The sequence below is a fragment of the Hippichthys cyanospilos genome, chromosome 15 (assembly GCF_059441005.1).
Source record: "Hippichthys cyanospilos isolate Australia breed blue-spotted pipefish chromosome 15, RoL_Hcya_1.0, whole genome shotgun sequence".
NCBI lineage: Eukaryota > Metazoa > Chordata > Actinopteri > Syngnathiformes > Syngnathidae > Hippichthys > Hippichthys cyanospilos.
In genome coordinates, this window is record NC_142383.1 from 521,529 (window position 1) to 665,707 (window position 144,179).

General features: G+C 40.9%; 2 protein-coding genes, 1 long non-coding RNA gene and 3 pseudogenes across 18 annotated transcripts in view; 2 read left to right on the forward strand and 4 right to left on the reverse strand.

Moving 5' to 3' along the window:
* Positions 1 to 4,062: 4,062 nt before the first annotated feature.
* LOC148411284 (uncharacterized) lies at positions 4,063 to 10,813 on the reverse strand (annotated as a pseudogene).
* Positions 10,814 to 31,828: 21,015 nt separating this feature from the next.
* Positions 31,829 to 92,864, forward strand: mbd2 (methyl-CpG binding domain protein 2). Of its 2 annotated transcripts, none has more exons than XM_088434841.1 (7): positions 31,829 to 32,248; positions 42,852 to 43,011; positions 61,550 to 61,690; positions 62,404 to 62,494; positions 62,568 to 62,745; positions 77,397 to 77,535; positions 79,276 to 79,626. In XM_088434841.1, exons 1-6 carry the CDS (start codon positions 32,139 to 32,141, stop codon positions 77,512 to 77,514), a joined length of 798 nt encoding a protein of 265 aa, XP_088290967.1. In that variant the 5' UTR covers positions 31,829 to 32,138; the 3' UTR covers positions 77,515 to 77,535; positions 79,276 to 79,626. The 2 variants fall into 2 exon arrangements, with proteins under 2 accessions (XP_088290967.1, XP_088290966.1); XM_088434840.1 differs by lacking the exon at positions 79,276 to 79,626 and adding an exon at positions 92,313 to 92,864 and having other exon boundaries at positions 31,831 to 32,248.
* On the reverse strand, positions 31,947 to 32,572 carry LOC148411286 (uncharacterized). The gene is made up of 2 exons (XR_015867938.1): positions 32,319 to 32,572; positions 31,947 to 32,179 (listed from the first exon to the last, which is right to left on the reverse strand). It is a non-coding gene; the product is annotated as an uncharacterized LOC148411286 (long non-coding RNA).
* Positions 79,242 to 87,814, reverse strand: LOC148411287 (uncharacterized; annotated as a pseudogene).
* Positions 92,865 to 110,284: 17,420 nt separating the features above from the next.
* Positions 110,285 to 111,279, reverse strand: LOC148411288 (uncharacterized; annotated as a pseudogene).
* Positions 111,280 to 140,172: 28,893 nt separating this feature from the next.
* The window catches only part of dcc (DCC netrin 1 receptor), a 482,450-nt gene continuing 478,443 nt past the window's right edge, over positions 140,173 to 144,179 (forward strand). For all 15 annotated transcript variants that reach the window (XM_088435577.1, XM_088435578.1, XM_088435580.1 and 12 more), the window contains exon 1: positions 140,173 to 140,842. In XM_088435577.1, coding sequence (XP_088291703.1) covers positions 140,722 to 140,842 — 121 coding nt within the window. In that variant the 5' untranslated portion in view covers positions 140,173 to 140,721. The remainder of the gene's footprint in view (positions 140,843 to 144,179) is intronic.

Consider the following 144,179-nt stretch of genomic DNA (forward strand, 5'->3'; position numbering starts at 1 on the left):
TGTATGGGTCTGAAAGACTTAAGTGTGTTTCAGGTGACATGGTTTTTGTCTGAACATATCTTTGAAAAGTGTGTGTTCTGATGTCCCTATATCGCTGTTGTCAGAGATGCCCTGTGCATTTCTGACAAGAGGAAATATGGGAACATCTGAAGACACATTCTAGGGATAGATCCAGAAGAAAATCATGTCAAGTGAAACACACTCAAGATGTTCTGACCCAAGCCATATGAGGACCTGACGACTGAACACATGCAGAGTCCATGTTAACTGACTTCTAACTTCTACTATTGTTGTCAAAGATAGGTGTAAACAATTTAACAGATAAGAAGTGATACAATGTATAAACCTTTTGGAAGGATGAAGTGGATCCCTAAACCTCTTCTAGGTTTTGGCGAGCTTCAGTCCAGATTTCAGCAGGAGATGTCTACAACATAGAAAGAAAACATTGTCAGAATAATTCTGTACTGTGAATCCTGTCAAGTTAATAAAACTCCAAACACATTTTCCCTAATACATCATTTGGGAAGGAATTGGGCTAAGTATTCCAACAAATATCAAGTCAACAGAAACACACTCAAGGCTTTCTGATACTCAATGGCTAGGGCACTTGTAAGTCAAGGCATCACCGCTTTTTAAAAAAATCCTCAGTTTAACTTCCTATAGAAAATGTCCACCTGAACCACCACAATGGGCTCTTCTCAACGCAGAGGATCAGCGACTCGACACTGAGTCCCTCCCGGATGACAGAGCTACTCACCGTGTCTCTCAGGGAGAGCCCGGACACCCTGCTGAGGGAACTTATTCGGCCGCTAGTATCAGGGATCTTTTTCATTCCGGTTACGATCCACGTCTCTTGACCTTAGGTGAGGGCAGGAATATAGATCGACCAGTATGTAGAGAGCTATGCCCTTCGGCTTAGGTCTTTCTTTACCACAACAGACCGATAGAGACTGTTTACAGCAGACGCAGCACCAATCCATCCATCTGTCAATCTTCCATTCCATCCTACCCTCACTAATGAATAAGACCCCAAGATACTTGAACTCCTCCACTTGGGGCAAGACCTCATCCCCTTCCTGGAGAAGGCTTTCCACCCTTTTCCAACTAAGGATCATGGTCTCAGAATTATAGGTGCTGATCTTCATTTGAGCCACTTCACTCTTGGCTGTGAATTGCTCCAGTGAAAGTTGGAGGTCACGGCCTGAAGAAGCCAACAGCACCACATCATCCGCAAATAGCAAAGATGTAATACTGTGGCTCCCAAACCGGATTCCCTCAATGCTTCGGCTGTGCCTAGAGATTCTGTCCATAAAAGTAATTAACAGAATCGGTGACAAAGGGCAGCCTTGGCAGAGTCCAACCCTCACTGGAAATGGATTCAACTTACTGCCAGAAATGAGGACCAAACTCTGACATCGGTGAAACCAAGGGGTTTGGTACCCTATACTCCTGGGGCACCCCCCACAGAACTCCCCGGGGAGCATAGCCTTCTCCATGTCCACAAAAGACATGTAGACTGGATGGGCAAACTCCCATGAACCCAGGAGGATCCTGCCGAAGGTGAGGAGTGTGATCCCTCTATAGTTGGAACACACCCTCTGGTCTCCACCTTCTTAAAAGGAGGACCACATCATGTCAGATTAACTCCCCACGATACTCTACCACAAAGGATCATTTTTCAATTGGTTCACAGGCAAATACACCACATCCTAGGACACAAAAGTTCATACTTACGTCTCAAATAATAAATTGAGTAAGTCTCCAAATGAGACTTACGAGCACTAGGTAATCAGATATTTTCAAATACATTTAGCGTGTTTTTTTCCCCCAGACCAGTAATCAGATTAATTTGCTCCTCCAGTTAATTGTGTTTCAGTAAAAAACACCGTTTACGATTTGCACCTTTATCCTAAATGCAGACATCTGATGGGCAGTTCAAATTGTGTAAAAAATTGTGGATTTTTCAGCCATTACAGCTTTCTACAACCAGATGAAAGATGTGAAAGTGTGAGATTCAAGACATCTCATTTCACCCAATCACAATTAAGTACATGGTTGCCTAAGATATTTACATGTTGATGCAAATGATTAACAGAGTTGAGAATTGAAAGGCATTTGCTCTTGAAAAAGAGGTACAGTACTTCAATGAATTTTCTTCTACAATATAATCACTATAAAATTAATAACACTATAGTTTATCATGATAGTTATTACCAAAATATAATATGCTAAAAAGGCTTCTTGGCAGCTTTGGTCATTTTTATGTGCAACCATAAGAATTATTTTATACACAGCATACTGTACCTTTATAGTCATTTATCCACTGGACTCGAAAGCAAGGCTTGTCGACTCCAGATAAAATAAAATGAGCAGCCTCCGATTCAAGACTAAATCTTGTTCGTCTTTGTGGCATGATCTTCAGATGGGTGCATAGTTATTAACCAGTAAATCTATAATAAAAATAAGTGAAAAACGGTCATTTTGACACACACACAAAAATACATAAGATACCAGTACTCATATTGGATGAAACAGGACCCAAGCAATGAGATTCTAATTTTGCCTTGGATCATAAAACATTGTAAATTGTGTTTAATTTATATTAACAGAATTTTACCTAGACAAAAAGGCCAACAAAGACAAATTCTGTATTGATTTTTGTTTTTAAAATAGGCTATCTGTACTGACTAATTGATATCAAAGTTATGATTCAAGAAAACATATTTGTGGTGAAATAAAGTGCATGCATAGTTTGAAAAACCTGTACTGTTGTTGGGGATGCAAAGGTCTTCCAAAACCGTCGTTGCGGCACCACGTGTCTACATTACTTTAAGCTAATTAACAAGCTATCTAGCAAGCTACATAATTAAACTGCTGGCTGGTTGGACTGCTCGCGAGCTAGCAGTCTAATTTCGTGACAATACTTGTGGCCATTTTTAACATTCAACAAAAACAATTTCAACTCTTTGATAAATGAAGGAAACGTAAGCACTTACCATTTATTATGCAGCCATTTATAGTCCGATATGGTCGTGCTTGTTTTAGAGATTGTACGATCAGCATGTGACTGCAGGCCTGGCTTGGCTGCTTCAAATGTTGAGTAGTGTGTAAGTCATTGTAAAAAAACGTGACATAACCTGCACGGGAAAGTGTGTGAGCTGTGTTTGGAAATCATTCCATATGAGGAAATGCAAAATCACCACAAAATCATCACAAAATCACCACAATGGAAATTGGAATTCAGTGACACCATAGGGAGGCTCCAGTCCTGTGAAAAAAAACTCATTAAACACAGTGGATAAACTGCCTAATGCTAAAAACCCCGAACAGGTGTTCCAACAGTAAAAGAAGGTCACGGCCCAAAATGTGGTCGAGAGGGCGCTGGTCCTCGCCAAGGGATCACAGGAGTGGACGGCTGGGTCACGAAGCACTCGTTGTCATGTCAGGCAAGCGCCACTCCAACGTGAAGGCACAGTGGAAACAACCAAAACAGAGCAGCAGTGCCTAAAATGTTGAGTAAAGAAATACAAGAATTGATCACACTCCAATCGTATTAATAAAAACGGTTGACTATAAACTTTCGAGGCAGTAATTTAAGTCATGGGATAAATGGGAAAACAGCCAATCAGCTGTGGAGCCAACCCATCTATGATGCAGACCACGCTGGATTCACTGCACAATGCCACTAAGATCCTTACATTAACAATAGCCTAGGATAAAACCCAATACATAGACTATCAGATAACATAATGCAAATGGAGGCAGCTGACCAACATTACCATTACCATGAAGCACACAAACGGAGGAACTCCGGAAGGGAGTGGACCTCTAAAAAATGCAGAAATAACCTGTGTTACTGGGCCAGAAGAATTTGTCATGTGACTTGCCGATATCCAATAAGCTCTTGGAAGATGCATGAAGGTGCATGTTGGAATGTTGACTGGCAGTTGACTGCTGTCCGGCGTAGTGCCATGCCAGTGGCGCTGTTTTGTTGAAAGGATCGGTGCCGGTCGGCGCTCAGGAGACAAAGACAACACTCAACAAAAGACCAACGTTCCCAAATGCTATTTAGCCCAAACAACTGGCATATTTATTTTGACCAAATGCAAGTTCTCAAATAGTTGACATTGCGTGAAATCATCATATGAGCCTCTTACCTATGCCGAGAAGGTGGAGAGCCAACACCCAAGTAGAGCTCCGCTTGTCAACCGGCTGGGCGTCCGTACGTAACCCGCAGCAGACTCTACTTGTTTGTACTCTGCATCTCTCTTTTGTATTTTTTAGTTGCGTACGCGAGGAAGGGCGGGTGGCCTACCCGTCCGCCCTGGCGGCGCAACACCTGTTTCCCGATTTGATATTGACACTTAAGTGTGTCCTTCAAGCTCTGAAAAACATCTTGCTCAAAAACATCTTGTACAATAATATCTGTCAACTTCCCACGACAATGTTCTTCTTTGTTATGGGAACAAGACAGTAAAGCGGTCAAATGTCCTGACCAAAAACAAGTTAGTGAAAAACAGCATATATAACCATGGTTGCACAATATATTTGGGTTTTCAACGGCTATGGGAAGCATCACTAATTACAATTCCTCTCATTCCACTCTTGAGGCTTCACATATTAGTTGATATACCCGTCAAACGTTGATGGTAACACTATTTCATTTCCCGTATGTTCAAAAATATCATGAAAGAACATGGACCATACTTCCTGCAACGTTAGGTTTCGGTGAATATATTGATGTGTTAAATATCCTTGCCATCTAGCATAAATGTATACATGAGTGGGATGAGGCGTCAACTTAACAGTGTAGATCTCGACACCAAAGTGTCCGTTGCGTATGTCAAGGTGTACAATCATCTCATGCGTTGCATAATCACCCACTCCACCTCAGCTCGGATACGTCTTACATAGATACACGTTAGCAGGTTACATATTGATAGCAATACTATTACAATAACCAACAGAATCAGAGGGGGCACCAAAGTCCTCCTAGCAGTGACCGACATCCCTGAAAAGATGTCCCACCAGTGATGGGCTGAGGACTGTTGTACTATTTTAGCAGCATGTTGTACCCGTCCGCTGGCTACCAATGTGGACACCATGAGTTTGGAGATGTTAGACGTATGTGATTGTATAATTTCCTGAACTTCAGTGGACTGTTCCAATGCACATTTGAAACGCTCCAGTGAGAGGTTCCAGGGATTCTTTAGTACATCCCATTGCACTTGTGTCAGCCGATTAGACACAGAGTAATTCGTCAAACGATACGTCTGGTTTCCCCAATGCCATAGGTGCACATTATATAGGCAACCAACGAAAGGAACCGATGGTACTTGTGAATGATTTTGCATTGTTGCCACACATAGAGCATGTAGTCCAATTTGCCACAACATCTCCCTTCGTGGCTCCCTAGTCCAATCACAAAGTACAACCTCTGAGTCGGTTAAACATGGATTACTGTATCCCTGTTGTAATGTACACGCCATTCCTCTGTCTGTTTCGTCACACATTTTCATCTCATAAGTCATATTTGTTACCACATCCATCCACTCTCCATCCAGATGTAAAAACCAAAACCCTGTAGCAGTAATCACTGGTAATACTTGATACTTACATATCGTTATAACAGTAGACACATTGTACTGAGTCCAATACCCAGTACAATACGTACTGTTGCACTTCGTTCGCTCCGAATATAACTGTAACCAAAATTTGCTACTAATATTCCAAATCCGTCTCCATTCGTTATAATTTCTCGTTGTCATTATTCTCTGGAATCGCTCTTTTTGAGCTTCCGCATGTATCATTTGCAATTCACCGGTTGTCCAATTACCTATATGTGATCAATTATTTAACGCATCATACGTTTCATTCCATAATTTTGACTCCCATGTAAATGCCTTTTTCCAAACATTTGTGTTTTCCAATTGCCCTACCATAACTTTTGGAAGCCATACCCCTACCTGATGTATAGCCTCTGACGCATGTTGCCCTGTGTTAAATAACATTGTTCTAGTTACTTCATTATCTGCAGCATTAGCCACACCATACAGTGTTCCCGTTCCTCCTAAGAAAATATCATACCAAGCTCTACGTTTTCGTGTGCAGTGTGGTATATCGGGGAATTTTATTTCCCAGTACACTCGGGTCTTAACCCTAGCTTGTGCCATGTGTGTACAGGTGTCCAATATTGGTGCTATGTGTGTTCTTGTAGCATTAGGTTTCCCAGGTATCACCCATATTACATACAAAAATGTGTTCCGTCCCGAAATTTCAGTGTTGTCATAGAAAAACTGGGTTTTTTCTACGGTAATTGTCCACCTCGTCCCGTTATGCTCATTGCAGTCCCTGGTCATCCTGTTGAAGTGGCACATGGGTACCACTGTAGTGACGGTTAAGTTGCATCCTTGTTCCATCACCGGGATGTCCCTTCCTGCAAGGCACTTTCTGCATTTCCACATCTGATAATTGCTGGTGACGTTTACCACGTAGCAGGCGTGGTAAGCTGGACAGGTGTAGTTTCCTTGAGTACGGTCCCGGGTACTGCTTTTCCATCTTATGTGGAACCGCTGGATCTGCTCCAATTTGTCACTCTCCGTCATTGCGCAGCAAAGTTGGACCGTGGCACCAAGGACAAGGATACATGTGACCCAGCAGAAGACACTGTCACCTCTTGGGCCCTCAATCTTCCTTGGTCCGGCTATGGCGCCTCTCCAATGATGGTTTTCCAATCAGCAAACACCACCGCGGCATCTGTATTACGACAAATAGTGCATACTACAAACATATGATTAATTCTCTCTTGTATAACATTTTGGCACCGGTACATTTATCCATTTTTCCACTCTAGGATATAAGACGCTCACAGTAGCATCTTGCCCTTGAGCTATAATTTCTGCTGGTCGGGGAGGACCGTCTGGCTGTTTTACCCAAACTTCTTTCGAATGAATTTTCCACCCTGTGGCATGCCATGTGGGCATCCACATAAGAAGCCCCTGGGCTACTGACCACGAATCTGTAAATATGCAGAGTCCTTGCGGCCCTCCTTGCATAATTACCATGTGTACAGCTTTCAAGTCAGCCCATTGACTACTCTTTTCTTCTACTACTCCACTCTCAACTGAATAATCAATTTATCTAATCTCTGAGTGTTGGATATCACTCACGTCTACATTTTTGTTTATAATATAATTCCATCCAGCCCTGCAACCCTTCTCAGTTGCTGTCAATATGTTCAAACCGTTTATCCATTATCTACCATAATGCGATTTGTTTAAAAAAAAAAAAAAAAAAAAACGCTTACAAACTATACTATAACAAACAATTAACATATCAACTGGTTCATCCTCCTTTTGCACAGTTGAATCTATTTTACCATAAAATCTGATCCTATCATGCTAATCTCTCCAAACAACCATTACACATAAAGCATCGATCTTCCACCTTCTAAATTCATATCTTGTAAGGCGCCAGGCTTTCCTCAGCATTTGCGTACCCCTTTTCCCTTTTTTTTTTTTTTTGAACAGGGCCAGTATACAAAAACAATTCTGCCCTCTCTGCCTCCCTCTGTCTCAACATGCAAAATTTACCACTTGGATCATGAAATACAACTCCCCATCACACATCCATGCAGACCTCTATACAAGTGTGGTTGGCAGAGAAGGGTCACATTTCTGCCTTCAGAAAGTGGAAAATAAATTACAAAATAAGTCGCAATTGCTGTAAAAAAAAAAAAGGGGGGGGGGGCAGAGGCCCCTGATTGCCACCCCTGCTCTCCACGCCCCTGCCCCGTCCCGTTAGCTGCAATTCTCGCAAGCAGCCCTGTTTGATGTCCACTTGACTGTCTTATTTTCTCTGCAAGTCATTTAGTGGCCGTTGCCACTTCCAAATTCAACTTTTTCTCTTTTATCGATTTTGCTATTTGAAATTTTTCTTCAGCTTTGTTCTACCAAATTCAGTGGTCTCTATCAATTTGCCAATTTCAAATATTTTCCACTTTGAAGAACAACAACAGCAACAACAACAACAAAACCAACTCTAGCAACAACGACAATTCTCACAATTATGACAACAACAATAACAGCAACACATGCAGCAAACTGTGTGAACATTTCAACAGAGCAAGCTTCACAGGCTTACACTCACAATCACTTCTCATTTTCATACCACAGCCTCCCAAGCTGGCTATCATACAACAACATGCCTACATATTATTAAACTACGAAAACACAACATCTACAATCACTTCAACATCATCTAGCTATCCACCCCTGGCATAGCCTCACATATAACACATCAACTTTGTGTATTTTATTTGTGTTTCAACCACTAATTATTCATTGCCAGTTAATCTAGCATTCGAAAACATCCTAATTTTTAATTCAGTCTCAACTGATCCCATAATACATTTTTCCATTTTCCTCATTTCACCTGTGTGCTGAAAATCAACCCCGCGAATAGACCAGTTCCTGCCCACAAACCTCAGGTTTGAAACCATCTCAAATCTGTCACCTTGACTTTCAACTATACAAACTAAATAAAACATGATCTAACAGTGTCTTTTAGCCACATTTCAACCAATATCGTCTATCTCCAACAATCCAACATATGAACATGCAACACACCAACAGTTACACACCAGCAAACTGACAAATACACACGCAGATCCACATCACGCAACATGCAGTTTACAACGTATATGCAGACTTTATTAAGCACGTACAAGACACATTTTTGCGCACACCATTTCAAATGGCATCACTCCTTTGGCTTCCTATCAACCCTCAGTACTCAGATGTGGAGCTGAGACCCAGTCCCGAAAAGGGTCTTGCTGCCGTGGCCACGGTCTTGCCTGGTTGTCAACTCCGCCTCTGAAAACCTCAGGTGTCTGGGCTCAAGAATATGGTGGTAAACTCAGGCACAAATTGTTGGTGTCTGCCTTCCACCGCTAATCTGGGTCTCCTGTCTAGCTGTGTTAGTTGCCGACAGGTTGGTGGCTGCAGTCAAATCATCATCTCCCCAAACATCCCCGTTCCACTCCTCCGAATTCCACTGCGCTGATAGCCCAATAGTAAATGAACGGGTTTGCGCTTGTTCTATTTTACAAAATTTCTTCTTTCGCCCTCTTCGCGCTACTCGGGAGATATGCATTACAACTTTTTCCGTTATACTCTGCATTTTTGCCAAATTCTTCTTTAATTTTTTCACTATAACCTCTAACTGGATAACCTCTTGCCCCTTTTGATTTTCTGCGCTTCTAACTTTATCCAATTCCAACACGCAATTTTTCCAAGCTTCCGCACACCTCCACAACATCTGCAGCGTGCCTTCCAGCGGAGCACGAGCATTCACTTCCACCCGCTTCAACATATCACACAATGCCAGCGGAGTGGCGGCGGGATTCCAAGCTTCCGCACACATCCAAAACATCTGCAGCGTGCCTCCCAGCGGAGCACGAGCATTCACTTCCACCCGCTTCAACATATCACACAATGCCAGCGGAGTGGCGGCGGGATTCACTCCTGTCCACGGTCCAGGGCGTCCCCCACGCTCCCGTAAGACAGCTTCTACTTCTCGGAAAGTGGTGCCTTCCCACCCGGGCACCACCTCCTCCTCTGGTGCCACTTCCGCACCCTTATTTCTCTTTCTAAAACAACGCATTCTGTTTTTATCTCCTGCGCGTAGCCCGCACAATCCTGCCGACAACGCCAAAAATGTTTTGCTGAAAGGATCGGTGCCGGTCGGCGCTCAGGAGACAAAGACAACACTCAACAAAAGGCCAACGTTCCCAAATGCTATTTAGCCCAAACAACTGGCATATTTATTTTGACCAAATGCAAGTTCTCAAATAGTTGACATTGCGTGAAATCATCATATGAGCCTCTTACCTATGCCGAGAAGGTGGAGAGCCAACACCCAAGTAGAGCTCCGCTTGTCAACCGGCTGGGCGTCCGTACGCAACCCGCAGCAGACTCTACTTGTTTGTACTCTGCATCTCTCTTTTGTATTTTTTAGTTGCGTACGCGAGGAAGGGCGGGTGGCCTACCCGTCCGCCCTGGCGGCGCAACACCTGTTTCCCGATTTGATATTGACACTTAAGTGTGTCCTTCAGGCTCTGAAAAACATCTTGCTCAAAAACATCTTGTACAATAATATCTGTCAACTTCCCACGACAATGTTCTTCTTTGTTATGGGAACAAGACAGTAAAGCGGTCAAATGTCCTGACCAAAAACAAGTTAGTGAAAAACAGCATATATAACCATGGTTGCACAATATATTTGGGTTTTCAACGGCTATGGGAAGCATCACTAATTACAATTCCTCTCAGGCGCCTTGCCTGCCCGCTGGTAACTTTGGTTCAGGAAGTCCACTCGTTCATACAGTCGCAGCAGCCTCAGGCCTCAACACCAACCAATCACCATCGTCTTGGACTTCATCTTTCAACTATGGCTCGTCCAACAAAGAAAAAGGTAACATTTGGTGCATCAACTCCTACCACAGCCTTAATCAGTGTCCGATGGACAAGTTTGACCTTAGTCTGATCACACTATAGCCAGGGGCTATTGTGTACACAGAGCCACCTCCCTTTGGTGCCTTAAGAATCTTGTACACAATTGAGCCCCATTGGTCATGGATCTTATGGCGCCCTTACAGGCCAACATTACATAATAAAACAAGTGGTCTCGTCTGGTGTTCCCGGTTCCATTTATGGACACCCCCACCAATTGGCTCTTGAATATGGACCAACAAGTAGTCAACCGGAATCCTTGCTTCCTGTCCAAACATATGGAGGAAAGGGGATTCACTGGTTGTCTGATGTGGGGTGGTGTTGTATGAGAACAGCAACTGCGGCTTTTCTGTAACCGGCAGCGTACGTAACAGGTTGTGAAGCGTACGATTAAATACAAAGCAGGCTGAGTATGGGGACGTCATGACCTAACTTTCCAAGAAAGGTCTCCGTCCGTCTCAGCTTTTCCTGGCAAAGCTTCGAATCACATATCTGGATGGCGAGAAGCGTTGGCTTTCTTCAGTTTTCGAGGCTGTTGAGTTGATCAAGTCCACAGATGGGAATCAATGTACCGTTGAGAAGGGTCACAGTTTTTGGTTTGCGACCTATTCTGTTTTGATTTTGGGGTGTTATGAGACAGCAAGTGTAAAGTGTGTGTGAATGTGCTAGCGTGCATGTGTGTTCCCTGTCCCTCTTGTTTTTTCTTTTCTTTTTTTTTATTATTGTCATAGTTGTCATTTTTCTTGTTCAATGGCAATTTTATGAACAGTAACCTCATCTTTGTTAGCTGGAATGTAAAGGGGCTAAACCATCCAGTGAAACGTAAAAAGGTGTTTACACGATTGAAACAGCTCAGGTCTGGGGTAATTTTCCTACAGGAAACACACCTGGGGGATCAAGATCATTGGCGGTTGGGGAAATGTTTCCCCAGGCAGTACTTTCATTCTAAATTCAGTGCAAAAGCCAGAGGTGCAGCTATTTTGATTGATCAAAACATACCTTTTGTACATTCCAATGTTATTTTTGATAATAATGCACGATTTATTATTGACTCAGGTAGGCTGGGTCATAAACTTGTGGCATTGGTCAATATTTATGCACCCAATTTTTACAATGTTCAATTTTTTCAAAGTGGTTTTTCTAAGTTACGGTAAACTCGCATACTTTAATTTTGGGGGGAGATTTTATTTGTATTATGGATGCTTCATTGGATTGCTCCTCCTCCATTACGGCCAGCCCGAACAAATCAGCTTTGTACTTTAAATCTTTCCTTCAGGACTTTAGTGTCACTGACCCATATCGCTTCTTGTATCCAAATGGTAGGGACTACTCTTTCTTTTCTCATGTACATCACACTTACACTCGTATCTACTACTTTTTTATTGTTGCTTTCAAATCTCGGATGTTGCAGATATGAAAGTATCATAATTTCAGATCACACCCATCTTGTTCTTGATATGTTGCTGCTGGAGTGCAATAGGCCCAGAAGACGTTGGAGACTAGATCCATTGTTGCTTATGGATGAGGAATTCGTTACAGCTATCTCCTCCAAAATAAAACTTACGAAAATAGAATGCCAGGTATATCCTGCAATACCATTTGGGAGGCTATGAAGTATTTTCTCAGAGGGTAAATCATTTCTTTTGCATCATTTAAGAGGAAAATCATGATGCAGAAACAGAAGGACCTTTCCAATCAAATCCTGGATATAGACAGACAATATGCCGGATCGGCATCTTCCTCTCTGTATAAAGAAAGGTTGAGGCTGCAGACTGAATTTAATATAAGTTCTACTCGTCAAGTTGAAGGTTGTTTGATGAGGGCTATAAGTGTTTTTTATGATTACGGGGTGAAGACTGGTAAAAATTTTTCCAGTCAACTACGTGGAGTTAGAGTAAGACAATTGATACTGGATACAACAACTGATGGTGGTGACATCTCATCTGACCCTAAAATAATTAATGACCAATTCAAAACATTCTACTCGAAGTTATACACACCTGAATCCACTGTGGGTGTGGGTGATATGGAAGAATTTTTTTGGTAATCTTGGCATTCCTTCACTCTCTCTGGATTTGAAGCAGGCTCTTGAAGACCCTATTTCGCAGGAAAGAATTAAAGCTGCTATAGCATCCATGCAGTCTGCGAAGGCGCCGGGGCCAGCCGGGTTTTCGATTGACTTCTTTAAAACATTTTCCAAGGATCTTTCGCCCCTTTCTACTTTTAGTTTTCACTGAGTCGCTGGAGACCAATGCCCTCCCCCCTATGTGCAATAAGGCTTGCATTTCTTAGCTTCTAAAGAAGGATAAGAACCCATTGGACTGTTCCCCTTTAGGTCCGTATCATTATTAGGGCCCGAGCTGCGACCGCTGCAAGGTCCCTATTGTTATTCTCCGGATTATTATTATTACTATTATTATTATTATTATTATTATTATCGATATTATTATTGTTGTTAGGGCCCGAGCAGCGACCACTGCGGGGTCCCTATTGTTCCTGTCCAGATAATTATCAGGGCCCGGGCAGCGACCGCTGCGAGATCCCTATTGTTCCTGTCCAGATTATTATTATTATTAGGGCCCGAGCTGCGACCGCTAAGAGGTCCCTATTGTGCCTGTCCAGATTATTTTTATTATTAATAATAATAATAATATTAGGGCCCGAGCAGCGACCGCTGCGTGGTCCCTATTGTTCCTTTCCAGATTATTATTATTATTATTATTATTATTAGGGCCCGAGCAGCGACCGCTGCGAGGTCCCTATTGTTCCTGTCCAGATTATTATTATTATTATTAATATTATTCTCTGAACTGAATCGCATTTTTGAGAGCCTAAACATGCATGAAAAGTCACCAACATTTGCAAACTCATCAGGCCTGCTGTAAAATTTGGTATTTTAAGGTTTTCATTTATAAAATCTAAAATATTGATTTTTACCGCCACCTAGAGTCAAAAACTTCTCCCGGGTCATGGCCTGTTTCACCGAGAGCTATGATATTTTTTAGGCAAATATAGAAGTGAAAAAAAAAAAAAAATATATATATATATATATATATATATATATATAAAGTTATAGAACTTATACGAGTTATATATGCTATGATGAACAAAAACAGATCTGAATATTTTTATGTGCCTTTTTGGACCATTTTTTGATGTTTGCAGGTGGCAAATTCCTCTTAATAGCTCCTAAAAAATTAAGCCGATCAACTTTAAATTTGGCGTGCTCCATTATCAGGCTTTGGGCCACATTTGGCCAAAATTTCGTGAAGATTGGCCAACATAAATGATGGGGGCAGGGCTTTAAATTATATGTGTCAAATTTCCTTCGTCATGAGCAACATAAACCTTAATAACTCCAAAGCACAAGTTTCAAAAAATCTGAAACTTTACAAAAAAATTACTAGTAATGTCCTTAATATATCTAAATGATAAATTTTCAAATTAATTACAGCGCCACCTAGTTAGACAAAAATGTCAATTTTTAAATATTCATGTGTTGTGCAAAGCTCTTAAGAGGAAACTGACTGAAAATGTGTCCGAATAGTATCGAGGCTCACATTTTACGGCTTTGTAATAAAGGGGGTGGTCTGTATGCCACCTCAAAGTTGGAGTTTGCCCAAATCAGCAAAACTTTCTATAATTTAGGCCAGATGATCCTTGAAACGGCAGCCCCTTCCGACCTGTTTGACCAAGAGCTACGAAATTTTTTATGCATATGTAGGATCTCAAGACCTACAGAAACATTATCAAGCGCCATGTGTTAAGATGTACAGAACCAGAGTTATCAATTGTTGAATGTAGCATTTGGCCCGATTTTCTACATTATTCGGTACCGAAACCCTTGACCCGATCAACTTCACATTTGGTGTGCTCCATTATCTGACATAGGGAAACACTTGGGCAAAATTTCGTGAAGATCAGCTAACATATATGATGGGGGTGGGGCTTTAAAATACGTGTTTCAAACTCAAATTTCGTTCACTATGAGCAACAAAAACTCCAAACTCCAAACTAATAACTCCAATGTGCAAGCTTGAAATAATCTGAAACTTTACAAAAAATTTACTAGTCATTGCTTTAAAATATCTGCATGGTTGATTATAAAATTAATGATAGCGCCACCAAGTCACAGACAAAAATGTCATTTTTTAAACTTTCATGTGTTGTGCTAAGCCCGTCAGAGTAAATGTACTGAAAATTTGTCCGAATACTATCGAGACTTGGAGATTTAAGGTATCTAAATTTTATGACTTTTTGATAAAGGGGGTGGTCTGTATGCAACCCCAAAGTCGGTGTTTGCCCAAATAAACAAAATTTACTGTAATTGAGCCCATATGATACTAAAACGTCAGCCAGTTCCGACCTGTTTGACCTAGAGCTCCGAAATTTTTTATGCATATGTAATACCTTGAGACCTACAAAAACATCAAGAGCGCCATGTGTTAGGATGTACAGAACCAGAGTTATCAACTGTTGAATGTAGCATTTGGCCCAATTTTGTACATTTTTTGGTACCAAAACCCTTGACCCGATCAAATTCACATTTGACGTGCTCCATTATCTGACAGAGTGGCACAACTGGGCAAAATTTTGTCAAGATCGGCTAACAAATATGATGGGGGCGGGGCTTCAAAATACATGATTCAAATTTCCTTTGCCACCAATGACAAAAACCTTAGTATTTCAATTTTTGCACTGTGCAATTCCTGTTTGAGCAAATTAACTGAAAATTGGCCAGAATAGCGTTGAGGCATGAAACATGAAGGTTGGCAATTTTTTGCCAAGGGACGTGGCCATTACGTTGTCTCAAAGTTCGATGTCTCGCAAATACCAAAAAGTTTCTGTAATTGAACCCAGATGGTCTTATCTTTTCTAAAATTCATATGGTTGATGGGAGTCCAATGTAAAACACACCTAGTAACTGTTTTTTTGTCATACTGCGAGCGCCACCTAGGGGGAGCAAAAAATGTCATTGTAGTTGAAGGATTGCAGCTAAACCCAGTTGAATCGCCTCACAACTATCAACATGTGTAAGCATATGCTCGACCCTAAGACCTAAATAACAATCAAAGACAGCCATACACTAGGATGTAGAGAAAAAGAGTTACGGATTTTTGAATTTGCATATTTTATGCATTTATGGCCTCTTGTAAGTCTTACATTGCTGCCACCTTCTATTAAACTGTTGAAGCATCAATTTTAAATTACATTGTCATTTATACGTACCTTGTTGAGCCTGTCAGTAATATCACTGAAGTTTTTTCAGACAGGCCTTCAGACATGCTTAATTTCTTCCACCAAATATTACTTGTTTTGATAATGGCCGTGGCCTATTCATCAGTGCTCATTATGACCATTTATCGTAACAGTAAATGCTGATGTAGTTTGTCCCAAGTAATATCACTGAAGTTTTTTCAGACAGACCTTCAGACACGCTTAATTTCTTCCAAGTATTATGATGTTTTGATAATGGCCGTGGCCTATTCAAAAGTGCTTATTATGACCTTTTATCGTAACAGTAAATGTTGATGTAGTTTGTCCAAGATGATCTCATCTTCTCACGACTTCACATGTTGATTGAAAGTCAATTCCTACAGACATCAACAAACATATCCCATCGTAGTGCTACAATCACCTCGTGGCAGAAAATATATTACCAAGTTTGCGATTCCAATTACTTAGTTATGCCCGTTGGACAAATATTAATGAAAATTTTACCTTTTCTAGAACATTGACCTCTACAATTTGCCTGCATATGGCTGAATACATTCATACCCAAATTTGTTCATACCTCAAACTGTTCATCCTTAAACGTGCTCATGTCTGCGAGGGCCCGTTATATCTGCTTGCAGCTCTAGTTATTATGGCCTGAGCAGTGACCACTGCGAGGTCCTCCCTATTGTTCCTCTCCAGATTATTAGGGCCCGAGCAGCGACCGCTGCGAGGTCCCTACTGTTCCTCTCCGGATTATTATTATTATTATAATTCCTTCCAAGATTATTATTATTAGGGCCCGAGCAGTGACCACTGCGAGGTCCCTCTTGTTTTTCTCCAGACTATTATTATTATTATTATTATTATTAGGGCCCGAGCAGCTACCGCTGCGAGGTCCCTATTGTTCCTCTCCGGATTATTATTATTATTAGGGCCCAAGCAGCGACTGCTGCGAGGTCCCTATTGTTCCTCTCCGGATTATTAGGGCCCGAGCAGTGACCACTCCGAGGTCCCTAATGGTCCTCCCCATATTATTATTATTTTAGGGCCCGAGCAGCGACCGCTGCGAGATCCCTATTGTTCCTCTCCGCATTATTAGGGCCCGACCAGTGACCACTGCGAGGTCCCTATTGTTCCTCCCCAGATTATTATTATTATTATTATTATTATTATTATTACTATTATTATTATTAGGGCCCAAGCAGTGACCACTGTGAGGTCCCTATTGTTCCTCCCCAGATTATTACTGTTATTATTATTATTATTATTATTATTATTATTATTATTATTATTATTATTATTAGGGTCCGAGCAGCGACCGCTGCGAGGTCCCTATTGTTCCTCCCCAGATTATTATTATTATTAGGGCCTGAGCAGTGACCACTGCAAGGTCACTATTGTTCCTCCCCAGATTATTATTATTATTATTATTATTATTATTATTATTATTATTATTATTATTATTATTATTAGGGCCCGAGCAGTAACCACTGTGAGGTCCCAATTGTTCCTCCCCAGATTATTATTATTTTTTTTATTATTAATGTTATTATTATTATTATTATTATTATTATTATTATTGAGGCCCAAGCAGTGACCACTGCGAGGTCCCTATTGTTCCTCCCCAGATTATTATTATTATTATTATTATTATTATTGTTCTCCAAAGTAAATCGCAAATGTGAGGGCCTAAACATGCACGAAAAGTCAAAAAATTTGCACACTCATCGGGCTTGCTGTAAAATTAGGTATTTTGGTGTTTTCATACATAAAATCTAAGAAATTGATTTTTAGCGCCACCTAGAGTCGAACACTTTTCCGGGGTTACGGCCAGTTTCACCTAGAGCTTTGAATTTTTTTAGGCATATATAGCACTTCAAGACCTACAAAAAAGTTTTAGAACGCCATATGCTAGGATGTACAGAACCAGAGATATGAATTTTTTTATGTGCCTTTTTGGACCATTTTTGGTTGTTTGCAGGTAGCAAATTCTTCTTAATAGCTCCTAAACAATTAAGCCGATCAACTTTAAATTTGGCGTGCTCCATAATCACGCTTAGGGCCACGTTTGGGTGAAATTTCGTGAAGATCGGCCAGCATATATGATGGGGGCTGGGCTTTAAATTATGTGTGTCAAATTTCCTTCGCCATGAGCAACAAAAACCTTAATAACTCCAATGTGCAAGCTTCAAAAAATCTGCCACTTTACAGAAAATTTACTAGTTATGTCTTTAAAATATCTGCATGATAAATTTCAAAATTATTCACAGCGCCACCTAGTTACAGACAAAAATGTCATTTTTTAAACTTTCATGTATTGTGCAAAGCCCAAAAGAGTAAATGGACTGAAAATGTGTACAAATAACATCGGGACTTAGATAAAATGAGTTTTCAAATTTTACGGCTTTGTGATTATGGGGATGGTCTGTATGCCACCTCAAATTCGGAGTTTGCCCAAATCAGCAAAACTTGCTGTAATTTAGCCCAGATGATCCTTCAAATGGCAGCCCCTTCCGACCTGTTTGACCTAGAGCTACGAAATTTGTTATGCATATGTAGGACCTCAAGACCTACAAAAACATTATAGAGCGCCATATGTTAGGATGTACAAAACCAGAGTTATCAATTATTGAATGTAGCATTTGGCCCGATTTTGTACATTTTTCGGTACCGAAACCTTTGATCCAATCAACTTCACATTTGGCGTAACCCATTATTTGACATAGGGCCTGCAATCATTCGACTATAATGACATTTTTTGCTCCCACTAGGTGGCGCTCGCAGTACGACAAAAAAAAAAAAAAACAGTTTATTAGGTGTGTTATACATTGGACTCCCATCGACTATATGAAATTTTGAAAAGATAAGACCATCTTGGTTCAATTATAGAAACGTTTTCGGATTGGTGAGACATCGGAATTTGAGACGACGTAGCTACTGGTGAAAAGTTGTAAAATTGGAGAACCTTCATGTTCCATGCCTCAACGCTATTCTGGCACATTTTCAGTTAAATTGCTCACACAGGATATGCACAGTGCAAAAATTGGAATATTAAGGTTTTTGTCACTGGTGGCAAAGGAAATTTGAAGCAAATATTATGATATTTTAATAACTAATTGACAAACACTTAGCAGGCTAAAGAATAAAGCGGCATAATATTCATTCTATTCTTTGGCACCAGACAAAACCAATGAATGATGTGAACAACACTGCTCATGTCGAAATAATGGAGGACTTTTTGGATATGGAATCCCTGAAAGAAAAAGGGACTTATTGAACAGCTTATCAAAAGTTATACAGAGGCACAAACTATCTTCAAGTATGCTCGTCAACGTTACCACAGATGGATCACCAAATCTGACAGGAAAGACGTCGGGATGCTCAAGAGGTAATGTTCCTACACTGCATAATTCACCAGGAAGCACTATGTAAGCAATTTGCAGGTGACCACATTGCAAAACATGATAACTTTATTTGAGCAAGGGGACTTGTCTGGGAGATCAAACAATAATCAGTAGATTATTTCATTTTTGGAGCTACTTGAGAGTACTGACAATTTTCCAGAGCTGAATGACACAGATTGGTTTTGTGGGTAATGAATATTGTGAGTGATGAACACTTCAGATCTGCTCTGATAATTGCCACAACAGGATTACCTCAGCCCGGCTGTCAGATTTTAAAAGTCAATGTGGCTCCCAAGCCAAAATGTTTACCCTCCCCTGTGCTAGATGGTGCCAGCTGCCCAAAATAACTCCATGAGTAACGCTGGAGGGAAGAAAAAACGTTGCAGAGTAAGTTTGAGGGGAAGAGAGACATTCAACCAGGAGCCTTGAAATGGCTGCCATTATTGGTACTATTGGTCTCTTTGACGAGGGCTGGAGCAATGGAGCTTGTGCACAGAGCGCTTTTGAGTATTTCGTCACCGCTAATGGAATAGCGGATAAAATGTTTGTGCCCATTTTTCTAAGTGCGATGGGTCCCTAGACATTTAACTTGCTGCATAACTTGTTACAGCCGACCAAGCCAGGATCTTAAAGCTATGAGGAAATTGTGGCTAGACTAACTTGACATTTTTCACTCAAGCCTTTGACAGCGGAGAGATTCAGGAAGGTCAATCAATCAATCAATCAAATTTTATTTGTATAGCCCTAAATCACCGAAGTATCAAAGGGCTTCACAGATGAAAGGTCATGTGGAGACCTCTTTCGAAAAAAGAAGTTGCACAGAGACATCTTTTCAGTGTAAGGTACACAACAGCATCCCCTGTCAAAAGCTCCCAGAAGGGGAAGGAAAAACTCAAAAACCCCAATTAGGGGAAAAACAGAAACCTCCAGAAGGGACCACAGGTGGGAGGAGCCCCCTTCCAGGCCCACAGGTTGAAGTGGATGCTGCATGTACCAAAAACAGACATACACATAAACAATATACAGTAGATTACAGAAAACATATTGTGCAGTGATGTCTTGACAGCAGGCAAAGCCATTGGGCAGGAACCATCCCACATTCCAACCAAGTGGACCGCTGACGGCCAATCTCCTAACCCGCGATGGTCGATTAGCGCAGGACCAAATGGAGGTGGTCAAGTCAACCCTCACCATCTAGCTAGCCCCCTCTCCGAGCCGGAAGAGGGGGGCAGGAAAAAGAAAAAAAGATGAAAGCTGCAGACAGGCTCAATTAACTATATGCTTTTGAATATAAATGTGTTTTTAGTCGGGATTTAAAGATTTCTACTGAGGTGGCTGCACGAACTTCCATAGATAGGGCATTCCATAGTACTGGCGCGCGAATGGAAAATCCCTTTGATCCTGCAGACTTCTTTTTCGCCCGTGGGGTTGATAGCAGACCGGCATTTTGTGATCGAAGTTGTCGGGACGGAACATATGATGATACTAAGTCGACGAGATAGGAAGGAGCTAAACCGTGTAAAATTTTATAAGTAATTAACAGCACCTTAAAATCACACCTCACGTGTATTGGAAGCCAATGCAGGTCAGCTAGAATCGGAGTATTATGATCGAACTTTCTCGTCCTCGTCGATTGCTGCATTTTGTACAGACTGCAGGCTTTTCATGTAGTACATGGGAAGTCCAGAAAACAAAACGTTACAATAGTCTAGGCGTGACGTAACAAATGCATGAATTAAAGTTCTTGCATCGGTAAGAGAAAGAATAGGACGAATTTTAGCTATATTGCGAAGGTGGAAAAAACGGCATTCTTGTCATGTTATTAATATGTGTTCGAAAGGAGAGAGTTGAAACATGGTATTCTTAAGTGCTGGTGATGAGCAGGGCCAATAATTAACATCTCTGTTTTACTAGGGTTGAGAAGCAGATAATTGGAAGACATCCATTGTTTAATCTCGGCAAGGCAGGCCTCCAGTTTACTGCACTTGCACAGATCTGTTATTTTTAAAGACATATACAGTTGGGTATCATCAGCATAGCAATGAAAACTAATAGCATGTTTAAGTATAATATTGCCAAGAGGAATCATGTAGATGTTGAGCAGTAAGGGACCAAGTCCTGACCCCTAAAGGACACCATATGAGACGGAGAATGATTCGGAGATCGCATTGCCATAAGAGACACTATGCGTACTTCCCAGGATGTAAGATCTGAACCAAGAAAGTGCTGATCCCGAGATACCAACACATGATTTAAGACGTTCTATAAGAATATAATGATCAACAGTGTCAAATGCGGCACTAAGGTCAAGCAGTAATAATATTGATGAGATGTTGGAATCCATGGCTAAGAGAAGATCATTCGTCACTTTTACAAGGGCTGTCTCAGTTGAATGGTTGGCCCTAAAACCTGACTGAAGGAGTTCAAATCTATTGGTATCTATCATAAAATCGCTAAGCTGTTGTGCTACAACTTTCTCAAGAATTTTGGCAATAAATGGAAGGTGTGACACTGGCCTATAGTTAAAGAGATTTTCAGGATCTTGGTGAGGTTTCTTTAGTAATGGTTGAATGACGGCTGTCTTAATAGCTTTAGGTACAATGCCAGAGGAGAGTGACAGATTGATAATATTCAAGACAGATGACCCTAAGACCGAGAAAAAGTCTTTAACGAGTTTGCCTGGAAGCAGGTCGAGCATGCAGGACGTCGGCTTTGCTGCATTAACCAGGTGTGTGAGACACTCCAGGGATACTAAATCAAACAGGGTAACCAGACTTTCTTGAACCTGATTGTCCGAACTAGCATCAATAATCACAGCCGAGGGGGTAAGTGGCGTAACCTTTTTTATTTCATCCCTTATTAGCTGAATCCACTGAGTAAAGAATTGCATGAAATCGTGTGCTGATTGGAGGGAACTCTGATTAATCTGCTGCTGTTGCGTTAGCTGTGCTACCGTGTCAAAAAATATTTTGGGTTGTTTTTATTCAGACTAATCGTTTTGAAATAGTAATTTGTTTTTGCTTACCGAAGAGCCTCTTTATATTTCAGCAAGCTATCGCACCAGGCCTGACGAAAAACCTCGAGTTTAGTTGTTCGCCATTTACGCTCAAGTTGTCTACTTAACAATTTACATGTACACGTTTCATCCGTAAACCACGGGGTGTGCCGCTTCGGACGAGTTTTAAGTTTCAACGGCCCAATAGAGTTTAGGGAATTTAAAAGAACTGTTTTAAAATAATTCACGAGCTTATCAACTAAACCAGTGAAAGACGGAAAGGCAGCTGTTGCGGAAAGCAGTAATTCAGAAAGTGCAGCAGTGGTTGATGGGTTAATATCACGGCTCTTAAAGCCTTGGTTGTAGACAATAAGACCACACTGAGTTTGGAATTCAAATGTTATAAGATAATGATCAGACAGCGTTAGTATACGGTAAAATTGTGACATTTGAGGCAGTTAGGCCATGGGTTAACACTTAGTCTAAGATATTACCATTCCGGTGTGTCACTGCTTTTATTATTTGTGTCAAACTAAATGCATCATTTATTGCTTGCATCTGCAAAAAGCTCCTGCAGATGTTCTACCAGACTGTTGTGGCGAGCGCCCTCCTCTACGCAGTAGTGTGCTGGGGAGGCAGCACTAAGAAGAAGGACGCCTCGCGTCTGGATAAACTGGTGAGGAAGGCGGGCTCGGTTGTGGGCACAGAGCTGGACAGTCTGACAACTGTGGCTGAGCGACGAGCACTAAACAAGCTGCTATCAATCATGGACAATCCAACACATCCACTACACAGCATCATCTACAGACAGAGGAGCTGCTTCAGTGACAGATTGCTGTCACTGTCCTGCTCCACGGACAGGCTGAGGAGATCATTCCTCCCCCATGCCATGAGGCTCTTCAACTCCAGCGGGGCAGTAAAAGCTCACATTAAACTCTAAACCTCATACTCTGCACTGCACTATTCACTTTATACAAGCACCTTAATTATACTTGCACTAGACTCCAACGATTCACACTATTCTGTTTACACTGTTAACAAGCACCTTAAGTATACTTCTGTACTGGACTTATGTGTATCTTTGTGTATTTTATTTCTCATATTTTATATCTCGACTTGAGGATACTGCTGGAAATGTGAATTTCCCTACGGGGATGAATAAAGTATCTATCTATCTATCTATCTATCTATCTATCTATCTATCTATCTATCTATCTATCTATCTACAATAAGTGGCTCCAATGGGGAGTTCATATGAATATTCAAGATTTTTATGGCCGGGGCTTGGTTTGTATTTTGAGTAATTAAAACCTCATCGCAATGTTAATAAAGTAGGAATTCGATTGTTGACGGCTACAGCACACATATTAATATTAATATTTCGCCGAGGTACTATGTCTCTAGTCTTACCAGATAAGGAGGCACAGCTATTTTCCTTAATCAACACCACCTCAGCAGAAATCTTATCACTAGGGCATTCAGCATTAGGTATTGAAACATTGTGTAGATTGCAGTGACCTAGACTAAGTATGCTTTGTGTGTTGTAGCAGTCGAGCCTAGTGCCGGTTAATTCTAGCCTTAACGACTCCACACCCGTTGTAGCAGGCTCGCTACTCGCCTGGGACCCGACATGCTCTAATGTGAGAAGTTATGGAAGGCTCAAACAGTAACCTATGTTTCTAGGAAGAGTGATGGCGCCTGCCCAGTTCGGGTGAAGGCCATCCATCTTTAGCAGGTCGGGCTGGCCCCAGAAAGAGGGCCAATTATCTACAGACTGGAAACCCTGCTCTCTACAGAAACAAGCCATCCACCGGTTAAGCGAGAATAATCTGCTAAACCTCTCATCCTTGCCTCTCGCAGGCAGAGGGCCAGAGACAATAACTCGATGCCGACTCATCCTTCTAGCGAGATTACAAATCCTAGCTATGTTCTTCTTTGTAATCTCAGACTGCCTCATTCTAGTATTGTTGGAGCCGACATGTATCACTATGTCCGAGTAACCAGTGTTGTTTGCACTAAATTGGTGTCTAGGCCTCTTGCGTGTCAGCTCCCTAAGATTACCTTCAATGCCGGATGCTCTGGCATTTTAAGCTTGATGTTACGGGTGATGAGTCCCCTATAACTAATGTGCGAGAGCCAGTAGACTGAGATGGAGTGTGCCTATCGAGGGGGCTAAAACGATTATGCATCCAAACAGGCTCACCGCGGCTAGCAGGCTTCTTAGGGCTAATGCTAGCCGGACTAGCGGGTAGGCTACGACCCGCACTAGCCGACGCTTGCGGCATTGCGGGAGGGCTCCGGCCCTCACTGTCACTATCAGATGTGTCCGTCTGATCTACGATTATCAGATTACTCTATTCTAGCTGACAGACACGGCCCTCTAGGAGAGAAAGCCTCTCCATGAGAATAACGCAGGTGTTGCAAGTGACTGATGCGGTGGAGGCGCACAAAGCCATGCCTACCTTAGTACAGCCGAGCGAATACTTATGCTAGAAGAGCTGCACGAGAACGAGGATGAACGGAGCTAGGAGCTGTTCAGAGAATCGGCGAATCACTAGATATCGAAGAATGAAAACAGTCCTCAAAAATTAAGAAAAAACACCGAACACAGGTCCAACGGGTGGTGGTATAATCGAACAAGAAAAATATCGTTCGTCTCTCCAGCCAAGGCTAAAAACAGCGACAGCAGCAAAATGCCCCCAAAGAAGGTGAGTTTACCATGTTTGTTGCAGTATTGTGCAAGTTATCTGAACACTGTGAATTTAAGGATACTTTAAATGTCACTTTAAGAGACAGACTTGTGTGTGGATTAAGAAATGAAGCAGCACAGAAAAAAATTGCTCACAGAAAGCGACTTGACTCTGGAAAGAGCAATTCATATAAGCGCAATGATGGAGATGGTTTCAAAAGATGCTGAGTAACTGCACGCTACAGGCAGAGTATATAAACTAAAATGAATGGACAAATTCCTTGTTTCCAATGCAGCAAAGTTGGGGCACCTTGTAAAGACTGTTAGTGTAAAGAGATTACCTGCAATAACTGTGATAAAAAAAAAAGGCCACATGTAGCGGGCATGCAGAAATAAGGATCAAAGACAAAGACTCAAAGATCAGACATTAAAGTGACAAAGAAGGCTTTTGGGCCAAACCTAAGGTGGAAGGACATTATGTTAAAATGCCGATAGACACGGGATCAAGAGCATCACTGCTATCGTACAACATTCAAACAAAAATAATGAAATGCCTTCCACCGTCTTTACGGCATACACTGGACACGAGTGCCCATGAAAGGGATGACAGATGTGACTGTTCTGTACAATGGCCAGACTGCCAAGCTCCAGTTTAGGTCACCAAGAAAAACTGTCCGGCCATAATTAGGCGTGTGTGGCTGAAGACAATCCAACTTGATTGGGAAGCAGTAGGGAAGCTCAGTTACAGTCTATATTGGAAAAGCACAAAGAGTTTGTCATGATGAGTTAGGGAGCATGAAAGGAGCTGCGTCTCAAACTGGGAAGTAAGCCTATATTCAATGAGGCCACGCTGGTGCCATATGCATTATGCCTAAAGTGGAAACCAATTTGGAGTTGCTGGTCAAAAATTTGAGTTTTGGAACCTGTAACAACCAGAGGAGGGGCCACACCCATAGTCCCTGTACTGAAGAAAAATGGAGGGATTTGGACTTGTGGAGACTTTAAGGCAGTGGTTCTTAACCTTGTTGGAGGCACCAAACCCCACCAGTTTCATATGCTCATTCACCGAACGCTTCTTTAGTAAAAAATAAAATGTGATTTTTTTACTGGTGCACGAAATGAATTGTGCATTAATATGACTGTTATGTCCCAGTCTAGGGGCCTAGGACACAACATGGGTAATGGGCCCCGCCTTCCCCAACTCCCAAGCAGCCAGCTGACGAACCAGAGGTTTGGAAAACAAAAGATATATTTATTTATAAGACAAAAGGGTTACTGAAAGATAGGAGCAATTAACTCAGGGTGAACCAAGGCCAAAACAACAAACAAAACAATCTGTCTTTGCAATAACCAAACTAACCTAACAAACAAAACAACCAAAAGACAATAGGCTTACCTCCCTAGCTCCAAAAACAGGAGGAAAGAAAAATGCACAACAAAAACGGCGGTTCACCCCTACTGCTCGGTTTTCCACAAAGTATCAGTACAAGTGCATGGCTGGTTGGGAGCGAAGGAGGATGAGAAAGTTGTCTGCCATCTCGGCTCAATATATAGCAGGTGTGCGACCTGCCAATCAGCAGCAGCCAATCGTGGGCCTTCCTGGAGCCGACCAATCCTTGAACTGCTGGGGCACATAAAAAAAAGATGCCAGGAAACACAGGGGAAAAAGAAACAAAGCAGGCCGGTACCGGAGAGTAAGACCCCTGAGCAAACCCACCCGTAACAATGACCTTGTTCAAATCATCGCCGTGGGTAAAAGTACCAGTTCCCCGCCGCCATGTCGTGAGTCCGTAATTGCCGGCCGCAGGAGCTTATTTGCCTGGATCGGCGCTCGGGAGATAACGGGCTAATTCTGGTGTGTGGTCCCGACTGAGAAGGAGGTCTCACTCTGCTGCTTATCCAGCGCTCTCAAAGCGGACCGGTAGGGAGTCTCCCTCAGACACATACACAGCCCTCTTTAAGCGGGCTGATAGGGAGGTCTCACTCTGCTGCATAAACCAGCGACCTAAAAGCGGACCGGTAGGAAATCTCAGAGCAGGACGCTTTCACTGACTGTGCCCACTAACTGCAGATTAGACTGAGGACTGCTAAATCCTTTTCTACAAGCTGAGCAGTATCCCCTCTCACTGATTGATGACTTATTTGCTGGCCTGATTGGGGGGCATGCGATCTAAAGCAAGCTTCCCTACAATTGCATGTAGAAGAACAGTCACGTTACATGCTGACGATAAACACACATCAAGGACTTTTCAGATACCGCAGACTGCCATTTGACATCACATCGACTCTATTCCAGCAAACAATGGACCAAATCCTGAGTGGATTACCAACAGTGCAATGCTACCTGGACAATATTCTGTGAACAGGAGCAAATGATGACGAGCATCTGCACAACTTGGATGCGGCTTTTCAGAGACTGAAAGAGTATGGACTCAGAAGCAGAAAGGTCAAATGTGCGTTTTTTTCTGTCATCTGTGGAATATTTGAGTCACGTGATCGATGCAAAGGGACTGTACACGGTACCATCGAAAATGACAGCCATGATGAATGCACCCCCATCACTAAATATCAGATAGTTGAAGTCTTTCTCTGGAACATTGAATTATTATGGACGTTTCATACCAAATTTGCCGTCACTACTGAAACACTTGCACAACCTGCTCTGCATAAGAGTGAATGGCAGCCTGTCAAGAGACTTTTCAGATTGCGAACTATGCAATAACAGCTTCGGAGGTTCTGACATGTTAATTCATCACTTCTGTCACTTAGCTAGCCTGTGCCTCTCCCTGTGGTGTGGGGACAGTAATATATATCAGGTATTGCCAAACGGTGAGGAAAAGCCGATTGCTTTTGCTTCAAGGATACTGAACAAGGTAGAAGGTAACTATGCTCAACTGGAACGGGACGTGCTAAGCATTGTGTTTGGGATCAGGAAGTTTCACCAATGCTTGTATGGAAGGAAGTTCACACTTTTCATTGACCACCGACCTCTCAAGACCATCCTCGGACCATACAATGGAATACCATTTCTCGCTGCCTCACAACGCCTGAGATGGCCTTTGATGTTGTCAGGACATTCATATGACATCAGGTATCTTAAGCTCTTTGCAATGCAGATGGGTTGTCGAGTTTGCTGCTCCTGTCATGAAGCCAAATTCCACTGTAGACATTTTCTAATTAACTGAGGTGGTAAAATCACCAATTTCAGCTGTACAAGTGAAGAAGGGAACAAGAAATGACCCTGTGTTGCCTGCAGTCATGGACTTGATCATTAAGGGACACCCTGTGGGTGATGATTCGAACTTGAAGCCCTTTCTGGGTGGGAGGAGATATTTGTTCAGGCCGGTTGTTTGCTATGGAGTAGGAGAGTCATTATTCCCATGTCACTATGAATAAAAGTGTTACAGCAACTTCATGCAGGGCACAGTGGAGTAGTCAGAGTGAAGAAAATAGCGATAAGCTACATTTGGTTGCCAAACATTGACAAACAGATTGAGGAAATAGCTAAAAAATGTTCATTATGTCACAACAGAACAATCCAACACGTCCTCCTCTTCACCCCTGGGAGTTCCCACAGGAGCCACGGCAACGTGTGAAAATTGACTTCGCAGGTCTGGTGGAGGACGGAATGGTTCTTGTCGCTATTGATGCACACACCAAGTAGCCTGAAGTGGCTATCGTGAAGTCAACAACTACACACAAGACCATTGAGGAACTAGGAGCAATGTTCAATCATTTTTGGATCGCCTGCACAGTTGGTCTGACAATGGATGGGTTTCAGAGGAAATGGATGCTTTGCTACAAGCAAATGGGAGTGCAATACATTAAATCAGTTCCATACCATCCTGCAACACATGTCCTTGCAGAAAGGTTCATACAGACCATGAAACATGCGTTAAAAGCCTCACAAAGTCAAGGAACATTACATAAGAGGCTGTACAAATTCCTGTTAAACTATCGTAACACTCCACAAGCAACCACAAAGACATCTCCTGCCAGTCTGATGTTCCAAGAGAGATCTGCGCACTATATTTGATCTTCTGAAACCTTCACCAGTAAAAGACACTGTGCAAAACCAACAAGAGAAACAAGTTACTGTATTACATCGAAGAAAAGGCCAAGGGAAGAGTTTTCCCAGGTGAATCTGTGCTTGTCAGGAATTACAGAGGTGAACTGAAGTGGAACCTTGCAACCATAATTACACAAACTGGACCAGTCTCCCCACCATTCAAACCACTGATAACATCTGGAGAAGACACATAGATCGACCCCTGCATCCAACATCAGCACCTATGGAACATTTCTGGACTATCCTAAGGATGCAATGTTCCATTGATAGGTGTCTGGAAAAGAGACTGATTCATCTTGTTTTGCATCAGCACCAGATGCAAACTCCCCAGTAGAGAGCACAGAGGCTGATCTTCCTGCACATCGCCGATACCCCATAAGAGTGGCAGCCCCCTTTTGAGTTATTAGTTGGAATAGTACTGACCCAAGTTCACGGGGCAGAATAATCCCTATGGGTACAGTCAAGGTTTGAGGTAGTCTACCCTCATTTCTCAATTAGAATTAAAATTAGTAAATATGGTTAACTGAATGTGTGTAGGACATCTATTGTAAGAGGGGAGGAAATGTGATGTATTTTGAGCTGTAATGCTACCCGTAGTTTGTCATGCAATTCATGATGGGTAACCCCGGCTTCGTGTTGCATTGTACAGCCTTTTGTTACGATTACGTGCTATGCTAATAAAGAGTTAACACGACGCCCTAGTCCAGAGTACCATTGTTATATTAAGTAACAAGAAGAGTGAAAGATATAACAGTGTACTATGTTTTTCACAAGCCCCGAAGGGATTAACATTATCCAACATTTTCTGCTCAGTCATGGTGTGCCAGTGTAGTAAAATTTGTATCCATTGCATCCTGAGTTGAAATGTGGTTGTTGGACTGCCGATTATGGTTAGTCGAATAAATAATAAAATGTTTCCTACCAGAGGAGATGTTGCTTTCTGGTGCAATGAATCAATCTGTAAATATTTTAGATGTTATACTGCACAGGTGTAAAATTTAAGGCCCAGAGACCAGATCCGACCCACAGCTCATTTTACGTGGCACGCGAAATGCTGGTTTGACTTCAAGTTTCTGGCTAAAATACAGACCTTGCAAAACCAACAATTTTATGCTCGCTGTCTTTTGAACAGTTTTTATCAACTAGGTAAGTGTGTGACAAACACACTTAAAATTTATTCCGGCCACAGAAACAATAACTACAATGTAGTATGTGTTAAAAATTTGTTTGACGCCCCTGCTTTAGATTCTACAAAAAATTATGAATAATTGAAGAGGGGACATACTTTTGCTTTAGCCATTATTTCGGTAAACAGTCTGATAATGTCAAGTCCAGTGTTTCATGTGATTCACTGCTTTCCGCTTCTTCCATTCATCAACTCAGTAGTTGCAAGTCGTAGTATTTTGTGTGTGGATTACTTAAAATTTGATTGGTGGGATGTAAAATGTCCTCCAATTTTTGAATCTTGTGATGAATTAAAGGCATGCTACTTTTAAATCAGCATTCTAACTGCAAATATACACTACTACTATTTTGTGTAATTCAAAAATCGCATCACAACAACAGGATTTGTATTACAACAACGGGCCATGCTTGGAGGACCCTATATAACCCAAGATCTCCAGTAAAATGAGTCCAATCTCAATCTGTTTTTTTGTGTTCAAATTAAAGTCCTCTGAAATCCCAATACGTCGACGTCAATGTGCTAAAGGAACATAAGAGTTTGAGCTTAAAGTAGTTTATTAGATGTTGCTACATTCTGTGTATGAGAGTGTGAGACTGTAAAGTGAACAAAACAGAATGTGTGGTGCAAGGGAGTGTAAGAATGGAATGTTTCAGAGCAAACGGTGCTAGTTGCAGGGAGGATGCGGGGACGAGATAACCCAGAGGCACCTGGTGGGAAACAACTGTGAGGAAAACTACAACCAGGAGGAGTAAGCAAGCGATTCTGCAGGGGAAGAAAGACCAATGAGCGCAAGCTAAAGTTAACTGTAGTATACACATAGCCAATAAAATAATGCCAGGATGCCTTTGTTGCTGTGCCATTTGCATATTGTGTAGTATAACTCATTACTGGGCAACTCGGATGGAGAGTATGTCTGTTGGTGGCAACAGAGGCGTACAGGGCTGTATTGAGAGGGACCCGAGACCCAGGTGCTTGTATTAGATCTGTGTGCTAGGAATAAATCCACTCGTGTGTGAAAATGCCGGCTTCCTGATACCTTTCTATTGCAGAATGAGCGCGCAAATTGTTGGATGAGTGGCAGTTGGGTAAGGTCACAAATTGGAGTCAGATTACTAACTTGAGTTCATGTTGATTTAGAAATAAATTCCAACAGTGCCTAAAAAACAAACCAAAACCACTAAAAATAATTCTTGATAACTATCACACCAGTGCTGGGGGAAACTACACTGCCTCAGTTGTCCCCCAACCAGTTCCCATCCAAATCTGATGCTGCTCCCCTGAAAAAACAATTTTTGACTCTCATTATGCTTCTTATAAAAGTCATAAAAAAAATAGGTCTCATAAATACCATTGTCATTTAAAATTAAAAAAAAATAAATTAATAATAATGATTTAGGTATCATAATACCACATCAGTCCTGGAAGGCAATACATTACCCCAGTTGTCCCCCAAAACAGGGTCCCATTCAAATTTGATGTTGCCTGGCAAAATCGATGTCCCCTGAATACACCATCATTCACTGTCTTTAGATCTCATTTAAAAATCCTTAAAAAAAAAAAAAAAAAAAGATGACAGTGGAGGACACTACGCCAGCCCAGATGTCTAAAAGGTGTAAAAGAGTGATAGACTAATGCGACTAGCAAATTCCGCCAGGACTCTCGTTCCAATAGGCAATGCGTTGGGAGGGCTGTATCGCTTTCGCACAAGTTATTCGTCTGTCCGAATAGCAGATCTCCGATAGAGCCATCGCGCAGAACTGACGTCACAGTCTCACAGTTTGTTGTTAGCCCTGATCGGACTTCGACGGACGTTGAATTATCTCGTGGGTTATTCTAGAGGATAGGGCGTTTCTTTGGCAGCAGCAGCGGCAGCAGTTTACGCGGCGAACTTTTATTTCACGTAACACTAAGCAAGCGGCCAGGGTGGTGGCAGGGCGAGCCGACTCGAACGTAATATCTGTGACGTCGACGCTCGCTCAGCCAAGTTCGTCTCCACACTTCGACTTGAGGGCAGAGGCCACTGTGGACTTGAACGGATCGGAAGCCCGGGATCGATACGCGTGTCTGATGGAGAAAAGGAGGTCGGACTGTCCGGCTCTTCCACCAGGCTGGAAGAAAGAAGAGGTGATCAGGAAGTCCGGTTTGAGCGCCGGGAAAAGCGACGTCTATTATTATAGGTACACTGTCCTTATTTTAAAAACACCATTTACTGCTATTATATTCCATGGTTTCATGTTAAACATTTACCTTAATCCTAGCCCTAACCCATTCAGCGGTGTAAAAAATATTCCTTTGCCGCTTACTTGCAAGTCAAAGCAAAAACAACTGACCATTTTGTACGTAAAGTAAATCCAAAAAAATGCAGATCATTTTTCATAGAAAGTCAAATAACAAGAACGTCACTGATAAACTCTTTACAATAAAATACACAAAATCTGTCGGAAACGACGATTGCGGTTCCTTCCTGTTGCTTAAACTGAGGTCACTGTCTCATACGTCGGTGCTCCGTCATTTCCTTATTCTGTAATACAAAGTGCATCATAAACTGCGTTTTGGCTTTACTTTCAGTTTGGTTTCTATTATGACTCATCAGTTCTAGTCAGGAAACCAGCCAGCAGGTGGACTTACTGGAAGAGCAGTGACACTTATGCAGTCATCAGATGCTTTCTCACATTTCCATAACTTAGTATAAAGATTTCCTCAAGGGCTATTTTTTAATTGAGGAACAAATGTAGGTCAAGAAAAAAAGGCACAATGATATCAAGCAATATTTTAATCCCACGACAACGAGATCTTGAGTTAAAAACAAGAAAATGTGACTTGCAAGATCAAAACAAACATGGTGGACTAAATTGTAAAAAATGTGAGCAAGTGGTCAAATTTTGCTGAATAAAAGAGTAAATTGATGATGATTAATATTTTAAATTCTAAAAAGTAGGGGTGAGAGTCTTTGACTGTCACGTTATGATTCAAATTTTGGGGACTCTAAGATGATTTGATTCAATCAAAAATTATTTATGTGTACAGAAGTGATAAGAATCATCATACAACGTTGCAAAACAATTAAAAAAGGAACATTTCTTTTTACTTAACATTTACTAAGTCTTGATTTGCAAGGAACATGCCTTCTTTTCCTCCCCATAATAACATGTTAACTACCGCTACTCTTTGAAGCCAGATCACTGTATTTTCTGCACTATAAAGCACACTGAATTATAAGGCGCACCTTCAATGAATGCCCCCCTAATTAAACTGTACATAAGGCACGCCGGATTATAAAGCGCATGGAATCAAAACTACAGTGGTGGCTGGGGCTGCATTTGCATTCTGTTTTGTGTCCAAATGTCAACTCAGTGATCAGATAAATCACTCAAACTTTATTAATGGAATATAAGCATTCTTACAGTGCTGTTCATTCCAAAAATAAATAAACAGCAGTTTTATTTTTTTTTCCAGAATCAAAGCTACCGCGGTGGCTGGGGCTGCATTTGCATTCTGTTATGTATCCACTAGGTGGAGGTGTGCTCAAGGGAATGTCTACTCAATGATCAGATAAGTCAGCACCTGGTCAGCAAATATGATTCATATATATGGTGCACTGGATTATAAGGTGCACCTTTGACTTTAAAAAAAAAAAAAAAGGCTTTTAGATGTGCCTTATAGTGCGGAAAATACAGTATACAACTGTCATGTTATAACATAAGATTAAACACAAAATTAAAAATGTAGAACAAGATATTTTGTCATTTACAAGAAAATTGCATTACCAAAATACTATGTTAAAAAAAAAAATGTTGGCCAAATGAAAAATATTAATATTTCTCAGTACATTTAAGACAAGATAAAAATAAACTTGTTCAAGTTAGAGGCTAAATTATATGAGCAAAGCATGAAACGTGCGCCAGTTTGTTCATCTCGGAGCATACCAGGAGAATTATCAGTCACAATTGTAACATATTATTGATTGATATATTTATTTTGATTGATTTTTGTTTTATGTATGTATGTGAGTCAGCATGGGACGATGTCAAAATCTGACATTATGATAACCTTTAAAATATCACAGTATGGAAATTACAACTCTAAAATAACTAATTTTAAAATCTTTCTTGGTAAATAAACATTTTTCTAGATTAGATAAACAGTTTTATTTTTAGTATAATTACACAGCAATATTTTAAAAAATGACTTTCGAAATTCACTATGGAGTGATAGTAGTTTATTTCAAATCAATCATTCAATCATGTGTGTTAATTTATAGGACATATAATGTGAATTTTATCATTTCATGTGAATGAGAGTCTATTTCCTCCTTAATAACTGTGTTGTGTCAGTATCGCTATGTCTCCTGCTCTTTTTCGAAAGCCAAAAACGTCAAAGAGTATGAGTCACATTAAGAGCATGCCCTCCGCTGCAGTCTGAAATAGCCTTGTGTGAAACAATGTTGAGCAAAACCCCTACAAAAAACAAGTTGTGTCCAGTGGACGCACGTTGATTTGAAATTATGCGTCCCATGGCAAAATTCAAGCACTGAACAAGTTACTTGTGTGCCCACTGGTTGAAACCTGGCGATCTACTTAAAATTTAGTTTCTGTTCTCCTAACTTAAGCTGCAAGCGCTATCCATTTTCATCAATCTCAGGGGGCAGCCATTTTGCCACTTGCTCTAACTGCTCTTGACTGAAAATGGCATCTCAGTTGCCCTGGGCTCAAAATAACAATTTAGTCAGATGACTAAGCTTTGAATAGTTCATTTTTAGTTCATTTTTAATATAAAATTACTTAATTATTATTAATAAAATACAGTGTTAGACTAGTGAAACCAGGAATGCCTTTTCATCTTGCTCCCGTTTTTAAAGTATGTTTTGAGAGAAACACAGTGGTTCGTTGGCCAGCGTGTTTACCTCATCGCTCATTGCTTCATTGTCCAACACTTGGCTCAGGCCTTTACATGTGAAGTTTGCATGTTCTCTTGCTTGTGTTTCTCCCTTCCTTTCTACATTCCAAATAAACACGTTAGGTTGATTGAAGACTGAAAATTGTCATTAGGAACAAGAATGTCTATGAGCTCACCTGATTTTCGGTTCTTCATCATTGCTCATAGATGCTACTGGACCAATGATCTTGATGGAATAATTGTATATATGTGTATATTTTATCATATAAAAACACTTTGCTCGCACACCCCTTAACCTACTCACTCACACACACACAAACACACAAATATACACATGCACACACACTCACGCTACAGACATAAACAACTCCTTAAATGGTATTATTTTGAAAATTGTAACCGCCTTCTTTGTAATCTTTGGAATAAAACAAGGAGGAGAGCCCCAGAGCACCGGAAGACCCTGGTGCTCTCCCTCTTTTGCAAAAGATTGTGTTTGACTCAAGAGTTTTGGCTTTTCTCCAGTCTGTCATTATTGATAACTCTGACATAACATGGTCCTTCGAGCCGGATCCCAACATATTTGCGTCCGTGGGGGGGCCGCTGATAGCGACTGAAGACTGTGCGCACAGCCAGACTGGGTCTGTAGAAGAAGTCCACTTTCCCGTGGCCAGTTGCGTCAGCGTCCTCCCTGAGATTGTTGATTGACGGAATCCATAACCAGCAACAGAAATTGAGACGGAGAGAAGACATGAACTGTGAGTATAGTCTTATCTTGTTGGCATGCTTGGCGAAGTAAAAGGGAGGTTGAAAGCCCTGCCTGTGGCCCAAAAAACAAATAGGGAGGTTGAAAGCCCTGCCCGAGGCCCAAACGACGAAACAGAAAGTGGAGCAAAAGGCTTGCACTACTGATACCTAGAATAAGAAAAGCTAGAAGTTCTAGAAGATTAAGACAAGAAAAGGTTCCAGTCCTGTGCGTCTTAATGTGTAAAAGGGAGGTTGAAAGTCCTGCCCGAGGCCCAAATAAAAAAATAAATAGTGGAGCAAAAGGCTTGCGCTGTTGATACCTAGAATAAGAAGACCTAGAAGTTCTAGCAGATTAAGACAAGAAAAGGTTTCAGTCCTGTGCGTCTTAATAAGTAATACCTAGAATAAGAACACCTAGAAGTTCTAGAAGATTAAGACAAGAAAAGGTTTCAGTCCTGTGCGTCTTAATAAGTAATACCTAGAATAAGAACACCTAGAAGTTCTAGAAGATTAAGACAAGAAAAGGTTTCAGTCCTGTGCGTCTTAATAAGTAATACCTAGAATAAGAACACCTAGAAGTTCTAGTAGATTAAGACAAGAAAAGGTTTCAGTCCTGTGCGTCTTAATAAGTAATACCTAGAATAAGAACACCTAGAAGTTCTAGAAGATTAAGACAAGAAAAGGTTCCAGTCCTGTGCGTCTTAATGGCCTCATAATATTCAGGCATGACTGTTGTGTTACAAATAGGAATTGTGGTAGAGGAAAAGAAGGTTGTATGAGAGAGGAAAGTGGTTGAAAAATAAAAAAAGAGAAAAAAGAAAGTAGACAATGATCTGACTGCAGCCACGGCCCTGTCAGCAACTAATGTAGCCAGACAGGAAACCCAAATTAACAGAGGAAAGCAGACACCAACAATTAGTACCTGAGTTTACCACCAAATTCTTAAACCCAGACACCTGAGGTTTTCAGAGGCAGAGTTGACAACCAGGCAAGACCGTGGCCACGGCAGCAAGACCCTTTTCGGGACTGGGTCTCAGCTCCACATCTGAGTACTGAGGGTTGACATGAAGCCAAAGAAGTGATGCCATTTGAAATGGTGTGTGCAAAAAATGGGTCTTGTACGTGCTTAATAAAATACGCATATACGTTGTAAACTGCCTGTTGTGTGATGTGGATCTGCGTGTGTATCTGTCAGTTTGCTGGTGTGTAACTATTGGTGTGTTACATGTTCGTATGTTAGATTGTTAGAAATAAACAATGATATTGGTTGAAATTTGGCTAAAAGACATTGTTAGATCATGATTTATCTAGTCTGCATGGTTAAAAGTCAAAATGACAAATTTGAGATGTTTCAAACCTGAGGTTTGTGGGCAGAAACTGGTCCATTCACAGGGTTAATTCTCAGCACACAGGTGAAATGAGGAAAATGGAAAAATGTATTATGGGATCAGTTGAGACTAAATTATGAATTAGGATGTTTTCGAATGCTAGATTAAATGGCAATGAATAATTAGTGGTTGAAACACAAATAAAATACACAAAGTTGATGTGTTATATGTGAGGCTATGCCAGGGGTGGATGGCCAGATGATGTTGAATTAATTGTAATGTTGTGTTTTCATAGCTTAATAACATGTAGGCATGTTGTCGTACGATAGCCAGCTTGGGTGACTGTGGTATGAAAATGAGAAGTGATTGTGAGTGTAAGCCTGTGAAGCTTGCGCTGTTGAAATTTTCACACAGTTTGCTGCATGTGTTGCTGTTATTGTTGTTGCCCTAGTTGTGAGAATTGTCGTTATTGCTAAAGTTGATTTTGTTTTTGTTGCTGTTGTTGTTCTTCAAAGTGGAAAATATTTTAAATTAGAAAATTGATAGAGACCACTGAATTTGTTAGAACAAAGCCGAAGAAAAAAATTTCAAATAGCAAAATCGATAAAAGAGAAAAAGTTGGATAAGGAAATAGCAGCAGCCATTAAATGACCTGTAGAGAAAATAAATCAGCCAAGTAGACACCAAAACAAAGCTGCTTGCAAGGATTGCAGATAACGGGACAAAGCAGGGGCGCGGAGAGCAGGGGTGGCAATCAGAGGCCTCTGCCTCCCTTTTTACCGCAACTGCGACTTATTTTGTAATTTAGCCTCCACTTTCTGAAAACAGGAATGTGACCCTTCTCTGCCAACCACACCTGTATAAAGAATTTCATAGATACGTGATAGGGAGTTGTATTTCATGATCCAAGTAACAACTTTTACATGTTAAGACAAAAGGAGGCAGAAAGGGCAGAATTAGTTTTTTATACTGGCCCTGCTCAAAAAACGAGTAAATGAAAGTGGGGGAAAGTCTGGCACCTTACAAAATATGAATCTATAAGGTAGAAGATTGATGCCTTGTAGTGTAATAATTAGTATGATTAGATTAGCAAAATAGTATTACTGTAGTATTACAGTAAAATAGATTCAACTGTGCAAAAGGAGGATGAACCAGTTGATATGTTAATTGTTTCATATAGTATAGTTTGCAAGAGTTTTTTTTTTTACAAATCGCATTATGGTAGATAATGGATAAACAGGCTGAACATATTGACAGCAGCTGAAAAGAATTGCAAGGCTAAATGGAATTATACTACAAACAAAACGTAGACATGATGTGAACCTAGTCACTCAAAAGTTCAGATAAGTGCACTATTTAGCTGAGAGTGGCGTAGTAAAATAGAGTAGTAGAAGTAAGTAAAAATGTAGAGAAGAAAACGGACATTCTGGTGTGATTAAAGAAGAAGTAGATCAGCGGTTGTTCTTGTTGTATCTAACTAGATAAAATTATACAATCTAATTAGAGTTATTAGATGCACAGGCAGTAGAAACTTACAGGAGATAACTTTAAAAATAGTTAGAGAAAGTTATATATTCTCACCTGTGATTCAGGTGCATGTAGAAAATTAATATTAAACAACAGTTAGAAATATATACAGATATATATATATATATATATATATATATATATATATATATATATATATATATATATATATAAGAAATGAAAATGAAATGATGAAATAATAATAATGAAAATAATCCACAATAGACATAATAACGGTCAGAAAAAAATGGTAAATATACACCGTATGAGAAAACGCTAAACGTGGCAGTTGGTTCAGTAAAGGTGAAATAAAAAAAAAAGAAGATAATAATTGCATGTCACACTGGGAGACAAGGAGACAGACCCCCGCTCCCGATGACTAATATGAGCATGAGGAGGTGAAACTATGACCAAAAACAATCCAACAATTAACGAATTTATGAATGCTATTGTATTAATTGACTGATTTTGTGGTACATACAAACACATTGCACAATTTAAGAGCAACATTGAAAGAAGCAAAAGAAATAAAAGGAACATTATTGTAATTCTTGTATTTGCCTTTGTTTTGACAAAACAGAGAGATTCCCATGTGTCCTGAATAAATGAGACAAACACAAATTTAGGTCTCATGGCTGCCGAGGAGAAAGGCCTGGGAATCCAACAAACTTTAGCAAAAACATTGTAGACAGACTGGAAACCAAGGCCATATTTAACAAAACATTGAAGATGTACAAAAGAGAATGTACTCAAGATACCAAAACAGTGTCAGTGCAGCAAAATGCAGACACATGACTTAGAAGATGTACAAAGGCAACATCTTGCCACAAGACGAAAATATTGCTAATCCTGACTTTGGCTTAATGATGATATTTGGACATTAGTATAAAGGGAATATAGTCCATGGTCAAAAGCTAAACTGGTAATTGATCATTCACAAAGGAAAAAGCAACAAAAAAGCTAAATTATTGGCATTTACCAACAGTGGAGTGACAGAAGGTTGTGGGTTCAATCACTGACCCGGCAACTATGTCAAAGTGTCCTTGAGCAAGACACTGAACTCTAATTTGCTCCCAGTGGAACTGATGGTGCCCTGCGTGGCCGCAGCTTCCATTGGGGTATGAATTTGTGTGAATGGGTGAAGGTGAGTCTTTGTAGGGCGCTTTGTACACCATACGGTGTGGAGGGCGCTATATAAATTCACTCTATTCACCATAAATCATTTGGATCCTAAAACAAAGATATTTTCTGCAGTTGATTTAAGAAATGCGTTCTTTTTAATAAAAACCCACAAGACATACATGGACGATAATTTTGAAAATGACCTGTGTTGTGAGAAAGACACATTCATTTCAAGTTCATTTAAGGCAGCGGTGTCAAACTCATTTTTACCGAGGGCCACGTTGCAGTTACAGTTTCTGTCACACTTTGAACTAGTTTGGAAATCAAAGAGTGGGTGAGGGTAAAAAGCGCTTGCTTTTTCCCCCCAAACAATTTTAAAAGCTGAAGACAACTTACAAATGTGGTATTTTGACCGGAACCTTGAATTGGAATGGGCATTTCGCGGGCCGAGTGAAATGATGTGGCGGGCCGGATCTGGCCCCCGGGCCTTGTGTTTGACACCTATGCTTAAGACATGCACTAGAAAGGAAATAACTTGTTTTTAAATGTCAATTGTTGAAAATTCATATAATACATTTGACAAATAAAAATAGATATGGCAAACCCATCCTCCAGAAAGGTTTGTCACCTTTCAACAGGAGGGATGGTATAAGATAATGGAACAACACTTTTTATGGGGTTTTATTTTTTTTAGAGCTTTTGTTGAGCATGCATGAGACAAAATGAATTTTGCTTAGTACTCAATGATGTGTTTTAAAATTTGTCAAATGGTTCCAGGTAAATACTCAGCTATTGTGACGAAAGCATTGTATAAACTTCATAAATGTATATGTATGTATGTATGGCATATACAAAGCATTTCAACAGATAAAGAAACACAATTTATGATTGGTTGTATCACCCACACAGTGCAGTATGTTGGAAAGAACAAATGGCACTGTAAAGAAAGCACGACCACGATAGGGAGGTCATGTTAGGTTGCCTTGATCCGGTCAAACTGCGCGTGACCAAGAATAGTCAAAAGAACCAGACAATTTTGTCTATTTGAGATTTCATATGGAAAACCAACCATATAATTTATTGTAAATTACCCAAACATGAGAGATAGACATCTGTTGTTACATGAGGAACATATTTCAAATTTAATCACTTGCCAGGTGAGTCTCTGCCCTTGCAGAAGGGCCAACCTCCCATCAGAGATGGTTACTGGGACCTAATCGAAGGTATCAAATGCAAGTGCCGGTCCAGTCCACTGTGGGAAGGTCCATTTCAACGGTTGACAACCCTAGCTCCTGTGAGGATCGCTGAACGACCATCTTGGGTCAACTCGTCACACTGCAAAGGCAGGTACCATTGACAAACAGCTCACCTTGGTTGAGGGGCGGAGTCTGACAACAAAGAGGATAAGGCATATGGAGCCTATCAGTCCCATCGAAATGGGGAGCAGTTCGTTCCCGAGAAGAGCCCTAGCCACTATGGGAGCTGTGAAGTCGCAGGGCCTGACCATCCAGCAAGAAGTGACCATGAACCTCCGGGCCCCCACCTGTAGAGACAAATGGGTGACACGCAATCCAAAACAAAGGTTGGCTGTCTTCCTTGGGCCACTGAGGGGGTATGAGACCCAGCTTGCAAGTACGCACACACATACACCAAACGCCTGACCAAGTGCAAAACAAGGACACTGCTGCAAATAAGGAGGCGATGTGCTGATAACCTCTCTCCCTCCCTCGAAAGATAGAAAGATGGTTGCGTCCTGGCTCAAAAAAGAGATCAGACACTTGAAATATAAAACAAAGAACATGCAACATCACATTGAGTGCAAGCCAGAAGCAATATTATGTACAATGTGGTTGTGCTTGGTGTTCATGACTTTTCATCTTATGCGGCTCCTGCCTGACGAGGAGGAAGATGGGAGGGATGTCATTCGAGGACCACGACTTGTGTCAAATGGACACCATGACATGAGTCATGATGATGATGTATAGTTCCTTGTTTAATACTTGTTGTGGATGTTTTATGCATTGCAATGGTACATAATCATACCTAAATTCAATTCGGTGACCGTCGGAGACTGTGACCAGACCAGACCAGCTCACACCAACACACGTTGTTCATGAAAGGTTGAGATTCTTTTCCTTGGATTATATCTGATGAATGGATGGCTATGTTATTGATAATTATGTGCAACTCCTAGAGTTGTTTAATATTAATATTGAGTTCATTGATAGGAGAGTCCAACGATAAAAACATGACCTTACTGAACGATGGTAAACATTAATGGTGAAAGGCTATATATTGTATTAAGGGGGCTTAATGATGAAGGATGTATTTTTATTCAATAAACAGGAGGGAAATGATGGAATAATTGTATATATATGTATATGTTATATAAAAACACTTTGCTCGCACACCTCTTAACCTACTCACTCACACACACACGAACACACAAATATACACATGCACACACACTCACGCTACAGACATAAACAACTCCTTAAATGGTATTATTTTGAAACTTGTAACCGCCTTCTTTGTAATCTTTGGAATAAAACAAGGAGAGCCCCAGAGCACCGGAAGACCCTGGTGCTCTCCCTTTTTTGCAAAAGATCGTGTTTGACTCAGAGTTTTGGCTTTTCTCCAGTCTCTCATTATTGATAACTCTGACAGATCTCTTTACACAGGGTTCCCACAAAAATCTCACATCAGAGCTGAGTTAAAAGATCTCCAAAATGATATCTTTGTTTAGTTTGATTTTTAACCCAGCAAAGTTAAGTATTTTCAGTCTTTCTGATTGCTATGGCATTTAAGGGTGACCTATAAAATTGTGATAACAAGGTGGGAAAAGTCATGGTCATGGTTGAGGATTAAGATTTTTGGTCAGCCTTTTCAGAATTTGGCATTTACATGGGCATCCCTGGTCTCTTATTCCAAAGGGCAGGAATTTATTCAGAATAGCAAAAAAAAAAAAAAACCTTGCTAGGTCTGTATTTATGAAAGATACAGTAACAGCTTTCTAAATTTATTTCAGTGACACTACTGATCAAAGACTATTCCTAATCTAGACCTTTTCTTTGCTTGGAACAATTTATAGGCAATGTTTTATGTTTGGTTTATAGGAATTCTGCTTACATGCCTCTGAAATACCATTTGTCTTTCCCTTTAGTCCTACAGGAAAGAAGTTCAGGAGTAAACCCCAGTTGTCCCGTTACCTTGGAAACAAAGTGGATTTGGCATGTTTTGACTTCCGGATGGGGAAGATGATGCCTGGCAAACTGCAGAAAAACAAACAGAAACTCCGACATGACCAACTCAGCCTGGCAAAGGTAATCCAGATTAATGTTGTCCATTTCTGTGGTCTTGTCTGTAACTGTGTGTCAACCTGATTAGCACATTAGCACTGGGTTAGAGTTTAACTAAACCAATACATGATCAAATTCTCTGATCATGCTGTCTTTTAATCAGTTCATTTAAAAAAAAAAAACAACAACAACATTAAAAATGCAAGCCGTGTTGGATATTTTTTTTCAACTTGTGTGACACACACCTGCTGAAGAAAAATACATCTTAAAGTGCCGAGGTGCGGCTTGATCCAAGAGCAGCTAGTTTTTTTTCAACTTGAGTGGTATGCTTCTGCTGGAGAAAAATAAATCTTGAAGTGCCGAGGTGCTGCTTGATCCAAGAGCAGTTAGTGATCAAAGCTGTGCTGAGGGTCTGTGTCCCACGGCTCTTATGAGGTTTTCACTGATTGTGAAATTAATATTTAAGCTAAATTTAAATTTGAGTACTTTGTTGGTTTTCTAAATGTAATTTTAAATATTAAGGTTATGGTGCTCTAATCCTATAGGGTTGCGTCACCGCGGCGCTGCGTAGTGCTATCGCAGCGACACCGCACACCCCTGCCCACTGCATGCGTCTCCCCTCCAGTGTGCCCCGTCACTGAATCCCTGGAAGATCATACTATGCTTGCGCAGGAAATACCAACTCGCAAGATTAAAAAGAAAAAAAAAAATTGGGAACTTCCGGAAACAAGCCATGCTCTATTTGTGGAACTTTTGTGTTGATAACGCTTCATTGCATGCTTCTTTGTAATGAAGCAACATTGCATTTACAATGGACGAGTACCTACAATATTGTTTTAACTTTTAAGTGAATTGGGAGAATCATGACTCAAACAGTAATATATATTTGTAATTTATCTTTGTAGTGTAATCAATTGAATATGGGTTGAGAAGGATTTTCAAATTGTTGTATTTTGTTTTTATTTACATTTTACACATTTTCCCAACTTCAACCGAATGCGGAATGTACATTATATGAAATAGTTCTTGATTTAATTTGACAGTTGACTGAATAATCCCGACACAGTAAAATGATTACAAAGCCAATGACAGTTTTGTCTTCAAACTACAGTTGTCCAATATACCAGTACAAGAAAAGTACTGATACACAGTACTTAGTGCCCCTCCCCCCGCCATCTTCCATGCAGATTTAGAAGTTCTGCACAGATAATCAAAAAATAGGCTAAGTGTGCATGTTTCATTCTTTTTATGAGTGACTCTTGTATATTACAGTATGTACAGGATTTATTATATTCGTTCAATCCAATCTGACTATTGAATCCAATGTTCTGGATGTGTGCTGTGACAGCTGCAAGCAGCACGGAATGGCAACATTTCTCCTTCACACCTTGCTGGTGTACAATTCTATCGCTGGTAGAGTTGTGCAGTGCTGTCAGAGTGTTCTGGCAGGTTAAGTCCAGGTTGTTAAAGATTATCCAGCACTGTTGACATCTTAGGCATCATTCTCTACGTCGGATGAGTCGAATGAGCATGCTCCATGCAGGATTCCACTTACTGGTGTTTTAGGTTTTTCCTGCGTTATTGTTTCAGTATCAATATCAAGGGAATTAGGTAGTGTTGAACTTACAATTTAGTTTTTTTTAACATTTCTAATCAGTCTGCCCTTCTTTCTATCTGAACATCAATAGCCCAATTTTCACCAGACTTGGCCATAACTTTGATAACCATGTGCCCAACTGATGTGGCATGTAAGTCTATTTTGTTACCATATACCCTCACCATTTAACTGGTCTCAAAAAATGGGCATCTGGCCCCTAAGGTGGTTTTCTTAAATCACTTCAGAACATTTGAAGTGTATGTTAAATAGTAGACATTGTGTCATAGAGTATGTTTTAGTTGTAAACAGACTGTACCCCCAAATAAACAACACACAACTCTCAATCCAGTTTAAATTGGATTTAATATGCTTGCTGTATGCTTGTCTGAAGGTAAAATGAAATGTCCTTGTCATTTCCATGTTTAGCAACTTTTTCAAAAGAACTGAGGTTTGTGCATCATTTTGATGAAAACCTAACACTCTCGAACTACTAATTACAGTATTTTCCGCACTATAAGCCTGATTTTTTTTTTTAAAAGCTGACAGTGTGCGTTATAATCCGGTGCGCCATATATATATATATCAAATATATATCAAATCATGTGCTGACTGCATAAACTAATGTATGCCTAAAAAGTGCACCGACCTGGTGCACTTTTTCGACCTTACCAGAGGGTATTAAAGCCTTACCAGAGGGTATTAAAGCCGCCACGGCCCGGTGCGATTAATTAACTTGATTTGCAGGCCCAACACGATTTTTTTTTTTTTTTTTTTGGGGGGGGGGGGGGGGGGGGGGGACTTAAGAGTGTGTGTCCCCACACTCATGTTTGTCCTTTAAATTTGTTTTGTTGATTCCTAACTTCTTTGTGCTCCATATCGTAACAGCGGGTCAGAAAATATATAGGGGTGTAAATCTTTTACCAAGAAAACGATCTGATTCAAATCTTGATTCACAGGCTACGATCCGATTCAGGAACGATTCATTAAGACAAGTAAACAGTAAGGTAATAAGGTTAGTCAGGCAACCGATTTGCGGCCATAAATCCGGGCCATCAGATTGCTCTTAGTGTATTTTAACCGATTCAAGGCTCCATCGACCGATGCACTCGGATCTCATACGTTATAGATCGATAACTGATTCAAATCGGTTTATCTTTACACCACTAAAAATATATAATGCACGCCGAGGTAAAAATGAAAAAGCAGCGCCAGCCTTCACCCGCGCTTGGCTCTAAACTCTTACCGATGCATGTTTGTCGTTTAAATTTCCCTGTCTTTCGTTTATTCCTAACTTCTTTGTGCGCCATATCGTAACAGCAGGTCAAAAATATATAATGCATGCCGAGGGGAAAATCGAAAGTATTGCGGTGCAGCGTTCACAGGTGCATGGCTTGAGCTATTCTGCGCTCTGCGGCTTCTGGTTAGTAGTTAAATAGCAATTACCAATAACACATTCTCTGTTTTATCTGATTTTTTTAACAACAAATATTTCTTATTATAATATCCATACAACGCTTATATTGTATGAATAAAGTTTATGATCTATTAATAAAGTTTGATGACTTTACTGATTGTTTTTAATACATTCCCTTTAGTAGAGCACCGTCTAGTGGCTGCATAACACAATTCTATCTAATGGATGCATAATGCAATCCCAGCCAGTACTATGGTCTCAACTCTATGTGCGCCTTATAATCCGGTGTGCCTTATATATGGCATTTTTTAGAAACTCGGCCATTCATTGATAGTGCGCCTTATAATCCGGTGTGCCTTATAGTGCGGATAAATATGGTATACTGATGACAATTACTGTACACATGGTAAACTGTTAGTTGAATTTAAATAGCCCATAAAGTATACCAAGCTAAACATTGTCCTGGAATTGATAGTTTTACCCCAAAAGATTCCTCTCCTCCAATGACTATTGTCTTATTTAACTTGCTTGAGATGTTATTAGGGCCCGAGCCGCTACCGCTGCGAGAGCCCTCTTGTTTTTCTCCGGATTATTATTATTAGGGCCCGAGCAGCTACCGCTGCGAGAGCCCTCTTGTTTTTCTCCGGATTATTAGGGCCCGAGCAGCTACCGCTGCGAGAGCCCTCTTGTTTTTCTCCGGATTATTATTAGGGCCCGAGCAGCTACCGCTGCGAGAGCCCTTTTGTTTTTCTCCAGATTATTAGGGCCCAAGCAGCTACCGCTGCGAGAGCCCTCTTGTTTTTCTCCAGATTATTATTCTTATTATTAGGGCCCGAGCAGCTACCGCTGCGAGAGCCCTCTTGTTTTTCTCCGGATTTCTCCGGATTATTATTATTATTATTATTATTATTATTATTATTATTATTAAGGCCCGAGCAGCTACCGCTGCGAGAGCCCTCTTGTTTTTCTCCAGATTATTATTAGGGCCCGAGCAGCTACCGCTGCGAGAGCCCTCTTGTTTTTCACCGGATTATTATTATTATTATTATTATTAGGGCCCGAGCAGCTACCGCTGCGAGAGCCCTCTTGTTTTTCTCCAGATTATTATTAGGGCCCGAGCAGCTACCGCTGCGAGAGCCCTCTTGTTTTTCTCCAGATTATTATTATTATTATTATTATTTACTGTGCAGCGCTTTTCCATTTTTGAGGGCCTAAACATGCACGAAAAGTCACCAAAATTTGCACATTTGTCGGGCCCGGTGAAAAATTGGATATTTTTGTGTTTCCCAAAACAATGCAAAAAAAATGGCTCTGCAGCGCCACCTAAGGTCGAAAAAGTGCACCTGGTCCCGGCCCGTTTGACCTAGAGCTACGAAAATTTTTAGCCATATGTAGGACCTAGAGACCTACAAAAAAGTCAGCGCGAGCCATGTGCTCAGATGTACAGAAAAAGAGTTATGAATTTTTGAATGTGCATTTTTGGCCCATTTTTGCACGTTTGCAGGTCCCAAACTGCTCCTTGTTTCTCCCAAACGCTTTACTCAATCGCCTTCAAATTTGCTGTGGTCCATATTCACACATAGGGGCACAAGTGGGCTAAATTTGGTGCAGATCCGCTGACATATATGATAGGGGCGTGGCTTCAAATTATGTGTTCAATTTTTCCTTCGCCAAGAGTGACAAAAACCTTAATAACTTTGATGTACTAGCTTAAAAAAATCTAAAACTTCATAGACACATGGAAACTTATGTCTTTAACACTTTTTAAAAAAGTTTTTTTAAATACCTACTAGCGCCGCCTAGTGGTTGATTAAAATGTCATTTTTTACACTTTCATGTATTGTGCTCAGTCTGTTTGAGTAAAACAAATGAAAATTGGTCAGAATATCATTAAGACATGGAATATTAAGGTTTTAAAATTTTACGACTTTTCGATAATGGGCGTAGTCTGCACGCCACCTCAAAGTCAGATGACTCGCCAAAACGAAAAATGTGGCTGTAATTGGCCCCAAAATGGCCTTATGAGTGGAAAATAGCCTCTCACTCCCGGCCCGTTTGACCTAGAGCTCCAAAAATTTGTAGCCTTATGTAGGACCTCGAGCCCTACAAAAAAGTCAGCGCGAGCCCTATGCTCAGATGTACAGAAAGAGAGTTATGAATTTTTGAATGTGCACCTTTAGCCCGTTTTTGCTCATTTGCAGGTCCCGAACTGCTCCTTTTTTCTCCCAAACGCTTGACCCGATCGACTTCAAATTTGCTGTGATGTTTTATCTGACTGTCAGGCACAATTGTTCAAATTTTTGTGACGATCCGCCATCAAATATGTTGGGGGCGGGGCTTTATATTATGCCTTTGATGATTACTTTGCCACATGTGAAACAAACCTTTATAACTCAGCTTTACAAGCTTAGAAAAATCTGAAACTTCACAGACACATGGAGACTTAAGCCCTTAACACAAGTGTTTAAAAAAATATTCAATTGCTTATAAGGCCATCTAGTGGCAAACAAAAATGTCAGTCTGATGTCTCGCCAAAACGAACAAAGTTGCTGTGTTTGGTCCCAGATGGTCTTATCTTTTCTAAACTTCATATATTTGATGGGTTTCCAATGCGGAATACACCTAACAACGTATTTTTTGTTATAGTGCGAGCGCCACCTAGTGGCAGCCAAAAATAGAGCATTTTTTAAACGTTTTTATGTGTTTAGCTGAGCCCTTTGATGTAATATCGCTGAAATTAGGTCTGAAAAGCCTCTAGACAGCCCTGCTGACCTCCACCAAATTTTACGAAGTTTCGATAATGGGCGTGGCCTCTACGACCATTTTCATTCCGAAGCTTTATCTGTCCAGTAAAAGTTGCTCTAATTTGACCCAGATGATCTGATCTTCTCACAATTTCACACATTGGATGAAAATATTCTCCTGAACATATCGACAAAAATATATTCCAGTTTAAAGCTAGCGCCACCTAGTGGCTGCAAAAAATGTCATTAGTCGAAAGATTACAGTCAATCCTGTTTGGTTTGACCTACAGCTATGAAACTTTGTAGGCAAATGAAGAACTGCAAGACCTACAAAAAAGTCAATAGAAGTGATGTGCTAGGATGTACAGAAAAATTGTTAAGAATTTTTTTAATGTGCAGTTTTGTCCCATTCTTAGACATTAGCTGGTCTCAAACTAGTGCCTTTTTCTCTTAAACGATTCACCCCATTACCTTCAACTTTGGCATGAATCATTATCCAACTGAGGGGCACACATAGTCCAAATATCGTGAAGATCTCTTGACAGAAAAGATGGGGGCGGAGCTTCAAATTATGTTTAATACTTCCTTCGCCAAGAGTGACAAAAATGTTAATAACTCAGCTATGACAGCTTCAAACCATCTGAAACTTTCCTGGGACTTTAAAAGTCATGCAATAATACAGCTATGTGATAAACTTTCAAATCATTTACAGCGCCACCCAGTGGCGGACAAAAATCTCATTTTTTATACTTTTATGTACTGTGAAATGCCTGTTTGACTAAATGAACTAAAAAATGGTCAGAAAAGCTATGACACATTGGAACATTAAGGTTCTCAACTTTTATGACTTTTTATTAAAGGGCGTGGCCTCTACTACAACTCAAAATCTGATGTCTCGCGAAAACGGTAAAAGTTGCTGTATTTGGACCTAGACGATCTGATATTTTTAAAACTTCATATATGGGATGGGTGTCCAATGTGAAACACACCTACAAGCCTATTTTTTATCATAGTACGAGCGCCACCTAGTGGCAGCAAAAACTATAGCAAATCCTTAACGTTTTTATGTACTCTGCTGAGCCCCTTGAAGTGATATCCCTTAAATGTTTTCTGAAAAGCCAGTGGCCATGCCTTATGCCCTCCACAAATCAGTATGATGTTTCCACAGTGGGTGTGGCCTATACAGCATTGAAAGCTACAAAACTGTAACAATCAAAGCTGCAGTAACTCCACCCACATTGTCCCACCTTGTCTAAATTTTACATATTTGGTAAGAGTCCTGCACTGAAGTCATCTACAACTACTATTTCATCGTTCATAGTCCTTGTTCATACCCCGACCTGTTCATACCCCAACGTGCACAGGTCTGCGAGGGCCCTTTATAGCTGCTTGCAGCTCTAGTTAGGGCCCGAGCAGCTACCGCTGCGAGAGCCCTCTTGTTTTTCTCCAGATTATTATTCTTATTATTATTGTGTGAAGGTGGAACCTTCACACATATGTTATTGTGCTCGGCCATTTTCTTTATTATTGTGTGAAGGTGGAACCTTCACACATATGTTATTGTGTTCGGCCATTTTCTTTATTATTATTATTATTGTGTGAAGGTGGAACCTTCACACATATGTTATTGTGTTCGGCCATTTTCTTTATTATTATTATTATTATTATTATTCTACTTCTGCCTGTTTTTCGACGGGTTTCAGCTCATTCCCAGTTTATCCGATTCACACCGTTCCAATTTCACATTATTCCAGTAAAGCGCCCGAAGGGCGTTTCCATTTTTGGAATTCCAAGTATTCACAGTTTTCCCAGAATTCCCGGTTTTCCACCCCAAAAAGTCCCATTGACTAACATTGGGTCATATTTTGTTTCATTATTACAGCTCTCCCTTTTCATATTTTCAATATTTAACTTATTCATCTCGTTATAGGGATCCTTCCTATCATTCCAGTAATTAATACATTCCAATATTTTCCCATAATTCCATATTTTTCATCCTTCAAATATTCATAATTCATTTCCAATGGGAGGGCTTCCCATTCATTCCCAATGGGAGATTAAACATTTCACATTTTGAGCTTTCCTATTTCATATTCATAACATTTAACTCATACATTTCGCCTGTTGGCTCATTCCCACTATTGTAACAATTAATAATTTTCAATATTTTCCCATAATTACATATTTTTCATGTATAACAACTCATAATTCATTCCCAGTGGCGGACTTAACATTTTTTATTTAAAGCTTCTCCACTTCACACTCACATTAATCAGTTAATACATTCCCCAATTTGAATACTACTCATATTCACACCTTCCAATAATTCATAACTATTTTCATATTTTTACCCATAATTCCTCATTCCCATTTTCCTCATCCAAAACTTTGTAACCTTCTATCTTGGCCATTCCTGCTCCGATTCCCACCGTTCCAACTTTAATGGATTCCCCCAATTCCCACCATTTCATTTGTGTATCCCCTTTCCTCTTCCCATGATTCAAAAATTACCCACAATTCCACTTTATCAGTTTTTCCCCTCTATCTTTTCCATTCTTTATCCGATTCTGACCATTCCAACTTTAATCAATTCCCCCAATGCCCGCCACTCCATTTTTACCCACAATTCAAAAATTACCCATAATTCCACTTTTTCAGTTTTTCCCTTCTATCTTTGCCATTCTTCATCCGATTCTGACCGTTCCAACTTTCATCAATTCCCCCGATGCCCGCCACTCCATTTTTACCCACAATTCAAAAATTACCCATAATTCCACTTTTTCAGTTTTTCCCTTCTATCTTTGCCATTCTTCATCCAATTGCGACCGTTCCAACTTGAATCAATTCCCCCAATTCCCGCCATTACATGGTGGTATCTATTTTCTTCTTACCTGAATTAAAAAATTACCCACAATTCCACTTTTTCAGTTTTTCCCTTCTATCTTTTCCATTCTTCATCCGATTGTGACCGTTCCAACATTAATCAATTCCCCTGATGCCCGCCACTCCATTTTTACCCACAATTCAAAAATTACCCATAATTCCACTTTTTCAGTTTTTCCCTTCTATCTTTGCCATTCTTCATCCGATTCTGACCGTTCCAACTTTCATCAATTCCCCCGATGCCCGCCACTCCATTTTTACCCACAATTCAAAAATTACCCATAATTCCACTTTTTCAGTTTTTCCCTTCTATCTTTGCCATTCTTCATCCGATTCTGACCGTTCCAACTTTAATCAATTCCCCCAATGCCCGCCACTCCATTTTTACCCACAATTCAAAAATTACCCATAATTCCACTTTTTCAGTTTTTCCCTTCTATCTTCACCATTCTTCATCCGATTTTTACCGTTCTAACTTTAATCCATTCTCCCAATGCCCGCCACTCCATTTTTACTCACAATTCAAAAATTTCCCACAATTCCACTTTTTCAGTTTTTCCCTTCTACCTTTGCCATTCTTCATCCGATTGCGACCGTTCCAAGTTTAATCGATTCATCCAATTCCCCCCATTCAATGGTAGTTTGAATTTTCTTCTTTCCAGAGTTCAAAAATTACCCACAATTCCACTTTTTCAGTTTATCACTTCTATCTTTGTCATTCTTCATCCGATTCGGACCGTTCCAACTTTAATCAATTCCCCCAATTCCCACCATTCCACATCATTCAACACCTTTGCCTTCAGAGGTTACACCTTCACACGCAATTTCTTCAGAAATTGCAAATATTCTAGTTATTATTATTCTACTTCTGCCTGTTTTTCGACGGGTTTCAGCTCATTCCCAGTTTATCCGATTCACACCGTTCCAATTTCACATTATTCCAGTAAAGCGCCCGAAGGGCGTTTCCATTTTTGGAATTCCAAGTATTCACAGTTTTCCCAGAATTCCCGGTTTTCCACCCCAAAAAGTCCCATTGACTAACATTGGGTCATATTTTGTTTCATTATTACAGCTCTCCCTTTTCATATTTTCAATATTTAACTTATTCATCTCGTTATAGGGATCCTTCCTATCATTCCAGTAATTAATACATTCCAATATTTTCCCATAATTCCATATTTTTCATCCTTCAAATATTCATAATTCATTTCCAATGGGAGGGCTTCCCATTCATTCCCAATGGGAGATTAAACATTTCACATTTTGAGCTTTCCTATTTCATATTCATAACATTTAACTCATACATTTCGCCTGTTGGCTCATTCCCACTATTGTAACAATTAATAATTTTCAATATTTTCCCATAATTACATATTTTTCATGTATAACAATTCATAATTCATTCCCAGTGGCGGACTTTACATTTTTTATTTAAAGCTTCTCCACTTCACACTCACATTAATCAGTTAATACATTCCCCAATTTGAATACTACTCATATTCACACCTTCCAGTAATTCATAACTATTTTCATATTTTTACCCATAATTCCTCATTCCCATTTTCCTCATCCAAAACTTTGTAACCTTCTATCTTGGCCATTCCTGCTCCGATTCCCACCGTTCCAACTTTAATGGATTCCCCCAATTCCCACCATTTCATTTGTGTATCCCCTTTCCTCTTCCCATGATTCAAAAATTACCCACAATTCCACTTTATCAGTTTTTCCCCTCTATCTTTTCCATTCTTTATCCGATTCTGACCATTCCAACTTTAATCAATTCCCCCAATGCCCGCCACTCCATTTTTACCCACAATTCAAAAATTACCCATAATTCCACTTTTTCAGTTTTTCCCTTCTATCTTTGCCATTTTTCATCCGATTCTGACCGTTCCAACTTTCATCAATTCCCCCGATGCCCGCCACTCCATTTTTACCCACAATTCAAAAATTACCCATAATTCCACTTTTTCAGTTTTTCCCTTCTATCTTTGCCATTCTTCATCCAATTGCGACCGTTCCAACTTGAATCAATTCCCCCAATTCCCGCCATTACATGGTGGTATCTATTTTCTTCTTACCTGAATTAAAAAATTACCCACAATTCCACTTTTTCAGTTTTTCCCTTCTATCTTTTCCATTCTTCATCCGATTGTGACCGTTCCAACATTAATCAATTCCCCTGATGCCCGCCACTCCATTTTTACCCACAATTCAAAAATTACCCATAATTCCACTTTTTCAGTTTTTCCCTTCTATCTTTGCCATTCTTCATCCGATTCTGACCGTTCCAACTTTCATCAATTCCCCCGATGCCCGCCACTCCATTTTTACCCACAATTCAAAAATTACCCATAATTCCACTTTTTCAGTTTTTCCCTTCTATCTTTGCCATTCTTCATCCGATTCTGACCGTTCCAACTTTAATCAATTCCCCCAATGCCCGCCACTCCATTTTTACCCACAATTCAAAAATTACCCATAATTCCACTTTTTCAGTTTTTCCCTTCTATCTTCACCATTCTTCATCCGATTTTTACCGTTCTAACTTTAATCCATTCTCCCAATGCCCGCCACTCCATTTTTACTCACAATTCAAAAATTTCCCACAATTCCACTTTTTCAGTTTTTCCCTTCTACCTTTGCCATTCTTCATCCGATTGCGACCGTTCCAAGTTTAATCGATTCATCCAATTCCCCCCATTCAATGGTAGTTTGAATTTTCTTCTTTCCAGAGTTCAAAAATTACCCACAATTCCACTTTTTCAGTTTATCACTTCTATCTTTGTCATTCTTCATCCGATTCGGACCGTTCCAACTTTAATCAATTCCCCCAATTCCCACCATTCCACATCATTCAACACCTTTGCCTTCAGAGGTTACACCTTCACACGCAATTTCTTCAGAAATTGCAAATATTCTAGTTATTATTATTATTCTTATTCTGCCTGTTTTTCGACGGATTTCAGCTCATTCCCAGTTTATCCGATTCACACCGTTCCAATTTGACACTATTCCAGTTAAGCGCCCGAAGGGCGTTTCCATTTTTGGAATTCCAAGTATTCACAGTTTTCCCAGAATTCCAGGTTTTCCACCCCAAAAAGGCCCATTGACTTACATTGGGTCATTTTTTGTTTCATTATTACAGCTTTCCCTTTTCATATTTTCAATATTTAACTCATTCATCTCGTTTTAGGGATCCTTCCCATCATTCCAGTAATTAATACATTCCAATATTTTCCCATAATTCCATATTTTTCATCCTTCAAATATTCATAATTCATTTCCAATGGGAGGGCTTCCCATTCATTCCCAATGGGAGATTAAACATTTTACATTTTGAGCTTTCCTATTTCATATTCATAACATTTATCTCATACATTTCGCCTTATGGCTCATTCCCACCATTGTAACAGTTAATAATTATTAATATTTTCCCATAATTCAATATTTTTCATGTATAACAATTCATAATTCATTTCCAGTGGTGGATTTAACATTATTTACTTGAAGCTTCTCTACTTCACACTCACATTAATCAGTTAATACATTCCCCAATATCAATACTACTCATATTCACACCTTCCAGTAATTCATAACTATTTTCATATTTTTACCCATAATTCCTCATTCCCATTTTCCTCACCAAACTTTGTAACCTTCTATCTTGGCCATTCCTGCTCCGATTCCCACCGTTCCAACTTTAATGGATTCCCCCAATTCCCACCATTTCATTTGTGTATCCCCTTTCCTCTTCCCATGATTCAAAAATTACCCACAATTCCACTTTTTCAGTTTTTCCCCTCTATCTTTGCCATTCTTCATCCGATTCTGACCATTCCAACTTTAATCAATTCCCCCAATGCCCGCCACTCCATTTTTACCCACAATTCAAAAATTACCCATAATTCCACTTTTTCAGTTTTTCTCTTCTATCTTTGCCATTCTTCATCCGATTCTGACCGTTCCAACTTTCATCAAATCCCCCGATGCCCGCCACTCCATTTTTACCCACAATTTAAAAATTACCCATAATTCCACTTTTTCAGTTTTTCCCTTCTATCTTTGCCATTCTTCATCCAATTGCGACCGTTCTAACTTTAATCAATTCCCCCAATTCCCGCCATTACATGGTGGTATCTATTTTCTTCTTACCTGAATTAAAAAATTACCCACAATTCCACTTTTTCAGTTTTTCCCTTCTATCTTTTCCATTCTTCATCCGATTGTGACCGTTCCAACTTTCATCAATTCCCCCGATGCCCGCCACTCCATTTTTACCCACAATTCAAAAATTACCCATAATTCCACTTTTTCAGTTTTTCCCTTCTATCTTTGCCGTTCTTCATCCGATTGCGACCGTTCCAACTTTAAACAATTCCCCCAATTCCCGCCATTCCATGATGTATCTATTTTCTTCTTACGTAATTTCAAAAATTACGCACAATTCCACTTTTTCAGTTTTTCCCTTCTATCTTCACCATTCTTCATCCGATTTTTACCGTTCCAACTTTAATCCATTCTCCCAATGCCCGCCACTCCATTTTTACTCACAATTCAAAAATTTCCCACAATTCCACTTTTTCAGTTTTTCCCTTCTACCTTTGCCATTCTTCATCCGATTGCGACCGTTCCAAGTTTAATCGATTCATCCAATTCCCCCCATTCAATGGTAGTTTGAATTTTCTTATTTCCAGACTTCAAAAATTACCCACAATTCCACTTTTTCCGTTTATCACTTCTATGTTTGTGATTCTTCATCCGATTCGGACCGTTCCAACTTTAATCAATTCCCCCAATTCCCACCATTCCACATCATTCAACACCTTTGCCTTCAGAGGTTACACCTTCACACGCAATTTCTTCAGAAATTGCAAATATTCTAGTTAGGGCCCGAGCAGCTACCGCTGCGAGAGCCCTCTTGTTTTTCTCCAGATTATTATTATTATTATTATTATTATTATTATTATTTACTGTGCAGCGCTTTTCCATTTTTGAGGGCCTAAACATGCACGAAAAGTCACCAAAATTTGCACATTTGTCGGGCCCGGTGAAAAATTGGATATTTTTGTGTTTCCCAAAACAATGCAAAAAAAATGGCTCTGCAGCGCCACCTAAGGTCGAAAAAGTGCACCTGGTCCCGGCCCGTTTGACCTAGAGCTATGAAAATTTTTAGGCATATGTAGGACCTAGAGACCTACAAAAAAGTCAGCGTGAGCCATGTGCTCAGATGTACAGAAAAAGAGTTATGAATTTTTGAATGTGCATTTTTGGCCCATTTTTGCACGTTTGCAGGTCCCAAACTGCTCCTTGTTTCTCCCAAACGCTTTACTCAATCGCCTTCAAATTTGCTGTGGTCCATATTCACACATAGGGGCACAATTGGGCAAAATTTGGTGCAGATCCGCTGACATATATGATAGGGGCGTGGCTTCAAATTATGTGTTCAATTTTTCCTTCGCCAAGAGTGACAAAAACCTTAATAACTTTGATGTACTAGCTTAAAAAAATCTAAAACTTCATAGACACATGGAAACTTATGTCTTTAACACCTTTAAAAAAAGTTTTTTTAAATACCTACTAGCGCCGCCTAGTGGTTGATTAAAATGTCATTTTTTACACTCTCATGTATTGTGCTCAGTCTGTTTGAGTAAAACAAATGCAAATTGGTCAAAATATCATTAAGACATAGAATATTAAGGTTTTAAAATTTTACGACTTTTCGATAATGGGCGTAGTCTGCACGCCACCTCAAAGTCAGATGACTCGCCAAAACGAAAAAAGTGGCTGTAATTGGCCCCAAAATGGCCTTATGAGTGGAAAATAGCCTCTCACTCCCGGCCCGTTTGACCTAGAGCTCCAAAAATTTGTAGCCTTATGTAGGACCTCGAGCCCTACAAAAAAGTCAGCGCGAGCCCTATGCTCAGATGTACAGAAAGAGAGTTATGAATTTTTGAATGTGCACTTTTGGTCCGTTTTTGCTCATTTGCAGGTCCCGAACTGCTCCTTTTTTCTCCCAAACGCTTGACCCGATCGACTTCAAATTTGCTGTGATGTTTTATCTGACTGTCAGGCACAATTGTTCAAATTTTTGTGATGATCCGCCATCAAATATGTTGGGGGCGGGGCTTTATATTATGCCTTTGATGATTACTTTGCCACATGTGAAACAAACCTTTATTACTCAGCTTTACAAGCTTAGAAAAATCTGAAACTTCACAGACACATGGAGACTCAAGCCCTTAACACAAGTGTTTAAAAAAATATTCAATTGCTTATAAGGCCATCTAGTGGCAAACAAAAATGTCAGTCTGATGTCTCGCCAAAACGAACAAAGTTGCTGTGTTTGGTCCCAGATGGTCTTATCTTTTCTAAACTTCATATATTTGATGGGTTTCCAATGCGGAATACACCTAACAACGTATTTTTTGTTATAGTGCGAGCGCCACCTAGTGGCAGCCAAAAATAGAGCATTTTTTAAACGTTTTTATGTGTTTAGCTGAGCCCTTTGATGTAATATCGCTGAAATTAGGTCTGAAAAGCCTCTAGACAGCCCTGCTGACCTCCACCAAATTTTACGAAGTTTCGATAATGGGCGTGGCCTCTACGACCATTTTCATTCCGAAGCTTTATCTGTCCAGTAAAAGTTGCTCTAATTTGACCCAGATGATCTGATCTTCTCACAATTTCACACATTGGATGAAAATATTCTCCTGAACATATCGACAAAAATATATTCCAGTTTAAAGCTAGCGCCACTTAGTGGCTGCAAAAAATGTCATTAGTCGAAAGATTACAGTCAATCCTGTTTGGTTTGCCCTACAGCTATGAAACTTTGTAGGCAAATGAAGGACTGCAAGACCTACAAAAAAGTCAATAGAAGTGATGTGCTAGGATGTACAGAAAAATTGTTATGAATTTTTTTAATGTGCAGTTTTGTCCCATTCTTAGACATTAGCTGGTCTCAAACTAGTGCCTTTTTCTTTTAAACGATTCACCCCATTACCTTCAACTTTGGCATGAACCATTATCCAACTGAGGGGCACACATAGTCCAAATATCGTGAAGATCTCTAGACATAAAAGATGGGGGCGGAGCTTCAAATTATGTTTAATACTTCCTTTGCTAAGAGTGACAAAAATCTTAATAACTGAGCTATGACAGCTTCAAACCATCTGAAACTTTCCTGGGCCTTTAAAAGTAATGCAATAACACAGCTATGTGATAAACTTTCAAATCATTTACAGCGCCACCCAGTGGCGGACAAAAATCTAATTTTTTATACTTTTATGTACTGTGAAATGCCTGTTTGACTAAATGAACTAAAAAATGGTCAGAAAAGCTATGACACATTGGAACATTAAGGTTCTCAACTTTTATGACTTTTCATTAAAGGGCGTGTTTTCTATGCAAACTCAAAGTCTGATGTCTCCCCAAAACGGTAAAAAATGCTGTAATTGGACCTAGATGATCTGATGTTTGCAAAACTTCATATATGGGATGGGAGTCCAATGTGAAACACACCTACAAGCCTATTTTTTATCATAGTACGAGCGCCACCTAGTGGCAGCAAAAAATATAGCAAATCCTTAATGTTTTTATGTACTCTGCTGAGCCCCTTGAAGTGAAACCCCTAAAAATTTTCTGAAAAGCCAGTGCCCATGCCTTATGCCCCCCACAAATCAGTACAATGTTTCGACAGTGGGTGTGGCCTATATGGCATTGAAAGTCACAAAATTGGAACAATAAAAGCTGCAGTAACTCCACACACATTGTCCCACTTTGTCAAAATTTTACATATTTGGTAATAGTCCTGCACGGAAGTGATCTACAACAAATTTTTCATCATTCATATTCCTTGTTCAAACCCCGACCTGTTCATACCCCAACGTGCACAGGTCTGCGAGGGCCCTTTATAGCTGCTTGCAGCTCTAGTTATTATTATTATTGTTATTATTAGGGCCCGATCACCTACCTGCGAGTGCCCTCTTGTTTTTCTCCAGATTGTTATTATTAATATAATTATTATTATTAGGGCCCGAGCAGCTACTGCTGCGAAAGCCCTATTTTTTTTCTCCAGATTATTAATAGGGACCTCGCAGCGGTCGCTGCTTGGGCCCTTTTGTTCTTCTCCAGATTCTTATTATTAATAGGGCCCAAGCAACTACCGCTGCGAGAGCCCTTTTGTTTTTCTCCGGATCATTATTACAACCCATGCAGCGACCGCTGCGAGGTCCCTATTATTTTTCCCCGAACAGCTACCGCTGCTTCAAACATACACTCCATTGTTGTGAGAGAATCCCTTTGTGGCCGAAAATAATATAATACAATTTTTCCGATTCCATTTACTTAGTTTAGCCCGCTGAAGGAATGCAAATGAAAGTTTGACCTTTTCTAAAAAATTGACTTCTACTGTTCACTGCAAATGCTGTGACACACTTTGACATACATGCACTGCGAGGGCCCATTATAGCTGCTTGCAGGTCTAGTTATGTGTTTTTTTCTGTTTGCGCCACAGTGTTTATAGTTGTGCGTACAAACACACACATACATGCACACAGGAACAAAACGAGCAAAAAGGGAATTGAAGAACAAAGAAAGGAAATATGTATTTATGACACCCATCAAAATACAGACTTGTAGTTTGGCAATTAACAACAAACTGATAGTGTAATTATGTAATTTGATTAAGCTTCTCAACAAGATAAACTGCACTCTATCCAGCAGAGAGCTGCTATGGAATGCTGTGACTCGCACTGTATGAGAACATATTAAATGATGTATAGTGCTACTGCATTATCTAAATAACTAATACTCTTAGTACCAGTCGAGACTTTTTCTTTTTTGTTTTTAATGCTGTTATTTTTGTTTGAGGTAACCTTTGAACAACTTCATTAGTTGGATGGTCACCATATCAAAGTTCATCTGCTCAGAAGTCAATGTAACAACTTGTTTTGGAGTGTACAGTATGTGCCAATTTTTAGTTCATTTTTATTTAAAGATGGAATGTATTAGGGTACTCTATGTAATTTCAACTTCAGTATTATATTTCATGTGTACATGTGTGGACGCGAATAAGATATCAAGCAATAGTGACGACTTGAGCTTTATTGGGCAACTTTCCAAACACCCTAGCAATTATTTTTCAGCAAAAATGAAAAGTTTGCTTATCAACGTTTTAACACTACTTTCATAAACTGTACAAATTCAGTGCATTAAATTTCATTGCAAAAGCATCACTTTAATCAATATACATCATTGTGAATACTTAATACCTCATGCTTATCTATATATTTTGGAGTCTTGATTAGGAACAGATAAGTTGGCATTTGGTGTACAAAATTTGCTATAACTTTCAATCAATCAATCAATCAATCAAATTTGATTTGTATAGCCCTGAATCACCGAAGTCTCAAAGGGCTTCAAGATGACATTTAAATGACCGCTTATTTTTTTTTAAGATTTGCATTTCCTAGTTGTAAGAATACGTAATACATGTAGCAATTTATTGCGGCAAGACGTATGCTTTTTCCAAATACTGCTCATACATGAAATATAATAAACTGTTCTTTTGCATGTTGGTTTGGCCCTTAGCAAGCATTCTCCATTTGCACATGGGGCCCCTTTGCAAAATTCTTCGCTCTCCTCTGGACTCTCGTCACTACGTAGTTTTATTTTTGATCTGTAATATTTGAAGTGAATAAAGTCATGACATTGATGTTTGTGTTCTTTCCAATGTGAGTTCCTGATTGATGTTGCTATTTGGTATTCATCTGTTCAGGAACAATTTGATTTGTTTCCTGCTAAACACACACAATATAAAACACGAGTGGAGATGATAGAACCAAAAAGATTTAAGAGTAATAGGAAACATGCAAGGATAGAAACACTCAATGATACACCGCCTTGGCTCGTACACTCTAGGGAGGTAAGCCTGACCTGAACACGACTCTGCCCATCAGACAGACTGCTTCCATCTTTAAACAGCCTGTTACCAAGGTTACAAGTCACCCCGGTAACAAGGTAAAGACAGACCTGCAGAGAGCAACTGAGCAACCCAAACAGGTAAAAACACTCACTCACTCTCTCACTCACTCACTCATGTGCACGTGTAGGTAGTACTTTTATCTTTTAAAGCTCATCTGTGTGAAGTAAATTTGTCTCAAATGATAAGATCTGACTGGATTTTCATAATGAAGAAGCTATGCCAAACCAATGCTTGCTTTTTATCTCTTTATAACCTTAACTATAGGACCATCAAGGCATTCATCTCTTTGACAATCAACCCCCCCAAAAAGTTTGTGTTTAAAATATTTCTTTAACCCTTTACTGATACTCTAAACAGGCAAGACCTGTCATAAGCGTCCGTAACAGCCACTGCTTAAATTTTAATGTACCCCTAAATTTCTCTGAAATTATGAACATTCATGCCTGTTTAAAACTTAAAAATAGAAAAATGGGTGCCTAATAAAGGTCATTTGTTGGCTGTTTAGACTATCAGCCAAAAGCGGCTTTAGTGCCCAATAAAGAGTTAATGGACACTTGATCTGTAATATGCTGCCCTCCTTGGATAGGCTATGTACTAGTCAGGTAGATAGCTGCTAGTCCTCCTAATAATTGCTTCAAGTTGTTTTTTTTGTTTTTTGTCATTCCTCCATGATGTTTATCTACTGTAAAACAAATTGCAAATTGCAGCGTCCCTGTTAATGAACACACTTTATTTCTATTTTTTGTTGCTTTTTTTTTACCAACGCTCAATTGTCTCTGTGCGTTTGCAGCTTTTTTGGGAGAGAAGGTTGAAAGGCTTGCGATCATCAGACGTCTCAGAGGAAGTTCTACGAAGAATGGATCTGCCTAAAGTCCTACAGAGTAAGTTGATATAAAACTAAACCTAAAACGATTATTTTTTAGCCTCTGACATTGACTTTTTCTGCCTCTGCAGGTGTTGGTCTAAACTCAAGTGATGACACTCTGCTCTCTGCCATCACTAGTGCTCTACACATGAGTTCTGTTCCTATCACGGGACAGACATCCGCGGCAACTGAGAAGAATCCAGCCATCTGGCTGAACACGTCCCAGCCACTCTGCAAGGCCTTCAGCGTGACTGACGAACAAATTCGGTAAGTAATTGAATCTTGTTTCAGAAATGTGTCTATCACCACAAAGGAGAGTTTTCAAGTCTGGATTAAACATGCAAACAAGCTTTGCAGCAGTATTTCTTTTATTGAGCTGAAGCACAAACAGTATTACTATTACTATCATACTAAAAAAGTGATACAAAGTCAACTTGATAGAAAGTTTGGCTGCAGACTTCACCTCCCCACCCTATCCTTGACACACACATTGTTCAATGTACAGCAATCCCTCGCTGTATCGCGGTTCATCTTTCACGGGTTCGCTGCTTCACGGGTTTTTTTTACAGTGTGGACATTTTTTAACAGCGCATTGTGCTCTGAATCCTGATTGGCTCAGGGGCTTTACTGTTGTCTCGAAATAAAATATTGACACTGTTCTGTATTGGTTTTTCACTTGTCAATTTATGACGAAAGGCAAGAGGATCCAAAACCTTGCTTTCGTCTCTCCTGTGTCTCTGTGTCTCTCCTGTGTCCGAGTGCGCTCAGCTCAGCACACAGGTTGCAAACGTGCAAGTAAGCACATTGATTGACAGCTTGGTCTTTGGGAGCCGATCACGTGACTCGTTTGCGTGCCGAGAGTAAAACGCACACACCCAGTCTGTGTGTCTACATATAGAGAGCAATGGAGAAATGCACAGCTTTGGAAATCTGACTTTTCTCCTAGATTTCTTTTGTAATAAATTGAACTTTCAAGTGTATTGTTATGATATAAAAGGCTTCACTTTAATTCAATGTTCGGGAATATCCGTTCATAAATATCTTCTTGCTCAGAAAAAGAAAGAGCTAAAAAATGACTCATAACAATGTGCGCGTTCAGGAAGAAGAGGCATAGCTGGGACTGTGAAATACACAAGTGACAATGTTTCCAACTTTGTATTACTATATTAAAATGATTGTTTTAAACAAATGTGGGGCTTTAAAACAAGTTTTGATTTTTGGTTTTATTTATAGTTTAGTATTGCACCGTAAAAAAAAATAAAAAATAAAATAAAGCTGGCTACACGGATTTCACTTTGCGCGTGTTGTTTTTGGAACGTAACCCCCGCGATAAATGAGGGATTACTGTACATGTATCTTCTGCCATCTAGTGGATGAGCATTTAATTGTTCTGCCTTCCACAGCTTGTTGCTAACATAGATGAATGGAGACATTGTATTTTTCAAGTAAATAATTAGTTTGTACTTACTAGCTAAAAGTGAGCAATTTCTTGTGATTCGCTATTCCCTTGCAATGTATCAGGGTATGCTGGTTAGGAATCACCGGTAAATCTGTACTTTGCATCTGGGGATGGTATTCTTTCAAAATTCCCGTTAGGATGTGATCACACATTTTTGAATGACTTCAGTTTTTTTTTTTTTTTTTTACTTCTTGTCCTCATGGGTAAAAATTTGTCCCACAACTTGATGATTGGGAAAAATGTTTTTCCTCCTCAAGGTAGACCATTTGAGAACCACTGCAGGAGTGTCAAACTCATTAAAAAAAAACATTTAAAAAAAATTGCGGACGCATGGAAGAAAATCTCTTCCAATAAAATCATGGTATACAATTTTGTAACTCCAAAACAACAACTTCATTTTTTTTTAATACTGACGAAAACAAGTACAACATGATAATTAAACAAAATATTAACATTACTATTAACATTACAAAACATTAACATTACTATTAATCATAAAATCTTTTCAAATTATTTATTAAAAAATTCAGATCATTTTTATACTTCATCTCGCATTCCAGATTAAACCCATTTGCGGGCCAGAACAGTTTGACACCCTCTGATCCAGACGCGCAATCAATCAAATCAATCAATAAAATATAAAGCTACAGTTTTTAATTTTTGCTTTCCAAAAAAGATTTATCTATCTATCTATCTATCTATCTATCTATCTATCTATCTATCTATCTATCTATCTATCTATCTATCTATCTATCTATCTATCTATCTATCTATCTATCTATCTATCTATATATATATATATATATATATATATATATATATATATATATATATATATATATACAGTGTTACGAACTTAATCCATTCAGCGGCTATGCTCATAACTCGAATTGGTCGTATGACGGGCAATCCAAACCGATGTCAATTAGTGAATGCGTGCAACGCGTGCAGAAACCTTAGGTAAAAACATAACGACTTTATACACATATTAAAAATTAGTATTAGTATTTACCTTTGGTGCGACGAGACTTGAGCTGGGTGGAGGCGGAGGGGAGCAGAGACGAAACCGCAGAATTTTATTTTTTTTCTTAAACGAAAACATATCACCGGCGATTTCCTTCTCTTTAATCCATAATACAGTGGTACCTTGGTACTCGACCGCCTCTATACTCGACCAAATCGGTGCTCGACCAAAAAAATTCAAGTAGAAAATGCATCGGACCTCGAACAGATTTTCGGTTCTCGACTAGCCGAGCCGACCCGAACGCGGTCCTCGGCCCTTCTCGGCCAGCGGGTAAGCGGCAGTTCAATTCAGACCGCCAGCGGAGTAAGACGTACGCAGTTTGTTCGAGTATTTCTTCCCGGATTTAAACTTTTTTGTGTTGCTCTAGCCTTTAATAATGGCTCCAAAGAAAGACAGTGATAAGGGGAAGGCAAAGAGGAAAACAGTGAGGACCACTATTGAATTGAAGAAGGAAATTATAGCAAAATATGAAAGTGGTGTACGAGTGTCCAACCTCGCGTCGCAGTTACCTAGCGTGAACATGGAAGGGGATTCCCCTTCCAAGGAGTAACCCCCCCTTCCGATCTCTCCACATCCATTCCTTTATGCCATCAACCACTCTCCAAAACGTAAGTAAATTATACAAAATGGTTTATAATGCTTTATTTATCTTTATCATGTACTGCTTGTGCACATTTACTTGTGCACACATACTTTCCATTATTTCTTATGGGAAAATTGGTTTCGGTGTTCGAACAAATCGGTGCTCGACCACCACCTCAGAACGGATTATGGTCGAGTACCGAGGTACCACTGTAGAAGAAGCCTCTCCATTTTGTTGTTGATCAAGGTCCGTCCCCTGGCAAGGAAAGTCTTGCCCTTAGAAGATTGCCGAGCGGTTAAGGCCATACTCACTAGCAAGGTTAACTATGCGTGCGCCTCCTTCGTATTTTTTTATTATCTCCTGCTTCATTTCTATTGTCATGTCTATTGTCATTTCTTTTCCGCCACTTGCAATTTTAGAAGCCATGCCTAACAGATAAAGTTTGCAAAGTCTTCACAACACACCGACCAGCTGTGCCATCAAGCTAGATGAAGGCGTTCGGCCAATAGCATATCGGCATTTCTGTGATTGACGTGACGTTGGCCAATAGCATATCCGCATCTCCGTGACTGAGGCCATGACTGTGACCTTAATCGACCAATAGCATATTGGCATCTCTGTGACTGAGACCGTGACTGTGACCTTATAAGACCAATAGCATATCGTCGTTTCTGTGACATGCGAGAATAGTTATTTTTGTTAATGCAGGAAAGCGAAAAAAATAGTGCAGACACACTGACCGGCATGTTGGATTGTTCGTAAGACGAAAGGTTTGTGAGGGGGGACAAAAAAACGCCGCAGTCCACGTCGTAAGATAAAAAATATGCAAGACAGGGGGTTCGTTAACCGGGGGCCCACTGTGTGTGTATATATATATATATATATATATATATATATATATATATATATATATATATATACAGTGATCCCTCCTACTTCACGGTCTCAGATATCGCGGTCTCAGTACTTAGTATAAAAAATATTTCAAAATGAGAAATCATTTAAAAAATGTGCAAAAATGTACAAAAATTGAAAAAAGCAAAAAAGTACATTATACCATACTGTATTACTCAAATAATGAAGTAATATTAGTTAAGAACTATGTTAAGAATTCTTCAAGCGTTAGTTTGTGATGGGTTTTTTTATCTAATTTTGAAATGCATGCTTTTAATTTGTCGGGCCGCGTTGCATTTCCGTTTCCTGTTTTATGTTCTCTGTGCGTTATTCGGCTCGTTACGGTGACGTAGTGAATGACAACGTTTATCATTTATGTTGATAACACACGCTACTGCCTATGTTTAGTAAGCGATGAGTGTTTATTCTGTTTATGTGTTCGTTTGTGTAGAGGTTGCACTTTATAGTTAGTAGTTGTTAGTTGTTGCTAAACTGCTAATGTTGGCTAAAAGTACAGTAAATTCATAGATTAAGTGTTTATATGTTAGTTTACTGACTTTAAGATTGTTGTTGATTTATTATTCAACAGATACTACATGATACACCATACATAAGCCAAAAAAAATGTAAAGTTCAACGTGATGACTTGCGTACTCTTTCACCGGAGTCTTGGTGCAGATAACCAGTCCTTAGAACAAATTCTCAACAAAATAAGTAATATTAGTTATTTAATGAATATACAATAATGTTAATAAGGATAATGTAATGTTAAATAATAGGAGAAAGGAAATAAAATAGGCAAAAAATACCAAAAAAAAAGGATTGTTTATGGTTACTGTGGCTATATTGGGGCGTACATAGAAATCTAGGAACTGATACCCTACTTTGCGGGTTTCAGACTTCGCAGGGGTTGACAGTCCCCCATTAACCGCGAAGTAGGGGGGATCACTGTATATATATACAGTCGAACCTCTACATAGTGAACTTCAAGGGTCCGAGGAGAGAAGTTCACTATGAAGAGAGATTCACTTTATAGAGGTTTTCCTAAAATGTTCAGAATTCATTGATGAAATATGTGAGTAATTTTTTAATAAATATGTAAATAATTTTATATACGTTTTTTTAAAAATAAATATGTAAATAAATGTACATTAAACAACTTAAGTTGTTTAAACACTAAAATCTAATGCGGTAAAACTAATGTAAAAACATTTTACATTGAACAAAACTCTTTATTATTATTCAACAATAGTTAATGAATACAGTATATGATCATAATAAAACATGATCAGTGCATGTCATCAGCGCGGAGAAAGTAACTGTCAATACGAGGTTGCACGGTATGCCTCCACTCGCACACTTCCGAATTATGTCGGACTTCTCCTCCAACGACAAAGGCTTTCGCTTCCGACTTATAGATCTAGCATCCATACTTTTCACGGCAGATTCCGACATCTTAGAATTTTCGGAGGGATGACCAGCGGAGAAACGCGTGCGCAGTGGTCGGCGGACGAAGTGAAAATGCAAGAGAAAGTCGCGGCGCGCGAGAGCGGCTAGGCAGGGAGGAAATCCCGACAGTGCGCCCAATTTTACAACTTCACAATTTTCGATAAGTTCAGATATTCACAATATAGAGGTAGATGCTGTCAAGGGACTGACTAATAGCATCACTATGAAGAGATTATTCACTATGTGGAGTTTCACTATGAGGAGGTTTTACATACACGTCAAATATAGCTGTTTTGCAAGGGACCGTAAAGATTCGTTCACTATGAAGAGAGATTCACTTTGTAGAGGTTCACTATATAGAGGTTCGACTGTATATATATATATATATATATATATATATATATATATATATATATATATATATATATATATATATATATATATATAAACATTAAAGGAGCACTTTAAAGAAACACATTACATACATCAGATCTCAATATGAAGTAGGATATCTTTACAAATAACAAGAGGGCAGTGTCTTAGGAACAAAAGGATGCCAAATCTTTTAATGGAAATCCCAAGTTTTCAGCCTACAGAGGGCTCAATTGTGTAGACACCATAAAATCAGAGTGAAATGAAGATGTGACAGGCTAGTCCATTTTTTCCAAAACTTAATTTCTGCAATTCAAAATGCTTTTCAGGATCTTGTTTGGCCCCCACAAGCTTGTATCCATGCTTGACAACGTCGCGTCATGCTCCTAATGCAGTGGTTCTTAACCTTGTTGGAGACACCGAACCCCACCAGTTTCATATGCTCATTCACCGAACCCTTCTTTAGTAAAAAAATAAAATATGTTTTTTTTTTTTTTTACTGGTGCACGAAATGAATTGTGCATTAACATCACCTTGTTCAAATCATCACCGTGGGTAAAAGCACCAGTTCCCCGCCGCCACGTCGTGAGTTCGTTTAGATCGATGGCCGCAGGAGCTTATTTGCCTGGATCGGCACTCGGGAGATAACGGGCTAATTCTGGTGTGTGGTCCCGACTGAGAAGGAGGTCTCACTCTGTTGCATAAACCAACGACCTCAAAGCGGACCGGTAGGAATTCTTAGAGCAGGACGCTTTCACTGACTTTGCCCACGAACTGCAGACTAGACTGAGGGGTGGACCTCTGTGGCGGAAGCTCCACCAAACCCCTGAGACCGACTCACCGAACCCCTAGGGTTTGATCGAACCCAGGTTAAGAACCACTGTCCTAATGAGATGACGGATGGTGTCTTGTGGCATTTCCTCCCAGATTTGTGTGAGGGCATCCCTGAGCTGTTGTACAGTGTGAGGAGCAACCTGGCAGCACCTAACGGATCGAAACATAATGTCCCAGAGATGTTCTATTGGGTTTTATTCAGGGGATCGCGAAGGCCATTCAATTGTTTCAATTCCTTCATCCTCCAGGTTGTGGCTGCATACTCTTGCTACGTGAGGCCATGCATTGTCGTGTATTAGGAGGAAACCAGGACCTACTGCACCAGCGTAGGGTCTGACAACGGGTTCAAGGATTTCATCTCAATACCTTATAGCAATCAAAGCACCATTTCCTAGGCAGTAGAGGTCTGTGCGACCCTCCATGGATATGCCTCCCCAGACCATCACTGACCCACCACCAAACCTGTCATGTTGAACGACATTGCAGGCAGCATAACGTTCTCCTTTTCTTCTCCAGACTCTTTCACGTCTATCACAGGTGCTCAGGCTGAACCTTCTCTCGTCTGTGAAAAGTACAGGGCGCCAGTGGCGGACTTGCCAATTATGGTGTTCTTGAGCAAATGCCAGTCGAGCTCCACGGTGCTGGGTAGTGGGCACAGGGCCCACTACAGGACGTCGGGCACTCTGGTCACCTTCATGAAGTCTGTTCCTGATTGTTTGGGTAGAGACATTCACACCAACAGCCCTCTGGAGGTCATTCTGAAGAGCACGAGCAATGCTCAGCCTGTTCTGCCTTGCACAAAGAAGCAGGTATCGGTCCTGCTGAGGGGTTGAGAACCTACTACGGCCCTGTCCAGCTCTCGGAAAATAACCACCAGTTTTCGGAAATCTCCTCCAAGTACTGGAGATTTTGCTGGGAGACACGTTAAACCTTCTTGCTGCAGCATGCGTGGACGTGCCATCCTGTGCAACTTCTGTAGGGTTAACAAATTGCCTCATACTGCCAGTAGAGATAATTACGCAAGCCAAAATCAGCATGAGTGGAAAACCAGCCAAAAAAGATTAAGAGGGAGAAACGTGAAATGACCTCCACACTGTAAAAAAAAAAAAAAAAAAACCTGCACTTGTTAATTCCATGAACACCAATAAAGCTAAAATAGATTAACCAGGCCTTCAGCTGCTTAATTAACCAACCAGAAAAATATCAGATAGGTTTAATTCAGTTCATGCCAGGCCCAATAAAAAAAAGTGTTCTTTTAATTTTTTTGAGCAGCGTTTATATATATATATATATATATATATATATATATATATATATATATATATATATATATATATATATATATATATATACTAAAGGAATCTAGGAAAAGCTTCTTGCCTTAAACTAGTTCCTAGCGTGTTCGTTTTTGTTGAAAGATCGCCCATACCACAACATAGTGAAACAATTGATTTAATCCAGACAGAGTGGGAAAGTACACGAGGCCTCGGGCCAGTCCTGCCATGGCTCGGAGCAGAAAATGGCAACCTTTCACCTTCAACATTCAGTTCTTATACCCTTCCGGTGCATCTAGTCCCACTGTGGATTGCAAGTGTGTGTGTGTGTGTGCGTGCACGTGCGTGCGTGCCTGTCGGTGTGTGCATGTGTGTGTGTGCATGTGCGTGCGTGCCTGTCGGTGTGTGCGTGTGTGCGTGCGTGGGGGTCTGTTTGCGTGGGGATGGTGTCTTCAAAAGTCTTTGTTCTGCCGGCCATTCTTTGAAGCGGGAGGAAGTCTGAGCACCATAAAACCCTGACTGATATCTTCTCTTGAAGGCCACACCTAGCCTTTTGTTCCTGGTGTAATGTTGGTCGGGGGATGCCATCTGTTCCTTTTGGAGGTGCCGACTTGTCCCCACTTCTCCTGGGCCAGGACCATATCTGCTTTATACTGACATTACATCGTCTCAATCTTTATTAGAATAACACAGTTCCATGTACACACTATTTTATTGATATATTGAATTTGAAAAATATGAATTTCCTTCAATATACAGTGGTACCTCGGTACTCGACCATAATCCGTTCTGAGGTGGTGGTCGAGCACCGATTTGTTCGAACACCGAAACCAATTTTCCCATAAGAAATAATGGAAAGTATGTGTGCACAAGTAAATGTGCACAAGCAGTACATGATAAAGATAAATAAAGCATTATAAACCATTTTGTATAATTTACTTACGTTTTGGAGAGTGGTTGATGGCATAAAGGAATGGATGTGGAGAGATCGGAAGGGGGGGTTACTCCTTGGAAGGGGAATCCCCTTCCATGTTCACGCTAGGTAACTGCGACGCTAGGTTGGACACTCGTACACCACTTTCATATTTTGCTATAATTTCCTTCTTCAATTCAATAGTGGTCCTCACTGTTTTCCTCTTTGCCTTCCCCTTATCACTGTCTTTCTTTGGAGCCATTATTAAAGGCTAGAGCAACACAAAAAAGTTTAAATCCGGGAAGAAATACTCGAACAAACTGCGTATGTCTTACTCCGCTGGCGGTCTGAATTGAACTGCCGCTTACCCGCTGGCCGAGAAGGGCCGAGGAGCGCGTTCGGGTCGGCTCGGCTAGTCGAGAACCGAAAATCTGTTCGAGGTCCGATGCATTTTCTACTTGAATTTTTTGGTCGAGCACCGATTTGATCGAGTATAGAGGCGGTCGAGTACCGAGGTACCACTGTATATATATATATATATATATATATATATATATATATATATATATATATATATATATACATATATACATATATATGTACAGTACCAATATCTACGACATTGGTAGTAGATGAGGCCGCCCGGCTGGAAGATCCCAGTCGACGGCCAGGGACTCCGAAATTGGACTGCACAGCCGTTCTCACCAGCGCCCGTACCAGCCTGTTGTTGGCTGGCTCGATTCCTGGTGCGCCAAGGGACTGGGCGACGGGTGAGAGGACCCTTGTTGGGGTGCTGACTGGCTGACGTGGTACCAGCTTGCTGCATTACCTGACGTATAGTAGGCTGGTGGAGGGATGCCACGATGTGGGACGTCTGCGGTGATTCCTCGCTGAAACATTCTGACGTCCGGGGTCACCCATGTGGCGAGACTACATCTCCAACAGCCTGACCAAACTTTCTAACGTCTGGGATAATAATATGGCAAGATGACCCATCTGGGGTCACCCATTCAAACGTCTGGGGTCACCAATGTGGCGAAGTGAAGAAACCACACATTGCTGTGCTAGTGGAGATCTTTACTCTTTGCATGCCATCAGAAAACTCAAACAACAAAGTCCAAAACAGTCCAAGACAAAGCCAACAGGTTCAAAGCATCAAAGGATCTTAGCAACATGCCTACTGGGTGAGAGACATGGTCCTAGTGTCCGCCACAGTGCCTTTATTGTCTGCGTTCTCGTTAGTTTGATTTGGTCCACCTGTCTGCCGATACTCCTACCTCATTTCTTTGTTAAAACTTACTTTTTTGAGCTAATTATTTCTCAGTTTTTCTGCATTTTTGGGGTCCTCTTCCTTCCTCCTCCCAACTCACCATGCCCAGAGTTGATACTTATGTTAAATTGCCATTTGTAATTTAGCGTACAATCTTGTGAGAGCTTGCCTGCTCTCCGTGGACTTCATAAAACTTTGGGGACAAATAATTATAAATGATTATTACCTATTCTAGGTTTTGGCATGTAGAATGATAAGTTTTAATTGCTGATGCAGGTTTATTGATGTTTAAATGCTCTGAAAAGCCCAGAACATCAAATATTTATGCAAAAAGATGGCATATGAAAGTTTAAAAAAAAAAAAAAAAAATATATATATATATATATATACATATTTTTTTTAAATCGTCCACCAACCGCAACGTCCTCTCTTTAACAGCATTCTGTCTCCCATTGTTTAATGGACTGATTAATTTATTGAACATTGCACACACAGCACATAAATAACATATACAATCATAATATTATAAATACAATCATATATACTGCATACTGTATATCAAACACAAACTTTTATACAAGATCTTTATGCCGTCCTCACTCCGAAGCGTCGGGTTTTTCGCCAGCTAAACGGCTGAATAACGACATTTCAAACAACCAGAGTTTCTTTCCTTTTGCTCTGCTTTATTTGAACAGTTGCCATTGACCATTACCCTCTTTAGGTCGCCGTAAAACTAGAAAAATAAAACACGTAATCAGCTAATGATACATAGCACCTCTCGAACTAACAAACAAGTTAATTAACAACCAAAAAATACTCTTATTTCCAATGTCTCTAACGCTAAACAAAACAGATGAACAGTGTCATAATTTTGAGAACTTCTGTACTTACGAACAATTCTCGTCCAAGGCAAAACAAAATAAAGATCAACAATCAACGAACATTAACCTGTCGTCTTTGCGTGCTGCCACATAGGAGAACTGATGTCTACTGAGAAAAACAATATTTCGAAGTAACCAGAAGAGGATGCGCTAAGTCTATGTACAAATCTAGAAAAACACAGGTGTTACTGCACTTCTGAAGGGCAGAATAATCTTATTCAAATGAGACATTTAAAAAAATATATTTTTAATAATATATTTTAAAACTGCAGTTCTATTTCATTGTTGTTCCATAAACTGACTCCTTGAGCAGTTCCACACATTTGCTTGACTGGTGGTAAAAAAATAGCGGATATGCCGCACACATATATATCAGGTGGTGCGAGTTGGCAACAACATCTCAGGCAGGATCACCCTGAGCACGGGGGCCCCACAAGGCTGTGTGCTCAGCCCCCTCCTCTTCACCCTACTAACACACGACTGCACAGCAACCCACAGCTCCAACTACCTCGTGAAGTTTGCTGACGACACAACACTGGTGGGTCTCATTTCCAACGGCGACGAGACCCACTACAGGAAAGAAGTGGAGCTTCTGACCGGATGGTGTAAAGACAACAACCTCCTGCTAAACATCAGCAAGACCAAAGAGATGGTCGTCAGCTTCCAGAGAGGCCGCACCCAACACCCCCCACTGACCATCGATGGTGCTGCAGTGGAGAGGGTGAGCAGCACCAAGTTCCTGGGAGTTCAAATCAGCGATGACCTCTCCTGGACCACCAACACTGCATCGCTGGCCAAGAAAGCCCAGCGGCGTCTCTACTTCCTGCGCAAACTGAAGCAGGCAAGTGCCGCGCCACCCATCATGACCACATTCTACAGAGGAACCATTGAAAGCATCCTCACCAGCTGCATCACCGTGTGGGGCAGGGGCTGCACCGACTACAACAGGAAGGCTCTACAACGCATCGTGAGGACAGCTGAGAGGATTATTGGTACTCCGCTCCCCTCCCTGCAAGACCTGTACACCACCCACGTCGGCCGCAAAGCCATCACGATTGTCACCGATACAAGCCACCCTGCACACAGTCTGTTCAACCTCCTGCCCTCCGGAAAGTGGTACAGGAGCCTCCGCTCCCGCACCACCCGACTCAGGAACAGCTTCATCCACCAGGCCGTGACACTACTGAACTCCCCCCCCCTCCCACCCGTGAAACAGCTGAACTCTCTCTCTCTCCACTCCTCTCTCTCACATTCAGCCCCAGCCAGAAGAAACACCTAGCTGGCCCACCGCACTAAATTCAAACTTTACTCATGCACTTGCAAAATTTGCACAGACTTGCTGCTGCCATGTTTATTTATAATTATACTTCTATTGCACTAGCGATTACACTTAGAACTATAACAACTACCTCAAATGCACACAACTGGGACAACCACAGCCAGAGTTGTCCTGCTTTGTCTCGTACTGTTGGATTGTCCTGTCATATGCTGCTACTTATGTCTCGTCTTGGGGTACTCTTGCCATACCTGGTTTTTCGTATTTAGTTTTTAGTTTTAGTTGTTAGTTTAGCAACACTAGGCAAAGTAGATCAAACATACTGCACTTTACATTACTATAGATAAGCATCAGTGCACTTTTCTTCGGGTTCCTTTTTAATCCCTGTTGAATCTGACCGTTTGATATTTTTCAAGTCACTTGCGTAAGTGAGGCACTCTAAAGCAGCAGTCAAAATGCATCTAATTAGAGTTGTTTAACTACACGTTGGGTAATGCAACAGGCAACAGGTCAGCCTGCTTCCAGGGCATCTGGTGGTCCCGGGCAGCACCCCGCCGTGGGTCCTCTCGCCCGTCGCCCAATCCCTCATTGCCCCCGGGCTCAAGCCAGCCAGCAACAGGCTGGTATAGGCGCTGGTGAGATCGGCTGGTATAGTCCAGTTCCGGAGTCCCAGGCCCTCGACCGGGATTGTCCAGCTGACCGACCTCATCCACCACCGGTGTCTGTCCGGCCTCAGCAGTAGGCCTCAAGCCTACTGATTCACCACGCCCGCAGGTATGGTCCTGGTATACATCAGAGCGGGTCAGCTGGTGGTGGTGCTGCAGCAGGTTCTGGCCCAGGCACAGGCTGGTCCTTCAGAAACCCACCGTGCCTGCCAGCATCCAGGTCAGCGTTGCTGCTCCGGCTCCTGCGGAACCTCAGAACATCCATTTGGCAACCCCACCTCATGTGGTTTTCACGCTGAGTGTCTCACCTTACGTCACGTACACTGCTCAGGACCGTACTGTGTACTCAAGGTGTCAGACTAGTGAATACCCTGTGGGGTTTTCGTTATGCCTTTCTAGGTATTCAGAGGGGAGCTGTGTGGCGGGCACTTCAGACCATGTCTCTTCCCCCGTAGGCATGTTTGTTTATGTTGTACAGTTTTGTGATGGCATGCAAAGAGTAAAGACATACACTCGAACAGCAATGTGATTCAGTTAAATGTTTATGAAATTTGGCCTTATTTCCCTTCTACACCCATTTGATTGTAATCTATTTTTCCAATTTCAATTTAATCTAGTTTGAATGAAACTTCGAAAATGCACAATGTTGTATCTGAAGAGTAAACCTAAAGTGAATAAAAATATATTTTATGAGCTGTTCACGTCCAATAAGCAATTATGCTGTATGTTACGGTAGATTATTTGCATATTTTATAGAAACATTGATTCAAATGTCCTCTTTTAAATTATGCATAAGTAACGGCAGGGGGCACTGTTGAGACACACTCTTAGACAGAGCAGCGGGAACAGCTGGCTAAAACCATTATTACAGCAGACTCACTGGACTATCTTTGTCTCCACTCCTCCCTGGCTTTGATTTTGCATTCAATTCCTTTTCGCTTTCTTTTTCATCAAACATTATCTCGCCGTTTGATGTAACCTGCACTTTGTCCTTCCATTTTTGTAAGAATGTTTTATTTTTCACTTGCCTTTCATTCGTTTTATTTTGTTTCGAAAACCCCATCACCTGTTATATCACCACTCATTATTTGTCTCACATGTTTCAAATATTTTGTTTTTGTTTTCACTCTGCCTTTGTTTCTCCAGCTCCATCACTCTTTTGCTATTTTCACCCCTCCTCCCTCAGTCTCGTTTGATATCTTCTCACTCCCTCCAGCAGTTATGCCTCCTGTGCTCTCCCTTTTCTTATCTCTATTCTCCATTAATTTCCAATTCTCTCCCTTTTCCTCCTCTCCCTCCCTCTGAATGTGCTTGTCATCCTAAATTGCTCTCATTCCTTTTCCCTCTTCTTACTCTGCCTGTGGACAGTTATTCGCTCAAATTGTTTATACCAAATTGTCCAGAAGATACAGTAGTTACGTTTCAATTCTATTTGTTTTTCAACCTTTACAGCCACGGGACTCATCTTCTCCAGGACTCATCTCATTCTTAGTTAGAATTCTAGAAAACGTTAAATTGGTCCTTGAGATTTTGAAAAAAAGACATTGATTATAATGAATAAAAATGAAACTGTCCATTTTATTGGCGAGGAAACACAGCAATCAGATATTTGTTTAGTCAGGCTGGTGAATGAAGCAATAAAAGTCACGCTATACTACATTTGACAATGGACAAATCAACAATAAGTACGACAAGCAGATACAAGTAAAAATTCCAAATAAGAAACAATGATTAAGAATCGTGTGGAGATGAACGTAACCGACACGATAATCTAGCATCTTCTGCACCTATAAATTCCATTGACAACAGGTGTTACGCAAGTGGCTTTGCTCAACAACACTTACCAAAGAGACTATGGAAGACATTGACATGTTGGAGGTAAATAGGAATTTAAACCTTATTGTGCTTAACACAGTTTTTAGTCTTCCATGAATGATTTAAACTTGTTTTATTTATTGTCACTCTAGAGTAAGCACGAATTAGTGTAGGACCTCATTTCATTTATTTTTCTATTTGAAATGTAGGGAACAGGAGCAGAAGGTGCAGCAAGCAAGGAGGAGTCTGGAGGAGGCACTGATAGCAAACAGCTTGGCACGAGCTGCTGAAAACAGCAAAGAGATGTCAGAAGAGGAAGTGGCTTAAGAACAAAGAAGAATATAAGAGGTAATGATACTCACTTGTGTTCATGAGCATTAACAAAATACAAAGAAACATTCCACGGTCTTTTATGATCATGGTTATCAAGAAAGCCTTCAATGCCCTCCGTTGTCGCTTGTTAAGTTTTTCTGCAGTCTACATCCTGTAATCTATATAAACATCCAGTCTTGACCATGGTCTGGTACTAGAACGTTGGGAGTACTGATGCATTGGGAAAGTGTAAGATAAACTGGCTGATTTAATAGCGCAACAGTGTTGCTTTATGTATTCTAATTGCTACTTTTCCGGCTGATTCATTAGTACAACAGGTTTGCTTCATGTACTCTAACTGTTACTTTACAGACACCACAGCGCCTCCTTATCTCATATGTGTGTGTGTGTTAAAAACAATGTCAAGGTCAAGGCCTGAATCGCAAGTTATCTTCAAGTTCTGCCACGGTGCACAATGCTCATGTTGTGTGACGGTTGGAATGTGAGACCCCCACACCTCAGTAACAGTTTTTAATAAAAAGACTGCAGTCCGAAAGCTTGGGAAGAGAGAGAGAGAGAAAGAGAGAGAGAGAGAGACTTTGCAACGAGGCTGACATGGTCACACTCCTTCGAGCTCTCCCCACTGCAGTGGTAAAACTTAATCTCTGACTCAGGTGTTGTTATTTACACCTCTCCTCGGGTCATTTGTGGGGTATCGAGCCCACTTCAAACCCAACAGAAAGAATAATGATTAAACATTCTTAGAGAATGCACACAAAGCGTGTAGTTGATGGGATCAAATATCTAGGTGGAGTTTGTTAAAGTATGCAAAAAAAAGTGAGATCTTTCCCAAATTTATTGTTTAATTTCCTTGGTTTAGACTGTATTTTTTTGTTTTTAACATTTAAGTTTTGATTTGTAAGGTACATACAGTACCTTTTTTCACAAAAATAGCATGTGTACAACTGCGATTTTTTTTTAAGCTAACTATAGCTATATTACTTTAAGGTTTTGTAGTTTAAAATAAGATAAACGAAAATAAATTTAAAAAAAAGATAGCACTAGATATGTTGTCATTTCAAAGTACATGTACCAAAAAATTATTTTATTAATACAGTGGACCCCCGGTGTAAGACCTCCCTTCCTTACATTTTTTTCACTTTACAACGTGGGCTGCAACATTTTTCGACCCTTCTTTTTTTTTTTGCCTTACAGCATCAAACACAATTTTCTTGTGCGGCCATATTTCAAACATGGCGGTCAGTGTGCGTTTGTGACTGTGAGTCGCACCGCACTCATATGTCACTACATGTGTCACTGCATACGTCACTACAATTCTGGTCTGCTATTGGTCAGTGTCACGTCACTAAGATGGCAACATGATATAGACGTGATCATCTGTGAGAGTTTACAATATCACATTTATTGTGCATTTTAGTGCTTAATTCAAATTTTAATTGGTTAGCCATGGGTTCCAAGATTACCATGTTAAAGGGAGAAGTAAGAAGATTATTAGTATGGAAACGAAGCTGGAGATAATCAAGAAATACGTAGAAGGCTAGGCTAGGCTACCCTTGCTAGTGTCATGATCGTGAGGCATGTTGGTGAGGAGCGTGTGAAAGATGGAACCAATAATTGCTGGGGCTGATAGGGTGAGGCTCAAAAAGATGATTTAATCAAAACTGAACAGGATGGGGAAGGTGTAAAAACAGTATAAAGTACAACAGAAACACTCAGAACTGTCACATCCCTGGCTTATCATGTCTTTTGTTGTAGTCGAGGTCCTCCTGCCACGGCGAGAGGGCGGGGTCTCTGGCCGCGCACCTGATGAGCATCGTCATCAAGGCCTTACCTAAGGCGGCCGGCGCAGGAGGACAATCGCCGGGCTATTCCATGAGCCACTCTTCATCGAAGCCTTAGTCGTTCCCAGTGTTTTCTAGTCCCAAGTCTCCGCTGTCGCGCATTTTGTTTTGTACTTTGCCTTGTGCTTTTTGCTTCGTTGCTCATTTGCCTTTTGCTACTCCTCCGGGTTTTTTTGTTGTTCCTAGTTTTTGATTGTCCTCCTGCTGACCTCGTCCCCTTGTGCCAGACTACTTAATCGTTTAGACCCGTTTGGTCTCTCTTGCACCTTTTTCCCCCCCACTTGCCGTGCGATTTTTGTTAATAAATCCTTGAAGCTGAACCCAGCGTGTCGTGTCGGGGTCCTCCACCCACTCGTGTCTCGGGGTTATTTCTAACAAGAACGAAAATAAACTTACAGGCAGGTGGGGGCTATACAGGGAAAATGAATACCAGGGGCAGAGCAACGGCAAGTCAGCTCGGGCAAGGCAGCAGGGAGGTAATATTAACTACAAGAACCAGGTAGCGCAGAAAATAAACAATGATTCGAAAGAACTGAATGCAATTTGGGAACTTAAATAGACAACACACTTAATGAGAAGACACGACACAGCTGGGGAGAGACAAAAGGCAGGGAACGCTGATTGGATGACACAAGAAGGGCAGGTAAAGACGCAAGTGGACAAGATCAGGCTAATGAGACACAGACAGCAAATGCAGTTTCAAGGGAAACAAACAAGGCCCCCCGGGGCCTTGTCACCAAGGGGTGTCTTCAGTCCCAGAAATGGGAGAGCCCATCTCAGAGCTTTCTGACTCTGCTTCCTCAGCTGCTTCCAAATCGATGGAATTGAGGAGGTCTTCTAAGTATTCTGCCCACTGGTTTACGACATCCCGAGTTAAGGTCAGCAGCGCCCCATCCTCACCATACACAGTGTTGATGGTGCTTTGATTTCCCCGCATGAGACGCCAAATCGTGGACCAGAATTTCTTCGAAGCCGTCCGGAAGCCGTTTTCCATAGCCTCACCAAACTCCTCACACACGGCAGTTTTTGCCTCGGCGACTGCAGAAACCACACATTGTTTCGCCAGTCCTACTGGCCAAAAAGGCTAGATAGCACTCCTCCTTCAGCTTGACGGCATCTCTTACCACTGGTGTCCACCAGCGGGTTTGGGGATTGCCGCCACGTTACCACCTTACGTCCACAGCCCTGATCAGTCCCCTCGACAATGGAGGAACAGAATACTCTGACTCAATAGCCCCCCGCCTTCCCCGGGATGTGGGAGAAATTCTGCTGGAGGTGGGAGTTGAAATTCCTTCTCCCAGCAGACCCTCACGATACGTTTGGGCCTGCCAGGTCTGACCAGCATCCTCCTCCACCATGGGAGCCAACACAACACCAGGCGTTGATCAGTTGACAGCTTCACCCCTCTCTTCACCTGAGTGTCCAAAACATGTGGCCACAAATCCGATGACACAACCACAAAGTCGATCATCAAACTGCGGCCTAGGGAGTCCTGGTCCCTAGTGCACTTATATACACCCCTATGTTTGAACAAGGTTGTTTGTTATTGACCATCTGTGACAAGCACAGAAGTCCAAAAACAAAGCACCGTTCACGTTCAGATCGGGGGTGGGCGGGGGCATTCCTCCCAATCACACCCCTCCAGGTCTCACTGTCATTGCCCCAGTGAGCATTGGAGTCCCCCAGCAGAAGGTGGGTTTCCCCCCAGCAGAAGGAGGGAGTCCCCAGGTGGGAGAGCGCTCTCCAGCACAGCCTCAAAGGACTCCAAAAAGCGTGGGTACTCTGAACTGGTGTTTGGTGCATAAGCACAAACCACAGTTAGGACCTGTCCCCCACCGAACGGCGGAAGGAGGCTACTCGCTCATCCACTGACGTAAACCCCAGTGTACAGGCGCTGAGCTGAGGGGCACTAAGTATGCCTACACCTGCTCTGCGCCTCTCACCGTGGGCACCGCAAACGTTTTCCAAACCGTTTCTTTTAAAACAAAATGGCGTTTCAAGTGTAAACTCTACAGTGTTGTCATGTTTGATCATGTACAAATTTGAGTTCAATTCAACATCCAGGCTGCTGCTAATATGACCGCAGCTGCGCGAGACTTCAAAGGAAAGGGGGAACTGTTCACTTACTGTGTACAGTGTATAAGGGTTAGGGTTTAATCATTTAGGACTTACGTAAATTTGTGTACTGTAGTAGTTCCACATCCGAGGAGGGCTCGTGGCAAGTGCATTTACACACCATATACAGTAGAGACCCCCCAAAAAAGCGAAGTGCGCGAAAATCAAAGCACGAAGTAGCAAGGGATCATTGCATGTAATTATCCTGTTCAGAAATGTTCAAGATTTCAAATTATTGTAAAATACAAATATTTTTACCCTTAATATTATATTGTGATATACTGACTGTACTGTAAATCCGAAGGGATGATACCTCAATGTGAAATGTCCAGATGTGTGAGCACTGTGCGTGTGTGCGTACTGTACATGCGTGAGTGCCTTAGTGCAGTCGTCCCCAACCTCCGGTCCGCGGATCAACTGGAACCGGGCCGCGTGGGCTGCACCCAAAATAATATTTTGGAGATGATTTAGTTTAATGGTACGTGCATGGCGAATGGGAACGAGGCGAAAAAGCGGACAGTTATGTATTGTAGTCAATGGAGTTCGCGTGACTGGGCGCGAATGCACGTTGGGTGACGCGATGGACGCGAACGGAGCGACGCGAATGGCCGCGCGCGGTCACGAGAAGCGAAATTTCGCCCTTTGCGTGACGTTACTTTTTTTTTTTTACTTTTTCCGCGTTTCACGTCGCGACAGCCAATCAACTTCGGGAACATTCAACAGCTCACGCAGGGGGCAGAAATTAATCAATACAAAACGGAGCCAAGCAAGAGAACTCACCTGGCTTGTAGAAAGGCGGAAGCGAGAACTTGGGACAACTGGTATGTGCAGCGTTTGCTTTACTTAACAGCTGTTGAACCGTAGTTACTGTGCTAAGCTAACGATAGTGCAGCATTGTCAGCACAATATTTAGCATGGTCTCGGCCACTTGATTGTGACATTGAAACTTTTATTTTTTGGCAGGTTTGGGGTCTAAAGAGCAGATCACTGACTTGTGGGAGAGCTATAAATTGGCTAACGGTAGAAGAAACATCAGGCAAAGACTTGTTGAGTTTTTAACCAGCTGCGCAGCGGGGAGAACGGTGGAGAGCAAGCACTTGGCTTGGCTCACCGGCCTCACACACTCCCCCCTTTTTTGGCAGGCGAGTATTGCCGCAAAGAATAAAGGTGCTGTCGGTGAAAGTATTGGCTCTGTCACATCCAAGAAAAGTGAAAGTTCTCAGCAATGCTCTTCTTTCAGGATCTACCGTAAAGTGCACAGCCCCCCCCCCCCCCCCCCCCCCCCCCCAGTCCGCAATATACACCTAAGGCGTTGACCGCTCCGCAGTGATCAAAAGGTTGCATGCATGTGTGGTTGCGTTTGATGACCTGTTTTCAGGTTAAAGACAAAGAATCATATTTACCCAAAATTTGGAATTGAAATGTACAATGCAATCTTATTAACATGTTGTGAAGATTATGTTATCTGTAGCTAAATTCCAATTTTATTGGAATTATGAAAATACATATGTGTAAAATACATAGTTTCTGTGATTCTTATTAGAAGTATACTCTGACAATACACTTATTATTTATTCATCATTTATTTATGGGCAAATGGTATTGAAGCTAATTAATCTTTTCTTTTAATTATGGGGGAAAAAAGAGAAATTTTTGCTAAATATTTATATTTATATTTACAGTATATCTTTCTAAATGTGCAGGCTGTCTTTTTATCTGATCGAGACTAAGATGCCTACTGCTGACTTGAAAAAGACACTTTTAATATTAAAACAGTGTCAAATATTCACGCTTGGTGCATTTGTGTGGGAGGGAGATTAGTTGCTGTTTATCTCGTAATTTCCAAAAGAAGCTGATTCAGACTCCTGCAGCATTTCTCAGCTCTTAGTAATTAGTGGTTGTTGAGAAGAAGAATGATCTCTTTCAAAAGCCTTTCATAAGTCTGATAACCACTGAGTGCATGTCTGCTGTCAGTCATCTGAATTGCCTCGATTGAGGAGCAGATTATCAGGGTATGGTAATTATGATGAAGGAATTAGGTTTGAACTGGGGGTTGTTTGTATTAAATTTGAAATTATTGAAACACACGGCCAAGAAAAAAAATTGCACTGCAGTAACAATTGCGTATTACAAAAGAAAAACAGCCTTATAAGAGAACCATGACACCCTTTTAGTGGATGTTGCATCTCGCAGAAAACAATGGTCATCACAAGCGAAAAACGAAAAATAAAACATTTATAAGGTCAATATGCATTGAATCACCATTTAAAGTCATAAAGGTGTTTGAAACATATATAGATGAAATTCAGTTGATAGATGAGGCATTTAAACTCGAATGGGCGATTTCAATTTAGAGATTTGGCATGAGGAAAATGTTTGAAATCGCACTAACATGAAGAGGGGGAACAAAACTGAAGGACATATTTCTTAAGATCCAGAAGACTCCAGAAACAAGCAGCCTAATCACCTGTTTATGCACTCATTGGAAAGTAGTGTCAGGGCGTTAACGTGGCAGCTAATGGTTAGCGTGAGGATCTGTACATTTATTTTGATCCCCCAGAAACTATTGCCCTTCAATATATCTTCATTCACTGAGTGCTTTCATTATTATGTTATAGTGCTGCATGATTATGTCAAATAATAATCACCATTATTTTGGGCAATATTGAAATCACGATTATTAATTACGATTATTCATCATGTTTGATCAAACGTGTATTTATTGTCTAAGCAGTATATGAACAAGTCTCCAAGGGTTGGTAGTTACAAATAATAAAAATAAACTAAAATAAATAAATAAAGTAAATAATAATTTAAACCAGGACATGGCAAAAACTTGGCACACAGGCAACACAGCTTACTTACTTGACCCGCTCTTATGATATGGAGCACAAAGAAGTTAAGAATCAACGAAAGTCAGGGAAATTTAAATGCCAAACATGCAACGGTATGAGTTTCGAGCCAAGCGCGGGTGAAGGCTGGCACCGCTGTCTTTTTAATTTTTTTCCTCGGCGTGCATTATATATTTTTGACCCGCTGAAATTTAAACGGCAAACATGAGTGTGGGGCCACACACTCTTAAGTCCTCAAAAAATAAAATCGTGTTGGGCCTGCAAATCAAGTTAATTAATCACGCAGGGCCGTGTCGGCTTTAATACTCCTGGGCCAGGTCGGTTTGAACTGGATTTTTTAGGCATAAACTATAGTTTATGCAGTCAGCACATGATTTGATCCATATATAAGGGGCACCGGATAATAAGGCGCACTGTCAGCTTAAAAAAAAAAAAAAAAAAAGGCTTTTGGGTGCGCCTTATTGTGCGGAAAATACGGTAAGACAAATTGTAAAATCTATGAAACTTTGCATATGTCATTAATATAGTGGATGAAGAGTTTTGGGCCAAGGATTGAACCCTGAGGTACCCCACACAATATATCCTTTGGTGATGACTTGTGCTCACCCAACTTTACAAATTGCAGCCTGCCCATTAAATAGCTTCTCATCCATTTTAGCCCTACCCCCCTAATACCGTATCTTTCGAGTTTATCTCATAATAAATTATGATTTGTGGTATCAAAGGCTTACTTCAAGTTTATAAATATTCCTATTACATATTTCTTTTTATCAATACAGTTTGTGATCTCTTCAATTAGTTCCATGAGAGCTAGGGATGTAGTTCTGTTTGCTCTAAATCCATATTGACTGTCAGTCAGCAGTTTGTGCTTTTAAATGAAGGTGTCCAACCTTGTGATAAATAATTTTTCTAAAATCTTGGAAAACTGTGGAAGCAATGAGACAGGCCTGTAATTCGTAAAGTTATGTTTGTCTCCGGATTTGTACAATGTTGTTATTTTTGCTACCTTCATTTTACTAGGGAATTTGCCAGTTTTTGAAGGACAAGTTACAGATGTGGGTCAATGGTTTCAATATTCCATCGATTACTTTTTTGACTGTTATCATGTCAATTTCATCACAATCTGTTGAAATTTTATTCTTGAATTTGTTTACAATGTTTATAATTTCCTATTCTTCTGTTGGCCCAATGAAAAATGAATCTGGATTTCTTTCCAAGTTGAGGTTATCAGAAGCTTCGTTAGTTATGTCAGATTTTATTTTATTTGCCAAGTCAGGACCTACATTAACAAAGAATTTATTGAAACCATTGACGACATCCTCCATATTGTTTAAGGTCCTGTCTTTATCTATAAAGTGTGCTGGATAACTAGAGCCTCTCACACCATTTATATTAATGCTATTCAATACAATCCATAAACCTTTAATCTTGCTCTTATTATACTCTAGTAATTTATTAAAATAATCCTTCTTTCATGCTCTCATAAAGTTGATTAACTTATTTTTATTTTTTTTTATATTTACTTTCGGTTTCTATATTTCTGCATTTAATAAAGTTTCTGTACAAAGTATTTTTCTTCTTGCAAGCATTTTGTAAACCCTTAGTTAGACATGGGCTGTCATTGTATTTTAGTTTTCTAACGTATCTTTTAATAGGACAGCATTTATAATATAATATTTGGAATGTTTTCAGAAATAATTCATATGCTATGTCGACGTCTTCTGCTTCATAAACTATGTTCCAATTTGGTTTAACAAGATTGTTTTTAAATACTGTCATTGATTCTTCATTTCTGACTCTTTTATAGATATATTTATTGACGTCCATGTCCTTTCTGTAGTTGCAATAATAGATTACAAACACTGGCAAGTGGTCGCTGATGTCGTTAACTAGAAGCCCACTCACTATTTTATCATCTAGCACATTTATTCAGTATATTGTCAATTAACGTTGTGCTATATGCAGTAACTCTGCTTTGGTCTTGTGATCTTAGGAAGTAAGCCCATACAGTAAATCAGTGGTGTCAAACAATGTTTTATTTTGGGCCACATTGTAGTGATAGTAGTGTAGTTTCTGTCAGAGGGCCAGAATGACTGTGAATTCAAATACATTTTAAGTGTGTTGATCACACATTTACAAAGATTTGATATCAGAAGCTGGCAAAAACTGTTCAAAAGAGATTTGGAGAATAAGAAATTTTAAAAGTTAAAGACAACTTGCAATTTTGGTCTTGTAGTCAGAAACCTGAAGTCAAATCAGCATTTCTAGGGCCACAAAAAGTGAGGCAGCGGGCCGGATCTGGCCCCCGGGCCTTGACTTTGACACCTGTGCTGTAAATGCTATTTATGAATTCTTCTGTGCTTTTACTCTTGTTTGGGTTCATCAAGTCCACATTCATGTCTCCACAAAAAATACCACTTTTTGATTTGCCGATGTAAACACTTTTTCCATCCAATCACTGAATATGTCAATACTTGTACATGGAGTTTTGTATATGTAACCAACTATAACATTTTTCATTTTTTCCATATTTATTTCTACTGTAACACATTCCAATATACCATCACCCACTGCTGACATACATTTCACTACCTTATAGTTGAGACTCGTATCCACGTAATGCCACTCCGCCTCCTGTTTTTTTTTCTACTCATATAGTTTAATTTATATCTTTTCAATTGTAATTCATCAACCCCCTTTTTCAGGGGTGATCCAGATCTCTAATATAGCAATTATGTTAAAAGGTTTCTTGAGTTGTTCTAAGTAATTTTTTAGTCTTTGAAATTGGCATAGAGGCTTCTACTATTAAAGTGGATTATTGATAAATTGTGTTCCATCCTGACCGTTGTATTGAACTGATCGTCTGAATAGTAGCAGCAGTTGTTGTTGATGGTATTCAGGAAGTTATTGTCAGGGTCAATATCATTGTCAATGTCCAGTGATTTATATTCTTGTGTATTCCAATGTTTTCAAACCCATTTTATGTTCTTTTACTCTAATTAGTTGTTCAGGAATTCCAGCCTGAGATGAATGACTGATTTTGTGTTGTTGTTTATGCGTATTTGTCCAGATCCTCGATTTCCTTGATCAACACTTTGGCCTGCTGTGGTGATCCGTTTAGCTTAATGAAGACTTTACAATTTGACGTCCACGTTGACTGTATTTTTTGTTGTTTTCTCAGGATGCGAGCTTTTATGGCTATGTCTCCGTTCCTTTTAGTCAAGTGTTCATTCAAGTAGACCTGCGTTCCTTTCAGCTGTTTTCCTTGTTTGAGTAATTCCGTTTTGTGTTTTCTATTTGCAAACCTCATTATTACACCTGCTGGTTTGCCGCTTTTGTTTTTGTTTGAGAGAGTGTAACAAGCCTCAATGTTGCGTTTATCTATTATAATCCCTTTAGATGACAAAAAAAGTTGTCACTTGGTCCTCTTTCCAAGTTCCTCTTTGCTTGGCTCTGCTCTTTCCATCCTGGAAACAGCGCCGGCATACGAACGGGGCTTGATCTCCAGCCCAGAAACAATAATGTCATTCAGTCTTGTGTGCTGTTCCAAATCATCAACACGTTTCTCCAAGTGTGCAATTTTCTTGTCCTCTTTGATTTTTAGGCCAAGACTTCGGCCACCAACTCCATGATGGTTTTCTGTTGTTTTGCAACAGTGGTCATTTCTACTGTTAGAAAGCATGACAGTGTGCATCTTTCTTCGTGTTCTGGCCAGACAACCTGGTGAGATTGAGGATCCAGTGAATCAGAACTAAAATACAGTCCTCTCGAGGAGGTCACAAGTTTGGGCGCTACCCAGACACCTCCATTACATCCGCGATGCAGGGCGCTATAGGCGAGGTGTGAAATTGCGAGGAATCACTGTACATTGTTTTGCGACAGTTCGTGCATCTGAGCACCATCTTTTACACATGTAAACACAGATACCCCCACCTCTGTTTTTAGCGGACACTAATTTACAGTCTCCTTGGTAAACAAGCATGTGTTTCCAGCTTAAATCACTGGTGTAACCTCCGTCAGCCAGGTTTCAGTGAAAGTGAAAACAACACTCCTCTTATCTCACAATGAATGCTAGTCGGGGCTCTCAGCTCGTCAATCTTTTTACGAAGGGAGGGGACTTTAGCTAGTAGCAGGTTCGGTACCGATGGCCTGGTAGCCCTAGCGTTTAGCCTAGCGGACAGGGCTCCCCTCTTCTCTTGTTTCTGCTTTAGCCGCTTGCTTTGTTTTCTGACCTCGATTCGCCTGATGCTGCTAAAGTCCCATAGCACATAACACACGGGCAGAACACCGATTAAAGGAGATTTATGTCCTGGCGATCTGGATCATAAATCCGCTACATTTGGTGCTCAATTCGTGTATTCTTTTTATTGCATTTTGTCGTAAACAACATGCCGAGAGACACTGAAATGCCGCCGAAGTCGGGCGTCGGCAAATGCGTCCGTCTGCGACTTCATCCCCTTTCTACTTCTTGTTATTGAAGAAAACTGGCGTTGGATCAGGGAACACACGGATAACGCAACAAGTACAGCTGAAGCCCAGTTTGTGGCATGCACTTCCCCAAAAACTCTGCACTCAAAGCACATATGGGTGGACACAGAAATTGCTTAGCTATACACGGAAGCTCCCACCAGCGCCTGCCTTCGCAGAGAGTTTTCGTGTCCTCCGACAAGGTCTCCCCGCTGCAAGCTCCCGAAAAGAACACGGACCCACTCCCGTCGATTGCCTTCAGTGCAGATGACTCTTTTCACTGTGTACTTTTAGCTGACTTCCCATCACAAAGCACTCGCTGGAATTGGGAAAGTGCTCACACTGTCAGCGACACGTATTTTGTTAATAAATTGTGTGACATGTTGTTTAGTATGTATGGCCGACATCAAAAATCGGGCCCGGGGGCCAAATGCGGCCCGTGGTTAATTTCCATCTGGCCCGCAGCCTCCGTCATAAAATCAATAACGTCTCGCCCGCATGGAGACTTAATACATTGGGCAGCAGCGCTGTTACCTGCGTGTGCTAAATGCTACCATCTCTGGGCTCAATTAGGAACAGCAAATTAGTATGTGAGTAATTGACTGTATGAGCGCCTAATTTTCTAAGATGGCGACAATCAACAAAAGGAGGAAAGTTGAGCTGCAGTGTGACACAGTCAGCTGCGGTCAGCACCAGCAGCTTTATATCGCCAACTTTTACTGACTGCTGGATAAGGACAAGTTTCTGAGAGATGCGAGCATTTGGTAAGAAAATGCGAAGCTTGTTTGGTCGACATATTTGTGTGAGAAGACATTCTCGGTTATGATCTTAAATAAGAGACGTGTGAGGACACGGCTACCGGACTCTCACTTAAAAGACATCTTGCGCATCCATACTACTGCCATAGAGCCACACCTGGCCTTTGTCCTGCACTCCAAGTCATTTTTCATTTACGATAATTCTGAAAACGTTTTTTTTTTAAGTGTTCACTCCAGAATAATAAACAATAATAAATCCAATCACCATTATAGTTACTAATTTCATCTTTTAAATGAGCCCTGCACTTATTTCATATTGCACTTGTTGATATGACTATTACTTGCTCATTTCTGTTACTGTGTTTAAAAATTCTATAAATGTTAAACTTCCATGGTGAGATATTTATTTATTTACCCAAGAGTACAATTACTTCTGTTCAACTTTTACAAAATAGTTAGTGTTCAAAAATGTGAAGTTAAGTGAAGCTTCAATTTCAATATTTAATGTCAATTCAATTTTGATATGCATGTTTCAAATTAACCAAAACACATGCTTAAGATAGCTGAAATGAAACTAAAAAGGCAAATGTTAAACACAGAACGGCTCGCTGAAATGTATTTAAATTAATTACTGCTATATGTAAAGAACGCCTGCCAAGGTTGGCCCCCCTACATTTTTAACACACCAAATCTGGCCCACTTTGCAAAAAGTTATGACACCCCTGATGTATGATGTTTTCATTTATTTACATTTATTTTCTATTTTGAATGGATGTGTTCTTAGTTAATGTATTTGAGTGACGTGTGCGAGAAAAAGAGGGAGTGGTGCTGTAAAGTGAGAGTGATGTGAAAGGGGAAAAAATAAAAAGGAGATTTGACTACGAATTGGTTATCGTGTTGCACTATTTAGTAGGAAGACAGCAGAATTGGTTCTCACAGATTTACCCATGGGGAATCCAAGAAGCTTCCTCATTCCCCTTCTCAAGAATGTATTAGTATCAAGCTAACAGAGCTGCAAATAAAGAAAAAGCTAGTTAGACTCCAATCTCATGCAGTTTGTGGCAGCAGTGTGTGGCAGCTGCTTTAGTTTGTCATCCTACCTGTTATCCATCATTCACCTGTTATAACCCGCCTTCTTGCAGAGATGTGCCATATAGAGGATAGGAAGAATTATCTTCAGTGTGTTCCCCATTTGTCTTCAGTAAAAATACCAGTTATGTCATTGGAATGTTAAAAAATTGTTATAAATGCTCATATTACCTTATTCTGTGCCACAGATATGTTGCACAAAATTGCAGTCTGTAGTTTGGACTTTCCTTTTCCTGGCCACTTTTTCCAGCTCCGCTAGGAGGGTCCCCAGGTGTTCCCAGGCCAGCTGAGAGTCAAAGTCACTGTAGCGTGTCCTGGCCTATTCCTGGTGGGACATGCTCATGGCACCTCACCAGGGAGGCGTCCGGGAGGCATCCTAACCAAATGACCGAGCCACCTCAACTAGCTTCTCCCAATGCGTAGGCTTGAAACTGAGTCCCTCTCGGATGACCGAGCTTCTCATCCTATCTCTAAGGGAGAGGCGGGACACCCTGTGGAGGAAACTCATTCCGGCTGCTTGTATCAGTGATCTCGCCATAGGTGATAGCGGGTATGTAGGCAAATAGGCCGCTGCCCACCTCATACTGCACTTGACCGGCTCACACTGCACCTGAACCCGAGGGAGATAAGGTCCCCACTTTTTGGCTGCTGCCAAAGCTCGCACTGCAATCGGCCCATATGCAAGGGAAAAGGCAATCCACAAGTTTTATTCCTCACAAAGTGTTTATAGTTTGTGCTCAGTCAGGTCCAAGGATCTGTCATAGATGACACCCATAGGCATAAGACCCCAAAAAACTCCTAGAATCATTGGGACAGGAAAACCCTTTCACCACGATAAGGTGACTGCCCAGAGCTGAATGATATAAATTTTACAGTTTAATTTTTTTGTGGATGCATGGTATATTTTACACTAATTTTAAAAGTTACATTCATTAATTGTATAATTACAGTTTTTCAAAACAACTAATTAGATTTTATTTATTAACATCAGCACTGTCATGGTTTGTTGGGTTGTGGGTTTATTTTGAGGGGTTCTGTTTCTGTTTACGTTTATAGTTCCGGTTTCTGCCCCTGTCGCGTCTGCCTGCGTTAGTTTTGATTTAGTCCACCTGTCTGTTACCTGCGCCTCGTGTCCTCCAATCTGCTCCCTTTGCCTGTTGTCCCTGCCCAGCTGCCATGTGTTAGTTTGATTAGTTTGTGAATGTATTTAAGCCTAGTGTCTGTTACAGCCCGTGTCGGATCATTGTCTCTGTCACGTCATGTCATATTGTCTCTATCGTATTGTTGTTTCGTAGTCCCGTCTTGCCCCGAGTCACTCAGCTCCGTGTTTTCCTGCCAGCCTGTCCATAGTGTTTTGCTTTCTGTTTTGCCAGCCTGCCTGCGCCCTTAGTTCGAGTTTTTTGCCGTCCTGTTTTTCTCGCTTTTGTTCCCGTTCGTTTATAAATAAATGGATTTAATCAACCCCCTGTCCCGACGCTCCCCTGCTTTTGGGTCCTCCTCCTCTGCAACCATACCGGCCTCCTCAACCGCCGTACTCTCCCGTGACACAGCACTGTGTTTTCTACAAGTTGTGAAGAAATGGTCCCCTTTTTCTAAAATGTTTGTGAACTTGTGATTGGTCATACGCATCTGTTCTAATATTTTCTTTCTGTGCCTCTCTCTCGCTCCAGAATTCCTCTGTTCACCAGCTTAAGGTTGACCGAAAGCAACAATTCAGCAAAAATGTTGCAACACTCCACTTCAGACAAGACTTTCCCCTGGGTGACTTCAGACCAGATACCCAGGAACCTTCTCATCGACAGAAAAAAAAAACAATGGGTGCAGTAACTGTAACAGTTGTAGCAAAATAATCCTGTGCCAAAATAGGAAAAAGACCAAACCTCTGAAGTCATCAGTGATCAAAACATTCCATGAGCTTAAAAAAAAAAAGAAGCTCTTATTGTGTGTCTGTTTTTAACTTTAAAAGTATTTTCTTTAATGAGCAAGCTCAATGACCTTCATATCATTTGAAATCAGGTTGCAAACTGCTGGCCGGCCTTTGCTAACTGCTTTACTCTCAGATGATTTGTGCTGTCGGAATTTTGTTCACATAAAATCAGGGTTTTTCTTTAAATAATGAATTAGCATATGAAAAAGAAAATTTATTTAATGCAAGTTTTATACTTTGACAGAACAGTCATTTACATTTTCAGGAGAGCTGTAAATAAATGATTATACTGGCATGCTTTTGTCTGTTAATACATCCGCCTGGCTTTGTTTCAATGTATTGTCCTTTTCATATACAGTGGACTCCCCCGTGTTACAGCTTCTCTGGCTTACGCTTTTCATGTTGCGATGTGGAATACTGAGTTTTTTCATCCCCTCTTTAAGGTATTTTCCTCACTTTCCACACAAAAAGAATTGTCATGACCCTAGGGGGTTGGCTGTATTTGTGTTGTTTTGTTTCCAGCTGCTGCCGTTTTTAGGTAATTGCACTTATTTTCTGTTGCTGTCAATGCCTCCATGCAACGTCTCACTACAATTCTGGTCTGCTATTGGTTGGCGTCTCCTCACGGAGATGCTGGTCCGCTATTGGTCCGCCTCACTCGTTTCAAAATGGCGGAATGGTAATGCTTTGTTCTATCATGAGAGGTTACAAAACCGTGTATATATAGTGCATTTTACTCCTTAGTTTGAGCTTGAATGGGTTAGCCATGGATCCCAAGATTGCTAGTGATGTTAAAAAGAGAAGTAAGAAGATGATTTATATGGAAACGAAACTGGAGATAATCAAGAAAGACAAAGCTAGCCTACCTTAGGTTACCCTTACTAGGGAATATGGGCATAACAAGTGCCACTCAAAGGTAAGTAAATCCTTTCTATATTTTTTGTTTACGATGTTTTCTTATTGTATACATGTATATTATATATACATAGCACTTAACTTAGTACCATACAAAGCACAAACCATTTGTGTGAATTATTGTATACATGTATATTTTATATACGTAGCACTTAACTTAGTACCAGTCCAAGCACAAATCGTTTGTGTGAAATATACAGTATACAGAATATACAGTATACTGTATACAGGTCTTGCCAGCGCTGCTCCCAGTTGAAGATTACCGTAATTTCCGCACTATAAGGCGCACCTAAAAGCCTTTTTTTTTTAAGCTGATAGTGCGCCTTATAATCAGGTGCGCCTTATATAAAGATCAATATTGAGATCATATGTCCCGGACCCTACGCCCTCACAGCTGGACGTTCCGGAAGCTGCACCCCAGGACTGTTCTGCTGTGCGCCCAGCAGATCCCACGTCCGGCTTTCAGCACAATCCGCAGCCCTAGTGTGGATAAGTGGTACATAAAATGAGTGAATGAATGAATGAAAACAATTTGGATTGATAACGTGTAAACGTGTTTTACTTTTAAGTTAAATGAACTGTACGTAACCTATGTACTGCATGAGATTTTTTTTTTAGAACCATAAACAGCAAGGTTTTGCAGTCATTTTTTTGCGTCATAATTTACTAGTCAATAATAAAACTTTGACTTGAGTTTCAAGTTTTCTGATGTCAAAGATTATAAAACTTGTTTTTATTAAATTCAATGATAAAATGTCCGTGTCTAAGCATTTTACAAATATGTTTACCGTATTTTCAGCACTATAAGGCGCACAGGATTATAAGGCGCACCCTCAATTAATGACATTTTAAAACTTTTTACATGTATAAGGCGCACCGGATTATAAGGCGCACCCTCAATTAATGACATATTTTAAAACTTTTTCAATCATAAGATAGTAATACAAAATAAGATTAATAACTCAAATAATAACTAAACTGTCAATAGCATAATAACTCAGTCAACATGACCAACCGTTCAACTTACTTTATCAATTCATTCCCTATCTACAAATCCCAATCTCAATATTGATCCATATATAAGGCGCACCTGATTATAAGGCGCACCATCAGCTTTTAAAAAAAATTAAGGCTTGTAGGTGCGCCTTATAGTGCGGTAATTATTTTCCACAGTGGTCGGAGGTTTTTCAAGATTTTATCCAAAGCAGTATTAAGTTGTCAGAAACAAGTAATATAAAGATTTTTTGAGACACTGTGAATGCCAATTATATTAGAATATAAATAACTTCAGTTCAAGAACAATAACGCTCTATTTTTACATTTATATAGTGCATCTTTTAACTGTCATTCTGCAGACCTCTCCTTATAAACAGGCAAATCTGAATTTTTCCAAGTAAAATGCTTGTATGAGTAATGCAAGGAAGTTGTGAGAACATACTCGGCTTTAAACTACTACTAACACAATCGACCAACTAAATTCTTATTCATCTGCACCACGCAATGCATTCAGGCCGAGCCGCGAGAAATAAAAAGCCACGTATGATCGATGCCCGTTGAAATCCATAAGGGAGGGGAGAGCATTTTATTTCATTCAATTGTACATTTGACATAAACTGATCAATTAATTTGTAACCTACAGTTACAAATATTATGAATATGTTCAAGAGGGGAATTTTTTTAACAAATGAAGAGGGGTTATAGAGCGGATATTAGGCATAATTGAGTCATCTAGTAGTGTTACTGTAGCGTCACATTGTACAAAAACATGGACATATTTTGAGTTCATCTCATTGTCGTTATAGTTTTGTCAAATAGCAGTTATGACTGTGAAGTCCAATAAATTTGAAGTATGACCCTCACACATTTACATATTTTAAAAACAGTCTGCTAAAAACTAATCAAAAGGGGTATTGATTAAAAAAAAAAAAAGTTAAAGTTGAAGACAACTTGAAATGTTTGCATTTCAAAGTTGTAACTTTGTGGGCCAAATATTATGATGTGGCGCGCCGAATTTGGCCCCCAGGCAATGTTCCCTCTAAGCTGCGCGCGTGCACAATTGCGCACTGCTCGCACACTCAGCGCACACGAAAATGTATGCCACGCATAAAACAAAATACAATATAAACATATTAAATAATATCCAATATTAGACCTCATCTGATTAATTACCGGTAGACCAATATTGTTTTCCGAACCATTGCATTGTGACAGCGAGTGACAAGTGTCCAGCCAAGCATACGATAAGTTTAACTTCCACTATTCATCCGATTAAACCCACTGACAGAAACGTTCCCTGCATCTACTCCCGGTGCAGGTTAGCTAACTAACAACACTGCGGAGTTAAGAGACACAAATGCTAACCTTTGGTAAACAAACAAGCAGCGACACATCCACTCACCCAGCGAAAGTAAAAAAGAAATGTGCTTCGTTTAAGATGGAATGGCTATTGGAGTATATCCAAATAGAAGAACAAGTGGTGAAAGAGGGTGAGATTTTTTTTCTTTTTCACAACGCGAGGCTCGTTCGTTGCCATGGTGACAAGTGCAATATACAGTGATCCCTCCTACTTCTCAGTCTCGGATATCGCGCTCTCAGTCCTTCACGGTTTCCATGAAAAATAAAAAATATTTCAAAATAATTTTTTTTTAAAAATATGCAAAAATGTACAAAAATTGAAAAAAGCAAAAAAGTACATTATACAGTACTGTATTAATCAAATAACGAAGAAACATTAGTTCATAACTATGTTAAGAATTCTTCAAGCGTAATAGTTCGTGACGTTTTTTATCTTATTTTGAAATGTATGCTTTTAATTTGTTGGGTCGCGTTGCATTTCCGTTTCCTGTTTTACGTTCTCTCTCTCTCTGCGTCATTCGGCTCGTTACGGTGACGTAGTGAATGACAACGTAAGCTCATATTTATAGTTTATTATCATTTATGTTGATAAATGATATCATTTATCAACATAAATGATAATACTGCCTATGTATAGTAAGCGATTAATGTTTATTCTGTTTATGTGTTCGTTTGTGTAGAGGTTGCACTTTATATAGTTGTTGTTAGTTGTTGCTAACCCGCTAATGTCGGCTAAAAATACAGTAAATTCATAGATTAAGTGTTTATATGTTAGTTGACTGACTAAGATTGTTGTTGATTTATTATTCAATAGATACTACGTGATAAACCATACATGAGCCAAAATAAATGTGAAGTTCAACGTGATGACTTGTGTCCTCTTTCACCGGAGTCTTGGTGCAGATAATCAGTCTTGAGAACACATTCTCAACAAACTAAGTAATATTAGTTATTTAATGAATATACAATAATGTTAATAAGGATAATGTAATGTTAAATAATAGGAGAAGGGAAATAAAATAGGCAAAAAATACAAAAAAAAAGGATTGTTTATGGTTACTGTGGCTATATAGCGTACATAGAAATCTAGGAACTGATACCCTACTTCGCGGGTTTCAGACTTCGTGGGGGGTTGACTATGGCGTTATATTTGTGCCACAATTACGCACGCGCGGAAAAAAATTTGAGCGTTGAAAATCAAACTGAGTGAGCGAAAACAAATTTTGAGCGCAGAAAAAAAGTTCTTGAAAAGAAGTTTCTCGCTCAAAATTCCTTTTTGCCCGCTCGCAATAGCATTCTTGCGCTCAACATCTCGCTCTCGTTCGCGATACTCCTCCCTCCCTCGCTCAACATCGCGTTTGCTCAACATCGAGCTCTCGCTCGCTCGAGTCGTCCTCCGCGCTCGCTCAGTTCTGCTCACGCGTTACATTTGTGCCACAAAACCAGCCAATCAGAGCTTGTAAAAGCACATTGATTGACAGCTTGGTATCCAATGAGATTGCTTGTTGTGTTCACCCGGAACGAGCAAACGAGAATGTGTCACATCGACGTGGGCGGGAGGGGTGGGCTTATATTATTAAAGTACAAAAACTAACAAGGTATTTCTGTCAAATGATACAATACAGTAATAATAATAATATTAAAATTAATTCTCCAGCCCAAGTCCGTGTTGACGCACTCTCGTTTGCCCTTTTCGGGTGAACACAGGGCAAACGAGAGTGCGTCAACGGATAGCGTACAAGCAATCTCATTGGATACTAAGCTGTGTCAATCAAAGTGCTTTTACAAGCTCTGATTGGCTGGTTTTGTGGCACAAACGTAACGCGTGAGCAGAACTGAGCGAGCGCAGAGGACGACTCGAGCGAGCGAGAGCTCGATGTTGAGCGAACGCGATGTTGAGCGAGGGAGAGAGGAGTATCGCGAGCGAGAGCGAGATGTTGAGCGAGAGAGGGCTATCCCGAGTGAGCAAAAAGGAATTTTGAGCGAGCAATTTCTTTTTCTGTGTTCAAACTCCCATCGGTGCGCGCTCAAACTCTTATCATTACGCACTCAATAGTTTTTTTCTTGCTCTCAAAGTCTGTTTTCGCTCGCTCAGTTTGATTTTCTCCGCTCATTTTTTTTTCCGCGTGTGCGTAATTGTACAAATATAACGCCATAGTTGACAGCCCCCATTAACCACAAAGTAGGGGGGGATCACTGTACATCACAGTGCTAGGTCTAAAACACTTATTGATAAGATGTAAAAACAATAAACTTGTTGAAAATGAACAAAAACAGTTATGATTTGTTTGGCAACATTGTACGAGTTGAGACTTCTGGCCGCCTGGTTTACTCGTATGCTTGCCCAGGTTCAAATACAATAAACAAAATAAAAAAATGGCACAGGTCTAACTTTGATTCAATAAAACATCAATTTATTTCCATAGTAGTTCCAAAACTCTTCAAACAAAGATACTTCAAATAAAAGGCAAACATTACGGTCAAGAAACAGTGTTCTCTAATATGCAATCAATCTCAACTGTCCCCTGTGATGCATGCCCCAAGGCTCTTAAAGGACCAGTATTATAACGGCAGTAACGTAAATGTCCATTGGGCAGTGAGTCAAAACAACAAAAACAAATAAATAACTTTCTCGCTCTTGGCCATTACAAAAACTGAAATTTAAATTAACTCTGTTTTAGGGATCAAAACCAATGATAATTCCAAATGCTGTGAATTGGCTCCTACAAACATTGTCAATCATAGATGCATCGTCCTCCCTTATTGTTCTTGGATGACGCTTTTCACCTCAGCTATCACCTCTTAAATGACGGGATAAGTACCCAGAAGCACATTACCGGTCCACATGTGTAAAAGTTGTTGAACATCATCACGTCATGCTGTTCTCATGAAATCCTGAAGTTCTGAGCTGCCTTGCGTCTTCAAAGCACAAGCCACAAATTAATCCACTGGCTTTAACTAACTTTCACCTCCACTCATTCTCATTTGATCCTGGATGTGGCGAAGATATTTGATTGTGACACGCCCCCTTGCCATCGTATTGGCGGGCCTCTCTACAGCCTGCCAGGTGGGACCAAGCATCGATGCAGGGGACACCTCCCTCGACTTGACCCGTTGTTAGGACCACGCATTGACACGCATACACATATAATTAAGACATGTCCGGACATAATTTTAAATATTAAAAGAAAATCACTTTTATTGCTCCTTTGTTACAATACTTCAAAGTAACCCTAACCCTTTTATGAACCCTTTGTTATTATACTTCAGAGATGTCACGTTTATTGCAACGGGGGATGGCGAGTGGAGGTGAGGAAGGAGGGGAACCCAAAAATGCAAGAAAACTGAGAGGAACTTGCTCAAAAAATGAATGTTTGATAATAAAACAAGGGAGGAACAACTAGTAACAGAGAAACAACAGAACCAGGAACTAAATTAAACTCACGGGCAACAGCAAGGTGGCAGCATGAGAGCAAAGACAAAGAAGCAAGTAATGACCAGACAAGAACCCAAAGCAAACTGGGGACTTAAATAAACTTCATACCTATTGACAGGAACAAGTAACAGGAGAGAGATGAAAGGCAGAGGAAGCTGAGTGGACGACATGAGGCGGGCAGGTAAATAGGCAGGTGGACAAGCTAAGACACAGACAGGAATGGAGCCGCAAGGGAAACTAACACAAACCTAAGAACATGAACAAAACCACACAACCCAAGAAACAACAAAACCCAACCAAACATAACAAAAGAAACCCTAACACCTTTACTACCCTTTTGTTATTATACTACCCTTTTGTTATTATACTTAAAGAAATATTTATTGTTTTATTTCCCTCTTAAATGATCCATTCTATTGTTTAATATAACATTTTTTTATGACGGGGGCCCATAAATCATTCAAAAAGCCTTTGATGTGACTACACGGGTATAATTTATCACTCTTAGATGCAAAATAATTAGGAAAACACGCTACACCTGGAAGGGAAACGAGAGGTGGGGGAAGTGGATTGGTTGAGACACGTGGGATGGAACACGGGGATGACGGGGAACAAAGCAGGTGGACGAGATCAAACTAACGAGATACAGGAAGGAATGGCAGATGCAGCGTCCCGTGAGTTTTTCTTTCCTATTTTGAGGTTTTTTTTTTTTTTTTTTGGTACAGTGGGCCCCCGTGTTATGAGATTAATCTGTTCCGCAGTTGGGGTCAGAAGGCGAATTCGCAGTATGATGGGCACTCCAAACCTATGTTAAATAGCTAATGCGTTTAGAACCCCAGGTAAAAACATCAAAATTGTACATACATATTAAAAATTGGTACCAAAATAGTATAGTAAGTGCTACGTGTATATAATATGCATGTATACAATCAGAAAACATCATAAATAAAAAATACAGAAAAGATTTATTTACCTTTGAGAGCCGCTTGTTATGCCCATATTCCCTAATAAGGGTTATCTCCAGCATCTTTTCCATCTAAATCATCTTACTTCTCTCTTCAACATCACTAGCAATCTTGGGACCCATAGCTAACCCTTTCAACTTTGAATTAAGCAGTCGAATGCACAATAAATACAGTTTTGTAACCACTCACATTCAAACAAAGCTTTACCGTTACGCCATTTTGAAGCAACATGAAAATAACATAAGTCAGGGACGTTGCAACACGGGGGTCCAGTGTACTTGGTATTATTTTGTTCCCATTGATCCTGCCTCAGTTTTAATTAAACCTTCGCACAATGTCCAGAGGTAACACCATTAAGTGATAGATTATTTCAAATAAATCGTTCAACTACTATGTGTGTTAATTAATAGCACAATGTGAATTCTATCATTTCATGTTGATGAGAGTCTTTTTCCTCCTTAAAAGCCTTGATCTGTCTGTCAGTCACGCAATAGCGCTGGCTCGTTTATCAAAAGCCAAAAACCTCTCAGGCCTTGTCTGCACCTGGCTGGGGTTTTTGCAAATGGGCAGTAAATGTCTCTGTTTTGCACTATTTGCTATCTGTGGCCTTTTTTTTTATTTTTTTTTATCAAATCCGAATGTTTCATAATCTCCGGCCAAAGTGGAGATTTGCCCAAACCTCCGGTTTCATGGTTGCGTGTGATCAGCTTCAATGGGGATTTGTGTCATCGTGCTACTTTTTTTTCCCGCCGAAGACGCGGTTCTGATGACGTCAGAGGTGGAAATTCTTTCCGATTGAACGGGCAGTAAATGTCTCTGTTTTGCACTATTTGCTATCGCGTTAGAGGTGGACGTTCTTTCTGATTGGACAGAATTTGTGACATGACTGCCGCCTAGCAACTTGGCATGCTTGTACATGAATTTGAAACCGCAGTATGCGGCCTCAGACAGCTGACTTCATTTGTTTGGACAAGGGGAAAAGTTCGATTGATTTGCCTGCTCGCCCCACACTTGATCTCGATGGACAACACGCGTCCTACTTCGAACGATATCTGAGATAACGCTCCGTGCAAGTTCCATCAAAGTAGCAATTGGCTAAGGCAGAAAGCGCATGAGTCACATCAAGAGGTCGTCCGCTGCAGCCTGCAATTGTCTCGTGTGAAATAATTGTTTAGCGACTCCCTTAAAAATAAAAAAAAATAAAAAAAGTTGAGTCCGGCGGACGTTAAGTTTAAATCATGCGTCCCAAGGCAGGGAAGCAGGCTAACGAGAGCATTGAGTTGTGCCCATTACACTTAGCGGAGCAACTCGCTTCCTTTCGCCTACCACGTTAGCTTCAAAAAACTGTTCTAGCTGCTTGAAATGAGCTGACCCCAGCTTGTTTTCAGGCTTAAACTCTCCCATTACTCCAAACTGCCAATGTATAGTACTCACTAATAACTCTCTCCTTCCTGATCAAGAGGACACAACTGTAACTCTCTCGCCAATGTGATGTCTTTTTTATGTGTGTAACGATGAGATGAGACACTAGCACACCGCTTACTTTCACTTTACTCATGTCAACTCTCAGCCATTCAATGCGCATGTGCGCTACAATACTTTTCACTGAGCCCACATAGAAAAATGTAGTCTAAATAAACACTTTACATTCAGTATGTGGTTATTAATCAATATACCACAGTAAGTGGTACGTTTTGCTGAATAAAAGGGTAGATTGACAATGATTAATATTTTGATTAAAAGAAACTAGGGGTGGAAATCTTTGACTATTTGAGGGCTGGGTCCAGAATATATTTTCTATTCAAAACAGTTTTTGGTACAAAACGATTTCGTTCAATTAAAATGAATTTTGCCTCAATCTATAGATGTATAAAGAATCATCATACAACTTTAGTATTCAGGAAGACAGTGTCATTACATTTATGTAAACTAACAGAAAATAGATATGCCATGATAAAAAATAGAATAAATAAATAATGTACTAATGTAACACTAAACATATTTCACAAAAATGTTTCTTACTCAGTCCCCTGAAGATGCTTCCAGAGTGACTGAAAAACTTGGGAGTATGAGGAATGGCCTTTGTCCTTTACCTCACACATTTCCCCCTTGCCATTATTTAATGCAAGCAATCTTAAAACTCTTGCTTTTACAGATAATCTATTTTTACCAAACCTTAGTCAAAAATGTTAATAATTTGGGAGCCTATACTTCAGCTGTCAAGTAAGTGAAAATCGCCATGTACCACTAAATTGGCAAATGGGCTATTTAGCACATTTACAATGGCACCTTATTCAACCATTCATGCATCGAATTATGGTATATGGAATTTTAACTATGGAATCAAGTTTATGTGTATGTGTCTTTTGCTTTAAATACATTACGCTATCCCTTATTTTCTTTTCAATGTTCCACCTGTGTCAAAATGTACAAAAAATGCACGCAAATTACATTGTCTATCATAAAACTGAATTACAAAAGCTATTAATTTCAAGGGAAATAGGACAAACAAAAATGTAAACGCATACAGGGCAACACTATATATATATATATATATATATATATATATATATATATATATATATATATATATATATATATATATATATATATATATATGATGAAAATAAAAACTATTAGCTAACATGTTATCCATAGTCTCAAGTTGTTTGATCAACAAACAAACCAATTTTGCGCATATTATCATACATCAACATTCTTACAAAGAAAGTACAGACAGACATCGGCCGGATTTCACGCAGACCAAATAATGTGTGTTTCACCGACTGACTGCTCTCAAAAATCACACTATCCTTCTCACCACAAAATGTAATAAACAGGGACCAGAGGGGGCACCAAAAAACAAAGATCAAGCCAAAAAAAGCACAAATGAAATAAACTAAATCAGTTCCAAAACATTATTTCGGATGCAGCCCACATGGCTCGGTTCCAGTTGATCGATGGACCGGTGGTTCGGGATCACTGCTTTAGGACATGCAATGGCATTACAGTTTTATAGACAATGAACGAATGGGTTTGGTCCTATTTATTTTTGTTGTACAGTGGGCCCCTGTGTTACAAGATTAATTCGTTCTGCAGTTGAGCTCGTAAGGCGAATTCTGAATAATGATGGGCAATCCAAACCTATGTTGAATAGCTATTGTGTTTAAAACCCCAGGTAAAAACATCAAACTTGTACATACATATTAAAAATTGGTACCAAAATAGCATCGTAAGAGTAGTGCTTGTGTCAGAGAAATCTTTTAAAGAAGACTAGGACAAGCCTAGCTGCTTAAACAGCAAAAAGAGTAACTCAGACCAGCCAAGATTGACTTTTCTATGCCGGGCATAGAGTGGTGCTTGTTATGCCCATATTCCCTAGTAAGGGTAGCCGAGGCTGGGATAGCTTCATATTTCTTGATCTCCAGCTTATCTTCAGCTTCGTTTCCGAATAAATCATCTTCTTCTCTCTTTAACAACACTAGCAATCATGGGACCAATGGTTATCCCTTTCAAGTTTGAATTAAGCAGTAAAATGCACTATAAATACAGTTTTGTAACCACTCATGATGGAACAAAGCTTTACCGTTACGCCATTTTGAAACGGGTGAGGCTGACCAATAGCAGACCAGCATTGTAGTGACGCATTGTATGGAGGCATTGACAGAAAATAAGTGCAATTATGCAAAAATGCCTGCAGATGGAAACAAAACAACACAAATACAGCCAAGCCTCTAGGGTCATGACTGTTGTTTTTGTCACAAAACCGGGAAAATACCATAAAGTGGGGACAAAAAAACTTAGTATTCCACATCACAACATGAAAAAGATGTAAGCGAGGGACGCTGTAACATGGGGTCCACTGTACTTCAGAAATAGCCCTGCGGGTTGGATTAAACCTCCTCACAGGCCAAACTCTTTGAAAACAATTTTACATCTTGTTTGCAAGCAACAATATGAATATTCCACACCTTTCTTTAAAGCTTGTATCAATGCCTTGTATTGTCATCCTGACATTTGGTCGCATTCTTTTTTTTTGCCTCTTCCATTTACCTCAGGCCATTTTGATTCAGGTTCACACATTGCAACTTGATGATTGTATTGTATTCCAAAAAGTGCTATTATTCTAACAGCTATGTTTTAGTGTGCTTTCATTTTGTCAACACGTGAATGGAATGATGACATGGGGAAAACCCAGATGGCCCACACATGCACAGAATAGCATCAAAACGCTCAGTAGTTTGCAACGGAAAAAAAAACGAAACTGAGTAGCTTGTTTGAGTTACCATTTCTTTGTCGGTGCTAACCAGCTTGTAATAAAATTGGCAAAGTAGCATTTTCCAATACAGATTTTCTTTCGCGTCTTAAAATGCAAAAAAATCGTACATAGTACGGCAAAACGTACTGGTTGACAAGTATGAAAGTGTGCATGCGCCCAGCATATACACTCCACTTTACCACTGGTGACAACCGCTTCCAGGCAAACTCGTTAAAGATTTATTCCCGGTTTTAGGGTCATCTGTCTTGAATATTATCAACCTGTCACTCTCCTCTGGCATTGTACCTGAAGCTTTTAAGACGGCTGTCATTCAACCATTACTTAAGAAACCTCACCTAGATCCTGAAGATCTCTTTAACTATAGGCCAGTGTCACACCTTCCGTTTATCACCAAAATTCTTGAGAAAGTTGTAACACAACATCTTAGCGATTTTATGATAGACAACAATAGATTTGAACTCCTTCAGTCAGGTTTCAGGGCCAACCATTCAACTGAGACAGCCCTAGTAAAAGTGACGAATGATCTTCTCTTAGCCATGGATTCCAACATCTCATCAATATTATTACTGCTTGATCTTAGTGCCGCATTTGACATTATTGATCATCATATTCTTATAGAACGCCTTAGATCATGTGTTGGTATCTCGGGATCAGCACTTTCTTGGTTCAGATCTTACATCCTGGGAAGGACGCATAGTTTCTCTTATGGCGATGTGATCTCTGAATCTTTCTCCGTCTCATGTGGTGTCCCGCAGGGGTCAGTACTTGGTCCCTTACTGTTCAACATCTACATGATTCCTCTCGGTGATATTATACGTAAACATGCTATTAGTTTTCATTGCTATGCTGATGATACCAACTCTATATGCCCTTAGAAATAACGGATCCGTGCAAGTGCAGTAAACTGGAGGCCTGCCTTGCCGAGATTAAACAATGGATGACTTCCAATTATCTGCTTCTCAACCCTAGTAAAACAGAGATGTTATTTATTGGCCCTGCTCATCATCAGCACTTGCTTAAGAATACCACGCTGAACCTAGAAAACCGTATTATTTCCCAAAGCAGTTCTGCAAAAAATCTCGGCGTGATATTTGACTCAACTTTCTCCTTTCGGACACATATTAATAACATGACAAGAACGGCGTTTTTTCACCTCCGCAATATAGCTAAAATTCGCCCTATTCTTTCTCTTAGCGATGCAGAAACATTAATTCATGCATTTGTTACGTCGCGCCTAGACTATTGTAACATTTTGTTTTCTGGACTTCCCATATCCTACATTAAAAGCCTGCAGTGTGTACAGAATGCAGCAGCGAGACTATTGACAAGGACGAGAAAGTTTGATCATTTTACTCCGATTCTAGCTGACCTGCATTGGCTTCCAATACACGTGAGATATGATTTTAAGGTGCTGTTAATTACTTATAAAATTTTACACGGTTTAGCTCCTTCCTATCTCGTCGACTTAGTATCACCATATGTTCCGTCCCGACAACTTCGATCACAAAATGTCGGGTTGCTATCGACCCCACGGGCTAAAAAGAAGTCTGCGGGATCAAGGGCATTTTCCATTCGTGCGCCAGTACTATGGAATGCCCTACCTATGGAAGTTTGCGCAGCCACCTCAGTAGAAATCTTTAAATCCCGAATAAAAACACATTTATATTCAAAAACATTTAGTTAATTGAGTCTGTCTGCAGCTTTCTTCTTTTTTCTTTTTTCCTGCCCCCCTCTTCCGGCTGGGAGAGGGGGCTAGCTAGATGGTGAGGGTTGACTTGACCGCCTCCATTGGGTCCTGCGCTGGTCGACCATCACGGGTTAGGAGTTCGGCCGTCTGCGGTCCACCTGGCTGGAATGTGGGATGGTTCCTGCCCAATGGCTTTGCCTGCTGTCAAGACATCACTGCACTATATAGCACAATATGTTTTCTGTAATTTATATTGTTTCTGTGTCTGGTACATGCAGCATCCACTTCAACCTGTGGGCCTGGAAGGGGGCTCCTCCCACCTGTGGTCCCTTCTGGAGGTTTCTGATTTTCCCCAAATTGGGGTTTTTGAGTTTTTCCTTCCCCTTCTGAGAGCTTTGACAGGGGATGCTGTTGTGTACTGAAGGAATCTAGAAAAAAGCCTCTTGCCTTAAACTAGTTCCTAGCGTGTTCGTTTTTGTTGAAAGATCGCCCATACCACAACATAGTGAAACAATTGATTTAATCCAGACAGAGTGGGAAAGTACACGAGGCCTCGGGCCAGTCCTGCAATGGGTCGGAGCAGAAAATGGCAACGTTTCACATTCAACATTCAGTTCTTATACCCTTCTGGGTCATCTAGTCCCACTGTGGATTGCAAGTGTGTGTGTGTGTGCGTGCACGTGCGTGCGTGCCTGTCGGTGTGTGCGTGTGTGTGCACGTGCGTGCGTGTCTGTCGGTGTGTGCGTGTGTGTGTGTGTGCACGTGCGTGCGTGTCTGTCGGTGTGTGCGTGCGTGCGTGCGTGAGGGTCTGTTTGCGTGGGGATGGTGTCTTCAAAAGTCTTTGTTCTGCCGGCCATTCCTTGAAGCGGGAGGAAGTCTGAGCACCATAAAACCCTGACTGATATCTTCTCTTGAAGGCCACACCTAGCCTTTTGTTCCTGGTGTAAAGTTGGTCGGGGGATGCCATCTGTTCCTTTTGGAGGTGCCGACTTGTCCCCACTTCCCCTGGGCCAGGACCATATCTGCTTTATACTGACATTACATCGTCTCAATCTTTATTAGAATAATACAGTTCCATGTACACACTATTTTATTGATATATTGAATTTGAAAAATATGAATTTCCTTCAATCCCCCAATTGACCTCTAATTATTATTAGAGGTCACACACCAAAAGGATATATACACATGGCAACAGTGCCATAGCCAGGAGGACAGCCAGCTGCCTCCACCTGAATTGGGTCAGGATCCAGCGACACAAGATGTAGTTGCCCAATTGGGTCCTTGTCCCCGAAAGCCACGTGCATGATCCTGGGGACAAACGACTGAAGCAAGAGACAATACCAAAACCACCCTGCAATAGCTCACCCAAAACTATCAAAACTGTGGTTCCCAAAGTGACAACAAAGCCCTTCCATGCGCCCCAAAACAATGACATGACAGAATGGAAGAGGTCGTTGTCCACTCTGGACATAGTTTTTAACTTAACAGACATTGGTTACACAAGAGGCTAAATTTGGTCATGCTGAAGATTGATCAATTGCATTCTATTGGGTGTGGTTTCAACCAATATACTTTCAACCCCTGCTGTTATCTAGCTGCAAGCACTGTTGGGACTTGCGGGGGATGCCAATTGCATCTAAATTGGTGGGGTCGTCCGCTGCACCCCAGGCGTTACCTCCTACATCAAAGGCAGCAATCGCACGTCGGCTCCGGGGGAGCCAGGACCACCAGTGGCTTTAGGAAGGCTGTAAAACACTCATGTTGAAGCACCAAGCACAAAATGGATAGAAGCACTGACAACATTACATAAACTTAATTCAATTGCAGGAATACCACTCCATAATATCCCTGGACAGCGTACCCCCTTTTGTTAAATTGTTAGACAAACAATTGAACACCCTCAAAAAACACATAAACAACCCCAGAAAGCAGTTTTCAAGAAGAAAGAGTGAATGGAAAAGGAAACTGAGAGAAGAACATCTAAAAATAAAACAGCAAGAAATAAAAATAATCCACAAAAAATAATTCTCAAAGGGGAAGGACATGTCTTTGACACGTGGTACCACCTGTCCCCCAATGAGCCCAGCTGAACCTCGTAAGACAGTGGTGTCAAACAAATTTTTATTTTGAGCCGCATTGTAGTGATAGTTTCTGTCGGAGGGCCGGAATGACTGTGAATTCAAATACATCTTAAGTGTGTTGATCACACCTTCACCAAGATTTGATATCAGAGGCCGGCAAAAACTGTTCCAAAGAAATTTGGAGAACAAGAAAATGTTTGTTCTTCCACCCCCCAATTTTCAAAAGTTAAAGACAGCTCGCAATTTTGGTATTTTAGCTAGAAACCTGAAGTCAAATCAGCATTTCAAGGGCCACAAAAAGTGAGGTGGCGGGCCGTATCTGGCCCCCGGGCCTTGACTTTGACACCTGGGTCGTAAGAGGTTCATGCACTAATTTTGAATGGACCCAACCAACGGAAGGTCCGGCGAATGTGCCCCCCTCTCACACTGGCAGATGCACAATGCAAAGAGAAGAGACCAGTGACGACAGTTGCTCCCAGTAGGGTCTATACCCTATAGGGATCCAGGTCTGGGCGGAGCAAACCCAAGGATGGACCCGGCATCAGACTGCCAGTCAGGAGTCCAAAAGGTGTGAACCCTTTCTGGTGATTTACAGATTGTCTGATGGAAAAACAACGCCAACGACAGGGCTTGGAGCCAATTCAGCCCTGCCTGAGCGCACCTATATGTGAGGCGTTGTTTGAGTGGTATTCATGCGCTCCACATGGGCCTGTAATTGTGAATGCCACATTGGCCCAAATTCAAGTTTGGGGTCCATCATTTCGTCAACCGTAGCCAATGGGGTTGGAGTGAAATGTGAGCCGCTGCTAGATCTAACGATCCGCGGGAACTTGTGAGCCGATTGATAAGAGTTTTGATCAAAGACAGCGCCTCCTATTCAGCACAGGGTTAGGTCTTTGGGGATCCTGAAAAAGTCTTGACAATAATTGATTGATTGATTGATCCTGAGAAAGTCTCGACAATAACTGAAAATAATTAAAAAGGTACCTTTTGCCCTGGACTTAGACCAACATGTCAGTATGGTCCACTACATTATTGGGCACCGGCCGATTTCTGTTTGATGTAATTTTGTTTTAGGCGTGGGGCCCACACTCTAACATCTCATACACCCCATTTTATTCATACAACAATTCTTTTCACACTGTCCAACATTCCATACACTCCATTCATTCATACGACAATTCTTTCACTCTGTCTAATGGGAGTGTTATAGGAGAAGTCTGATAACTCAACGACTTCGACCTCCCACAGTAATTAAAGTGTTAATAATGCGACCTGCCGACTTAGGTTTGCATGTGCATTGGAGCACGCCAAAATGATGATGTGTCACTTTGAATGGTACCGAAAGAACGGGGTGGCAAAAACTTATGTCAGCGGGGCCCCCGGACCACAACGAGTCCGGCAACTTGTCCAAAAGCGGAGCGGCGTCCTTGTGGTCCGCGAGCTCCCTGTCGTGAAATCGAGAGCGTGTAACATGCTCCAGCAACCCGGGATCCACAGCGTCAACCTGGATACAAAAACATTCATTGCTCTGGGAATACATTACCAAGGAAATTTCACTTTGTGTTCAATCACTGGCCAATTGGCATTACCACACCATGGGTCCCAGTTCACCTGCCTCCCAGCCTGCGCCTACAGCCAGTTATGTGTGGTGTGAATGACTCACCTATCATGAACAATGGAGATCGCTTATCTGTCAGTGATGTGTACGTCGCAATGCCTCGTCTCTCCACAAAAATTTGGTAACTAGTCAATTTCCACTCGTCGCCTTTGATTGTTTGAAATGCATCCTAATAATTAAATCATTGTTGCAGGCATACAACAGTGTGAGATGGAGAGGGTCGGCTGAGGCAGGAGGAGAACAAGTCGATTCAGGGTTTCCACCGGAGGAAAGTCAAGTAGACACTCCCTCCCTCCTTTAGTTCATGTAGATGGCTGCTTGTGTCTTTGTTCACAGGTCTTGCCACGTGCGATGAATAGGTGTTTGATTTTCAGTCAACACCAAACGGTGGGTGAGAGTTTGTCCAGTAAAAGAAGTCATTTTGTGGTGTGGAGACAGGTAGAGTTGTGGGAAGACCAACAAAACCCATCTTTGGCCCAGTTGTCGTCATCTGCAGAGAGGTGGCTGATGACCGCCTGGTAGTGTGGCTTGCTTAGTTGTTGTTGTCGCCAGGGTGCAGGGCCACGCTGCCCGAGTCCTGGCTTCGTGGAGGTTGTCTTCCTCTGTCTCCCCTCGGGGGAGGAGGGCCCTGGTGCTGGCTTTGTTCTGGCCAAGGAAACGTGCATTGTCTCCACCATTGGTCCATACTTTCACACCTGAAGCAGCCTTGATTTGGAGCTTGGCGAGAGCCGCCTTGACCTCCGTTGGTGTTCCCCCTTCCACGACACGCCCCTCTGCCTCTCGCCGGCCGTCCCTCAACCATCCACATCCGTTGATCTGCCACCCCCTTTTTGGACTTTGTGTCCTTTGCTTGTTCCGCGCTTGTGCTAATTGGAGTCTCAGAAGCCGTTCCTGCATTCCTTTCACTCCCTCATCTGATTTGTTTTGCCTGTGAAAATATAATTTTATGTGTTGAGTCACATGTTGATTAAAATAACCATCATTACCTTCCAGCAGATCAGGGTCTTCAGAAAGCTTCTCCCTGACCTCCATGGAAAGTGTGTCTAGATGCACATGTCTACAAATCACGCAAGGCGGCATGTCGCAAGATGGATGTGAACTGGTCTTATCTGTCAACGCGGCCTGGCAGGCATTGAGGTGTGCAGCGGGATCCATGGTGGGTTTCAAGTCTGGAAGTTTTGCTGCGGCTGACGCGGAAGAAGGAAAGAGATCCTGGAGCACAGCAAACAGTCGCATGGTGAAAGGAGCAACCAACCAATCGGGTTCAACCATATTAAGGCCAGAACGCCTCAGGACTTCGTCAGATTGGTGAATTGAGGAACAACATGCCTGGATTAATCTTACCATGTCGCCGCAAGCCAAATTCATACCATCAGTGTGCCTCTTGAAAGCTTGGATCCAGGGCTTGGCGCCGCCCAATAATGCGGGGAGCCTCTTCTGCAAAAAATCTAAATTTTCCAACATCATTTCTTGATCAACTAACCCACGAGGGGCTGGTATCATAGGGTAATTTCTCATTGGTCGGGTATATCTATCAGATGGTCTAGTTTGAAATTCAGATTGTGGTCTGATCTGACTCTTTTCATAATTAGGGATCAAACAGTTGTTGTCATTTGTTGCTTGTCTTCTCCAGTCATCCTCTGTTGAGTGCGCGCGTCGCATGTATGTGGCAAGAGGTGGGGGGTCAGTTGGAGGGGGGAGTGTGAAATCAAACAATGGGTACCCCCCCTCCCCTGTCTCAATGTCTGTGTCTACACCCTCCTGCTGCTGCGTGTGCTCTTTTGCCGTACTGGCTCTTAATTTGTCCTCTAAGGACAACCACTCTGGACCTTGGGATGCACATTGTCCACAGTTCGCCTGTCTAACTGCTCTGTCCAGTTGTATGTCTTTGAGTTGGGGGTCGTCTGGTCAATCACCACAATTTCCTGTCAATTTCCTCCGCTTATGTCCTCTACAACAAGTTTTAGTCCGTCAGTCCTTTCAGTATTTGCAGTCCCTACAAAAGTTTCTCCCCCGCCCAGTTTGTAAACTGAGGCTAGCAAAGCCACTCTTTGACCATTAGATGCAGTTTGGGATGGCTCAGTGTGCTCGGGGGGTGCAGCGGTCCTGCCCTGTTTTGCAACCCCCAATAGTGGGTCAAAGTGACCCTCTTTTTCCTCCTGACCAGCAGCCACAGCAGTCATCATCAAACACATTTCATGCAAATTGCGCTGCAACTTTTCATACTCCCTTATTTCTCTGGTTAAATTTCTCCTCTTTATCCATCCACTTTCCTCTATCTTCTCCCTCAACTCTTTTTTCACTGCAATGACTTCCCTTTCTGCCATTTGAAAATCCTTAGCCAAATGTGCAAATGTACATTTATCTCTATCAACTTTTTATCCTCCTTCCATCTCACCCACACTTTTGTCCACTCTGCTTGTTTTATTTTATGCCTCTTCTTTTCCACGCCCGCCAACAACTGACTTTCTAGTTCCTTCCACAATTCATCCAGGGTTTTATGCCACCGTATACCATGCCTATCACAACCAAATTCACGGCATTCTACAGCCCATTCCTCCTCCTGGCTCACTGGGGTCGCACTCATCTCTCGAGATTGTCGTCAACGGAGCCTTCGTTACGAAACTCACCACTTATCCGTGTCCTTTAACGGTTCCCACGGTTCAATTAAGCGTCAAAAGAAAATTATTATATTCACTGTAAAGTCCCTAGCCGTTTTTTAACCAAATTCTTCGCTCAACTAAACACCGCTCCGTGCCCTCTACTGTTACCACGGTTGAATTAAGCGGGCCGTGTCCTTTGTTACCACGGATAAACTAAAAACCAAAATATAATTACTGTACTTACAGTAAAGTCCCTAGCCGTTTTTGAGGGTCCCAAAATCCCCAACGTGTACGGAAACGTTGCAATGCCCCCCCGCGTCCGGGGGCAGCGTCAGCTACGACGAGACACAATCCTCTTTACGCAATTAAACACCGCTCCGTGCCCTCTAACTGTTACCACGGTTGAATTTTAGCGGGCCGTGTCCTTTGTTACCACGGATAAACTAAACACCGCTCCGTGCCCTCTAATTGTTACCACGGTTGAATTTTAGCGGGCCGTGTCCTTTGTTACCACGGATAAACTAAACACCGCTCCGTGCCCTCTAATTGTTACCACGGTTGAATTTTAGCGGGCCGTGTCCTTTGTTACCACGGATAAACTAAACGCCAATTAAAATTATTGTACTCACATTAAAATCCCTAGCCGTTATTGACCAAATTCTTCAAAATAAAATTATTGTACTCACAGTAAAATCCCTAGCTATCACCAAATAAAACACAGTACTTACAGAGACATCACCATATCTTCAGTCTCCCAAAATTTAGAATACTCAATCCAGCAGAATTCGAATATACAACAGGTTTCTGCTTACCTTTCTGTTGGTGCACCAGGGAGACCAAAGTCCGGCAAAATCTCTGCCCACTCCTCTGTCCTTTCAACCTGATCTTCCAAGAATCACGTCAGGGTCACCAACTGAAGGAATCTAGAAAAAAGCCTCTTGCCTTAAACTAGTTCCTAGCGTGTTCGTTTTTGTTGAAAGATCGCCCATACCACAACATAGTGAAACAATTGATTTAATCCAGACAGAGTGGGAAAGTACACGAGGCCTCGGGCCAGTCCTGCAATGGGTCGGAGCAGAAAATGGCAACGTTTCACATTCAACATTCAGTTCTTATACCCTTCTGGGTCATCTAGTCCCACTGTGGATTGCAAGTGTGTGTGTGTGTGTGCGTGCACGTGCGTGCGTGCCTGTCGGTGTGTGCGTGTGTGTGCACGTGCGTGCGTGTCTGTCGGTGTGTGCGTGTGTGTGTGTGTGCACGTGCGTGCGTGTCTGTCGGTGTGTGCGTGCGTGCGTGCGTGAGGGTCTGTTTGCGTGGGGATGGTGTCTTCAAAAGTCTTTGTTCTGCCGGCCATTCCTTGAAGCGGGAGGAAGTCTGAGCACCATAAAACCCTGACTGATATCTTCTCTTGAAGGCCACACCTAGCCTTTTGTTCCTGGTGTAAAGTTGGTCGGGGGATGCCATCTGTTCCTTTTGGAGGTGCCGACTTGTCCCCACTTCCCCTGGGCCAGGACCATATCTGCGTTATACTGACATTACATCGTCTCAATCTTTATTAGAATAATACAGTTCCATGTACACACTATTTTATTGATATATTGAATTTGAAAAATATGAATTTCCTTCAGTACCTTATACTGAAAAGATGTCTCTGTGCGACCTCTTTTCATCTGTGAAGCGCTTTGAGACGTTGGTGATTTAGGACTATATAAATAAAATTTGATTGATTGATTGATTGAACTAATGTATGATTTGCCTTTTTGAAATTGCAAATAATTTATCGCTGGAATACATAGTTTTATAACCTTTTTAATGAATGCAACTTCAAAGAAAGGGACAAAATACAGATACATTACAACACCAGGTCCATTTGTCATGATGGTCCTTTGAAGTGTGTGTGTCATAACAATTTATAGCTAAAAGATTATCTTGCAAGCTGATCCAAGACTGATTAAACGGTCGTGTTGGTTATAGAAGCACCCATAAATGGTCTAAAAATGTATTTGCCCACGGATGGAAATTGATATTGAATTTAATGGCGGAATGACACATTGAACATGTAAATGGTACTGATAAATTCACTTTTTTTTCTTTTTCCCCCATTTTAGTGCTGGTGAAATAAGGATAGCAACAGTTATGTTCTATGTACTATTTAAGACAATAATTTATATGAACATATAGTAATTTTTGAAGAAAATTACTGACAATGTGATTGTGGTGAAACTGTAAGAGCACATTCAACGTTGAAGAAAAGGGCTGTTTAGATTACTGTCAGGTGTAAAGGCATGATGCGTCTGAGGCTTGTTAGAATGACACTTTAAATGACAATTTATCCACAGTTTCCATATGACAGACTTGTTTGAAGCATAGTAAATGAAACCATCACATTGGTCGGACAAGACAAATGCTTTATTTGCTACCCCACACCTTGCAAAATATCCGTGTAAATAAATATATTGAAATAGTATATATGCAGTACACCTCAATACCTAAAACTTGATATGATACAAAAACATTTAATTGGAATACAATATTCTCTTACTAGGTGATAGTATTGTAGTGGTATAGATTTGCAAGGATTTCTTAAAAAATTACAAAATCTGACTGATAAGTACAGGACCACAGCCACTAAAATGTTGGGAAGATAACATGCTGGTAGCCATCAATGCACACAGCAAATCTGGCCCACCTTGAAAGTATCCCAAGAGATGAGGGATTCTACATCAAAGCCTGCATTCCTTCCTGCTGGATTAGAGGAACACTTTTCACAACGCCAAGGGGGTATCACCTACAAGAATAATACAAGAATAATTATACGTGACCTGCATGACTGACACCTTTGACCTGTTGAAAATAGGGCATATTGTTCAGAGACAACAGGAGAAACAACCCCAACTACACTAGTGTTTATACGTGACCTGCATGGCACCTTTGACCTGTTGAAAATAGGGCATATTGTTCAGAACCAACAGGAGAAATAACTGCAACTTAAACCTTTCAATGCCAAGCGTTATCGGAAAAGGCACCTCTGGAATGCCAGTAGATTTAGCATTTTCACACATCTTTCAAGGCTCACAGACTATTGTGTTCTGTGTCTAGGTATGGAAATATGGGTGGTGTTGAGGTCTATTCCTTACTTAGAATTACAAGTATGTTAACTCAGTGGACCCCCGGTTTACAACGTCCCTGCCTTGTATTTTTTCACTTTACGACATGGAGTGCAACATATTTTCATCCCATCTTTATGGCATTTTTCCTACTTTACGACATCCAACAGCAGTCACGACCTTAGGGGTTAGCTGTTTTTATGTTGTTTTCAGACATTTATTAAGTAATTGCTTTTATTTTCTAGTCGCGCCAAACTGTCTGCGCTGCAACGCATCACTAAGATGCTGGTCTGCAATTGGTTGGTTCACGGTGTCACTAAGATGCGACATGCAGCAGATGTGATCCTTGTGTGAGTGCTTACAGTATTGTATTTATTGTGCATTTTAGTGCTTAATTCAAACTTTAATTGGTTAGCCATGGGTCCCAAGATTGCTAGTGATGTTAAAGGGAGGAGTACGAATCAGAATTAGAATTGCCTTTATTGTCATGTATTACTACAGTTAAATTAGAGGTGCTACTCCCTGGTGTCTACATGAAAAAGCAAAAAATAAAAACATGTAAGATACACTGTAAAATACAGCAATTTATAGAAGATAAAATGATGATGAGATGATTTGTATGGAAACAAAGCTGGAGATAATCAAGAAATACGAAGAAGGCTAGGCTAGGCTAGGCTCGGCTACCCTTGCTAGGGAATATGGCCATACAAACCACATCATCACGTCACCCAAAGGTAAATAAATCCTTTATCTATGATGTTATTTAATTGTACACATGGATGTTATATATAAGTTGCACTTACTGTACTATTTTACCAATTTTCAATAGGTAAATACAATGTTGTTGTTTCTACCCGGGGTTTTACATGCATTACCCAATTAACATAGGTTTCTATTGCCCGCTATACGATGATTTCGCCTCACGATCCCAACCCCAGAACAGGTCCATTGTATAAATGTTGTATGTTTGGCAACACTGCCATCAAATTGGTCACAGTTATCACTCCAGTGCTCTATTGGCTTAGTATTGGATAAGCACTAGTCAAAAGTGGCAGCTACTCACCATTAAGAAACATATTTGTCCATCATAATATTATTTATTATTTTTATTACTATTTTAAAAGATGAGAATTCTCATCTATGGCACTGAAAGAGGCCTCACAGGCTAATTTGGGGGAAAAAAATGACCATAGTCATTCAGTCAAAAGAATTGCAACTGGGTCATGTCCTGAGGTAGGGGCACATCCACAATGACATCAGTCCTTTTTGACACTCCCCAGTCCTGTGGGCAGCCACTGCGCTCTGACAAATTTGGACTTCACAGCACTTCAAAAACATTCGATCAAATTATAAAGTTGTATGAACAAACAATGGAAGTTTGTGTTCTCTTAAAGAATGTTTGTTCTACTTGATAATTAGATGGCATTATTTTCCATTTTTTTTTTCAAATTTTTTCTAGGTGGATTATCAATAAAAGATAATCTTTTACAACTTTCTTCTTATCCTATCATGTTCTGAAATGAAATACATTTACATACTGTCTAAATATTATTTTTACCAAAGTGCAATTTAATGACATAATCTGTCATCGTTTGGTAGTCTATACCAGACATAGGCAAACTTTGACCTGCGGCCCAGATTCTGCTTGTTGACCTTTAGATTTATTTTTTTTTAAATTAAGATTTCACAGCAAAATAAACAAAAGTACATTATCAACTTTGATAACAGTTTTGGACATACAAATTGTGACATGACCCCACGGGATGTCTAGGTTTGCTTGGTTCTGTCTTCCTCTTTTGGTAATTTTTGGTCATTGTCTATTGTTTGTTTATGTTAAACTGCCGCGACTGCACGTAGGGTTTGTACCGTGACGTCATCAAACAGCGTTTTAGCTTCACCGTGATTGCAGCCACTGGACATCAACAGTTCTCAAAGTCATATGCACATTTTGTGTTTAAAAAAGGCATCGCTAATAAGTTATATTTGGCTTCTTTGTGTTGTTTTATTGGTACATTTTATGTTTTATGAATGTTTCGTTTATTTGTTTGTATTGTGTCAGTTTTACAGAATAAATGTCATTTTCAAATGATTTAAAACAACAGTAAACATCTGAAAATCCTTTTTGTCTATTTGAAGAGCTGTTCACTATCTGTCAAAGTGTGTTCTGACACACGCACACAGAGGACAGAACCGTAAAAAAGCGCCTACAACACTGCACTAGCAAAGAAAGAGATCTACTGCTCCAGCTCAAGGCAAAGAGATAGCAGTAGCTTTGACGGAAGCTCAAGTCTTCAAGTCTCAAGTCAGCAGAAATGGAAGCACATGAAACAAATGGGACTCATTGTGATTCTGTTCATAATACTATGCAGCGTACTCGCAGTTATGTTGAACAACATACAAAATACCAACTCGGTGACAAGGAAGCTCCAGATCTTCAACCATTTACACCACCTTGGTTACCACCTGATGAACAAAATGTGCAAACAAGCATAAATGAGCCTAACTTCATAGCTGACAGCTACACCGATCCCATTTTAGCAAAGGTTGGTGTCCCTTTCTCAAAGCAGCCAGAGAGATCTACAACAACAGTTCATAAAACACCTGCTAACTCACCTTTCACTCAACCAAACGCTGCTCCCTTCAGCAGTTCAGTTCAGATGTGTTCCAGAGACACTTTAACACTAGAAGGTTCAGCATTTGGCTCTACTACCTTCAAAGACCACCGGGTGCCGAATGGCACCAAGGATTTTAGCTAACATCCTAAATCACAAAATGGACAGAGGCATTCCCAATCTCTGATAAACGAGCCGTGACTGTCACCGGGATTGTTGCATCACAGTGGGTGTGCCGCTACGGAATACCTCATGCACTACACAGCAATCAAAAACGCGACTGTGAATCTGAAGTGTTTCAAAATATGTCCAGCTTGTTTGGCATTGATAAGACGTACGCCACGCCATTCTGACCCCAGTCTGACAGTCATACTTTTAACGCAACCCTCCAAAAGATGCTGGCTTCTACTGCAAAACATTACTATTGGAACTGGGATCTCATGGTCCCCTACGCCATCATGGCCAACAGGGCAACCAAGCACAGTTCCACTGGATTTATGCCGAACTTCATGTTCGGCAGAGAAACAAGTGAACCAGTAGACCAGGTGACAGGACTGCTTCCTGACGCAGATGATCAACCGTCAGGTCCGGAGTACATCACATACATGCGGGAGCGACTAGAGCTTGCCCACCAGGTTGTAAGAGAAGCCTTGGTTGAGGAAGTTATCCGTGTGAAAAGGCAGGATGAAAAAAAACCCCTATCACATCCAGAAGAATCCTAGATCCAAGATGGAAGTCGTCCACCACGATCTGCTCAAACTTTACCATTGCCGTGAGCCTCTGGTCAATGCCTGGGTCCTGGACCAAGCCCGAGGGTGGGCACCCATTGAGGTTCCTACACCTGTTGTGGAGGGTGACCCGACTAACATTGTCTTCGGTTTGCGGGGTCTGTTCTCACCTGTGAACGATGACTGTATCAACACCTACTTCTCTGTCTGCATCTGGCCCTGCTCCGATTGTGCTCATTCCATCGCCTCCTTCCCATGTAGACCATGACGATGGTGGAGTTGTGGTGAGTGAGCCATGCCAACCGGGCCAAAAAGTTCGACGACTGAGACGTCACCGCTAGGCGCCTAACTGTTACGGTACCTGGATCATTTAGTTCAAGATTGTTAGGTTGGCCACTGTTGATGGGCACAGACACCACCACTTGCCTCCGATATTTGGGTCAGGTGGGGCAACACCCACCACCATTATTTTTTTTCTGTGCGGCCACCAGGTGGGCGTGTCTGTAGTGGTTTTCTGTTTGGTGCTCTTAAAAACAATATCTTTCAGATGACTATGATTATATTTCATTCCATGAATTGATTACCATGAAGATTCAGAGGGTATGGCACATGCCTTCTTCACATTTATGAAAATGATGACATGCACCACACACGTGGCCTAATCTGTTTATCTGTGTGCTTCGATCAAACCCAGCAAAATCCCGTTACACCATTTGTGCCTCAAAATAGACCTGTAGATTCCGTTAAGTGCTCTAATATTGTCAGTTTTTACAATAAAATTGCAATATTCGCTGTGGGCATGGAATACAAATACACAAGAATGCCTATTTAGTCATAGTGGAGTCTGCCAAAATGTCAAACAGGTTGGACCTTTGCCGTCACAAAATTTAGGCTGCCACAGCTTTATAAGCACCAGACAGTCCACTCTGTTAGCAAATTGTCAGATGCACCGGTGAGCAGCCTTTCTGCACGTAATGCAGTTTGCAAAATGACCAAACATGAAAAGCTAGACCTTCACTCTCATGAAAATGAAGTTATGCCCGGTTCTACATGTGTGCCAGCCTACCAAATTAGGGCCTTAAGAGTCAGGTCCACCTTATCTAACATACACTGAGAATACAATCTTGTTGCTTCTGGTGACGAATGCCATTCAACTTGACAATAAAGTCTCAATGAAAATCATCAACAAAACAATACTATATGCCAGGGGTGTCCAAAGTCGGTCCTCGAGGGCCCCCGTCCTGCATGTTTTCCAGGTTTCTTTTCCTGACACACCTGATTCAAATGATCAGGATCGTTATCGGGTTTGTGCTGAACTTGCTGATGAGCTGATCATTTGAATCTGGTGCGTCAGAAAAAGAAACCTGGAAAACATGGAGGACGGCGGCCCTCGAGGACCGACTTTGGACACCCCTGCTATATGCCCTACAAGGTGTGATATCAGACTGCCAATGTCTAGGAATGTTTTGGTGTTCAACAATACTGTATGTTCAGCAAATCATTGTTTAATTTTTCCTTTCTTTTCATTATGTTTTTTTAGATCAGCAATTTTGATTCATCCTACTAGCTGAGACCTAATTTATTTTCCTGCTTCGCATCTTCTCTTTCTTCTCTGAGTACGTGTTTTGTGTGAGCTGATTTTCAGTCTGGCCACGTGCCTCTCGTCCGCAGCAGCCGGCTGTTCGATGAGAACATTCAGCTAAATGTCTGATCGATAGAGGCTGGCAGTGCTCTGCTGCTGCCGCCAGAATACTGAGGAGGAGGAGAGAGATGCCTGTTAACATTGTCGTGTTAATGGTGGCCATACCGAAAATAAGGAACCACTCATGTTTCGCTCTGTCTGTGTCTGTGATATGTCTTTTTGCATTCTGTTGTTTGAATGTTTAATTTGGTCAGATGCCTACTAATCTTAACTTTGATATATTTTCCATCATCCATTCATTTTCTAAAGCCCCTTACCCTCACACGGATCGCAGGCTTGCTGGTGTCCATCTCAGCTGACTTGGGGCAGTAGGCGTATGCTGTTGGTCAGAAATTATTTCAATGCATGTGCGCCACTTTTTTCTTCTTAATATTAGGAAACATCTACATTTTGAAAACAAATCATGATGAAGACCATTTTTCTTTGACAGAGCTTGCATCATGACATGTTTTAAACAATAACCCCAAAGCAGAAGACATACTATTATTGATTTTAGCAAGAACCACTTGCCCTTGCCCGGGTTGCTTACTATGGCCAATTACAACTTCTGAATCCCTCAAAGAAACTGGATCAAATGAATTTAACACAACCGAACAGGGAAAACAGTCAAAGGGGTGAATATGGTGGTTGAAAAGAGAGTGCCCTGAAGCAACTTCATTTAAGAGAAATGTCATCCCTTGCTGTATCGCGCCTTGGCTGCCGCACCCTCAGTGCATCATGGATTTTCTTTTAATTAAAACAAACAAACAAAAAAACAATAAAAAGCTATATTGCCGATTGGACGTGCTATTAAAGGTTTGTTGTATGCCAGACAGGCAAGGTAACTATAAATGCACTTAATGCACTTGCCATGGACACTCTGGACATCCAACTACTGCAGTACACATATTTACTTACATCTTAAATGATTAAACCTTATACAGTAAATCTAAGTTGAAGTGGCTGTGGTCTCATGGAGAGCTGTGTCTGTCATATTAGCCCACGCCAGGAAGTGTGATTAAAGTGAATGCTGTAGAAAACATGATAAAAGTCACAGTCTACACTTGAAATTCCAATTTATTACAAAAGAAATCTAGGTAAGAAATTTCCAACGGCACGGTGAAGCCGCTTTCCTCGTCCTAAGAGCCTGCACGTTTTTTGATTGACATTGACCTGTTTGTCTTCGTCGACATAACTAGCGGAAGTTGGGGCGGGAGTAGATTACAACTCCTGCCCTCATTGGTCGATGGTTGCGCCGGGAGACAATTGCTTTCTTCCAGGACACTCAAACATGATTTCAGGAGGGAGATTGGCACTTCTATATGACACGTGATTGGCTCCCGACGCGACTATCTCCCGATGAGGGCAGGAGTGTAATCTACTCCTGCCCCAACTTCAGCGTCTGGTGGTAAGAGACCAGAACAGAGACCAGCGCCGATCTCAACCAGAAAACACGCAGGCTCTTAGGAGGAGGTAGAGGTTTCACCTTTGTTAAAAATCGCGTTCCTAGATTTGTGTTCCTAGAATTGGAATTTAAAGTGTAAACTGTAATTCTTATCACGTTTGCTACAGCTGTCACTTTAATTAGATTTCTGTGCGGCGCTACTAACACCCCAAATTCCGCTTCTGGTTGTAAGAGACCAGCGCCAATCTCAATCAATAAACACGCAAGGAGGAGGAAAACGGCTTCACCATGCTGTTGGAAATCTCTTACCTATATTTCTTTTGTCATAAATTGGAATTTCAAGTGTAAACTAACTTTTATTATGTTTTTTTTTACAGGGTGCACTTATATTTGATTTTCTAGCACCACTAATATGGCCACAGCTGAGACTACAGCAAAATGGATGAGGAGGGTATGACAGCAGTTACTGTATAGGGTTTAATGACAGGGTTCACTTATATTTGATTTTCTAGCACCACTAATATGGCCACAGCTGAGACTACAGCAAAACGGATGAGGAGAGTATGACAGCAGTTACTGTATAGGGTTTAATGATTTAAGCTTTAATTAAATTAATGTACTGCAGTAATATTTGTCTGAAATATGTATAGTATGAAGACTTTTCACATAAAAAAATAAATGATACGTTTTTTTTTTTTTAATTCCATGGAGGGGGACTCCTATATTGCGGGGGGGGGGGGGGGGGGGGGGGGGGGGGACACACAATTCACTGCGAAAAGTGAGGTATCACTGTACAGGAAACTCCTGCACATTTCATAGGAAGACTCAGTGCAAATGTGGAGAACAGAAGCCAGTGGTTTTGAATAAAACACATGGGTAGTGACAATAAGCCTTCATAAAGGCTTGACAGGTAGTCTGTTTTGGCCTCTTGAATGACGATTTGGTAGCCAGCAGTCTACATATTTGATAAAAAAAAAAAAAAAAAACTGGCAGCTTGTACTTTTTCAGCTTTGCAGTACTTCTGTTTAGTTGAGCAAATTCGTTGAACTAGAGGTCAGATTTAATTTTGGATTGCACAATTTTTAATGTAACAAGAGTTCAAATCAGGAGATGACTTCCTTTGTGTTTGTAGTGGGGACACAAAACTGGCCAAAAGGCTCCTAACACCAGCAAGCAGTGGAAGGATGAAAGAGGCAACAGCTACACTCCACAATGGCACGTGTAACTGCAGGAGAGGAAAAGATTACTTCAAGTGCAGGTCGTCCTTGTTCGTATTTTAAGACGGTTACATACATACATACATGCATACATACTGTCCATCCATCATCCATCCATCCATCCATCCATCCATCCTCTCTAGCTGCTTATTCTTACAAGGGTCGCTGACTTGCAAAGCGCCTATCCCAGTCGTTTTTTTTTTTTTTTAGTTTATTTTAAAACATCGTTTTCTCTCAGTGGTGCGGTGAATAGCACGTCTGCCTCACAGTTCGAATTCAGCTGCCTATACCCTTCCTGTGTGGAGTTTGTATGTTCTCCCCAAGGCCTCGTGGGTTCTCTTCGGGCACTCCGGCTTTCTCCCACACTAAATTGTCCTTAGGTGTGAATGGGTGAGTGAATGGTTGTTCCTCTCTGTGTGCCCTGCAATTGGCTGGCAACTAGTTCAGGTGTCCCCCACCTACTGCCCGAAGCCAGCGGGGATGGGCACCAGCAAGCCTGTGACCGTGAGAATAAGCGGCTATTGAAAATGGATGTAAGGATGTTTCACTCTAAATAAAATTGGGATTAGGGATATATCACAATTTATGTCATACTTTAGACGTTTAAGTGATGGAACAATCATATTTATTTCCTCACAAAATATTGTAAGTTGAAAATACATTTAGGCTTATTGGGAATTGTGCCAAGTACGGCTTCATTTAAACATATGGAAAAGTCTGAAAAATAAACATTCAATAACGTATTATTCTCTTTAGAGCATAAATATGAACATGCAGACTATTTTACAGACATTGGGTAGCATACATTATATTACTTTTCAAAGGCAGTCTAATAGATGAAAATGCAAGCTTTGACAGTTGTCGTTTATACTGACCACTTTTTAACCAACCAGGCTGACTCAAATGATGTGTGGTTCTGTCACTTTGCCTTTGACCAAAAATCATGGGGAGAGTGTAATTTAATATTTGTGTATATTTTTAACTAAAAAAGTGATGATTATCGAAAAACATTTAAAAAAAGTGTTTTATTCATAATTAAGTAGAAATGTATAATTGGATCTTCAGTTTATTTGTTTTTCACCAAGCAAAATCAATTAAAAATATTTAATTAGATTAATACTCAGTCTCAATATACAGTATGCAGCCCCACAGGAGAAAAACAGGATGCTCCAATTATTTCCAAAACATCTGTTGCAAACTTTTGGTTTCCCAGTTGAAGAAATGAATGGTAAAATACAGGCAGATATGACAAATAGCAAAATACTACAACACAAAAAAAAAATAACAAGGCCATATACCGCAGCTAATTGGAGCTGTATACATTTTGTTAAACTATTTAATAATTGGAAATATCTCAGCAAGATTTGAAAACTGAGCCTGGATCTTCCTTTCTATTTATATTTGCACACTAGATCTTAAATTCTGTTGCTGTACAGTAACACCCTTGCTTCCTCTCTGTATAGGACTTAACCTGAGAATGTCGGGGGCTTGGGTCCAGGTTAATGGACCTCAGTACGCAACAAAGCAACAAAGGAATAAGGATATTTGATGAAAATGATAAGTTATAAGTTTAGGCAAAAAGGTGGCCGTTTTTAATAAAAATGAAACAACAAACAAAGCTCATAACCAACAAAAAAATAATAAGGAAATAATGTGGGATGGAATAAGTAGTTAAACTAGTTGCCTTCTCTACCCTTCCCGGAACTCAGGAACCAAGAACCATGTAAACAAAAGGCAAACATACAGAATGTTTAGTGAACAAGTGGTTAAGTAACATTTGTTTTGTTTTCTTGTCTTTACTTTTGAAATGAGCAGATGTGATGGGCCCACACACAAATACAGTACTCACAGCTTCTGAGCTCACAAAAACTTGGAGGGAACTGAAATTGATTGCAGGTCTGTTTCGGCTCGAGTACATTGCAATTAACTTTTAAACTTGAGTGTGTTGCAATAAACATTGCAATCCTGATGGAGTTGCAAGACAAATACCTTGTCCGTCTTGACGATATTGGGGGTGTCTGTTTGTTTTGGTTTCTTTATTCCATCATTACATTCAAAATTGAGGTCAATGATAGTAGGATAAAGTAAGAATTAGGTTAGGCGCGGGCATGGTTCCTCCAGCATGACAGCTTGCTTGCTAGCAAGCTGAATAGATAGATGGATGGATGCAATTAAATATTTCAACAGTCAGGACCTTATATTGGCAGACAGGCGCTCATGAGTTTAATGCAATGTATGTTGCATCTTAATTTTTGTACCAAAGCAAGTCTAGTTTGTGGCGGATCACAGGCTTTCCATCGGACTGAGTTTTATTTTTAGTTTTTTCACCGCACCTACACACTTGCCAATTTGTGATGAAATGTAGACTATAAATCAATTTTAAAGGTTGTCTAAGTTATGACATAGGTGGGCTAACATGATTTTGATGGATTTGATCAAAGTACAGGCTGACAGAGCCTGCACCCAATGGATGTCACCATATTTAATTCATAAAACGACCAGAGCTTGCATTGTTAAATGAAACTATCATTGATGGACGTTCCTCTCTTGTGAGAGGCTCTGCATTTCTGATGTGTGCTTTATGAAGCAAAACCTTGGAATGAGCAGCGACTGAAGTGGGTTTACATCTGTCATTCTGGTTCTGTGCAAACGATACTTCTCAGACTTTATTCTTTTACCAAGCGTCACATCTTAAAGCAGTGGTCCCCAACCCCCGGTCCGCGGACCGGTACCGGGCCGCGTGGGCTGCACCCGAAATAATGTTTTGGAGATGATTTAGTTTAATGGTACATGTGCACTCAACGCGAACGAGGCGAACAAACGGAGCGTTTTGTATTGTAGTCAATGGAGTTCGCGTGACTGGGCGCGAATGCACGTCAAGTGACGCGATGAACGCGAAAGGAGCGACGCAAATGGCCGCGCACGTTCACGAGAAGCAAAATGTCGCCTTTCGCGTGAAGTTATTTTTTATTTACTTTTTCCGCGTTTCGAGTCGTCACAGCCAATCAACTTCAGGAACATTCAACGGCTCACGCAGGGGGCAGGAATGAATCGCTTTGCGGTCACCGGGAGCGATCCAACACGGCCAGCTGAGCTTTCAATACGAAACAGAGACAAGCAAGAGCCCTCACCTGGCTTGTGAAGGAAATTCATATTTTTCAAATTCACTATATCAATAAAATAGTGTGTACATGGAACTGTGTTATTCTAATAAAGATTGAGACGAGGTAATGTCAGTATAAAGCAGATATGGTCCTGGCCCAGGGGAAATAAAGACAAAAGTCGGCACCTCCAAAAGGAACAGATAGCATCCCCCGAGACAACATTCCACCAGGAACAAAAGGCCAAGTGTGACCTTAAAGAGAAGATACCAGCCAGGGTTTATGGTGGACAGACCTCCTCCCGCTTCAAAGAACAAAGATTTTTGAAGACGTCATCCCCACACAAACAAACACCCACGCCTGCACGACGCCATCCCCACACAAACAGACCCCCACGCACGCACACACACACACACACCGACACACACGCACGCACGTGCACGCACACACACACACACACACACACACACACACACACACACACACACACACACACACTTGCATTCCACAGTGGGACTAGATGCCCCAAAAGGGTATAAGAACTGAATGTTGAAGGTGAAACGTTGCCATTTTCTGCTCCGACCCATGGCAGGACTGGCCCGAGGCCTCGTGTACTTTCCCACTCTGTCTGGATTAAATCAATTGTTTCACTATGTTGTGGTATGGGCGATCTTTCAACAAAAACAAACACGCTAGGAACTAGTTTAAAGCAAGAAGCTTTTTCTAGATTCCTTCACTTGTCGAAAGGCGGAAGCGAGAACTTGGGATAACTGGTATGTGCAGCGTTTTCTTCACTTAACAGCTGTTGAACCGTAGTTACTGTGCTAAGCTAACAATAGCGCAGCACAATATTTAGCACGGTCTTGGCCACTTGATCGCGACATTGAAAGTTTTATTTTTTGGCAGGCGAGTATTGCCGCAAAGAATAAAGGTGATGTCGGTAAAAATATTGGCTCTGTCACATCTCAGAAAAGTGAAAGTTCTCAGCAAGGATCTACTTTCCGGATCTACCGTAAAGTGCACAGCAAGCTCGCTGCACTCCCCTCCCCTCTTCTCTCCTCGCGTGATTAAAAATAAGTGGACAAAAAGTGTAACAGCAACAGAAAGCCCCGTCCACATTAATCTGCCTCATACTACATGCATAAATAATATGTTGTACTATTTTGCACTAGATATTTGCACTATATTTTTATCACTCTTGTTTCTGTTGTTCTTTTATCATTTTTTTGTAAAATTGGTTATTGTTTATGTATTATTATTTATCTATTTATTTATTGCTCAAACATCGAATGTAGTCTGCTACTCAGGGAGCGAGCAAAATAAGAATTTCATTGTGTGGTATAGTTATACTAAACATATGACAATAAAAACGTTTGAACCTTGAATCTGTTGCACCTGACCCAAGCTACACAGTTTTTGTAGGGGAATAGCAATTATAATTATACCCTTGATGCATTTCATGTGTCTTCATTAGATTGAGTTCTAGTGATCAGTCTGCGTTCTCTAATTGTCTACTTCACATGGACTGCTGATTAGATCATCTGCACTGAGAGATATTTTGTTTTCTAAGCAAACCTTCTGCAAGACAATGTTCTGCATATGGAAGCCAGCATCCATATCTGCTTCTGCACCTTGACTGTGCTAAGTTCAAATCCAATGATTGTCCTTTGGTAGTCTGTGTTTCATCCCACAACAGTGAAAATGCAGGGGAACAGCCTTTTTTTTTTTTTTTTTTTTTACCCTCGTCTGTCTACCAAAATACCAAAAGAAAAAACTCCAGCCATGTGCACAGTTAGAGCTTAGTGCTAGACTGGGACTATACATGAAAAAGGGGCCCACCCACAGTGTTACATTCAGTACATTACAGTGAAAGAAAATCATATATTAGCTTGTTATCATTATGTGCTTATTTCTTGTCTAGAATAGTGTGCATTGCTATCCATGTGTGCAGTCTGAGTTCATTTCGCTCGTGTCCTTAGATAAAGCTGTTGACGCAGGAAAGTGTGAGCCGGGACCTTGACCCAGCTGTTGGTGGCGCCCGACTGGCTCTTTTGTTATGTCTTGTAATTTGCAATGCTTTGCTGAATTAATAAAAACCAGGCAGGGGCGCTTGGGCAGTTGAATTAGCGTTGGAGAACCCACGAGTTCATTTGCCCAAGCCTTTTCCCTATCCATGGTTTAGAAAAGTCAATCTTGGCTGGTCTGAGTTACTCTTTTTGCTGCTGAGCAGCTAGGCTTGTCCTAGTCTTCTTTTAGAGATTTCTCTGACACTTTACATGTACTTAGTGCTCGGGAGAATATACAGTGATTCCTCCTCGTTTTTTGCAGTTAACACGGAATTTTTTTTAATTTTTTTTAAACATGGAAATTCATACTATACATATTTAATACAAATACTATATATTTGTTTGAAACTTAAATTATTAAACATAGACTAAATGTAGTTTGCCTTCTCTTTTTGTGTCGTCATAGGAATAATAGTAATAGTTGGGGTCAAGGTGAGAAGTTCCTCGGATGTCCAACTAAGAGCAATTAACAAGGAGCTTACCAAACATGATTAAAAAACACGGCTAGAGAAGGCATTCCAGTACATTTACTTTATAAGGTTTAATAATTTAAGATTTAAGTAAATATGCGTATTGCATTTGTCACGATCTGCAGGTTTTTGGTTGTGGGTTTATTTTGGGGTGTTCTGTTCCTTTCGGTTAACACAGTTCCTGTTTCAGCTCCTTGTGTCACTTTGCGTTAGTTTTAATTTGGTCCACCTGTTTACCTGCCCCTAGTGTGTCCACCAATCCGCATCCCCTGCCGATTGTTTCATTCCCAGCAGTTGCGCGTCTGAGTAATTGGTGTGTGTGTATGTATTTAAGCCCAATGTTTGTTACTGCTAGTGTCGGATCACCGTTGCAATTCATGCAATTCGTTAGTTTCGGTTCCATAGTCTTGTGTCTCCCGTCTCTCGCCCGTGTAGCCCCGTGCCCACCTGCCAGCAATATCTCTCTGTTTCGCTAGCCTGCCTGTTCCTTTTTTTGCAATCCTGTTTGCCCCTGTTTCTGTTCTTCCATATTAAATATGGACTATTACACGCATCTTCTGCCTAGGAGCCTTTCTGCATTTGGGTCTCCACGAGATACGCCCACCTTTCTCCCTGCCTCGCCCGACCGTGATAGCATTAGTAGTTTGACTCCCAAGGAGAGCCAGTGGCAATTGCATTTATTAATAACTCTAATAATCATAACCTATCTGGCATGCAGGAAAGCTTCACAACATGTGTCTCTGCATTATATGAACCCTTCTGAGGTCATGTATGTCATTGTTTAGTCTCAAAAGGTGTCTGTAAGATTGAAAGTTTATACAGTAAGGTATGACTTGGTGTGAACCATGTCCTGGATATTTTTTCAAAAACTGAGCTCATGTTATACCTCTTTCCAGCTTTATAATAAATTTTCCCCTGTAGCATTCTTTTTTGTTTTTTGCTCATCCGAACCATGTAAGTCTATTTGTTTCACTTAACAACCTCGGGATGGGTTTTGCTCACAAAGCTCTGCTGCTTTGAGCTTTTCAAATTCTTTGAGGAAATGCTGCTTCTGTGGACGCACACACATTATAGAGCTCTGCTATAGAGCTTTTGCATCCTGATAAGAGCAAGGCTACCAGCTCACATCACTGCTTGGGCTCTGCTTTTACAGCACAGCCTGGAGTTCATCAACAAAGATCCATTGCGCATTGTGAGGGTCACTTCTAGACAAAATGAAACAACAGTCAGATCCACTGGTTTACTCCATAAAAGAGGCACATCTTCATCTTTGTCTGTTTCATATTCCTGGGCCCAAATTGGTATTTCCTTTACACAACAGTGCTGCCATCACACATCCCTACACTACTCAAATAAAAATGACACACACATAGACACACTGCACCTATACCTGTTTAATTTCCCCTTAGACATTAATATCAGTTAAAGATAAATATGTGCAATACACTAGCTGAACTGAACCGTTTTCTGTTATAGCTATGTTGGCATATTAGACAGGCATTTTTATTGCCAGCATGCTTACATACTCACACAAGTATCGTAAATACAGTATATGTAGTATATATGGGGCGGCCGTGGCTCAGGCAATAGAAGGGTCATCCAGGAAGTCACGAAGAGTCGGCTGTTCGATCCCCGCTCTGTCAGAGTCACGTGATGTTGTGTCCTTGGGCAAAACACTTTACCCACCTTGCCTCTAGTGATCGGTAAGTATGGCAGCCTCGCCTCTGTCAGTCCAACCCAGGGCAGCTGTCGCTTTACAACGTAGTTTGCCACCACTGGTCCAACTGTGTGATAGTGCTGAGCTTGGGTTTTGGGAAAGTGCTATATAAATGTAAGCATTATTATTATTATTATTATTATTATGTATATTTGAAAGGAATTTAAGTAAACATAGTGATATAATCAAATAGATTTATTGCTCTTTTCTATATGTTGTTGCAGACTTACCAAGCCTTCAGCTTTAAAAACAGTTTGGATTTATTTCTTTTTATTTATCGTTTATTAAGAGCTCCGCATGTCTACACGCGTCAAAATGATGTCATTTTGACATTCACGCCCCTCCCCACACTGGCCAGATTTTCCGCAACGTGTACCTTCCAGAATGTCCGGACGAACTATTGCTCATGGAAGTTCGCCAGTACAAACACCTTTATGATTCGGCTGAAAAGGGCTACTGTGACCTAAATACCAAAAACAACTCCTGGTGAGCTTGCATGCTTGGGAGAGATGAGACGTCTGTTAAAAAAAAAGCTTGGAATAATTTAGATAGTTTGAATCTAATAGGGTCATTTACCTCTGTTTGTCATGTTTCTGTTTTTGTCTGTTGGATTCCCTGTTTTGACTTTATGTTGTGCGCGGACAGGGTTCTCCAGCCATGAGGGGGCGGAGTCACCGGCCAAGCACACCTGTTCCCTATTGTCATCAACGGTTATTTAAGGCTGGCCGGTGCAGGAGAGCGACATTGGGTTATTCCTTCGCCACCCTCTCGTCACCTAGTGAATTCTCCTGCATTCCTGTTCCGCGCCCTTCTTCCTAGTGACTCTTTTTTTTTGTACTTTGATTCTCTTGCATTTTTACTTCTCTGGTGATTTCTGTTGTTACTTTGCTCTAGTTGCTCTCCTGCAGACTCCACTACTTCGTTGCTCTCCATCCCCAGTTGAACTGACCCGATGTTCTTGTCTCTCCTTCATTTGGTACTTTGTGACTTTTATTTGTACTTTTCCGTTTTTTGGATACTTTTGTTTTCCACGCCTGGCGTGCGCCCTTTGTTCAATAACCTAATTTTGACTCTATTCCTCGTGTGTCTGGTTGAGGTCCTTATTCCATTTGGACTCTGAGGTTATTTGTAACACTGTTATCGAGTAGTGTTGTTTGTATGCTGTAGACTCCATTTACTGCCACATATAGTATGAAAGAATATCGGCTGACTGCGGGGGTAAGCCGTACCGAGTATAAAGTGCCGCAAAATACGTGCCGGCTAGATTCCACACATCTCTTTTCCACGTGGAGCGTTCACACGTCTAAGCATCAAGCATAAACCAAGCTTTAGAAACAGATTCTTACTTGCATTGCTGACCTGGCCGTGGACAGCTGAGTAAAACAAAGTAAAATCTTGCTGCTCTAAATTGTTTGGACATAAGTCTTCAGGGGGGTCTTGAGGATCAAAATTCTGTCCCAAAAGTATAATTTCCCCAAAATGAACAAATTCTGCAAGACTGGCAAAGGTACAAAACAGGAGAAAGCACAAACATGTTGATATAATCTCTGTATTATGCCCATGACAGAGTCAATGCACTTATTTTTGATGAATGGACTTTCACGTATCTAGCGCTTTTCTATGTTTGTTATTCAAAGCGCTTTACACTAACTAGTCATTTACCAGTGACGTGCGTTGAGGTTCATGGCAGTGGAGGCACTTACGTCATCAATCAGATTTACAATCATATGAGCCGTCCAGAGCAGTGTATTCACACATTCAAATTATAGCGACTTACTGTTTGTTTCAAATCTCGTATCTGCATTTTTTACACATATAAAATGTAGCACACAAAAAAAAGGCATATTTAATTAAAAAGTCATTATGATCATAACTTTATTTATAAATGAAGTCAATGTGCTGGTGCTTCTGAACGAACATCGATGAGCTGCTTGTAGAAGTCCTCCTTTTGTGCCTTGAGTTTTGAAAGTCTCTGTCTATGAGATCAGTGCCAGGGAAGAAAGTTGTCCTTAGTCGGTCCTGTTCTGACTGATGTTTTAAGTCTTTTCAGAGCTGAAAATGACCTCTCCACTGATTCTGTATTTGCCCCACACGTCACTGTTATTTACCTACTTTTGATGCAGCCTCAGGAGCAACTGGGAGTTCAATGTGGGGGAAACACAGTGAACCTATAACTGATACTAAACAAACTAAATCCCACGACAAAGACAGACAGAACGTGACAGTGTTTTTGTTTTGTTCTGATTAACATTAATAGATTACTTCTAACAATGAAAGGGTTGCTTCTAATAACTCAAATACAATTAAGGTCTGTAACTATTCTGTCCTCGTTTAACGTCGCTGTCAAACTAGACAGATAGCTAACAAGAGTTGAGTTGGTCCAATGAAAGCTTGAAGCGTGGAAGTTTAAGTCCTTTACTTGTTTTCCTGGCTTGTACAGCTAATTACAACCAATACTCATTTTCGTTTCTTTCTCTCTTCTCTCTCTTCTCTTTCTGTAAAACTGCAATAAACATGGAAATGAAATATAATTACTTTCTAACTATTTACAATATTCACATTGATCAAACATACTTACAACACTCGTTCGACTAGCAACATCTGAGAAGTTAGCTTTTGCACACACACATACACTACTAACAAGCTAATACATTTGACAACTGTTCTAACTATCTAGAGGAAGTAAATCTAAACAGAACTTGAACATATACACGCTATCATCGTTTGGACACATAAACAACACAAGGATGACAACATGTACTCACAGACATATAATTTCTCAACTTTGCCACGAACAAGGTGTTTAACTATAGAACAGCGATCTTCAACTGACGTACGGCAGAGCCTCTTGGGCATATAATGTAAATGAACACAAGGTGGCACTAAAGGACAAAACAATAACCCCATCAACCCATAATGTGAAACAGAACAATCAAATTGTGTAAATGAAACAAGTATAGTTCCAGCACACTCCCCGCCTGGTATAAACATTACCACTACGTTACGCAAAGAAAGTCAATTTCTTCAGGATTTCTTCAGAAGAAGAAGGATGAGTTCTGAAACTGGCCTTAAGTACGTCTTGACAGTTCCTTGCTTCACAACTTTCACTTCTGCCTTTCTGACTTTATTGTCCCGGCTTGAGATGGTATTGATGACCAGTCCAGTGGGCCATTCATTTCGCTTGGTCTGGCTATCCTTAAGCAACACAACATCTCCCACCTGGATGTTGTGGTTCTCTTCAGTCCATTTTCTGCGGGGCTGAAGTGTCACCAGGTATTCTTGTCTCCAGCGCTTCCAAAATGTGTCGGCGAGACACTGAACATGCTTCCACTGTTGTTTATAGAGGTTTGAGAGATCAAATTCCCCATGTGGAGCTGACGTTGGTTCGATCTTCCCAGTTAAGAGCATCGCTGGTGTTAGGATAGTAGGTGACTCTGGGTCATATGACAGAGGAACCAATGGCCGGGCGTTCATAATCGCCATTACTTCCGCCATCAGTGTAGTAAGAACCTCATGGGTCAGACGAGTGGGCCCTGCTTGTAACAACATACCGTCCAAGATTCGTCGTGCGACTCCAATCAATCTCTCCCAGCATCCGCCCATGTGTGATGAATGAGGGGGATTAAAGGTCCAGGTGCATCTCTCACCTAAGAGATAGTTTTTTATCTCAGGGTCATCCGTCTGGATCTTCAGTTCCTTGCAAGCGCCGATAAAGTTAGTCCCGCGGTCAGACCTGAGTAGCTTAGCAGGACCTCGGACAGCAAAAAATCTTCTCAAGGCGTTAATAAAGCTTGATGTAGACATGCTCTCTATTATTTCTATATGAACAGCTCTGATCCCAAGACAGGTAAACAGCACAGCCCACCTCTTGCTATCAGCACTTCCTCCCCTTGTACGGCGCGTAGTAACGCTCCATGGTCCAAAGACGTCTAATCCCACTCGGGTGAAAGTTGGTTCTGTGGTGAGTCGTTCCGCCGGTAAGTCTGCCAGGATTTGCTTTTCCGTCTTTCCTCTCAGCTTACGACAGATAACACAACCATTTATCACACTGGAGACCAGCTTCTTACCTCCGATGATCCACACTCCTGCAGAACGAAGGGCCCCTTCCGTGAGGTGACGACCCTGGTGAGCAACTTCTTCATGATAATGACGTACCAGTAGGGTCGATATGTGATGTTTCTTTGGGAGGATGTACGGATGTTTCTCATCTTCTGGCATGTCCGCTGCAGACAGACGGCCTCCAACACGTAGAAGACCTTCCGGGTCAAGTACGGGGTTTAACTTGTGTAACAGGCTGTTTTTGGCGACTTTCTGCTGTTTTTCTAGTCTGGTGATGTCCTCCTTGAAGACTTCTCTCTGAACAGATCTGATGACCATGACTCTTGCTTGTGATTGTAAATCTTGAGCGTTCGGTTTGGGAAGTTTGGAGTAGACCCTGGTGAGGTGGATGAGCCTTGATATGCCTCGAATCATTGACCTCCAAACTGAAAAACGCTCAAAGCGATGAGTGCTGAGACATTCTGCCTCAGCCTTGGTTGAAAAGGTGGTGACCTGTGGCCGTATCTCTCCGTCTGTCTCAGGATCCACAAGCTCAAACTTCCTTAGTGTCTCCACTGGGAATTCTCCATTTTCAACTTGCTTGAGGAAAGCAGGACCACAAAACCAAGTGGTGTGTTTTAAAAGACATGCTGGAATAGGTCTAGTAGCGTGGTCTGCTGGATTGTGGTCAGTGGTCACATGATGCCACTGATCTGGGTGTGTGGACTTTCTGATTCTCATGACTCGGTTAGCGACATAGACGTAGAACCGACGGGATGTGTTATTGATGTAGCCCAGGACAATGTTGCTGTCGGTGTAAAATTTCACAGTTTCTATGTCAAGGTCTAGCTCCCGGGAAATCAGCTCTGCCATTTCAACTGCAAGGACGGCAGCACATAACTCCAGCCGTGGGATGGTGTGAGCCGGTTGTGGTGCTAATTTAGCCTTTCCCATCAAAAATCCAAGGTGACACTGTCCGGAAGCATCCACTACCCGTAGGTAGGCCACTGCTGCTATGGCAACAGTAGACGCATCAGAGAAGATGCAGATCCCTTTCTGTCGTGCTGAGCACAGGGGTACCTTGGTATAGGGCCTTGGGATGGACAGGTGTTCCAAATCACGTAGCGAATCTTTCCAAGCACGCCAGTATTGTTCCTTTTCAGGAGGAAGAGGGTCATCCCACTCACATCGCTCAGAAGATAGCTCCCGGATCAGAGCTTTTCCCTGTACAGTAATGGGAGCTACAAATCCTAGAGGGTCATAGAGGCTGTTAACTGTGGACAGCACACCTCTCTTGGTGTATGGTTTCTCTTCTTTGGACACCTTGAAGACGAAACTGTCCGACTCGAGGTTCCAACGCAGTCCCAGACTCCTCTGGACAGGTAATGTCTCCCCTCCAAGATCCAAATCTTTGAGACCTTTGGCAAGGTCTTCTGGAGGAAAGGATCCCATGACTGTGTAGCTGTGAGAAGCTATCTTGTGAAGGTGTATGTTGGACTCTGCCAACATGTTCCTTGTTCTTTTTAGAAGGTCGATGGTTTCTTCTTCTGTAGGGACAGAAGTTAACCCATCATCGACGTAAAAGTTTCTGTTGACAAATTCCTTTGCATCCGTGCCATGTTCTTCCTCTCCGGCGTGGGCAGCTCTCCGCAGTGCATATATCGCCACAGCTGGTGAGGGGCTGTTTCCGAATACATGGACGTTCATCCTATATTCGGTGATGTCCTTCTTGAGATCATTATCTTGGTACCAAAGGAATCTCAGGTAATCTCGATGGTCTTCACGGACACTGAAGGAGTAAAACATCTGTTGCACATCTGCTGTTATGGCTATGGCCTCTTTTCTGAAGCGCATAAGTACTCCTACCAGTGTGTTATTGAGGTCAGGACCACTTAGTAGGACGTCATTCAAGGAAACACCTTCATGTTTTGCACTCGAGTCAAAAACAACCCTGATTTGTCCTGGTTTTTGTGGATGGTAGACCCCGAAAATTGGTAAGTACCAACATTCTTGATTACTTTTAAGTGCTTGCACTTGTTCTGCATGCTTTTTGTCTAGCATGTTTTGCATGAAACTGATGAAATGTTCCTTCATGCCTGGCTTCCTATCTAGTGCACGGCTGAGAGTATTGAGACGTCTCAGGGCTTGACTTCTGTTATTTGGAAGGCGGGAGCGTGGTGCACGAAAGGGCAATGGTGCAGTCCATGTGTTAAAGCTATCTTTGACAACTTCCTCATCCATAATGTCAAGAAACATCTGATCTTCTACTGATGGAGCAGACAGATCGTCATCCTTCGTCCTGATGAACACTGTTGAACCGAGACTGTCTGTGGTCTCCTTTTGTACAGTGCTGTCACTAGAGTGCTGGCGAAGATGGCTTGGCTGCGTTGTACGACCAGACAAGGATTCTTTAACATGGATGGTGTTTGAGCAGGGTGTGAGAAATGATGACCTTCCATTGTTCAACGGGTTTGTTTTGTAGACTGTTACATTGGTGGGCCTGTGAACACGTCCCAGACACACGTCTCCAATCACAACCCACCCTAGGTCAAGACGTTGTGCATATGGTGCATCGTGAGGTCCATTGTACTGCTTCCTGACCTTGTGAAGTCTCAGGACGTCTCTACCTAAGAGTAGGAGGATGTGTGCCTGGGGGTCGAGCGGTGGGATTTGGTCAGCCACTGCTCTCAGGTGGGTGTGATGTTGCGCCACATCTGGAGAAGGAATCTCTGACCTATCATCAGGAATTAAGTCACACTCCAAAAGAGTAGGGAGAGGTACTTTTGTGCTTCCATCGAGAGATTCCACTATGTAGCCATGTGCTCTCCTTTCTGTGGTTTCCATTACACCCGAGCATGTCTTTAGCGTGTAGGTCACAACGTCTCCGCCGATGTTGAAAAGATCGAAGAAATCTGACCGTGCTAAGGACCGGTTGCTTTGGTCATCCATAACCACGTACAGCCTGACTGCTTTCTCTGGATGATCTTTTGGATAGACTTTTGCAAGACATATTTTTGAACACGACCTTGGACCTCTTCCTCCTCCGCAGATCTCAGTACACTTCGATGTCACCTCTGTTGATTCATCGATCGCTTGCTCTGTAGATTCCTCAGTGTCTGCCTCCCCACCTTGCTGTACCACCTTTGGCATGGTTTTTTCTGGAGCAGGCCCAGGGTGCAGAGCGGAAACATGCCTTTCACTGCCACACTCTGTACACTTTCTCAGAACCTTACAGTCATTTGCCATGTGTTTTGTTGAAGCACAACAGTTAAAGCAATAGTGATTTTCCTTGAGGAAAGCTCTACGTTCTTCAATTGTCTTATTCCTGAAGCTGCGGCACTTACTGAGGGGATGAGGCTTTTTGTGGAGAGGGCAATATTTCTCCTGATCATTGTTTTCTGTAGATCCACTGTCCACCTTAGTTTTCCTTACTGACACTTGAGTTCTGCTTTTCAGTTCTTTCTTGGTGAGCTGTGGGGGACCACAGGAAAGGAAGTTGAAACTAGGATCATTTCTTGTCCTGGCATGGTTGCGTACAAATTGTGAAAAGAAGGTGAATGGTGGAAAAGCGACTTTGTTTTGGTCCTTGTAGTGGGAACCTGCAGTGATCCACTTCTCTTGTAATCCATATGGTAGCTTTACAACAATTGGATTAATTCCTCTGGCTGTGTTTAGATATGTGAGTCCGGGCAAATAGTCTTCCTCCATTGCAAGCTCCAGCTCCAGAAGCAGATCTCCTAACTCCTGTAGTTTTAAATTGTCTTTGCTGGAGATTCTGGGAAAATCGTCGAGCTTCTTAAAAAGGGCTTTCTCTATTGCCTCTGGAGCACCATAGGTTTCCTCAAGACGCCTCCATACCATATGCAGGCCTGCAGCTGCGTTCTGCACATGTATAGAACCGATCCTCTTCTTTGTATGCTGTATCTGCAGTGAGCCGGGCTTTTTATTTCATTACTTTTGCTTCTTTTCCAGCATAAGACAGTTCTATGCGTGCAGCTTCAGCTTTTGCGCGTGCTCGCGTCGCTGCCATGCTGGCTGATGACCGACTACTACGTTGTGATACTCTGCTGGCTGCAGACAGTGACCGTGGTCCCAGCGAGTGGACATCATCTGTTTTCTCTTGGACATCCATCTCTTTCGAGTTGCCAATCAAAGTCCAGTTGTAATCCTGTTCGTATGGCGAGACTTGACTGTAATGTCTTTTTACTATTCTGTCCTCGTTTAACGTCGCTGTCAAACTAGACAGATAGCTAACAAGAGTTGAGTTGGTCCAATGAAAGCTTGAAGCGTGGAAGTTTAAGTCCTTTACTTGTTTTCCTGGCTTGTACAGCTAATTACAACCAATACTCATTTTTCTTTCTTTCTTTCTTTCTCTTTCTCTTTCTGTAAAACTGCAATAAACATGGAAATGAAATATAATTACTTTCTAACTATTTACAATATTCACATTGATCAAACATACTTAAAACACTCGTTCGACTAGCAACATCTGAGAAGTTAGCTTTTGCACACACACATACACTACTAACAAGCTAATACATTTGACAACTGTTCTAACTATCTAGAGGAAGCAAATCTAAACAGAACTTGAACATATACACGCTATCATCGTTTGGACACATAAACACAAGGATGACAACATGTACTCACAGACATATAATTTCTCAACTTTGCCACGAACGAGGTGTTTAACTATAGAACGGCGATCTTCAACTGACGTACGGCAGAGCCTCTTGGGCATATAATGTAAATGAACACAAGGTGGCACTAAAGGACAAAACAATAACCCCATCAACCCATAATGTGAAACAGAACAATCAAATTGTGTAAATGAAACAAGTATAGTTCCAGCACAGTAACCGACATATCAATCCTGGTAGGGAACATTCCTGTTTGGATGAGTGCTCATACAAAAAAAAAAATCATATGCAAGTATGAAATTAATATTTACGAATAAAACGTGGTGTACGAAGTGGGACATTGTCGCAGCTTTCCACTCTGTACCAGAGAGTCCTGGTCAAAATGCTATCGATTAATATCAGGGTAACGGAGCAACTGCGATAGCGTTACTATGACGTCATTTCTAAATTCAGCGTGAAAGAATCTTCATTTAGAGTAAAAAAAAAAAAACCCTTTTAGACAATCGTGCCATTTTTTAAGTGTCACCAAATCAGTTATTTTTTTTTCTTGTATTGTCATTGTAGTGGGAACAAAGATCAGAGATTTTTCTTCACGTCCTCCCAGGTGGCTGAGAAGTGTTTAAATTCACGCTGTGACCAGAGGGGGCAGGCGAGTTTAGATAATCCCCACTGCTGTGCCCGCTACACATGGGATCCAGCTGCCTCGTTTAGGCGGGTGAGCTCAGTTTCAACTCCAGGCTTTACCTCCACCCACGTTAGATCAATGTATGCGTGCCGCTTCTGTTTGGCAATCACAGAGAGCGAGAAAGAGAGAGAGAGAGAGAGAGAGAGAGAGAGAGAGAGAGAGAGAGAGAGAGAGAGAGAGAGAGAGAGAGAGAGACGCTCCCTCCACGCTTTCTCCATCCAGTAGACGAGGGAGACCTCCAGGAAGGCACAGTGGATTTGAAGCCCCTTCCACCACACTGAACTGGGAACCTACCGCATCGTGTAGAGCGATGGAGACTGCAGTCATAGTTTCTGGAATTTATTTGTTTTTTCATTTGTGAGGAAATTAACAATCTGCACGTCTGTTTGGAATTCGTATCTTCTTTTTGGGCAGCACTGCCCAACCGGTGTAGGTTAATATTTGAAGGAGGAGAGGACCGCCCCCCCCCCCCCCAACCCCCAACACACACACACACGCACGCACGCACGCACACACACACACACACACACACACACCTCTCTCTCTCTCTCTCTCTCTCTCTCTCTCTCTCTCTCTCTCTCTCTCTTACTCCCTACCTCCCTCTTACGCTTCAACCCGCTTCAACTCTACAGTCTTACGTTTGCACATTTTTGTTGTCAAGTGAGCAATTAGTTAAGGTTGATTTGTGCTGTGGTGTCCCTGCTATTTATTGGGACTCATTTGGACTGGATTAGGACGCCATGGAACTGGTTTTCTTTGGATGTTATGGAGCTGTTTGCAAGGTGCCGGTGCTGAGGAGGAGTGGAGGATTCAACCTGCTGCTGCTCTGCTATCTGTTAGCTGCTCACAACTCTGCGCACGGTGAGTGGAACAAAAAATCCATGCTCCCAACCAAACGCAGTTGGCATTTTGCTTGTGGCAACATTACAATCTATTGAGGACCCCGTTCCGACTTTTTGGCTGTACGCTGTTAAACAAGGCCAGAGTATGTCTGCGGTGCTTCACTGATTGTTAAATACATTATACTGGACCTGATTGTTCCTTACCATTTGTAAGGCTCGGATTGGATTCTGCAGAGGGTGCAGCATCATCCAGTTTGAGACTATTTTTTGGCATTTCATGATGTTTAACCACGTGTAAGCGTTTGATACAGATTACATTTAATGCTGTAGTGAGTTTCCAACACACGTTTTTCGGAAGCTCGTGTAATCGTTTTAATTGTATTGTATAGTCTGTTCAAAAAACCGCTGTTTTCAGCAGGTCTATGAACATTTGATATCTTCTTTTATCCTGCTGTTAACACCTGCAGGCTGTCATTATACCCCATTTTCTGCCAGCATGAGGCTTAATGTGTTGAGCTTTGTTTTTGACACCTGCTCCAATAAATGATGGATCATCTGTAATATCTCTTTGGAGATGTGATCTCCTATGCAAGGTTTAAAATTTATCTTTGAGATTTACTTGTGTTTTGAAAAAATACAGGCTTTAGGTTTTGGATTTTAATGAGAATAATTAATCATCGTGTTAATATTTTTCCTCAACTTCCAGTTTTTGCTGCGCTTATTCGTTAGTTATTGGGACCTCAGCACTTAATTCACAAATTGTGACGTACAACATAAAACGTACTGTAGTTACAGTGTATGCCTTGCCCAAGGGCACCTGGAATTGTCTGAGAAGACAAATACGCTACTCCTGAGATGTACTGTTTAACTGATGAATTGGTTGTTAAGAATCATGAGGATTGTGGCAACTATGACAAATAGTCTCATTCTTGGTTATGACCAGCAGAGACACAGTAAATTCAGTCATAACTACCATATTTTTTACCCCATATATATCACTTTGTATTTTGAGACACCAGAAAACATAAATACATCATGAGGAAGAAACTAAAATATTTCAGTTCCTCGAGAGTGTTTGTCACATCATTTAGGAAAAGTATTTAAAAACTATGACCAAAAACAGTGGCGCTTGGACTTTCACCCTAAATCCTTGTTTTTTAATTGTTTCGATGGCAACAAACAAGTTTCGGTTGAATTCCAACCTTATACAATGACAACATTTCTCTTTTTAGTTTAAAATTATTTACTTACTAGAATTCAGTGGTGATCATTTGGCCCAGAAGTAAGTCCTCATCAATCCATCAGTCAGTCTCTCACTCTGTCATTTGTGTTTTAACATCAGTGGATTACATTTTGTTACAGATATTTTTGGAATATCAGTAAAAATGGTATACAAGCAAGGATAGCCCAACACAGTTTCAATCATCTAGAAACAGTTTTGACCACTGTACATGCACACAAGCACTACCTCACTCACTCACTCACTCACATCACATATATATATATATATATATATATATATATATATATATATATATATATATATATATATATATGTATATATATATATATATATATATATATATATATACTGTTTAGGTGAGTGAGTGAGTGAGTGAGTGAGTATATATATATATATATATATATATATATATATATATATATATATATATATATACTGTTTAGGTGAGTGAGTGAGTGAGTGAGTGAGGTAGTGCTTGTGTGCATGTACAGTGGTCAAAACTGTTTCTAGATGATTGAAACTGTGTTGGGCTATCCTAACATATATATCTTATATGTTAGGGATGTGATGAGATCTCACGAGATTGAACGCCACGAGATATCACAAAATCGAAAACGCCATGAGATTAATTTCGTTTTCATTTTTTAAATTTTTTTTTTAACATTGAGCCAGAAGTGCAATGGAGGGCGCAATCTTCCGGGTGTTTTCTTTTCGCTAACTTAACGTTACTTTGACCCCGCTCTAAATGGTTTGTCAAATTACTTGTACTATTTTGAGAAATGGACAGCTTTTTAAGTGTTGTGCACAAAGTCCACCGAACGATTGTATTTTTCTACAAACTGAAAGTAACGGTCGTATGTCCACCATGTGTACATATTGTCCATATTCTACCTGCTGTTTCATCTCAGTTGTCGTAGATCAGCAAGTAAACATTTTGAAACATTTGCAACAAGTGCAATATTATTATTTTTGCAATATTATTATTTATGTGTGTAATATATTACATTACCGCGTTACAGATAAGTCATGCATGTTTTTATTAATAGTATGGAGGTATTCAACAATGTGATCGGCGGATACCCACACACACACAAACACACGACCATGTTGCTGCAATTTTCTGTGTCATCTTGTGTGTGTGTGTGTGTGTGCGTGTACCTGGGGTGATGTCTTGCCGTGACATCCTTAGACACATATTTCCCTCATTCATTATATGTCCTTACACATACTGTGCACCAGTGATGTTGAAAGAAAGTTTTGAGCAGAGGCAAATTTACAAGGAGCCGTGTTATTTGTTTAACTACATTTCTCATCAACGATTTTCTAAAACTGCTGTTTGTAACATCAAATAGCTTTTCAGTAGGGAAGCTACATTTGTGATCACATAAAAGGGTTGTACCCACAGATTTCCCCAGGCAGTTCAAAACTAGAAACAACAAAGCTGTTTGTGGCCTTGCTCCTGAGGAAAGTGGACATTCACTGTATTTAGCTGTACGATGTAAACATAGGGAATTGCTTTTATCTTTTGCTGACATGCATGTTCTGGTGCTTGTTTACTACGATTTATACGCTGGAGTGTGTAGTCACATTACAATGTGTTGGTCGGACCAAAACTCATAAGTCATGGTTTGGTGATTTGGCTATTTATTTTCCAAAGAGCTGTACTGTTAATCAGTCCACATATGTGGGTGTTATTGAATTTTTTTGTACACATTTTTGAAAATTCTAAAGGGTTTATTCGCTTTCACAATGCACTACCATTGAGGATTCTGCCCGATTCCAGCAATCTGCTCTGCAAAATTATCATGGCTATCAGTGTGAATTCAAGAATCTGATGATGAATGAATCTAATGAAGAAATGATATGGTAGATGAGCTGTTTTCAGTTTTCACCTTTATACTTTCAAAAATCTAAAATAGCTTATGCTTACATTCACACATATTTTTGCCCAGTCATGGCAAGGAAGTGAAGGAAAATGAATGAATTGAATGAAATACAAACACACTTTAGTTGAGATTTATATTTTGTTACTAGGTAGGAAAAAAGATAGTCCCTTTTATTTATTTATTTATTGCAGTTGTTACTTGTTGCAGAGAGTGACCAAGGACACAAT

Bases quoted from the DNA above. Each gene is read 5' to 3' on its own strand.
- mbd2 (XM_088434841.1), top strand. From the start codon at position 32,139: ATGGAGAAAAGGAGGTCGGACTGTCCGGCTCTTCCACCAGGCTGGAAG. The intron at 32,249-42,851 runs GTACACTGTCCT...CTTTCCCTTTAG, and splicing joins AGCGACGTCTATTATTATAG to TCCTACAGGAAAGAAGTTCA. The intron at 61,691-62,403 runs GTAAAAACACTC...GTGCGTTTGCAG, and splicing joins CAACTGAGCAACCCAAACAG to CTTTTTTGGGAGAGAAGGTT.